Source organism: Crassostrea angulata, chromosome 3 (assembly GCF_025612915.1).
Source record: "Crassostrea angulata isolate pt1a10 chromosome 3, ASM2561291v2, whole genome shotgun sequence".
Taxonomy (NCBI): domain Eukaryota; kingdom Metazoa; phylum Mollusca; class Bivalvia; order Ostreida; family Ostreidae; genus Magallana; species Magallana angulata.
The window spans coordinates 23,599,394-23,713,322 of NC_069113.1; the positions used below are offsets into that span (position 1 = coordinate 23,599,394).

The window sequence follows — 113,929 nt, forward strand, 5'->3', positions numbered from 1 at the left end:
ATGATCATATTGATTATAATGAAAGGGGTTACTTTCATTCGTATGATTTTCAGACGACATGAGGAGTGGGGAGGGGAAGGGGGAGGGGAGGGGGTAAAAGGGCAGGCACACGATGCTTACACTGACGATGACGTTGACGATGAAGCGGATGACGATAATGAACGTCTTGTTGAATCCAAAGTTGACGGAATACAAAAAAAAGAAAACAAAACAAATAATGGATTTGTTCTTTTTTTCTTTTTGTTTGTTTGGTTTTTTTTTGGGGGGGGGGGGTGAAGACAAGGAAGACAGATTTACTATTTGATTGCAAAGATGACTCTTAATATTTATCTAAATCATCTCTTTCCAAAACGGAAAATTCTATTCCGGCAAATGTATGCTGAAGCTTTAAGTATATAGATACAATTTCTTTTAAATGTCACTTGATAAACACCATGCAGTGCACTTGCATATATTTTACTGATACATGTAGCATAAGTTTCAATACCATGAGATGACGCATTTTACACCCAGGGCTATACATAGCATTCTCTTTAGTTAAAAATGGACAGACGTTAGTATTGATGAAGATTATGCGCATATATATAAATATGCCTTTCTTTTCTCAAGAGGAAAACTACATGCATAATTATGCTGTAATGTTCATCTACATGTCTGCATGTTAACTCGCTGAAAACTCTGAAGTGTGTCACTCTGCAGAGAATGCTACTTAGTGGATGTATTAGAGCATCGTTGATACAAGATGTATTATTAATGTGGTTTGCTCATGGCCAGAAATGTCAATAAAATTAATTAATGAACATGAACGGTCAATCCGATACAACCGTTTATGTCCACGCACACAATGTTTAAGTGGTCGATTCAGCTACTCGTGAAAAACAACTATGAAACAGTACAGTGGCTTGTTTGGACACGTTAAGGAGGACTACTTTTAGGCATCTAGCAATAATTACTGTTTCAAATGTGGATCATGAACTGCATACTGAATAAACAGAGATTTATCTTTTTTTTTATTTTGGCGGGTAATTTTTATCGATCAACGAGAAATTCTGTTCATCATGGATTTTTCTATCAGCACGCTTTAATACATTTATACATATGTAATAAATTTAATCAATTTCTTATGTTCTTTTTTGTTCTTTCTTATGTCACTCTTGGATTTATTTTTTTCATCCAGAGGATAAAATGCTTGTGAGTGGTGTCCTGAGGACTGCATGCACGAATCTATCAGGAGGTCTGGGTCCTCCCAGAAATTTGTAAAGTTATTAAATTAAATTTAAAAAAAACTTACGAGAAATAAACACACGCACATACAATTTAACATAATAACATTTTCGATATATGGGGGAAATGAAGAGTATTGCAAAGACATCGAGTTAAAAAAATATCTGTTTAAGGCGATGACCAGTGAAAGGGGGGGGGGGGGTAAAGGGTAAGGCTAACACCCTTCACTAAAAATTCCATGCTTATCACTTTTTATGGATATAGAGGAGTTACGAAGGTTACATCCCTCTTTGCATTTGCAGAGAGAGAGAGAGAGAGAGAGAGAGAGAGAGAGAGAGAGAGAGAGAGAGAGAGAGGGGGGGCTGGATGGTGATGGCCATTTTAAGGGTTCTTTTTACTTTATAATGATTGATAAAATCTTATTTTAAATTAAATGGAAGATCTGATGGGTAAATTGTTGCGAAAATCGAAAAAAAAAGGATTGAAATTTTACTGCGTTCTCACATGGACAGATATTGATGTACATACGACTTAATTGTTGTTTATGAATGTGGTTACAATTGCGGTTTTTTTCTAAATTCGTTCAAGGCAGCTAAAAACCACCATATCCAAATCGACCATATCTCATATCGAAAACAATCGGTGAACAGATGAAATATTGCAATGATATGTTAGATATCTAGGAATATATTAATCATGATTGACATAAAACGTTAATTAAATAGTCGACTTCTCTCCTAGTCACTAGACTGATTAGCTTTTTTTTATATTAACAGCGAAAAATGAGAAAACTCCTATGAGAATTCAACAATGTGTATATATGTAGGAAAAATCTATAAAATCTATAAAAAAAATTATGAAGAAGAATTATTGTGTTTTGATCATTTAGTATATCATGTATATATACCTGATATCTTTGTCTTTTGCCTCCATTAATTGGACCAATGCATTTTCCTATGGACATTTTGTACTTCACTGTTGAAAGCACTCTGTATTACTGTACATGTATAATATATAGATGTACATACAGTATATTTATTATATGAGTGGATATTCTAACTTTGCATATGTACGTACATGAACATGTATTTCTATAGCTTCCTCCACTATATTGAAGAAAACACCAACAGTCTCCAATCATTAAAACATGACTTCTTTCTTAATTAATTCCTTTCGTTAATCTATCACCGGTGCTTTCATCTTCTAAATTAGAAAGGAATTAATTATTTCAGCAAATTTAAGTAAGCTTGTATGTAGTTCCATTTTTTCCCCCATTTCATACTGATTGATTAACAGGTGTATTGATTCAGAAGACATCTTCTATCATATCCCTTCTCCTTGTAAAAGTGATAGTTTCGTTGTTTTCATTAAAATTCAATTCTTAATTTTTGAAATCCGCATTTTTGATTTAGAATATGAGTGTTATAATATCATTTTTAAATCAGTTTCATTTGAGAGTATCGTAAACACGTCAAAAAAGGGGAAATTATTTAGCTTGTTAAAGCGCTTTAGAGCTCTATTCGTATATGTTTAATATCAATCATCTAAAAACTTAAAGCCCACTGTTCTAAAATGAAGTTTTTCCAAACAAATTACAAAAAAATGCAGTGAAGTATTCTCACACTGCTGTCGATTCTAATGAGATATGCATTATCTAAAATCACTACCACCAACCAAAAGTTCATGCATGAACAATAGTAAACAACAATTGTATGAATTACAGTGAAATTAAACTGAAAATGAACTGAAAATGAATTGTAAATACATCAACATGTCACATATTTCAAACAGCTGTCCCTTTGCTTCTTATTTTTTTCTGCAAACCCATATTAATTGATTTACCCCCCCCCCCCTTTCACCCTCCCACCACGTGTTTTTACTGTAGTACATGTATGATTTTCAATACTTACACGTTTACAAATTGACATTAAAATAGTCGGGTTCGGACACAAGCTAATTACAACGGGTTTGACATTCATGAAAAGAGATGGCGAGCGGCGGGAGCGAAGTCGACGTCGAGAATCAAAATTTAGCTGCAGTTTGTTCCATTTGCTTGAGAAATTTCAGTACACCACGGTATTTACCATGTTCCCACACCTTTTGCCACGACTGTTTATCGGAGCACATAAAGTTGTCATGCGATGAAAACGATTCACCATTAGGATTTCTTTGTCCATTATGTCGTGTGTTTATCCCAGAACCGAGCGGGTTTGGCGAATGCCCGCCAAATGCATGGGTTGAACTTTTTCCAGAAAACAAGTTTATGTCAAACGTTGTATTAAAGTACGGTGATTTAACCGGTGTCTTATGTGGCCCCTGTAACGTAGACAACGTGGAAACGGAGGGAAGTTACTGGTGTCGAGATTGTACCGAGGCTTTGTGCAAGGACTGTTTCAAATTCCACAAGAGATTCCAGGCATTGCGAGGCCATGAAATCACCACTCTTCGGGATGCATCGGCAACTTTACCTCCATCTCATATTGATATGGATATGTGCAGAAAACATGGTAACAGAAAAATGGAGGTATTTTGCGAGAACCACCAAACTCTTTGTTGCATTCTCTGTTTAAGTTTTCAACATCGAGCTTGTAAAACTGTCAATCTGATTGAAAAGATCTCTAAGAAGTGTAAAAAGGAAAATTCACACCCCCTAGAAGCTGAAATTGCAAAACTATGCAAGAGACTAGATGAAACTATTATGGCTGAAAAATCCAACATTGCGAACATCGAGGAACTGACAGAGAGGTATGAAGGAGACATAAGGAAAGCTAAAGCGGACATGGTCACTTTGTTAGATAAGCTTGAAGAAAAACATTTAAATGAACTGACTAAGCTGTCTAAACAGGCTAAAGAAAAACTGGAGAAGTCTATCAAGTCTTTCGAAAATCGTGTATCATACCTGAAGCATTGGAAGAATCTTTTGCAACAAAGAAAAGAGGGACAACATACCCAAACAGAATTTGCTTTAGTCTTTTTGAAACTGAAAGAAATTCTTGTGGACATGAGAAGAATGAAAATAACCAAAACGAGCTTTTTGCTGCAAGGAGACATGTGCAAATTATTTAAAAAGATGACAACTTTAAATGCCTATTTTGATGTCAATCTGACAGAGGATACAACTGAAATAATGGCCGATATCAATCTTAAAAAGGCCAAGTTAAAACTATTTAAAAAGATTACTATTCCACGCAGTGATACTGCCACTGGAATTTTTCTGACGGAGGAACTGATGCTTTTTGCAGACAGGAAACAGCAAAGGTGTATTGTATGTGATGAAGATGGGTCAATTATACAAGAGGTCAAACTTCCGGGCACTCCGTGGCAAATGTGCATGGATTCCACAGGGAAAATCCTTGTGACAATTCCACGAAAAAAGACAATTCAAGTCCTGCACTTCGAGAATTTGACTTTAACTCAGGGAGAGGAGATAAAGCTTAGAAACCGGTGTAGAGGAATAGCTGCATACGACGACACCATCAGTGTTGCCACAAGACAGTCTTTGGTGTATTACAACACAAGCTTTGATTTTCTGACAGACAACCCACTGGATTTATCATATAACACAGATGAAGTTGCTGTTGACAAGAATGGTAATGTAATATTTTGCAGTAATCCAGTGAACCATGGGCATTCAACAGTCACAAAGCTAGATCAGGATGAAGAATTGGTGTTCACTCATTCATCGCAAAACTCGAGCTATTTTAACAGTGTGTCTGTCGATCAAGGGGGAAATGTCTATGTGGTGGACAGTGGCAATGAAAGCATTGTTTTCCTCTCTGAGAAAGGAACAGTGATTAGAACTCTGGAAGAATTGAAGGACCCGGTGTGGGTGACCTGCCTCAGAGATGGATTTAAATTCTGTGTTGGTGAGGCAGGCGGAAATGTGAAATTTTATGAATTTATCGGAAGTGTTTAAATCCTGAATATCTTCTATTGAAGATATATGCAGTTTCAGTTCTCGAGTTAATCGAGCATTCTGTGAGTGTTCATAAAAATTGACATTTTGATTGCATTGTTATGTCCCTATATTTGTTCAAATTAAAATTTGATAAAAATTTAAACGATGTTATATTGATGTACCTGAAAAGTCTGAAATATGTTCAGATCTGATCGAGAGTAGTAATTTCAGACACCCCCCCCCCCTGTTAAATTCATGGAATTAAATTCAGTACTATATGTGTATTACCAAAAATTCAGTCATTTATAATAAAATTAACATTTAATGTGTGCGTGAAAAATGAGATATGAAATCAAAATAAACGTTCAGCCAAATTTTTTTTTACCGTACTTTAAATTAATGGATATTTTCTTTTTTCAAATAATAGTTTATTATTAACTTTATAACTTAAAAAATCATGTCTTAAATTTAAGGAAGATCTGCTGGTTAATTTTGTTGACCACCCAGCCTACTTAATGATTTAACCTTGCTTGCCCAATTTCATATCTGCTAATTAATTTCCAGTTAAAATTTCACATTTGGGGATGTAAAGCCAAAGGGGATTTAAAAAGTTAAAGGGTACCGAGATAATTTTGGGTAAAGAGAGGTAACTCCTACTCTATTGTGAACTACATGTATATGGCAAATGTACATTGTGCATGTGTTTTCTTCAATCTGATTAAAATCAGATCCTCGATGCCCCCGTTTAATGATATGTCGCTCATTAAACGGGAGCATCGAGGATCTGATTTTATTCAGATTGGTGATTTCTTACAAGGCTAAGTGAAATATCAACAAGTAATGTATGTGTTTTAAAACATGACTTTTAAGTAGAACTATGCATTTCTTTTTAAAAATATAGTTAAAGGATATTTTTATGACATCATAATTGATTTGATGACAATTTATCCGTTCTTTTCGGCTATAAAGGAATTTTAAATATGTAGAAAATGAAACAGTTTCTTGACATTCTTAATCCAATCCTGAAAAAAGTAATCCCAATACCTAAGTTTAATTTGACATCATTTTAAAGAAGAGGCCAAGAGCTTGTTTGATGTCGTTTTTGAAGAGACGGTAGGCATTCTAGATATATTCCATTAATTAAAATTAGTCAAAACTCTAAGATTTCTTACTTATTTTTATCACATTTCTTAGAAAAATTACATTACAAAACATGATTTTTCATTGTTTTTAACAAAAATTTGAGCCCCAGTACACCCTGTAAAACAAAACTATTGAAATGGATTGAACAACAGGCATAATGCCTATTTATGTTCTCTCCTGTAGTCAAGGTATAATATGAGTAATTATATAATTTTATATAAGATATTATACAAATATTGACTGAGGTTGAGGGCAACATTGATTATATTAGCCCCCGAGGGACGAAATATTGCCCGACGCGAAGCGGAGGGCAATATTTTCGTTCCAAGGGGGCTAAATTAATCAATGTTGCCCGAAAACACAGTCAACATTTGTTTTGTTATATGAAAAAACAAACCAAAATTTAAGAAAGTAATTGAAAACAGATCACGGTAATTTTTTCAGCTCAACATAGAATTCACGAATTCAATTTTGCGCAAAGTTCATTTCCAAAATATCCTCGACATCAATTGATCAGATGTGATATTCCACCGCCCGTAAGAATTAAGTTACAGATGTTCTACCTGATTTTACTTCAAAGTAACTCGCAAATCTTTATTTCCGTTATGATATCAAACCGTCTCATTGCATGCGCGTCCGTTGTTTGCTTGCTTTGACTGATTGCCTGTTATGACGTCACCTTGTTTTGGAGTCGCGAAGAGTTATTTACGTCACCGTTTACGAATCAATAAATCAGAATCGATTAATTGAAAAAGAGGAAATATTCTCTAGATATTATTCCTAGCCGGTCAATATTAAAAAAATATTGACCGGTCAATATTTTCGGACGAGCTTATATTACAATTATTGACTATTCGTCTATGTAGAGTTATATAGTGAGAATATACTACTGAATATAGCAAATATACATATATATTGCAACTGAATTTTGTATAATAGATTAATATTATAAATAGCATTGGAAGGAGGTACAGTGCAAAAAAAATAAACAAAACAAATAGCTTATGATAGGAAAATGAAAATTAAAAAAAATTAGAAAAATGATGATAATTGCTAAGGTTGAAAATAAAAAATGTAGTGTAGAGAAAAAATGAGAAAGAAAAGAAAAAACATGTAATAATAACAAAACAAAAATTGATAACAGAGTAAAAAATAATGGAAAGTATGGGGGGAGGGGGAGGGCGGGGGGGGGGGACAAATAAGCAATGAAAAGAAGGAAAGTAAATGATACTTTGAATATCAGTAGATCTTTAGGCTTGTAGTGATGAAAGTAGTATTCAGAGGCGGATCCAGCAATTTGGAAAAGGGGGGGAGGGGTTCCAATTGATGAACATCAATGCGTACAAAAATCATTATTTGTCAATAAACAAGGCCTTTTGAACGTTCTCCGTGCGTAAATTTAATAAACAGTTATTTCGTCAATATCTATTTCATATCATTTTAATATTAGAGTGCACTGCATTTATTAAGCGTTTTGGTTTAGGTAACTAAAGGAAGATTTGCATTATTTCTAGCTTTTTTTTGGTAATTTTTTTATGTTTTTGATGTGTAAATTCTGAACTATTTATCGATTTTAATTTCTATCGATTGCCTTCTTAAAGAAAGGTCTAAATGATAGGATATGACAAAAATGGGGATAGTTTATCTGCTGAATAGATGGAACATGTGTAATGCAATTGTACAAGCAATATAGTAGTCCCAGGGAACTTAATTGATGTGACCTTTGTAATCACCCGGCACTAGTACAGATGCGATCATATTCAGGAAAGTTTTGAAAAGTTCTGGATTTTCATAATGGTTTACATATAAACCCCTTACACGGTATTTTTGAAACATAATATCCGATTCTCGGAAACAAAACAAAAAAGGCTTTCTTTTGTGTTTCATGTGGGTATGAAGGTATCTACCATTCCAGAAAAATAGCATAACCCGCATAAGCGGGCTTAATTTTCTCTGTATTTTTCTTCTTTTTTTCGTATGAAACGTAGTAACTTTTTTGTTATAATTACTTACATGTAAGTTAACTAAACAATACATTTGAAAGCAGCTTTTAAAAGTAAAACGAATGTGTGTACTCGTATTTGAACGCCGTTTTACTCGATGGCTTATCAGTTCAAACTGTATGTTTTCTCATCGAAGTGAACACCGGATGCTAAAGGGGAGTACTTTTTTCGATAAAAAAAAATAGTTAGGATTTTTCATATCTGAAATGTAAACTATGGTACGTTGTGAGAAAATCTTTAGATAAGCAATTCTAAAAGCATTTACTTGAAATAATTACAGTATTTATATTATAAATGGAAAAAATTGCCTTTAAATATGCATTAGAAGTTTTCAAAAAAAAATTCATATGTCCCAGAGAAAAGAGGGGGGGGGGGGGGTTCCGACGGTTTGTTCCCGTTTTGCACACATTTGAAAATTAGGTATCGAAAAAATGTGTGCAAAACGGGAATTTGACCAGGTGAGATAATTGCTTAATTGCTATAGTCTATATCACAGCTCCTGTAAGGGCAATTGACAATGAAATAAATAAAACATATCTACTCGCAATTGATATTTACATTTGTTTTATGTTACAATATAACTTGCATAGAAGCACATTTACATAATAATTGACATCCATGTTCTGGAATTTAATTTTAAACATCGATTTGGTCATCAACAATTTCATGAATTTCTTTAAACAAAAAAGATTATTGCAAAAATGTTGTGTATGTAGTGCTTTTATTTATCTTCCTGCCTTTAGGAAGTACACTTACACGCTACAAGTTTGAAGAGAAAATATCATATATTAGTATTTATTTATTGCTTTTGCTTACATAAATGGAGGAAATGTGTCTAGTGAAAACGCTGCTAATTATTTTTCATTTATGCTGTGGCTTGAATAATCGAAGAGAATACTATTAGACAAATTAATGTATGACGATATGATGATAAATAGGCAATTTTATATGCTTCAAAAACTGAAAATATTTTTTCACAAAACCTATCAAATGTAGAACTAATTCATACATTTTCAACCTTCTTCAGTTTGAGGTATATCGAATCAATATTTAAATTATTATTTTTGTCGGAATTTATTGAGCTGCTGATTTGAAAATTGACCCGCAATATACTAAAGCGGTGATGTCGATCATAAGATCTACTGTCAAGGCTGCTACTTCGAAGATTGAAATATTTTGTGATAAAGGTCTGTTTCTTTTCATAAAAATCTTTCTGTTGATACCAAACAACCAATTATAAACACGCGATTTACATATTTTGCATCTACAATGTAAGTTGTAAAAAGAGACAAGGACTACCCCATATGACTGTCCGTGTAGTTTTCCCCTTTATCATATAATTATCCACTGAATCAGCTTCCAATTGGCCCGGGACCAGCAATTTTTCCTCAATTCATCGAGTTTTATATTTAAAGTAAATGGGCAAAAATGTAAAAATCAAATCATCTAATCCTTATTTTTCTTATCAGTGAGCGGAAATTTAAGACTAAAAATATTAATTTGATCTTTATTTTATCAAATGAAAAAAAATTGTGATAGTTATTAGTCTAAAACACAACAAAATATCTATATTCTTCTTGTTTCATGGTGCTGATGAATGAATGATAAAACACAAGTAAAAATCCAGGTAAAATCTTTGACTGAAAGCAGACTATAATTGCTATCACAACACAATTCACACCTATTGTTCTATACCCAATTATCAAATGTGTGCAAAACGGGAACACACCGGTTCCGACCCCCCGGAACCCCCCCCCCCCCTCTGGATCCGCCAATGGTATTTAGTCATTGATGCACAGTTGCCTGCCATGTGCGCGGATCTAGGGGAAGGGGGGAGGGGGTTCGGACCTGAAAAATGTAAATTATTTTACATAGTAAAATAAGAGAAAATATGCACTAGAACTCGTACCCCCGGCAAACTTAACCCCCCCCCCCCCTCCCCCACAAAAAAAAATGTTCTGCATCCGCGCATGCCCTTACGATGTAGTTATAATTATGTCAATCGCAGCTTATCGGGCCTTTCCGTCAAGCTGGGAAAAACACATCGAGGTGTTTTTCCAAGCTCTGCCGGAAAGGCCCGAGAAGTTGCGATTGGTAACATGTAGTTAAATCCTTCTCCGTGCAATGAGGGCAAATGTGCTCGTGCAATGACACCCCTGCGAATGTGTTCGGAATGTTTTCTTTATCGTTGCTACATGTTAATGTGTAATAAATCCAAAGGTGCTCAAATAAAAGTTCACGAGACTTCACCGAGATTTGTTCAGTTCCTGTGAAATTTCGAGTGGAAATATAAGTGTTCGGATAATATTCTCAAAATACGTTAGTACTGGTCGATTTTTATATCATATCCTACTTTGAATTATGTTAAAATATCAACATCTTTTATGTATGTCTTATTTCACCACCCAGCGGTTTTTTAAATTAAACGATGACATTCAGAACAGAGTTATCGTTCGTGTTCAACCACGTGTAGAGTGGTTGATAATATAAACATTGGGTTGCTTAATAAAATCATAGCCATGTTTGATGCTTGTGGTGTGCAATACCATGTTTTTGAAAAAAATAATGGGTGTATGTTTTGCATAAAAACTTTGAATATCGAGCCATTTTCAAGGAACATTCTGCATAAAATAGTACAGTCTGTTTCACTATTGATGATGTTACTAGGTCAGGCCTCATACATACTCAGCGCATGTTTGTCTATTGTTCTCCGTTTAAAAGTAGTTGTATATTTGCATCATCAAAGTTATGTCAAAAGTAGATTAATAGACAAACATGCGCTCATGGTTTAAATGAGAAAAAAAAACTGCTTCTTCTTACTTTCGCTTTCCCCGTTGTAACCAAGGGTTGATGCATGTTAAGTATTATAATTCAACTCGTGATTTCTCATCTCAAGTAACTTTGTGATTACAAAATTCTATCACGTGACTGTAAGAAAGCATGTTATGTACTAACTTCAAATATATTCGAAAAAATGTGCAAACTTAATCGATGAAATTTTAATTTCACTCTCCTTGTGCACCCAGATTCCTGCTGAATCTACATCTTAGGGATCCACTTTCTTTTATTTCAGAATATGTTGATTTTTGCGGTCATACGATATTACAGTTTCAACGTTGTCCTAGAAATGAACCGTTAGGATTTTTATTGATAAAGCTAGCAAAAAAAAGGCCCAGGGACCTCTTTACTCACCATTAGCATTACAGTATCAAAATATCTTGACAACTAAGTACGTACAGTAGATCTTGCTCAAATACTTTTAAAAAATCTGCCGATTTTTATCCATATATTTTTTTGGTAGATATCGAGCCCCTTTTGTTGTTTACCTGTAAGAAGATTTTTCTCTATTCCTATATAACCTTCCCCTTTATGGCCCCACTTTTCTCTAGGGAATTACGGTTTGATCAAATTTTAATCTGCACAACCTGTGCTTTCACACAAGTTACTGCTTTTCGGACTTAAAAACTTTCCCAGAATATTATTAAAGATTTTCTCTATATATTCCTATATAGAAATTTATCCCCCATTGTGGCCCCGCCCTACCCCAAGGGACCATGATTTTAACAAACTTGAATCTACACTATCTAAGGATGCTTCCAATCCAATTAAGCTCTTCTTGCCGTATAGTTTTTGAGACGAATATTTTTAAAGATTTTCTCTATATGTTCCTATGTAGGAATTCATCCCCCATTGAGGCCCCGCACAACGCGGGGAACCACGATTTGAACAAATTCGAATCGACACTGTCTGAGGATGCTTCAACACAAGTTTAAGCTTTTCTGGCCTAATAGTTTTTAAGAAGAAGATTTTTATAGATTTTTTTTCTATATATTCCCATGTAAAACTTAACTCCTCCCATTATGGCCCCATCGTACCCCCGGGGACCATGATTTGAACAAACTTGAATCTACACTATCTAAGGATGCCTCAACACAAGTTTATTACGCTTTTCTGGCCGAATAGTTTTTTTAAAAGAAGATTTTTAAAGATTTTCTCTATACACTCTTATGTAAAAATCCATCCCCCCATTGTGGCCCCACCCTACCCCCTGGGGACCATGATTTGAACAAACTTGAATCAAAACTACCTGAGGATGCTTCCATGCAAGTAACAGTTTTTCTGGCCAAATAGGTTTTGAGAAGATGATTTTTGAAAAATGCCAACAAATTTTCAATACATTCATGTAATTCTAAAGAATAAAGAATTTCTTTTTAAGAAAGTGTGGCTCTTCATTTGAACAAACTTGAATATTCTTCACCCAGTTGTGCTTTGTGCCAAGTTTGGTTGAAATCTACCCAGTGGTTCTAGAGAAGAAGGTGAAAATGTGAAAAGTTTACAACAACGACAACGCCAATGACGACAGACAACGGACAATTTTGGACCAGAAAAGCTCACTTGAACTTTCAGCTACCGTCAAGACCACCACTGTGAGTATAAAGTATGTTAGTATCGCGTTTATTACTGTAACTCTGCTTTACTAATTAAGCATTAATTTAAAGAAAATCAGGAACACCTTTATAAATAGAAATGCAATACAAAAATATCGGATATGTATTATACAATTATATATTTTTCCCTTGGTGCAGGGAACAGCTCAGTATGATCTATTGCCCGAGGCCAACGGCCGAGGGCAATAGATCATACTGAGCTGTTCCCTGCACCAAGGGAAAAAAATTCTGGTCTATTGACTGTTCAAGCATTAAATAACTGTTTTATTACCTAATTCCTTTTTTAGTTTTCGGGGTTTACAATTCGCATATTGCAGATGGTTTTCGTGCCATTATGCAATATACTCAGATTTTTTTTATTTTTTCATCTTTTACATGCACAAAACCTGTTGCATGCATTACAACATCTCAATTTGATATTAGTTTACACAAAGAAGGGGGAGTCTTCAACCCATTAAATTTTAAATAGTCTTTTTCCTTATATAAAGCTTTATAACCGTTGATTATTTGATACTCCATTTTGATAACATTGAATTTGGTTTCACCAAGTACTAAAAACAGCGTCTATGTAAAGGAATAAACATTCCCTGAGAACTATCGAAAGGATGTAAAATTAACATACCCGCGTTCTGAAAAACGTTGCCGGTCCAATAAATCGCAGTCTATTGACCGGCGGTCCAATTGATCGAAGTCTATTGACCGGCGGTCTAATAGATCGGAGTCTATTGACCGGCAGTTCAAAATAGACGCAAATATTTAATTTGTAATCAAACAACAAAATCCCTTTGATTAGTAATAAAGAATAATACATAACCTTTTCCATATCACTGCCGGTATCGGCCCGAGACTCCAATAGCAGCCCGAGGACCGAATGCCCGAGGGATGATATTGGTCGAGGGCTGATGCAGGATGTAATATGAAAAAGGGGTGTCTATTATTTTATTTAATACAAACTTTGTAATAAAATTAAAAACAAAAACATCGACTTACACAACTTAATTTTAAATATTATTTGAAAGTAGTCTGTACACGTATTGTAGCTACAGAACCAGAATTTCTTCCGGCTTTAAAAGTGAACTGCTCTAAAACATTTGCTAGCTTTTTTAAGTTTTCAACTGCGCTAAAAAATTTCGACTGTAACAAATGTTTTATGTTTTAGTCTGTAAACCATGCTCAAGTGCCGAAACTGTATCAACCCCGGATTTGTGATGTCAGCTGTATTACAATGTAATAAAATCAAGTTGTTCTGACAAATTGATATGTTTTGTTTTATTATCAAGTTTGTAATGAATAAATTAATAAATACTCTTTTTTCACATCACAGCCATATGAAACTGCTAACAGGAACGACAACTCTCAGCCCCTCATTTAGTACTTTCGTTTAAAATTCTTTATAAAGAAAATCTGCCATCATGGCGACAGTCGGTGACGAAGAAAGCAGTTTGACTACCGATGAAATGTTGTGTTCTATTTGCTTAGAACAATATAAATTACCCGTAAGTTTACCGTGCTCCCACTCTTTCTGTATGACTTGTCTGTCTACACACATTATAACATCTTGTGTAAACTGTGACCCGCCCCTTGGATTTCCATGTCCTCTGTGTCGCAAATTCATTCCCGCACCTGGTAAAATTAAGGAACATTCTGTTGATCAGTGGGCAAAACTGTTTCCAGAGAACAAACTCCTTGCTTCCATTACGACTGGCACAAACTCGATTTATTGCAAATCATGCCAAGAAGATGACCAAGAATCGAAAGCAAGTAGTTGGTGCAATGATTGCTCCGAGGTACTGTGTGACGATTGTGTGAAATGTCACAAAAAAGTTCGCCTTACCCGAAATCATGTTGTAGTTGCTATTACCGAGTGCTCTGCGAGTTTCCATCAATCTTTATCTCTGGATAAATGCGAGACACATGAAGGTCGAAAACTGGAGCTAATGTGTAAAGAGCATCTCTTCCCATGTTGCTCTGCTTGTGTAACTAAAGAACATGATGGGTGTAAAACGTTTTGTCAGTTGGAGGACGTTGATGCAAATATCGTAGGGCTTCACAATGTTAAAAATCTGCAAGCTAAGGTGGAAATTATGTGTTCAAATCTTGAACAAATTATCACAGATGAAAAAAAACAATATGAACTGCCTCGATGATGCATCCGATAAATTTACCAAAGAATTGTTGGAAATAACCACATCTATCATAGCCACTATCAAAAAGCTGGAGGAAAAACACTTAGATGAAATTGCTAAATTAATCAAAGAATCTAAATCGAAACTTGAAAATTCGGTACAATCATTAGGGCAAAGACTTAACTATCTTCAGTATTGGAAAGGAAAGTTATTGAAGAATGTGTCAAACGAGACAGTTCTTAAAACAAACGAGGTCTTATCTTACCCCAAAATGAAGCATATTTACGAAAGCATGAAAAATTTGGATTATTCAAAGTTAGAAATCTCCATTCAAACTGAAATACTCGACAGCGTTCAGAAGCTAACAAGTTTGTCATGCCTTGCAAAGACGACCTCGCGTGAGCATCTTAATCAATTTGCATTTCATCTGAGAAGACTTGATTTAAAATACGCCGATATGATCAAAATTTCAGAATTTAAAATTGAAAACTGCGTTCTCTTTGATGGTGAGTTTTTAAATCATGATAAATTGTTACTGACAGACCGTAAAAATAAAAGATGCGTGCTGTGTAACACTGATGGAGTAGTTCTACAGGAAATATCTTTACCGGAGAGCCCGTGGGGAATGTGTATCCACGGGGAAAATGAAGTCCTCGTAACACTACCTGGTAGCAAGAAAATCGTAGTACTTGATGCCAAATCACTTGAAATAAAACAATCAGTGCCTATTGACTGTTGCTGCTTTGGAATATCAACGTCTGGAAACACCGCAGTGTTTGGTGCACGCAGCTCCGTCGTAATGTTTGATAACTTTCTCCATGAAAAAAATCACAAAACAATGGTAACAGAGACAGGGATTACTGATGATGTAGCTCTGGATAGAGATGGAAATGTGATTTATAGCAATTATTCTGAAAACACTGTCAAAAAACTGGACAAAAATGGAAAGATCTTATTCAAGTACAGCCATAAAGAATTAACGAAGCCATATGGATTAACAGTAGACGGACATGGAAATATATTTGTAAATGGATTTAGAAGCAATAATATCCACATTCTTTCAAATGATGGCGAAAATTTAAGAATCGTAAAAGGAGTTGAGAGTCTTCGATGTATAAAATTCTTACGTGGAACTTACCGATTTTTTGTTGGTGAAGACGGTGGTCGCGTTAAAGTTATCGAACTTCAGGAAAATTAGATATTAAAAATCGATCACTATCTATGTAATTAGAGCAACCAATCGATACAAAGCTCCGCAAATAGTACATTCAGTGACGGTGTAAAATATATGTACATACACGAACAACAGATTTTGTTTAATATCTGTTCGTATGAACGACTGGTACTAATAAGGCAACAAAATCATTAATTTAGAATATTGTGATTTCTGCTATAAAAATTAAATCGGAAAAAATCTTTTGTATAATCACTGGTCTTCTATTTGTATACATCATTCAAAAGTTAAAAGAAAATTTGTATATGTAGTTGTATTTCAATTGTATTGATGTAAAAATAAAAAAAGGTTGTTCTGGTACATATATATCAAAGTTTTCTCTTCGTTGTCAATAAAAACTTTTCCTTATATTCTCTTCGTTGTCAATAAAAACTTTTCCTTATAATCTGTACATGTATTTAATGACAAGAGGCCATAGGCCTTAACGGTCACCTGAGTAGCATATAACCCAAACGCAAACTTGTCGAGGAGTCTCATATATTCATTTAATTGGGTTTCATTCTGGAGTAGAAAAACTATTAATTTGTAATGACGACCACCTCCCTGCCTGAAATCTTTCAAAAAGAACTATGAAACCTAAAATGTTGGCAAAAACTTAAAGATCTGTCTACAAAATCATGAATTCAGTTTTCCTTTCAGGTGTGTTGGAGTAAAGAAGATAATTTTTAAACATTACATGCAATAACACCTATACACATCCATTTTGACCCTGCCCTAGAGTCAAAACCCATACTCCAGGGGACATAAAATTTAAAATTTTAGAAGAGGACTTCCTGGTAAACATAATAATGAAGTCAGTTTTTCATACAGATGTGTGAGAATAGAGAAGAAGATTTAAAGACATTATATGTATTTACATTATATTGCCATATTGCCCCCCTCCCTATGTCCTGAACCCCTGTCCCAGGGGCTATGAATTTCACAGTTTAGGTAGAGGAGTTTGTGGACATCATAACCATATGTATTCAGGTTTTTGACCACATGTTTGGGAGTAAAGAAGAAGATTCTAAGATTTAACACATTTTTACTAAATGGCCATATTGACCCCACCCTAGAGCCTGAACCCCTGATCCAAGGGTCATGAATTTCACAAGTTTGGTAGAGGGCTTCATGGACATCATAACCATGCATTTAGCTTTTAACAAATATATATGGGAGTAAAGAAGAAGATTTTCTAAGATTTCATACATTTTTACTATATAGCCATAATGACCCCATCCTAGAGCCAGAACCCCGACCCAGGGGCCATGAATTTCACAATTTTGGTAGAGGGCTTCATGTACATTATAATCATGCAACCAGTTTTTTCCTCACATGTGTGGGATAGAGAGGAATATTTTTTAAAATTTGGCTTTTTTTGGGGCATATTTGGCCCCACATGTGGTGCCCCGGGGGAGGTAGAACCACGAATTTCACAATTTAGATTTTTCTTACCATAGAGATGCCTCGCACCAAAAATGGTAACAATTATCCTTGTAGTTTTAAGAAGAAGTTAAACATTATGTAAAATTGTAAATGACGATGGCCGAAAACGGATAGCAAAAGGTCACCTGAGTTTACTTAAATTAGGGACTGTTTTTTCACCAAACTAAATAGATTTTCTTCATTGAGCGTTAAATAAACTTATTCCGACTTTCAAAAATATTTTCTAGCAAATCAAGATTATTCACATATATATTTTTAACCATTTTTTGACATTTTGTATGTAAATTTATTTAGAAAATAAAGAATGTAATTCATGACATGGGGCAATTTTGAATTGTTCACAATAGAATTTTAGAAAAAAAGACAACATTTCTTACTTTTAAAAAGTACCTGGTACATATCATAAATAATAGAAAATCAATTTAAATGCAAACGTTTTGTAATTATATTGTAATTCTAATCTATTTGTACTCTTTCGTGTATACTTTGCTAAAATATATCTCGCGAACTGCCAATTTCAAAGTAGTATTTGATAATTTTTTTGCTCTTGAATGCATATTAAATGTATCAAAAAAATAAAATAATTGTAAAGTGTTTTAAGTTAAAAATTTTCAAGGAGATTGTGACATGGTCTAGTAAATAACAACCCGAACTTTACTGCCATACCTGCTACATATACACTACAAAACTCATGTAAATAAAAACATGATTATGGATGTGAAAACATTGTTAAAAAAAGGAAGGTTATGGGCTATAGTGGCCATTAGATCGTGACACAACTCTGCAAATATCAAGATTTTTAAAAACACGATTCTGATAGTTACACATAAATTAAGAAAAATATTATTTCCTGATGATAATTGGATTGGGTTTGCGCTGATGAATTACTTACGAAAAAAGGAAAAACAGGATATCACAAAACAAGATATGAGAAGTGATAGAAAGTATACTAGGGACACTGTTGAATTAACTGACTAGAACACACAAGTTCTGATCGAAATCTTAGGAGTGCAGAAAAAAGTTAATAGATAGTAAATAATACATTTACTGTTTATTATACCCCTACTCCAGCACTAATAACTGTCATCAAAGGTACATGTATATGAATTAAGAATTTAGAGTTTGTTTTGAGACAATCATACATGTTGTTGAATTATTTTAAAAATATGCTAAAATTAGAGTACTCTCTCTCTCTCTCTCTCTCTCTCTCTCTCTCTCTCTCTCTCTCTCTCGTTATATGTAGCTAATGTAAATCGTTTTACAATTAAAATTTGTAGATTACATTATAGAATACAAATTTGAGTTTTTGTAACAACTTTACTTATTTAAATCGATTGAATTGTTTTACTTGGTTAAAACAGCAATTTATTAATAACTCAACAAATCATAAATGCTTATGAACACATGATGGATAATGATTTTTTTTTTATTAGTTCCTGTACATTTTAAACTTTAAATATACTTTTCTCCATGACAACCATATTGCACGAAAGTCAATGAGCAAGGAAAAACCTCTTCTTGCTATTTACAACTCCAAAAATCTCGGTAACTCGTCTGTTAATTTCCTATTAAGTAAAGAAGTTACGTGAAAACTGTCGGACAGATATTCGTTTCACTAAAAGGCGTAATTTTGCAACCGCCTTATGTTAAGCTAAAAATCTACAACTGGCTTAAGGTAGTAGTAACATTTGTCTTAAACATATAAAAGATTTTTGTGCTATTGTTTTGCAATATCATGAAATTTACAGGTTTGCATTATACAATGCACGTAATGATGGTTTTGTCTTTAATACTTCTTTTTATAAACTTATGCACTCTTTAGATTTAAACTTTTCATTTCGATATTGGTGTAATTTAAATACGTCGTGTTTGATAAACTAACAAAATTAACTCTCTGTCTAGCATTTTGTGAAAATTTCTGAATATGTTGATTTTCGAGGTCAAAAGATATTACACTTCCATTGTTGTTTTCGTTTTAAAATCCTAGAAATGAAACTTAAAGGTTCCATGGAAAAAAAAATTGTTCTAGCATTAAATCTTCTTGTATATGAGACAAGTCACAGTGAATTTTGAACGGAGTCAGGGTGTCAGTATTGCGTTTATTACTGTAATTTTGATTAAAAAAACATTTAAATATAATTCATTCATATAGATTCAATAGAACATTAATATGTGCTAATGTCATAAAAATAATATCGGTTATATACATACGTATTATATGCAAGTTAGAACAGGAACGATAACTCTAAGACCATTTACAAAGTACTTTCGTTTTAAATTCTTTGTTAAGGTAAAACCACCATCATGGCGACAGCTGGTGACGAAGACAGCAGTTTGACTACTGATGTAATGCTGTGTTCTATTTGTTTAGAACAATATAAACGACCCGTGAGTTTACCGTGCTCCCACTCTTTCTGTCTGACTTGTCTGTCTACACACATTATCACATCATGTGTAAACTGTGACCCGCCCCTTGGGTTTCCGTGTCCTTTGTGTCGCAAATTCATTCCTGCACCTGGTAAATTTAAGGAATATTTTGTTGACCAGTGGGCAAAACTATTTCCAGAAAATAAATTTCTTGCTTCAGTTGCGGTTTTGACAAAGCCGATTTATTGTAAACCGTGCCAAGAAGATGAAGAAGAATCGAAAGCAAGTAGTTGGTGCAGGGATTGTTCCGAGGTACTGTGTGACGATTGTGTGAAATGTCACAAGAAATTTCGACCAACTCGAAGTCATGTTGTAGTTACCTTTACCGAGTGTTCTGCTAATTTTCCCCAACCTGTTGATCTGCAAAAATGTAAGGCTCATGATGATCGAAAATTGGAGCTAATATGTAAAGAGCATATTGTCCCATGTTGCTCTGTTTGTGTTACTAAAGAACACGTCGGCTGTAAACAGTTTTGTCAGCTAAAGGATGTTGATGAAAACATCGTAGGACCTAACAATGTGAAGAACTTGCAAGCTGGGGTGGAAACGATGTGTTTAAATCTTCAAAAAATTATCACAGACGAAAAAAATAATATGAACAGCCTTGATGATGCATCGGACGCATTCGCCAAAGAACTGTCGGAAATAACCACAGCTATCATAGACAATGTTAAAATGCTGAAGGAAAAGCATTTAAATGAACTTGCAAAATTAACCAAAGAATCCAAATCTGAACTTGAGAAGTCAGTGCAGTCTACTGAGCATAGACTTCTCTATCTTCAATATTGGAGAGAACAGTTATTGACCAATATGTCAACCGAGACCAATCTTAAAACAAACGATGTCTTATCATACATCAAAATGAAGGATTTATATGAAAACATCAGAAAATTAAATTATTCAAAGTTAGAAATCTCCATTCAAACCGAAATTTTTGACAGCGTTCGAAAGCTAACAAGTTTGTCGTGTCTAGGAAAGACAACCGTTCGTGAGAATAGCAATCAGCAGGCGTTCAATCTAAGGAAAATTGACTTAAAATGCGCTGATGTAATCAACATTTCCGAATTCAAAATCAAAAATTGCGATATCACTGACGGGGTGTTTCTAAGTCTAAATAAATTGTTACTGACTGATTATAAAAATAATAGGTGCGTGCTGTGTAACACTGATGGAGTAGTTTTACAGAACATATCTTTACCGGGGAAGCCATGGGGAGTGTGTGTCCACGGAGAGAATGAAGTCCTAGTAACACTACCTGATGACAAGAAGGTCGTAGTACTTGACGCCAGTTCTCTTGAAATAAAACAATCAGTGCCAATTGATTGTCGCTGCTATGGAATATCAACGTCAGGTACCACTGCAGTGATTGGTGCACGTGACTCTATCGTAATGTTTGATAACTTTCTTGATAAAAATATTTGTACAACATTGGCAACAGAGAAGGGGTCTACTGATGATGTAGCACTGGGTAGAGATGGTAATGTTATTTTTATTGATTATTCTGAAAATATTGTCAAAAAAATAGACGCGAATGGAAAAATGTTGTTCAAGTACAGCCATGAAGAATTATCGAAGCCATATGGATTAACACTGGACGAGCATGGAAATATATTTGTAAACGGATTTGGCAGTAGTAATATTCATATAATTTCAAATGATGGCAAAATCATAAGAATCTTAACAGGATTGCAGAAAAGCCCTAATTGTATAAAATTTTTGCATGGAACTTACCGATTTTTTGTTGGTGAGGCAGGTGATCGCGTTAAAGTTTTTGAACTCTCAAATTAGCAGTTAGAGAAACAACGTCTCTCAACATATTCAAGAAAAACATTACTGAAAGAATTTCTCAACCTCCAAAATATTTTTCATTTGGTAAACGCACTATTAATTTTTTACATACCAAGTTGAGACAAAACTGTATTTTGAACTATGATCTGTATAGAAGAAACATTATTGAATCACCCAATTGTATTTGTGGTCGAAAGGAGGATGTTTATCACTTTTTCTTTGTATGCAAGATTTATGTAAATGCAAGAAGCAATCTTTTTGAATTACTTTTTATTAGGCTTGACGAAACAATTTTAATTAACTTTGCTTCTTTAGGATAGTGGCAATTTGTCTTACAATGCAAACTGCTTTATTTTTTCAGCAGTTCAAAAGTTCATTAAAGAGTGTGGAAGATTTAATTATTAAATTCCTTTTTGCTTTTGCTTTTTATACTGTATATTAACGTTATCTACTATTTATTTGCAATAACTTTGTAAAAGCATGTCTCTGAATTTCATTATTATAAAGTCAATAACTATAAGTAACATGTAATAATATTACTATGACAATTGTATATATTGTATGTATTATCATTAGGAGAGGAACTTGTAAGTTGTAAAAACTTGTTTCCAATCCTTTTGTGTAATTTACACAATAAAATAGTTTCAAATCAAAGTTTTTGAACTTCAGAGTATTTAGATACCATCAATATTATGAAATGTTATGAAACATTAACAATTTTAATAGTGTTATTATACAGTATTTCCAAAGTAAATGAATGAACAAAAATGGATCTGGTTTATATGCTAAGCATTTGTACAATTGTGATGGAGAACATTAGCTTTGCCTTTCACTGAAGTAACTGTGTACATATGTACTAAATGGATTTCAAAGAAGACAGAAAAAAGGCTATTAAATTTATACAATCGCTATGTAGCATCAAAAACAGTCGCCAAGAGGACATGATTACGCAATTTGAAGCAAGGTACCGAGGATTCAAAGGCGGATAGTTACAAAATGTAGGTCCCTTTCACTTCTTATACTTTATAACCCAACTACTTAACATTGCGTCATATTTTCCTGTTAATACCTACAAATCGGTTGTTTTCAAAAATGTAATACATGTATGACATGAACAATTTTAAAAATCAATATTTAATGTATTTAACATGTTTAAAATTCAAATTTATATAAAGTATATATAAAGTTATAAGTTCTACAATATCAATTGTTTCAATTTTTTTTACAACAAATAACAGCAAATAAATTAACAGATCATCAATGTTTATAAACGCCAAGGCTAGATAGGAGGTTTCTACATCACCGATACCAACATGTTGGAACTGTTGATGATTGCAGTGGTTGCTATTACAAATGTGTAGCCTGTAAATGAAAGAATACAATAAAGTCAATCAATATTTACTTCACATTTTTGAAAAGTTATTATTCTCAATAAAAATTTTAATACATAAAAATTAATGTAGATTTGATCTCTGTTAAAAAATAAACATACATTCAGTTTACAAATTAATGCATATGCAAGTTTAACTTTTAAAAAAAATCAATATACATGTAGTATTCTTCATGCATTTCAATCTTATCATAAATATTCAATTACCCCTGAAGAAAGTATCACGTAAATGGATCGAGTTCTTCTGATATTTGTAAAAATGATAAATCATTTTAGTAAGATTGATTCTAATATATTTTATAAAGTGTTTTCTCAAATATCTATGTTTCAAAGTTCTGACCTTTTTTTAAAACTATTAGATTTATATAAACATATGCTAGCCCATTACATATGGTAAACTCTTAATACTTTCCAAATCAACCATTGTAAGATAAAAGCATATGACTCATATTAAAACTCGATCCATTTTCAAGCATTGAATGTTTACCGATGAATAAAAAATAAAACGAATTATTACAAAATATTAAACGTGTTCTGCAATCTTTGGGATTCCCTACCTTTTAGTTTGCCCAGGAATCGTAGAGCAGTAATTTCCGAGTACGTGTATCCTCCCAGGAAATAGACGAGTACTACTTTACTGACCGGTCGGTCCTGTCTAGCCGATTTACCTGTTACAAAAAAATTTAACTTTAAAGAAAATAGTTCATAATTTAACTATCGAGAATATGTTATACTTTTCCTATCTGTCAATATGTGTATTATGATTCAAAAATCTTTTTTCTTTGATGAGATAAAAGCATGATTATGGAGACATATTTAAGGATAAGCAGTCAATACTACTGAAAATTTTTGTTTGCTGAATGCATATATTGCTTTGTGAGAATTGGATTTGGAACATGCATTAGTTGTTAATAATGGCAATACTAGTATATACATATATAGTGGTTCATGCTGAAATATCTTTGGCTCTTGGTATCAAATCATATGGAGCCCAGGAACTTAAAATTGGGTTCTTATTTGTAAAGTAGAAATGCATACTAGTAGATGTATTAAAGAAGATTGGAATATCTGATCGAAACAGTGCACAAAATTATGGACATGTTTTTACTTCTTTTTACGAATATAGGTTTAAACATTGTTTAGACAAGAAGTTTTCATCTCTTATAAATTTTTCGTCAGAAATATCCTATCAATGTTAAGCAGACATGTTAGTGTGTCGTTTTAGCCTGTTATTTCCTTGCCTGCTCAGTTACATTGGTACCGGTACAGTGTAAGGCAATTCAAATAAAGTATTAATGAATACAGGTTTAGTACTTTATTGAAGTGTACATTGTTATTGGTGTGCTCAAAAACGTCGTGTCTGATAAACAAACAAAATTAACTGCCTTCTCAGAATTTAAAAAAAAAACAACTTTATTTTCAGAATATATATTTACTTCTGAATATAGTAATGTAAAGCTAATAAGATGATAATAAGTTGGATTGGTTTTTTTTTCAAATTTGTTTCAATATTTTAGAAGAACATTAGGATAAAGTGTTTAAGAAAGTGAAAGTTTAAAATTGTTATGCATTGATTGAGATTAATAATTATGTCAAGTTGTAAATTTTGAAATTACCGGGTGGCAGTAAATTCAAACTTTACCATATGACTTACCAAAGTCTTTCCAAAAAGATATCATAAAATAAAGAACATTTCAAGTACAAAACAGTGTTTTTGTGTATTTATTGTAATGTTAAATGTTGACAGAAACAAATGTTTGTAATTTCGTAAAACGAAACGAGGATCAATAAATCTTATTTTACTGTACTATTAATATTTATATCAATTAATTATACCCGTTACATACATACATACAGCATTGTTGTTCATTGTTGTTTTATTTTGATACCGTTCATATGAAGCCAAACATTCTTATTATTTCTTGAGTCAAATTTTGGCAATATTTGCAATTACTATTTTGCAAGGTTATTTGCGATTGATCTTCTATATACATGTATATCATGATAATCTTTCAAGAAAACAAATGCAATTGCAAGTTGAGATTAATCTTACAAGTTATGAAAAATACCGCCCCCCCCCCCCCCCCCAAAAAAAAGAGAAAAAAAGCAAAGACAATGCTGTGTACCAGACTCGACCTTTCCGAGTGTGAGTTTTGAGTACAATACATTGTCTAATTATACATGAATATCCCATCTTATACTAGACATCCATACCTGGTTTGTCTTTGAGTGGTGTACTGTGGTCTGAATGAGGCAAAATTTAAAAACAAAATGCATAATATATGATAAAGGCTACCAATGGACCATATCTCATTTGATGGCAAATAATTTCAAACTACATGTACATGAAAGAAGCTGAACTTCTAGTTGTGGATTTAAAACTTAATACTAGCTAGTTTATTTACAGCTGTTTAATATCAGTTGAGGGCTGATTTGCCTACCTACAGATCATACACATGATATTACCCATCACTTATTGTTTGTCGGGGAGGCAAACATAAAGAAATGTTTTTAAAAAAAATAATAGGATTTTTTTTTAATACAAAAGACTCATGCTGCCCACATATTTACATTCTATTTTCAGGAACCATAGAAAATTTTTATTTGTCAACAGACATTATGATTGTTTTGGGTATTTAATTCTGACAACATTCACATCCAAGAAAACCTAACATAAATATACTGGTACATCTCAAAAACTTGTACAGTAAATCATTGTTGTTAAGAAATGTATGCAGGTATGATAAATTATAGTATCTAATATAATCTTGAATAAATAAAACCCATATGTATATGCAAAGCAGCTCTTGAATATGGTAACATTACATTCACAAATGGATTGATTTTACAACTGACAAAAGTCTTATTTGTTTCAGATTGATAATCATTTTTAAATTAAATAACATATTAGATGGACGATTTTTGATCGTCACTGTTGTCGTGGTTTCCCTCGGATGCTTTGACATGGTTCTCACTATGCACCCCTCCTGGGAGGTATTTTGTGATCTCCTCCATTCCAGTTCCCCCTCTAGTTCAAACCTAGGAAAATAAAAAATAAAAATAATAACACTAGGCCTATTTTGTGAAATACACCATGTGGTAACATACTGTCTCTTCCTTATTTTACACGAGTACTTAATTTCGCAAATCAAGAGTTTTCCATCAAATCGCGAGAACATAAAATCACAAATGAAGAAATTTTATCATAGTTTCATGTAGTTAAATAACATATGTCCGAATTTTAAAAGCAAGATTTTGAAATTCGTTATACGGGCTTCTTGCGATTTTTACACGAATATTAATTACTTGAGTTTAATAAGGAATTTACAGCAATAGGTACAGAATAAGTTTTCTTAATATTACAGTATTTGTTATCCCTAATCAAACTTATGAATTAAACATGCTCTATATCATGTAAAGGTGAAGAGATACCGGTAACTAAAAGTATCTTTATTTTACATCAATAACAAAAAAGTAATAAAAAATCACCGACTTGTAATAATCTGTCATCAATTAATTAAGAGTTCCTGCTCGTACAAGAATCCAGTTCTTCCCTGTCTGTTCCACTAGCTTACAGGACAATGGGGCATAGGCACAACTGAACACATAGGACATGTCAGTGGGGTTCTTCAGATCTATGTCGTCTGACTTTGGTATCTACATGTAAAATGACCAAAAAATAAAAGGCATTATCTAACATTACATTAAACAGAATTGAAAACGTCTCGAGTATTTAGGAATTCAATTAAACTTTGAGTCATAGGATTTTAAACATTTATCTATAGGGTAATAACTGCTCATCAAACATAAATTTTGGGTTTTATCCTAAAAAAATTACCAGTATCAAATTTATGTGCTGAAGGTAGTGTCATGTTAAATTATTACTGTGAGTTCTAGTAACATAGGTGCTTTCCAATCTTTTCCAATCTTTCCAACCCGATCAGGCACGTAACATTCGGGGGCCGCAGCAAAGAGCAAAGATTTTCTTAAATTTAGAATTTTTGAATTTTGACACCCCCCATTGTATAATATTGAATTGAAAATAAGGAAATAAACAGTGAAATTGAACATGGAACTGAAGTTAAAGGTCAACCCCAGGATTTTGGAAAGTAACCATTTTCCTCTTTATTTTATTTTACTTTTTTTTGTTTGTTTGTTTGTTTTTGCTTTGGTTTAGTTTTTGCTTGTCAAGATTATTTTAATGAGTCTAATAAACATATGTAGTTACAGAACCGGAATTTTCTCAGGTTTGAAATGTTAGCCGCTCCTAAACGTTTGCTAGCTTTTGAAGTTTTTTGTCTGTAAACGTACCGAAACAAAAAAGGCAGAGAAGTTCTGCAAGGGGTGTGATATGGATCCGTGATAACCTTTATCAGCCCCGGATGCCGATACGAGTTTTGTGATGTCATCTGTACATGTGACATATAATTAGATAAAAAACGTTATCTATTTCTATAAAAAAGTATGTAATAAATGTTTTTGTTATACTTTCATGTTAAATACTGAAATCTGATTGGTTAAGACGCAGTTAATAATATTTACTATTACCCTCAGCGTTAGCAACGCACTTGGCAACGGGTAACATTAAAAAATGGTACATGCGCGAAAATTATGCGCGTACGGTTCGCTGTAGAATTCACGTTATTCCTATATAAAAGCAGTAAAATTTTCTTAAAATTTTAAAAAAAGACATTCAGTATAACAAAATAAATAGTGCCTGTTTGGGAGGATAACAGTTGAAATTGACACCCCTCGAAAACCATTGTCAACCTCCGCTTCGCGTCGGTTGACAATGGTTTTCTCGGGGTGTCAATTTCAACTGTTACCCTCCCAAACAGGCACTATTTATATAATACATTTAGATATTAGTTGAACCTGGTGACATGAACGATAACTCCTAGCCTTCATTTACAGTAGATATCTACTTTCGTTTTAAATCCTTCGTAAAGGAAAACTGCCATCATGGCGAATGCTGGGGACGAGGAAAGTAGTTTGACTACTGATTTAATGCTGTGTTCTATTTGCTTAGAGCAATATAAACGACCCGTGAGTTTACCGTGCTCCCACTCCTTCTGTCTGACTTGTCTGTCTAAACACATTATCACATCATGTGTAAACTGTGACTCACCCCTTGGATTTCCGTGTCCTCTGTGTCGCAAATTCATTCCTGCACCTGGTAAAATTAACGAACATTCTGTTGATCGGTGGGCAAAACTGTTTCCAGAGAACAAACTCCTTGCTTAGATTGCGACTGGCACAAACTCGATTTATTGCAAATCATGCCCGATGACGAAGAATCGAAAGCAAGTAGTTGGTGCATGGATTGCTCCGAGGTGCTGTGTGACGATTGTGTGAAATGTCACAAAAAGGTTCGCCTTACCCGAAATCATGTTGTACTTGCTATTACCGAGTGCTCTGCGAGTTTCCATCAATCTTTATCTCTGGATAAATTCGAGACACATGAAGGTCGAAAACTGGAGCTAATGCGTAAAGAGCATCTCTTTCCATGTTGCTCTGTTTGTGTAACTAAAGAACATGATGGGTGTAAAACGTTTTGTCAGCTAGAGAACGTTGATGCAAATACCGTAGGGCCTCACAATGTGAAAAATCTGCAAGCTAAGGTGGAAATTATGTGTTCAAATCTTGAACAAATTATCACAGATGAAAAAACTAATATGAACCGCCTCGATGATGCATTAGATAAATTTGCTAAAGAATTGACGGAAATATCCACAGCTATAATTGATAATGTTAAAAGGCTGGAGGAAAAACACTTAGGTGAAATTGCTAAAGTAACCAAAGAATCGAAATCAAAACTTGAGAAGTCGGTGCAATCGTTAGAGCATAGACTTAAATATCTTCAGTATTGGAAAGAAAAGTTATCTAAGAATATGTCGAATGAGACAAATCTGAATACAAACGAGGTCTTGTCATTCATCAAAATGAAGCAAATTTACGCAAACATCAGAAAACTGGGTCATTCAAAGTTAGAGATCTCCATTCAGATTGAAATACTCGACAGTGTTCAGAAATTGAGAAATATGTCATGTCTTGCAAAAACGACCTCGCTTGAGAATATTAATCAATACGCTTTCGATCCAAGGATACAATATTTAAATTGTACTGATATAATCAACACTTTTGAATTTAAGGTGTAATATCCCTCTGCTATTAATTTCAATATCCATATTCTTTCAAATGTTGGCGAAAATTTAAAAATCATAAAAGGAGTGGAGACGGTGGTCGCGTTAAAGTTTTCGAACTTCAGGAAAATTAGATATTAAAAATCGATCACTATCTATGTAATTAGAGCAACCAATCGATACAAAGCTCCGTAAATAGTACATTCAGTGACGGTGTAAAATATATGTACATACACGAACAACAGATTTTGTTTAATATCTGTTTGTATGAACGACTGGTACTAATAAGACTTACAACAAAATCATTAATTTAGAATGTTGTGATTTCTGCTACAAAAATTAAATCGGAAAAAATCTTTTGTAGAATCACTTGTCTTCTATTTGTATATATCATTCAAAAGTTAAAAGAACAATTTTATATGTAGTTGTATTTCAATTGTATTGATGTGAAAATAAAAAAAGTTGTTCTGGTACATATAGATCAAAGTTTCCTCTTCGTTGTCAATAAAAACTTTTCCTTATAATCTGTATTTAATGACAAGAGGCCATAGACCTTAACGGTCACCTGAGTAGCATATAACCCATACGCAAACTTGTCGAGGAGTCTCATATATTCATTTAAAGTAGATCCAGTGTTCTGTGACTTCACACTTTTTTGTAAAACTTTGAATTCTTTAAAAATTGTGCAAGATAGTTTTATTTATTTTATGTGAACATAATCCCATGGATGTAATTAAAATTATTGGTAGGTTCAAGATATTTTCGCACTTAATTTTATACTAAATTTCCAAATTTTTATATATTTTTTCTATGCAAAGGGGAAATAACTCTTTTTCTGACTTTTCTCTCAGTTGTATGTCTAAATGCATCTTCGCTAGCCAAGGGTTTTCGGTCCACTTTGCTCCCCATAAACCCTTGGCGGATTTCATTACGAAAACTCGGTGACAAGCTCCGTTTTATGATTGGCTGCAGCTGCGAGTAGCTGATCCAATCGCAGTGATCGTAAATATAAACTTTAAAAGAAAACACATGTGTGATCTTTGGTAAAACATTCGGTGCTTTTAACAAGTTGAGGCACAAGTTCTCGAGTACAGTGCCTCCCCAACGATGGTCTAACCAGATCGCTTTAAAAACCTATATATTTTACTGGGATTATACACAGTTCTGCAAACTTGTCTCGCGTAAATGCATGGGAAGAAAACATGGCGAATGTAGAAGTTGCCTATCCTGTTAGTATATTCGTTCCTGCTTATGGTTATTGCTTTTAAAGGTTCAATGAGCTCTGTTTTATTTTATTTGTTTGGTTCACATTATTCACGACAACGATACCTGGTTTTATGACATAAAAGCTTTCATATAAATCGGCGACTTTTTCACTCCCGGTACAGATCCTTACAAAACACTACGAATAAAATATTCCGTGCTTTCCCATGGTTATAACTTAATTCGTATTTAATAGCATCGTTAATTATGTTCCGATATTCGGTAGTCAACATGTTTTCAAGTTGTATTAATGCCGTAGTGTATATAAAACCCGTTGTTTAATTCGATTAAAATGTAAATATGCAAGGGGCGCAACTCAAGTTGCTCGCTAGATAGCGCTACCACATCACCGAGTTTTCGTAATGAAATCCGCCAAGGGTTTATGGGGAGCAAAGTGGACCGAAAACCCTTGGCTAGCGAAGATGGTCTAAATGCTATAGTTTTTCTTATTCCAACGATTAATTTTAAAATATTTTTGTAATTTTAGTTTTCTGATAAAGTTGACATTAAAATAAAACAAATTTCTGCCTACAAGATTTTACTTTTAACAAAAAGAATACATTTTTCTAATGCTAAAATATGCTTTAGTTTATGTTTATCTGGCATCTCAAAAAGTGTAATGACATGTATATTTTTTCTAACAATTGATGACATTTAAGTCTATTAAGTCGAAATCAGTTCGGTTTTTCAACTTTCCTCAGAGAATTTTACGAGTATGGAGCTACCTTAATTGGGTTTCGTTCTGGAGTAGAAAAATTATAAATTTGTAATGACGACCACCTCCCTGCTTTCAAAAAGAACTATGAAACCTATAATTTTGGCAAAAACTTAAAGATCTGGTTTACAAAATCATGAATTCAGTTTTCCTTTCAGGTGTGTGGGAGTAAAGAAGATAATTCTTAAACATTACATGCATTAACACCTACACATCCATTTTGACCCTGCCCTAGAGTCAAAACCCATACTCCAGGGGACATGAAATTTAAAATTTTAGTAGAGGACTTCCTGGTAAACATAATAATGAAGTCAGTTTTTCATACAGATGTGTGAGAATAGAGAAGAAGATTTAAAAACATTATATGCATTTACACTATATTGCCATATTGCTCCCCTCCCCATGTCCTGAACCCCTGACCCAGGGGCCATGAAATTCAGGTAGAGGAGTTTATGGACATCATAACCATGTATTGAAGTTTTTGCCCACATGTTTGGGAGTAAATAAGAAGATTCTAAGATTTAATTCATTTTTACTAAATGGCCATATTGACCCCACCCTAGAGCCTGAACCCCTGATCCAGGGGTCATGAATTTCACAAATTTGGTAGAGGGCTTAATGGACATCATAACCATGCATTTAGTTTTGAACAAATATATATGGGAGTAAAGAAGAAGATTTTCTAAGATTCATACATTTTTACTATATAGCCATAATGACCCCATCCTAGAGCCAGAACCCCGACCCAGGGACCATGAATTTCACAATTTTGGTAGAGGGCTTCATGGACATCATAACCATGCAACCAGTTTTTTCCTCGCATGTGTGGGAGTAGAGAGGAAGATTTTTAAAAATTTGGCTTTTTTTGGCATATTTGGCCCCACATGTAGTGCCCCGGGGGAGGTAAAACCACGAATTTCATAATTTTAGATTTTTATTACCATAGAGATGCCTCACACAAAAAATCGTAGCAATTAGACTTGTAGTTTTTAAGAAGTTAAAAAATGTAAAATTGTTAATGCACGACGCACGACGATGAAAACGGATAGCAATAGGTCACCTGAGTTTACTCAGGTGACCTAAAAATACTGAAATGAGGGACTGTTTTTTCACCAAACTAAATATATTTTCTTCATTGAGCGTTAAATAAACTTATTCCGACTTTCAAAAATATTTTCTAGCAAATCAAGATATTATTCACATATATATTTTTAACAGTTTTTTGACATTGTGTACGTAAATTTATTTAGAAAATAAAGAATGTAATTCATGACATGGGGCAATTTTGAATTGTTCACTATAGACTTTTAGAAAAAAGACAACACTTCTTACTTTTAAAAAGTACCTGGCATATATCAAAATAATAGAAAAGCAATTTAAATGCAAACGTTTTGTAATTATATTGTAATTCTAATCTACTTGTACTCTTTCGTGTATACTTTGCTAAAATATATCTCGCGAACTGCCAATTTCAAAGTAGTATTTGATAATATTTTGCACTGGAACACTTATTATTAAATGTATCAAAAAATACAATAATTGTACAGTGTTTTAAGTTAAAAAATTTCAAGGAAATTGTGATATCGTCTAGTAAATAAAAACCCGAACTTTACTGCCATACCTGCTACACGTACACTACAAAACTCATGCAAATAAAAACATGATTATGGATGTGAAAACATTGTTAAAAAAGGAAGGTTATGGGCTACAGTGGCCATTAGATCGTGACTCAATTCTGCAAATATCAAGATTTTTAAAAACACGATTCTGATAGTTACACATAAATGAAGAAAAATATTATTTCCTGATGATAATTGGCTTGGGTTAGGGCTCATGAATTACTTGTGAAACAAGAGGCCCATGGGCCACAAATCGCTCACCTGAACAATAGTCCTTGTATCATTTTATTTCGAAAGGGTTTATTATGAAGTGCACTCTGAATAAATATTGTAAAACTCATATATTTCAAGATTTTGTCATATATTAAACAAAACATAAAAAGAAGAAACAATTTTATCTTTGGCATTCATAGTTATTTTACACATCAAATGAGACTGAATTTTAAGCTCTAAAATACACATTTGCAGTAAAAGAAAATCTCATTTCACTGAAAAAAATTTAAAATATTCGTTAAATAATCAAAATATGATATTGGCATCTGTTTTGTATTTCAATCATTAAAAGCTTCTTTATCGATTCATCAAATAAAAATATTGCAGGTGTGATGAGGACATAAGGCATGTTAGATTTTGCATTCTCATCGATCATCTGTCTTATAGACTAAACTCAAAAAACATGGAATGTCTATATATAGTTGATAAAGTCTATCAATGATTCCTACTTTTTTTCCATAACCATTTTTTTATCTTTTGTTCCTTTATCTTTTCTAACTGTGTTTGTGAATCAAAACTTCGTAAAAACTAAGATCCACACCGTTTTGAAGTTGTTTGAATTTATGATCTTTGATCCCGATCACTTGGATCCCGATATGTGAGTAATTGATGTCGGGATCGAAATTCCAAAATAACAAAAAAACTAGTCGATAAACATACACATGTATTTCCAGATAATTTAACTATGATAAACTTATCATGGAAATTTCTTTTTTTTTTCTTTTTTTTTTTAATACTTCTTTTAATAAAAAATGATTTTAACAATTTAGAACCTGTGTAACGAAGAATATTGACCCGGGTTGAAAATTGACCCGGGGGTCATTTTTCAACGTTGAATATTGACCCGGGGGGGGGGTGGTCATTTTTCAACGTTGAAAATTGAGAAATTTATACCCGGGGTCATCTTTCAACGGTATGAGAAAGATTTTTCTAAACTCTGAAGACATCGACGCGTTGAAAATTGATCCTGTTGAGAATTGACCCCAACCTCAGAGGTTTGTTCTGAACTGGAACTTAATCTACACAGTTTAAATGTACAATCATGCACATATTTGAAAGTTTTAGTTTTAAAATGTTCATACTGTCCGATACATATGCGGACGGGCTAATTTCTTTTAGGTTGATAGGTCCAATTAATCATTTAATTTTGAGACTGAAAATATGATAGCCATTTATCATTACTATACTATGTAAATAAAGCTAAGAAAATAACCGTTTGCTTCGGAATGGAACAGGCGAGTAGGGCTAGAATACTTTATGACATAGATGACATGGTTTTCATTCCCTCATGTGACAGAATTTTAAGTTTCAACTTGTCATAATATCTGATAAATATATCTAACAAATGTATTGCCCGTTCTTGTCACTTTTAAGGCAATTCAACAGAGCTCTATTCGACAAGCACCTGGCGTTGTATTTTCTAATAATTTAAAATATAACCTCTATACTGTTTTATTGGATAAAGGGTATATATATTTATATCAAGACAAAAGGATATAATGACAGATACCTATGCTTAATTTGAAGAAGTCAGCATCCCTGACCAAAAAATAAATGAATGGTTGTCATTTTTTTTTTATCTTTTTTTATGTATACTGTATTATACATATATACTTAACAATAATTTTTCATAAACTTGTCGGATTAACTTTATTGAAGCACCATCCAATTTTCTGCATATGCAGAGTCATAGTTCTTTTTAAAAAATGCAATTTATTTAGAACTATCAGTGAGTTTTCAATTCCATTAATTATCAGTAAATTAGAAACACAGGCGACTGACGTAATATAATTCCTCAAAATTAAAAACATATAGCATACAGCAAAAATGTTATCAATTTTTTGAAAAAGTAGGTTTGCATCTAAATATACAGTCGGAGGATGGTTGATCTAATTATATTAATGGTATACATGAAAAGGCATGCAAAAATTTGAATATATTAAGATTACTCAAGCATACAATTGATAGATAAACACTTGTTAAAATTCGGCTTTTATCAGACCTAGACTGGAATATGGTGATGTTGTTTGGAGCAGCTGTATCAAGGAAAATCCGATTTGCTTAAACATGTACAAAATGAGGCAACCAGGACAGTGAAAGGGATCAGAGTTAATTCTTCTAAAATCATTTTATATTGTGAGCTTAATTTGGAAACCTTACAACCTCGAAGGGATAAACATAAACTAATTATATTCTCCAAGATTAAAATGGTTTAGCACTACAAGATATGTTAGATTGAATTCAATCATATTTTCTAATTGAACATACATATAATCTAAGGTCGAATGAGCTGTTTTACTATCTACCACTATGTACATATTACAATAGCTTTGCTCCGTCTACATGTAAATTATGGAATAATCTTCATGCAGGAAAGAAATTTCATCAACTTTATCTTTCTTTAAGTCAAAACTTAAAAAACAAAATCTACCTAAAGCTTACAAAAATTTCAGTTAAGGCAATAGGAAATATTATTTTACGTCAATTACGGAATAAAGCTAGTAAAGCTTACTTTAAGGATTTTTTAAACTGATGGGAGTCGATGTTTATAGTGTAGGTCTGCATCTGAAGGAAATGTGATTTTCCCCCCTGGATATCCAAGATATACTCAACAAAGAGACGAACATTTAAACAACTTAATGACATTAGTTTACCTTTTTATATGAACTATATACTTTATGGTAGTTCTGATTTTTCATATAGATAAAATTGTAAAATTGTTTCCCATGTTTATATTTATATTAGAGCTCCAAAGCGTTTTTGATTCTCTTAGGTAACACGGTTTAAACCTATGTAAGTATTATACATGTATATTTACTTAATATATTCTCCCCTTTTATTTACTGTTCTTTTCAAATGGGCTGGATCATGAAAATGTCATTCTTATGTTTGTATCCCTGCAGGTATAAATGAAGGTGATATGTTTGTTAATGTAGGTGTGAGACAACATGTCTACCAACAATATGTCGTACAATCATATATGATAAATATTCAGATAATTATTTAATATTCAAATATCCCCTGTCCTATATGCACATAATATCAATAATATTCTGTAAACTTGTAATACTATATTCTTATGACTATAGATAATTTCTTCTTGACTTTGTATGTTTGAAAGGGTTTACATAGGCTATGACTCTTATCCAATCCATTCAATAATTGAACATTCCGTTCAATAAAATACGTTTAAATTGAATTAATAATGTAGGTGGCTGTGATAGGAAGGTCAACCATCTACTCCAACGCTGCTGTATGATCTTCTTCTATATATTTTTATTCAAAAAATGCAATTTACTTATTTATTGACGAAAACAATTACTGTTAGTATTAATGATAAATTTTTGTAATCAAGGCAATTTAGAAACTATTAAACAAAATTATTTTATTGTCATCCTGTACAAAAATTAGGTTGCTAACTTGCTACAGATTCCATGAAGCAGAATTGTTTATGCCTAAAAAAAAATCAGCGATTTGATGATATTTAGTTACCCTAGTAACTACGTAACAAATAGAATTAAAAAAAAAGGATTTCAAGATATAGTTACTACAGCATTATTCATGAAAGAGTACATGTTAGCATATCATCATCATTTTGTACGCTGTTATTGGCTGGATAGGTGTGAATACAAAATTCAGATAATCACAGTTTTAACAAACTGAGTGGGTGCGAGCACAAAAATCTCAATATGACATATTCTAAATTTTGTATTTGCACACACCCAGAAAATATACAATGAACAATATCAAAGTTTCAATTTACTGGGTGAACGTAAAACCAAAATTAAACAATATGATGTATTGTAATTTTTAAAATATTTACATTTGTACACTTCTCCAGCGAATTTAAAAAATGAGTTTAACTGCATTGAATATTTTAACGTGTAATTATGTATATGTCAAGGGGTAGCTGATATATAATATTCTGGGCTACATTTGGGAACAATTAAGAACTCCAAGGCGTTTTGTGGAAATGACGCTGAATATTTATTGTTGTATTTGTATATCGAATAAATGGTTTCCTCAAGTACAGCTAGGTGATCTATAATCATATACAATAAAATATTACTAAAACACTCTCATTCTCTACATTCACTCATTAAATTTATCTTTAGTTAAATGATATTTAAATTACACATATTTGATTAAAATAACTCACCAAGTATAACAGCAATATGAACTAAGATAATAGTCGGGTTGACAAGCTATGAAGCTTAATAATTCAACCGTCTGTCTTGGGTGGCGTCGTGATATTAAATCAAAGTTCGTGCTAAAAATTCGATAATGCAAACGGACATGCGCACTCACTCACTTAAACCAACCCGAAAAACCAGTCTAACACACCCATTCATTCACTGATCCACCCGCCAAACGTAACCCCATGACCTCTCGTACTACTATCATACTATGAATGACTGTATGAATGAATGAAGTGGTGTGAATGTAAACAAATGAACAATGGGAAATGAAAACATGAAATGTTGAAATACGTGAACGCAAATATGAATACTAATTAACTAAAATAATTAATCCTGTGATATATACATGTACAAATATTCTCAAAAAAACATATATTTTTTTAAGAAATATATAGATATCACTCAAAACAGCAATTATACGCGAAAAGTTTATTATGAATAAATTAGTTATTACATATTTAAAGGGATAATATGTAAATTAAAAAATATTTATTTATAAAGTTTCATTTTTAACCCCCACCCCCTTGAAACATATAAATATAAAGAATAAATATGTATAAACTGATAATTTTTAATTAGAAAAACTCAAGTTATAATATTGATTCCTTATTTTGTGCTTCTTTGCTGTTGAATTTTGAACCGGTTTCATGATCAAAATTCCACGATGCGGGTCAATTTTCAACGGATTAGGGTCTTTATTCAACACCTTTCGTCTCATTATTCAACGTGGAAAAATGACCCCCGGGTCAATTTTCAACCCGGGTCAAAATGCTTCGTTACACCTGCACTATCTTAGAATGATTGCAGAGTAATCTCACAAACTGTAGCAATGTAATTCTTAAAAAGAAGAGTTTAAAAACATTATATAAGTCAATGTTAAACTTTGAACAATATTTTGGAGCCGTACGTAGTATTAGTCCGGGAATCACGGTTTTCACAATTTAGAATCTACACTATCTTAGGGTACTTGTATAGTAATCTCACTAATTTTAGCACTGTAGTCCTTGAGAATACATTTTTAAAAACATTTTCCCCCATATATTTCTATGTTAAATTTCTCTTTTTTAATCAACTTTGAACCCCCCTTGTGACCCCAGTATTGACCCGGGGATCGCAATTTTAACAATTTAGAATCTTCACTATATATACAAGCTTTGGTGTAAATATTGGCATATCTGGTGCAGTGGTTCTTAAGAAGAAGATTTTTTAAGACAACCACCCAATTTTCGCAGTTTCGCAATTTTCTCCCTTTTAAAAAGGGTTTTGCCTTTTATTTTAACAATTTAGAATCCCCTTCCCATAAGGATGCTTTGTACCAAGTTTGGTTAAATTTGGCTTAGTGGTTCTAGAGAAGAAGTCAAACATGTGAAAAGTTTACAGACGGACGGACGGACGACGGACAACAGGTGATCAGAAAAGCTCACTTGAACCTTCGGTTCAGGTGAGCTAAAAAGGAAAAGCAGGATATAACAAAACAAGATATGAGAAGTGATAGACAGTATTCTAGGCACACTGCTGAATTAATTCACTGGAACACACAAGTTCTGATCGAAATCTTAGGAGTGCAGAAAAAGTTAATAGATAGTTACTGTAAATTATACATTTACTGTGTATTATACCCCTACTCCAGTACTAATAACTGTCATCAAAGGTATATGAACTAACAATTTTGGAGTTTGTTTTGAGACAATCACACATGTTGTTGAATTTTTTTAAAATATGCTACAATTAGAGGACTCTCTCTCTCTCTCTCTCTCTCTCTCTCTCTCTCTCTCTCTCTCTCTCTCTCTCTCTCTCTCTCTCTCTCTCTCTCTTGTTAAATGTAGCCAATGTAAATCGTTTTACAATTAAAATGTGTATATTACATTATAAAATAGTAATTTGAGTTTTTGTAACAACTTTACTTATTTAAATCGATTTAATTGTTTTACTTGGTTAAAACAGTAGTTTATTAATAACTCAACAAATCATAAATGCTTGTGAACACATGATGGATAATGATTTTATTTTTATTAGTTCATGTACATTTTAAACTTTAAATATACTTTTATCCATAACAACCATATTGCACGAAAGTCAATGAGCAAGGATAAACCTCTTCTTGCTATTTACAACTCCAGAAATCTCGGTAACTCGTCTGTTAATTTCCTATTGATTAAAGAAGTTACGTGAAAACTGCAGGACAAAGGTTCGTTTCACTAAAAGGCGTAACTTTGTACCCGCCTTAAGTAAAGCTTAAAATCTAAGACTGACTAATGATGGTAGTAACATTTGTCTTAAACATAAAAATGATTTTTGTGCTATTGTTTCGCAATATCGTACTTAGCTTTATGTTTACAGGTTTGCATTATGCAATGTACATAATTATTGTTTTTTATTACTTCTTGCTATAAATTAATGCACTCTTTTGATTAAAACTTTTCATTTCGATATTGGTGTAATTTAAATACGTCGTGTTCGACAAATAAACAAAATTATCTCTCTATTTAGCATTTTGTGGATATTTCTAAATATGTTGTTTTTCGATGTCAAAAGACAATACACTTCCATTGTTGTTTTCGTTTTAAAATCCTAGAAATGAAACTTTAAGGTTCCATGATAAAATAATATGTTGTAGCATTAAATCTTGTACATGTATTTAATGTTACAGTGAATGTTGAACGGAGTCAGGGTGTCAGTATCGCGTTTATTACTGTAATTTTGATTTAATAAGCATTTAAAGAAAATACTTAGAATTATATTTAGGAGAACTTTCATATGTGATAATGACATAAAAATAATATCGGATATATATACGTATGTTTATACATAATTACATGCAAGTTAGAACAGGAACGATAACTCTAAGACCATTTATTAAGCAATCGGCAATCCTCGGCTGATTCCGCTACGCTCCATACAAACTGTCGAGTGCGCGAGACATCCGAGTAGTTCCGAGTGTTTATTAAGTACTTTCGTTTTAAATTCTTCGTAAAGGAAAACTACCATCATGGCCACTGCAAGTGACGAAGACAGCTGTTTGACTACTGATGTAATGCTGTGTTCTATTTGCTTAGAACAATATAAACGACCCGTGAGTTTACCGTGCTCCCACTCTTTCTGTCTGACTTGTCTGTCTACACACATTATCACAGCATGTGTAAACTGTGACCCACCCCTTGGGTTTCCGTGTCCTTTGTGTCGCAAATTCATTCCCGCACCTGGTAAAATTAAGGAATATTCTGTTGACCAGTGGGCAAAACTATTTCCAGAAAATAAATTCCTTGCCTCAGTTGCGGTTGGGACTAAGCCGATTTATTGTAAACCGTGCCAAGAAGATGAAGAAGAATCGAAAGCAAGTAGTTGGTGCAGGGATTGTTCCGAGGTACTGTGTGACGATTGTGTGAAATGTCACAAGAAATTTCGACCAACTCGAAGTCATGTTGTAGTTACTTTTACCGAGTGTTCTGCGAATTTTCCTGAACCTGTTGATCTGCATAAATGTGCGGCTCATGATGATCGAAAATTGGAGCTAATATGTAAAGAGCATATCGTCCCATGTTGCTCTATTTGTGTTATTAAAGAACACGTCGGCTGTAAACAGTTTTGTCAGCTAAAGGATGTTGATGAAAACATCGTCGGACCTAACAATATCAGGAACTTGCAAACTGGGGTGGAAACGATGTGTTTAAATCTTCAAAAAATTATCACAGACGAAAAAAATAATATGAACAGCCTTGATGATACATCGGACGCATTCGCCAAAGAACTGTCGGAAATAACCACAGCTATCATAGACAATGTTAAAATGCTGAAGGAAAAGCATTTAAATGAACTTGCAAAATTAACCAAAGAATCCAAATCTAAACTTGAGAAGTCGGTGCAATCTACTGAGCATAGACTTCTCTATCTTCAATATTGGAGAGAACAGTTATTGACCAATATGTCAACTGAGACAAATCTTAAAACTTACGATGTCTTATCATACATCAAAATGAAGGATTTTTATGAAAACATCAGAAGATTAAATTATTCAAAGTTAGAAATCTCCATTCAAACCGAAATTTTTGACAGTGTTCGGAAGCTAACAAGTTTGTCGTGTCTAGCAAAGACAACTGTTTGTGAGAATAGTAATCGACAGGCGTTCGATCTCAGGAAAATTGATTTTAAAAGCGCTGATGTAGTCAACATTTCCGAATTTAAAATTGAAAATTGTGATATCACTGACGGGGTTTTTCTAAGTCTAAATAAATTGTTAGTCGCAGATGGTACAAATAAAAGATGCGTGCTGTGTAACACAAATGGTGTAATTCTACAGGAAATAGCTTTACCGGGGAGCCCGTGGGGAATGTGTGTCCACGGGGAGAATGAAGTCCTCGTAACACTACCTGATAACAAGAAGGTCGTAGTACTTGATGCCAATTCACTTGAAACAAAACAATCAGTTCCTGTTGATTGTGGTTGCCGTGGAATATCTACGTCTGGCAACACTGCAGTGATCGGTGCAAACGACTCTGTCGTAATGTTTGATAACTTTCTTGATGAAACTATTTGTAAAACATTGACAATAAACACAGGGTCTACTGATGATGTAGCACTGGGAGGAGATGGAAATATTATTTTCATCAATTATTCTGAAAATGTTTTAAAAACATTTGATAAAAGTGGGAAGATGTTATTCAAGTACAGCCACGAAGAATTAAAGAATCTGTATGGATTAACAGTGGACGGGCACGGAAATATATTTGTAAACGGGTGTAACAGTAATAATATCCATATAGTTTCAAATGATGGAAAGGCTGTAAGAATCTTAAAAGGAGTGCAGGGTCCTAAGTGTATAAAATTCTTACGTGGAACTTACCGATTTCTTGTTGGTGAGGCACGTGGCCGCGTTAAAGTTTTTGAACTTCAGAATAGTTAGACACCATCAATATTGTGAAATGTTATGAAACAGTAACAATTTAGTACTATTTTACAGTATTTCCTAAATAAATGAACAAAAATCGATCGGGTTTCGATTTCTATGTAGCATCAAAAACAGTGTCGCCAGGAGGAGATGATTTTGCAATATGAAGCGAGGTACCGAGGATTCAAAGGCGGTTTGTTAGTTCTCTTTCACTTATAATACACTTTATAACCCAACTACCTAACATTGCGTCATAATTTCCTGTTAATACCTGCAAATCGGTTGTTTTCATTACTGTAATACATGTATGACATGAACAATTAAATCAATATTTTATGTATTTAAAAATACAAATTTATATAAAGTATATATAAAGTTATAAGTTCTACAACTTCAAATGTTTCAATGTTTTTTTTTACAACAAATAACAGCAAATAAATTAACAAATCATAAAAGTTTATAAACGCCACGGCTAGATAGGAGGTTTCTCCATTACCAATTTCAACATGGTGGAACTGTTGATGATTGCAGTGGTTGCTATTACAAATATGTAACCTGCAAAAAAGAGAAAACAATGAAGTCAATCAATATTTACCTCACATTTTTGAAAAGTTATTGTTCTCAATAAAAATTTAAATACGATAGGCTCACACATAAAAATTAATGTAGATTTGATCTCTGTTAGGAAATAAACATATACAGTTAACAAATTAATGCATATGCAAGTTACATTGAACATGAAACAAAAAAACGTTGACTAGAAAGTACAGTGTTTCGAGTTTCCTAATTTTATAAAAAAAAAAATCAATATGATAGTATTCTTCATGCATTTCAACTCTTATCATAAATATTCAACTACCCCTGAAGAAAGCATCACGTAAATGGATCGAGTTCTTCTAATATTTGTAAACATAGGTAATCACAGATTACAAAGCTCACCGAGATGAGACATCACCCTTATGAGACTTCACCTTATGAGACCACCTTTATCATATTAAATGAAAATCATACTTTATGATCTTAGATATTCATGGATTCTGTTTTGACACAATATCATATATCATCTGTTAAAAAATTGTATGATTATGATATGTTCATATGTTAATCAATACAATAATAAAAAATTAAATATTGCATCCTATCATATTTACAACATATATCATATAATACAATAAAATACCATAATGAACAATGATGAGGTATGATATTGTAACGTATGATATGAAATTGTATTGTGTTATACATTATTGTATTTGATCACAAAATACAAAATCATAATATATAAAACAATATGGTATTATATTACAATATCATATTACATAATACATCATAACATTGAATCATATGATATTATATTGTATAATATAGTATGATATTGTATGATACTGTATCATTTTTGATACGTATAATATGATATTGTATCATATGATACAATATTAGTTGATACAACATTGTATCACATCAAATGAATTTACATATTGTATCATATGATACAATAATATATTTTACAATATCATACAATACAATTTCATGTGATGTGATAATATATCATATTATAAACCAATATCATATTATACAATATCGTATGATACGATATTATATAATATTACGGTATCATATTATACAATTTTATGTGATAATATTCTATATTACAGAAACTAATATCATATTATACAATATCATATGATACAATATTATAGAATATACAATATTGTATCATTGGATACAATATAATATTTTGCAATATCTTATGTAATAGTATCATGTGATAAAATAGTAAATTAATAATACAATATAATATTATACAATATTGTATCATAATATACAATACTATACATAACGATATCATGATACAATATCATAACATAAAATATCAAAAAAATTGATACAATATTATATAGTATCATATAACTTTTTATAATATTACATATATGTTATTATATTGTATCATATCAAACAGTATTCTTTCATTCCATACAATACTATATCATAGGAATCATGTCATATCATTTATCAACAAACATATCTATCTATCGAGCAGGTTTGAATGAGGTAGGAGATTTCTTTAGCATCCTTGATAATGGAGATCAGGCTCTGCATCTGAAGCAACCTCTGCATTTCATTTATAATAAAGTTAAATCAACTATGCAAGCTATCATCTATAAAACATGTGACCTGTTCCAAAAAAACTAAACCTCATCCAGCATCCTTTGGCTCAGATTCAGCATTCAAGCCTGTCAGGTGCATCAGTATCATAAGACACACCATCCATTCAAGTTTGGTAAAGTTAGGACCTGTAATAACTAAGATATATTTTTTAGCATCCTTGATAATGGAGATCAAGCTCTGCATCTGAAGCTTTCTCTGTGATTCATTCATATTACAGTTTAATCAACTTTGCAAGTTTGAAATAGTACTATTATCTATTAAACATGTGACCTGTTCCAAAAAACTTAACCATATCCAGCATCTAAAACCTATAGCTCAGACTAAGCATTCAAACATGTCAGGTGCATCAGTATCATAAGACGCACTATCCATGGAAGTCTGGTGAAGTTAGGACAAGTAATAACTAAGATATAATCAACAGAGGGCACCTGTTTCAAAAACTTTGACCAGCTCTAAAAACCTTAACCTCCTCCAGCATCCAAAACCTATGGCTCAGATTCAGCATTCAAGCCTGTTTGGTGCATCAGTATCATAAGACATACCATCCATGCAAGTTTGGTGAAGTACGGACCAGCGGTAACTTAGATATTGCTATCAAAGGGCACCTGCAACAAAAACTTTAACCTGCTCCAAAAACCTTAACCTCCTCCAGCATCCGAAACCTATAGCTCAGATTCAGCACTCAAGCCTGTCTGGTGCTTCAGTATCATAAGACACACCATCCATGCAAGTTTGGTGAAGTACGGACCTGCAGTAACTTAGATATTGCTATCAAAGGGCACCTGCAACAAAAACTTTAACCTGGTCCAACAACCTTAACCTCCTCCAGCATCTGAAATTTAGGACTCAGATTCAGCATCCAAGTCTTTCAAGTCCATTAGTAGGTCCAGATGCATCATCCATGCAAGTTTGGTGAAGATAGGACAAGTAATAGCTTAGATACAGGACCTGCAACAAAAACTTTAACCAGGTCCGGACGCCGACGCCGACGCCGAGGGTATAGCATAAGCTCCCCCTCACTTCGTCTCGGTGAGCTAAAAATGACAAATCAATTTAGTAAGACTGATTCTAATTTATTTTATAAAGTGTTTTCTCAAATATCTATGTTTCTAACTTCTGACTTTTTTTAAACCATAAGAAATTTATATAAACATATGGTAGCCTATTACATACATGAATGTTAAACTCTCAATATTTTCCAAATCAACCATAAAAGCCTATGATTCATATCAAAACTCGATCCATTTTCAAGCATTGAATTTTTACCGATTAAAAAAAATAAAACAAATCATTAAAAAATATTAAATATGTTCTGCAATCTTTGGGATTCTCTACCTTTGAGTTTGCCCAGGAATCGCAGAGCGGTAATTTCCGAGTACGTGCATCCTCCCAGGAAATAGACGAGCACTACTTTACTGACTGGTCGGTCTTGTCGAGCCGATTTACCTGTTACAAAAAATTAAACTTAAAGAAAATAGTTCATAATTTATCTATTGAAAATACGTTCCTAACTGTACATATGTGTATTATGAGTCAAAATCCTTTTTCTTTGATGAGATAAAAGCATGATTATGGAGACATATTTAAGGATAAGCGGTCAATATTACTGAAAATTTTGTTTGCTAAATGCATATTTTGTTTTGTGAAAATTGGATTGGGAACATGCATTAGTTGTTAATAATGGCAATATATACATGTATAGTGGTTCATGCCGAAAATGTTTGGTTCTTGGTATCAAATCATATGGAGCACAGGAACTTAAATGGGGTTCTTAATTGTATAGTAGAAATGCATTAAAGAGGATTGAAATATCTGATCGAAACAATGCACAAAATTATGGACGTGTTTTTACTTCTTACGTGTAAACATTGTTTAGACAAGAAGTTTTCATTTCTTATAAATTTTTCATCAGAAATATCCCATTAATGTACCGTTAAGCAGAAAGCAGACATTCATGTTAGTGTGTCGTTTTAGCCTGTAATTTCCTTGCCTGCTCAGTTACATAGGTACGGGAAGAGTGTAAGGCAACTCAAATAAAGTATTAATGAATACAGGTTTAGTACTTTATTGAAGTGTACATTGTCATTGGTGTGCTCAAAAACGTCGTGTCTGATAAACAAACAAAATTAACTGCTTCTCAGAATTTTGAGAGAAAAAAAACCGTTTATTTTCGAAATACATATTTACTTCTGAATATAGTAATGTCAAGCTAATAAGATAATACAGTTGCATTGTTTTTTTTCAAGTTTGTTTCAATATTTTAGAAGAACATAAGGATAAATAGTTTAAGAAAGTGAAAGTTTAAAATCGTTATGCATTGACTGAGATTAATAATTATGTCAAGTTGTAAATTTTGAAATTACCGGGTGGCAGTAAATTCAAACTTTACCATATGACTTACCAAAGTCTTTCCAAAAAGATATCATAAAATAAAAAACATTTCAAGTACAAAACAGTGTTTTTTGTGTATTTATTGTAAAGTTAAATGTTGAAAGAAACAAATGTTTATAATTTCGTAAAACGAAACGAGGATCAATAAATCATATTTTGCTATACTATTAATATTTATATCAATTAATTATACCCGTTACATACATTCAGCATTGTTGTTCATTGTTGTTTTATTTTGATACCGTTCATATGAAGCCAAACACTCTTATTATTTTTTGAGTCAAATTTTGGCAATATTTGCAATTACATGTACTATTTTGCATGGTCATTTGCGATTGATCTTCTATATACATGTATATCATGACAATCTTTCAAGAAAACAAATGCAATTGCAAGTTGAGATTAATCTTAAAGGTTATAAAAAATAACCCACCCAAAAAACAAAAGCAATGACAATGCTGTGAACCAGACTCGACCTTCTCAAGTGTGAGTTTTGAGTACAATACTTTTGTCTAATTATACGTGAATATACCATCTTATACTAGACATCCATACCTGATTTGTCTTTGAGTGGTATACTGTGGTCTGAATGAAGCAAAATTTATAAACAAAATGCATAATATATGATAAAGGCTACCAATGGACCATATCTCATTTGATGGCAAATCATTTCAAACTACATGTACATGAAAGAAGCTCAACTTCTGGTTGTGGATTTAAATCTTAATATTAGCTAGTTTATTTACAGCTGTTTAATATCAGTTGGGGGAAATTTGCCTGCCTACAAATCATATACATGATAGTACCCATCACTTATTGTTTGTCGGGGAGGCAAACATAAAGAAATATTTTAAAAAAATAATAGGATTTTTTTTTAATTCAAAAGACTCATGCTGCCAACATATTTACATTCTATTTTCAGGAACCATAGAAACTTTTTATTTGTCAACAGAAATTATGATTGTTTTGGGTATTTAATTCTGACAACATTCACATCCAAGAAAACCTAACATTAATATACATCTAAAAAACTTGTACAGTTAATCATTCTTGTTAAGAAATGTATGCAGGTATGATAAATTATAATATCTGCTATAATCTTAAATAAAATAAGATCTACAAGTATTCAAAGCAGCTCTTGAATATGGCAACACCACATTCACGAATGGATTGATTTCACAACTGACAAAAAAAGTCCAATTTGTTTCAGATTGATAATCATTTTGAAGTTGAATAAATCAGATGGACGATTTTTGATCGTCACTGTTGTCATGGTTACCTTTGGATGCTTTGACATGGTTCTCACTGTGCACCCCTCCAGGGAGGTATTTTGTGATCTCTTCCATTCCAGTAAAACCCCCTCTAGTTAGAACCTGGCAAAAAGTAAAATAAATATTATACATGTAATAATAACACTAGGCCCATTTTGTGAAATACATCATGTGGTAACATACTGTAGATTCCTTAATTTACACGAGTACTTAATTCCGCGATTCAACGGTTTTCTATCAAATCGCGAGAACATAAAATCATGAATGCCGAAATTTTATCATTGTTTCATGTAGGTAATTAACATATGTCCGAATATTAAAGGCAAGATTTTGAAATTCGTTATACGGGCTTCTTGCGATTTTACGCGAATATTTTAATTATCCTTGAGTTTAATTTGGAATTTACAGTAATAAGTACAGAGTAAGCTTTCTTAATATTACAGTATTTGTTGTTTCTAATCAAAATTATGAATTAAACATGCTCTATATCATGTACAGTTGATGTGATAACCACAAGTATCTTTATTTTACATCAATAAAAAAAAGTAAAAAGAAATCTTTCACTTGTAATAATCTGTGATCATTTAATTATGACTGCTCGTACAAGAATCCAGTTCTTCCCTACCTGTTCCACTAGCTTACAGGACAATGGGGTATAGGCACCACTGAACACATAGGACATGTCAGTGGGGTTCTTCAGATCTATGTCATCTGACTTGGGTATCTACAAGTAAAATAAACAACTAATAAAAGGCACTATCAAAAATTACATTAAAAAGATGTGAATGTCTCGATCTAGTATTTGGGAATTCAATTTAAATAATATATGTACTTTGTTTTGTAGGATGTTGAACATAACAGGGTACTAGTAAGAGCTCACCAAAAGAAAATTTTGGAGTTTATCCTCAAAACTTAACAAATTCTTGTGCTATAGGTACTGTATACAGGGACATATTTGCCCCCTTTTTATTATCCACATTGTCAGCAGGCGAATTTAAGACTGGGCGAATTCCAATGTTTAAGTTATTTTTTTAGTTCTTAAGCCAGTTTGGGTCAATTTAGATTGGGGTGAAACTGTTTGCAAGCGGGGAAAGGGGAAAATAACTCGGGGCGAAAATAACATTGTATACAGTAGTGTCATATTAAATTATTAGTGTGAGTTCCAGTATCATACGAGCTTTCCAAAATGGAAATCTTTCTTGCTTTACTTGTGGATTGGTCAAAATTTTGTATTGTAGATTTTTATACGTTACCTCTGTGAATTCTTGTTTTCAGGATGCTTACCAAAGAGAGTTTTTTACACAGACTCTGGAATGTGCTGCGGCGAGTCATGGCTGCCATACCAGACGCGACCTTATTTAGTGGCGTGCCCGCCTGACTTCCGGTCTCCTGTTCTGTGACGATCCCCAGGGACTCGCCTAGTTGCTCGAAGCCATGACTCTGTAAATTATGGAAACTTGACAGGTCAATAGAAAGTGAACAGATATAAATTTAATGAACCTATAAGTTATTATTAACATTTCTGGCTTTGAATTGTTTTAAGATAAAAGGAATATAACAATAAAACACATTAATTTAGCTACATGCAACCATGGGAAATTTAACAGTCTCGTATAAAGTCAGATCAGATCCATACACAATCACAGGTGTGAGCTTTAATATAATAATTATTACATGTGCAATCACATACTAGTACTCGATATAACTGGTTCATGTACTATTTATATCACATTCTGCAAGACATTTGGTCAAGGACTTAAACTATCATGCAGACCAAGATATCTGATCAGGTTTACTATTTACCATCTACAAACACTTACCTGTAGATATTGGGTCTTGAGAGACTTGTACGTTTGCGGTGAAATCCCATTTTGGGTTAAAGACAGAAGACATATCAATTTCAATGTCTTTAACATGTTGTCCTGTTGAATGTAAAATAAAACATGTAAAATAAAACATATATTCCCCATTATATTGCAAGGGGAAAAAATTGTGTATGGATTTAGAAGTACAATAAACATTCAGCTTTAAAATATAACTATTTCAATGAAACATTTATATAAAACAGTACCTGCTTAAATAGCAGTGCTTCTATGAAGTTTATATTATCTTTTAGACCTGACCCTTCCAAAAGACCTAATGTGAAGAAAAAAAGGCAGGAAAATTATATTACAGTATATTATTCATTAAGAGATTTTAATTTTGAGACATTCATTATGTATCAAACAAAGTGTGGAATGAATTACCTCCCCTTACTTACTATGCTCTGTCTGCAGATAGTCCTCAAATCCTCCTTTTGTTTTCTTTCCCAAGATTTGATCGCACGCTCCTATGTCTAAATAACAGACAATTGTATATACATATAATAACTACCAACAATAATTGCCTGGATGACTAGATCAGAGAGTCCTTGTACAAATGAATAACAAACTTTTATCTCCTCATCCTGCTTAACATAAAAGACCAAATCATTTTGATGGACAAGAACAACAATATTTCAATAATCATATCTCCCCTATACAACCTACATCAAAGTCTTGTTGTAGTGATTTAGCTTTTGAACTCAGGTAACCCAATACATTGGGGGAAAAATTTATCAAGTCCTAAACAGTAAAACATCATAGTTACAGGGAATACATTTTTTATGAATTCATGTTAACATCATAGCTAGTTTGTTTCACTATCGCATTTATTACTGTAACTTTGCTTTACTAAGCATTTAATTAACTTAAAGAAAATCAGGAGAACCTTTATAATTAGAAATGCAATACAAATATATGTACATACCCTTTTCCATATCACAGTCAGTATGAGATGATATTGGTCGAGGGGTGTTCATGATATGGAAAAGGGGTATCGAATTTGTTTTTTTATTACATAATAATTAAGTAATAAAATTAAAAAAACATCAACTTGAACAAATTGATTTGTACATGTAACATATAATTAGATAAAAAAAAAAACTGTATCTATTTTTATAAAAAATAAGTAAGTAATAAATGTTTATATACGTTTCGATATTAGTTGAAACTGGTGCCAGGAGCGATAACTCTTAGCCCTCATTTATAGTAGATATCTACTTTCGTTTTAAATTCTTTGTAAAGGAAAACTCCCATCATGGCGACTGCTGGTGACGAGGAAAGTAGTTTGACTACTGATTTGTTGCTGTGTTCTATTTGCTTAGAGCAATATAAATTACCCGTGAGTTTACCGTGCTCCCACTCCTTCTGTCTGACTTGCCTGTCTAAACACATTATAACATCATGTGTTAAGTGTGACCCACCCCTTGGATTTCCGTGTCCTCTGTGTCGCAAATTCATTCCTGCACCTGGTAAAATTAACGAACATTCTGTTGATCGGTGGGCAAAACTGTTTCCAGAGAACAAACTCCTTGCTTTGATTGCGACTGGCACAAACTCGATTTATTGCAAATCATGCCAAGAAGACGACGAAGAATCGAAAGCAAGTAGCTGGTGCATGGATTGCTCCGAGGTGCTGTGTGACGATTGTGTGAAATGTCACAAAAAGGTTCGCCTTACCCGAAACCATGTTGTAGTTGCTATTACCGAGTGCTCTGCGAGTTTCCATCAATCTTTATCTCTGGATAAATGCGAGACACATGAAGGTCGAAAACTTGAGATAATTTGTAAAGAGCATTTCTTCCCATGTTGCTCTGTTTGTGTAACTAAAGAACATGATGGATGTAAAACGTTTTGTCAACTAGAGGACGTTGATGCAAATACCGTAGGGCCTCACAATGTTAAGAATCTGCAAGCTGAGGTGGAAACTATGTGTTCAAACCTAAAACAAATTATTACAGATGAAAAAACTAATATGAGCTGCCTCGATAATGCATCAGATAAAGTTGCCAAAGAACTGTCGGAAATAACCACATCTATCATTGCCACTATTAAGGAGCTAGAGGAAAAACACATAGATGAAACTGCAAAATTAATCAAAGAATCGAAATCGAAACTTGAAAATTCAGTACAGTCATCAGAGCATAGACTAAGCTATCTTCAGTATTGGAAGGAAAAGTTAACAAAGAATGTGTCAAATGAGACAAATCTTAAAACAAACGAAATCTTATCATACATCAAAATGAAGCATATTTACGAAAGCATGGGAAAATTAGATTATTCAAAGTTGGAAATCTCCATTCAAACTGAAGTACTCGACAGTGTTCAGAAGCTAACAAGTTTGTCATGTCTTGCAAAGACGACCTCACGTGAGAAAAGTAAGCAGTTCGCAATCAATCAAAGGATAGTTGATTTAAAATGTGCTGATGTCGTGAACGTTTCTGAATTCACAATTAAAAAATGCAATTTGCATGACGGTGAGTTTTTAAGTCGTGATAAATTGTTACTGACAGATTTCCAAAATAAAAGATGCGTGCTGTGTAACACTGATGGAGTAGTTCTACAGGAAATATCTTTACCGGGGAAGCCATGGGGAATGTGTATCCACGGGGAGAATGATGTCTTCGTAACACTACCTTTTAGCCAGACAGTCATAATACTTGATGCCAATTCACTTGAAATAAAACAATCAGTGTCTGTCGATTGTTGTTGCCGAGGAATATCAACGTCCTGTAACACTGCAGTGATTGGTACACGATACTCTGTTGTAATGTTTGATAACTGTCTTGATAAAAATATGTGTAGACCATTGGCAACAAAGACAGGGTATACCGATGATGTAGCTCTGGATAGAGATGAAAATTTTATTTTCAGCGATCATTCTGGTAATTTTCTCAAAACTGTAGACAAAAGTGGGAAGATCTTATTTCAGTACAGCCACGAAGAATTAAAGAAGCCGTTTGGATTAACAGTAGACGGGCATGGAAATATATTCGTAAACGGAAGTGCAAGTAATAATATCCATATAGTGTCAAATAAAGGGAAGCTTGTAAGAATCTTAAAAGGAGTGGAGAGCCCTCGGTGTATAAAGTTCTTACGTGGAACTTACCGATTTTTTGTTGGTGAGGGAGATGGTCGCGTAAAAGTTTTTGAACTTCAGAATAATTAGAAACCATCAATATTATGAAATTTTATGAAACAGTAACAATTTAGTACTGTTATACAGTATTTCCTAAATAAATGAATAAACAAAAATGAATTGGGTTGTTACATGTCGACTTAAGAGCTTTTACAATTGTGACGGAGAATAATTGTATTTACTGGATGTCAAAGAATGCAGAAAAAAGGTTTTTTTAATTTTTACATTTTCTATGTATCATCAAAAACAGTCGCTACGAGGACATGATTTTACCGTATGAAGCGAGGTACCTAGGATTCAAAGGTGGTTTGTTAGGTCCCTTTACACTTATAGAACTTTATAACCCAACTACATTTTTTTACTGCAAAGATTGTGTCAAATGTTTTTTTTATTAATAACTGCAAACTGGGTTTTTTTAATAACTGGTTTATATGTATGACATGAACAATTAAATCAATATTTTATTTATCTAAAATACAAACTTTTATCACTTTATAAAGTTATAAGTTCTAAAACTTTAATTGTTTCAATGGATTTTTTTTAACAACAAATAACAGCAAATAAATTAACAAATCATAAATGCTTATAAACACCAAGGCTAGATTGGAGGTTTCTCCATCACCGATTCCAGCATGGTGGAACTGTTGATGATTGCAGTGGTTGCTATTACAAATATGTAGCCTGCAAAAAAAGAAAACAGTCAATCGATATTTACTTCATATTTTTGTAAAGTTATTGTTCTCTATAAAAAAATTTTAAAATACGATAGGCTCAGAAATTTATATAAACATTTGCTAGCCTATTACATATGTTAAACTCTCAATATTTTCCAAATCAACCATTGTAAGATAAAAGCCTATGAATCATATCAAAACTCGATCCATTTTCAAGCATTGAATGTTTACGGATTAAAAAAACCCGAATTATTACAAAATATTCAAAGTGTCGTGCAATCTTTGGGATTCCCTACCTTTGAGTTTGCCCAGGAATCGTAGAGCGGTAATTTCCGAATACGTGCATCCTCCCAGGAAATAGACGAGTACTACTTTACTGACCGGTCGGTCGTGTCTAGCTGATTTACCTGTTACAAAAAATTTAACTTTAAAGAAAATAGTTCATAATTTGTCTATCGAGAATACGTTATGCTTTTCCTAACTATTAATATGTGTATTATAAGTCGAAATCTTTTTTCTTTGATGAGATAAAAGCATGATTGTGGTAACATATTTAAGGATAAGCGGTCAATATTACTGAAAATTGTGTTTGCTGAATGCATAAATTGGATTGGGAACATGTATTAGTTGTTTTAAAATAATGGCAATATATACATGTATAGTGGTTCATGCCGAAATATGTTTGGCTCTTGGTATCAAATCATAAGGAGCCCAGGAACTTAAAATGGGGTTCTTAACTGTAAAGTACTTCTTTACTTCTTTTTATGATTATACATGTAAACATTGTTTAGACAAGAAGTTTTCATTTCTATCAACTTTTTGTCAGAAATATCCTATCAATGTACCATTAAGCAGAAAGCAGACATGTTAGTATGCCGTTTTAGCCTGTTATTTCCTTACCTGCTCAGTTACATTGGTACGGATACAGTGTCAGATAACTAAAATAAAGTATTAATGAATACAGGTTTAGTACTTTATTGAAGTGTACATTGTTATTGGTGTGCTCAAAAACATCGTGTCTGATTAACAAACAAACGTAACTGCCTTCTCAGAATTTTACAAAACTTTGTTTTTCGGAATATATATTAACTTCTGAATATAGTAATGTCAAGCTAATAAGATAATACAGTTGCACTGGGGATTTTTTCAAATTTGTTTCAATATTTTAGAAGAACATTAGGATAAAGTGTTTAAGAAAGTGAAAGTTTAAAATTGTTATGCATTGATTGAGATTAATAATTATGTCAAATTGTAAATTTTGAAATTACCGGGTGGCAGTAAATTCAAAATTTACCATATGACTTACCAAAGTCTTTCCAAAAAGATATTATAAAATAAAGAACATTTCAAGTACAAAACAGTGTTTTTGTGTATTTATTGTAACGTTAAATATTGACAGAAACAAATGTTTATAATTTCGTAAAACGAAACGAGGATCAATAAATCTTATTTTGCTATACTATTAATATTTATATCAATTAATTATACCCGTTACGTACATACAGCATTGTTGTTCACTGTTGTTTTATTTTGATACCGTTCATATGAAGCCAAACACTCTTATTATTTCTTGAGTCAAATTTTGGCAATATTTGCAATTACTATTTTGCAAGGTTATCTGCGATTGATCTTCTATCATGATAATCTTTCAAGAAAACAAATGCAATTGCAAGTTGAGATAAATCTTACAAATTATGAAAAATAACGCCCCCCCCCCCCTCAAAAAAAAGAGAAAAAAAGCAATGACAATGCTGTAAACCAGACTCGACCTTTTCAAGTGTGAGTTTTGAGTACAATACATTGTCTGATTATAAATGAATATCCCATCTTATACTAGACATCCATACCTGATTTGTCTTTGAGTGGTGTACTGTGGTCTGAATGAGGCAAAATTTATAAACAAAATGCATAATATATGATAAAGGCTACCACTGGACCATATCTCATTAGATGGCAAATCATTTCAAACTACATGTACATGAAAGAAGCTGAACTTCTAGTTGTGGATTTAAAACTTAATACTAGCTAGTTTATTTACAGCTGTTTAATATCAGTTGAGGGCAGATTTGCCTACCTACAAATCATACACATGATATTACCCATCACTTATTGTTTGTGGGGGAGGCAAACATAAAGAAATATTTTTAAAAAAAATAATAGGATTTTTTTTTAATTCAAAAGACTCATGCTGCCCACATATTTACATTCTTTTTTCAGGAACCATAGAAAAATTTTATTTGTCAACGAAAAATAATGATTGTTTTGGGTATTTAATTCTAACAACATTCACATCCAAGAAAACCTAACACAAATATACATCCCAAAAACTTGTACAGTAAACCATTCTTGTTAAGAAATGTATGCAGGTATGATAAATTATAGTATCTAATATAATCTTGAATAAATAAAACCCATATGTATTCAAAGCAGCTCTTGAATATGGTAACATTACATTCACGAATGGAATGATTTCACAACTGACAAAAGTCCAATTTGTTTCAGATTGATAATCATTTTTATTTAAAATTTATTACCACAGATGGACGATTTTTTGATCGTCACTGTTGTCATGGTTACCTTTGGATGCTTTGACATGGTTCTCACTGTGCACCCCTCCAGGGAGGTATTTTGTGATCTCCTCCATTCCAGTAAATCCCCCTCTAGTTAGAACCTGGCAAAAGAAAAAAAAATAACACTAGGCCCATTTTGTGAAATACATCGTGTGGTAACATACTGTAGATTCCTTATTTTACACAAGTACTTAATTCCGCGATTCAACAGTTTTCCATCAAATCGCCAGAACATAAAATCACAAATGCCGAAATTTTATCATAGTTTATTGTAGTTAATTGACATATGTCTGAAAATGAAAATCGAGATTTTGAAATTCACTAGACGGCTTCTCGTGATTTTATGCCAATATTGATTCCTCGTGTTTAATTTGGAATTTACAGTAATAAGTACAGAGTAAGCTTTCTTATTATTACAGTTTTTGTTGTCCCTAATCAATGAAAGTTATAAATTAAACATGCTCTATAACCTGTAAAGATGAAGTGATAACAACAAGTATCTTTTTTTTCACATTACAATAACAAAAAAGTAAAAAGAAATTTTTCACTTGTAATAATCTGTGATCATTTAATTAGGAGTCCCAGCTCGTTCCAGTTCTACCCTACCTGTTCCACTAGCTTACAGGACAATGGGGTATAGGCACTGCTGAACACATAGGACATGTCAGTGATGTTCTTCAGATCTATGTTGTCTGACTTGGGTATCTACATTGTACATGTAAAATGAAACTTAAACAGTAAAATATCATAGTTACATGGAATACATATTTTATGAATTCATGTTAACATCATAGCTAGTTAGTTTTTCCTAAATTAACATACAAAAAATTGAATTTTTGAGTTTTGACACCCCCCCCAATGTATACTATTGAATTGACAATAAGGAAATAAACAGTGAAATTGTACATTGACATGAAGTTAAAGGTCAACCCCAGGATTTTGGAAAGTAACCATTTTCCTCTTTATTCTATTTTACTTTTTTTGTTTTGTTTTTTGGTTTAGTTTTTGCTTGTCAGTATTTTTTAAATGAGTCTAACAAACATGTAGTTACAGACCGGAATTTCCTCAGGTTTTAAATGTTAACCGCTCCTAAACATTTGTTAGCTTTTGAAGTTTTTTGGCTGTTAAACGTACCGAAACAAAAAGGCAGAGTTCCGCAAGGGGTGTGATACGGATCCGTGATAAACTTTATCAGCCCCGGATGCCGATACGAGTTCTGTGATGTCATCTGTACATGTAACATATAATTAGAAAAAAAATCTGTATCTATTTTTATAATAAATGTTTATACATTTAGATATTAGTTGAAATTGGTGACAGGAACGATAACTCTTAGCACTCATTTATAGTAGATATCTACTTTCGTTTTAAATTCTTTGTAAAGGAAAACTCCCATCATGGCGACTGCTGGTGACGAGGAAAGTAGTTTGACTACTGATTTAATGCTGTGTTCTATTTGCTTAGGACAATATAATTTACCTGTGAGTTTACCGTGCTCCCACTCCTTCTGTCTGACTTGTCTGTCTAAACACATTATTACATCATGTGTAAACTGTGACCCACCCCTTGGATTTCCGTGTCCTCTGTGTCGCAAATTCATTCCTGCACCTGGGAAATTTAAGGAACATTCTGCTGACAAGTGGGCAAAACTACTTCCAGAAAACAAACTCTTTGCTTTGTTGTAAACCATGCCAAGAAAATGACGAGGAATCGAAAGCAAGTAGTTTGTGCATGGATTGTTCCGAGGTATTGTGTGACGATTGTGTGAAATATCATAAGAAATTTCGACCGACTCGAGGTCATGTTATAGTTTCTCTTACCGGATGTTCTGCGAATTTTTGTCAACCTCTCGTTCTGGATAAATGTGAGGCTCACGATGGCCGCAAATTGGAGCTAATATGTAAAGAACATCTCTTCCCATGTTGCTCTGTCTGTGTAACTAAAGATCATGACGGCTGTAAGAAGTTTTGTCATCTAGAGGATATTGATGAAAATATCGTAGGGCCTCACAATGTAAAGAATCTTCAAGCTAAGGTCGAAATGATGTGTTCAAATCTTGAACGAATTATCACTGACGAAAAAAACAATATGAACCGCCTTGATGATGCATCGGACAAATTTGCCAAAGAATTGTCGGAAATAACCACATCTATCATAGCCACTATCAAAAAGCTAGAGGAAAAACACTTAGATGAAATTGCAAAATTAATCAAAGAATCGAAATCAAAACTTGAAAATTCGGTACAATCATTAGAGCATAGACTTATCTATCTTCAGTACTGGAAAGATATGTTAATGAAGAATCTGTCAAACGAAACAATTCTTAAAACAAACGAAATATTGTCATACATCAAAATGAAGCATATTTACGAAAGCATGGGAAAATTGGATTATTCAAAGCTAGAAATCTCCATTCAAACTGAAGTACTCGACAGTGTTCAGAAGCTTACAAGTTTGTCATGTCTTGCAAAGACGACCTCGCGTGAACATCTTAATAAATTCGCATTAAATTTTGGTCGAAGAAAACTTGATTTAAAATGCGCCGATATGATCAAAATTTCAGAATTTAAAATTGAAAACTGCGATCCCAATGACGGTGAGTTTTTGAATCATGATAAATTGTTACTGACAGACCGTACACATAAAAGATGCGTGCTGTGTAACACTGATGGAGTAGTTCTACAGGAAATAGCTTTACCGGGACACCCGTGGGGAATGTGTATCCATGGGGAAAATGAAGTCCTCGTAACACTACCTAATAGCCATAAAGTCGTAGTACTTGATGCCAACTCACTTGAAATAAAACAATCAGTGCCTATTGACCGTCGCTGCTTTGGAATATCAACGTCTGGTAACACTGCAGTGATCGGTGCACGAGACTCTGTCTTAATGTTTGATAACTTTCTTGATGAAAATATTTGTAAAACATTGACAATAAACACAGGGTCTACTGATGATGTAGCACTGGGAGGAGATGGAAATATAATTTTCAGCAATTATTCTGAAAATGTTTTTAAAACGTTTGACAAAAGTGAGAAGATGTTAATCAAGTACAGCCACGAAGAATTAAAGAAACCGTACGGATTAACAGTGGACGGGCACGGAAATGTATTTGTAAACGGATATGACAGTAATAATATCCATATAGTTTCAAATGATGGAAAGACTGTAAGAATCTTAAAAGGAGTGCAGAGCCCTAAGTGTATAAAATTCTTACATGGAACTAACCGATTTCTTGTTGGTGAGGCAGGTGGCCGCGTTAAAGTTTTTGAACTTCGGAATAGTTAAATACCATCAATATTATGAAATGTTATGCAACAGTAACAATTTAGTACTATTTTACAGTATTTCTTAAATAAATGAACAAAAATCGATCGGGTTTGTAACATGTATATGCTGACTTAAGAGTTTTTACAATTGTGATGTAGAACATTAGCTTTGCCTTTCAGTACAGTCACTGTGTACATATTATGTACTTACTGGATGTCAAAGAATGCAGAAAAAAAGGCTTTTAAATTTATACATTTTCTATGTAGCATCAAAAACAGTCGCCAGGAGGAGATGATTTTGCAATATGAATCGAGGTACCAAGGATTCAAAGGCGGTTTGTTAGTTCTCTTTCACTTATAATACTTTATAACCCAACTACCTAACATAGCGTCATAATTTCCTGTTAATACCTGCAAATCGGTTGTTATCATAACTGTAATACACTGGCGTCGGAAGCAAATTGAAAGTGGGGGGCTAGACTAATCCTCAGAAATATTGTGAAAAAAGTAATTCCCAAAATCATGGAAATCCTAATCCTAATGTAATACATGTATGACATGAACAATTAAATCAATATTTTATGTATTTAAAATTACATATTTTTATAAAGTATATATAAAGTTATAAGTTCTACAACTTCAAATGTTTCAATGTTCTTTTTTACAACAAATAACAGCAAATAAATTAACAAATCATAAAACTTTATAAACGCCACGGCTAGATAGGTTGTTTCTCCATCACCGATTCCAACATGGTGGAACTGTTGATGATTGCAGTGGCTCCTATTACAAATATGTAACCTGCAAATAAAAGAAAACAATGAAGTCAGTCAATATTTACTTCACATTTTTGAAAAGTTATTGTTCTCAATAAAAATAAATTTTAATACGATAGGCTCGCACATAAAATTAATGTAGATTTGATCTCTGTTAAAAAATAAACATACATACAGTTTACAAATTAATGCATATGCAAGTTTAACTTTTTAAAAAAATCAATATAGTATTCTTCATGCATTTCAATCTTATCATAAATATTCAATTACCCCTGAAGAAAGTATCACGTAAATAGATCGAGTTCTTCTGATATTTGTAAAAATGATAAATAATTTTAGTAAGATTGATTCTAATATATTTTATAAAGTGTTTTCTCAAATATCTATGTTTCAAAATTCTGACCTTTTTTAAACCATTAGATTTATATAAACATATGCTAGCCTATTACGTATGTTAAACTCTCAATATTTTCCACATCAACCATTGTAAGATAAAAGCCTATGATTCATATCAAAACTCTATCAATTTTCAACCACTGAATTTTTACCGATTAAAAAATAAAATAAAACGAATTATTATAAAATATTCAAAGTGTCGTGCAATCTCTGGGATTCCCTACCTTTGAGTTTGCCCAGGAATCGTAGAGCGGTAATTTCCGAGTATGTGCACCCTCCCAGAAAATAGACAAGCACTACTTTACTGACCGGTCGGTCCTGTCGAGCCGATTTACCTGTTACAAAAAAATTAACTTTAAAGAAAACAGTTTTTGATTTATCTATCGAAAATACGTTATGCTTTTCATAACTGTTAATATGTGTATTATGAGTCAAAATCCTTTTTCTTTGATGAGATAAAAGCATGATTATGGAGACATATTTAAGGATAAGAGGTCAATATTACAGAAAATTTTGTTTGCTGAAAGCATATATTGCTGTGTGAAAATTGGATTGGGAACATGCATTAGTTGTTAATAATGGTAATATATACGTAATATTATATAGTGGTACAGGCCAAAATATGTTTGGCTCCCAGGAACTTAAAATGGGGTTCTTAATTGTAAAGTACTTCTTTTATTACTTCTTTTTATGATTATAGATATAAACCGTGTTTAGACAAGAAGTTTTCATTTCTTATCAATTTTACGTCAGAAATACCCTATCAATGTACATGTACCATCAAGCTGAAAGCAGACATGTTAGTGTGCCGTTTTAGCCTGTTATTTCCTTGCCCTCTCAGTTACATTGGTACCGGTACAGTGTAAGGCAATTCAAATAAAGTATTAATGGATACAGGTTTAGTACTTTATTGAAGTGTAACATTGTTATTGGTGTGCTCAAAAACATCGTGTCTGATTAACAAACAAACGTAACTGCCTTCTCAGAATTTTACAAAAACTTTTTTTTTCGGAATATATATTAACTTCTGAATATAGTAATGTCAAGCTAATAAGATAATACAGTTGCATTGGGTTTTTTTTCAAATTTGTTTCAATATTTTAGAAGAACATAAGGATAAAGTGTTTAAGAAAGTGAAAGTTTAAAATTGTTATGCATTGACTGAGATTAATAATTATGTCAAGTTGTAAATTTTGAAATTACCGGGTGGCAGTAAATTCAAAATTTACCACACGACTTACCAAAGTCTTTCCAAAAAGATATCATAAAATAAAGAACATTTCAATTGCAAAACTGTTTTTGTGTATTTATTGTATATAACGTTGACAGGCAAAAATGTTTATAGTTTCGAACAAAGAAAGGAGGAGCGATAAATCTTACTTTGCAACCATTTATATCAATTAATTATATGCGTAACATACATCCAGCATTGTTGTTAAGTTGGTACATATGTACCGTCCATATGATGCCATACACTCTTTTATCAATTCTTGAGTCAAATTTTGGAATATTTGCATTTACTATATTGCAAATTTGCAATTGATCTTTAATATATAAATCATGATAATTTTTCAAGAAAAACAAATGCAATCGCAAGTTGACATTAATCATATAGGTTAATTATGTAAAATAACCTCAAAAAACAAAAGCAATGACAATGCTGTAAACCAGACTCGACCTTCTCTAGTGTGAGTTTTGAGTACGATACTTTGTCTGATTATACATGAATATACCATATTGTACCAGACATCCATACCTGATTTGTCTTTGACTGGTGTGCTGTGGTCTAAATGAAGCAACATTTATAAACAAAATGCATAATATATGATAAAGGCTACCAATGGACCATATCTCATTTGATGGCAAATCATTTCAAATACATGTACATAAAAGAAGCTGAACTTCAAGTTGTGGATTTAAAACTTAATATAAGCTAGTTTTTTTTTTTTTACAGCTGTTTAATATCAGTTAAGGGCAAATGTCTACTTATAAATCATACACATGATATTACCCATCACTTATTGATTATGGGGGAGACAAACATAAAGGAGTATTTAAATAAAGGTAATAGGATTTTTTTTTAATTCAAAAGACTCAAGCTGCCCACATATTTACATTCTATTTTCAGGAACCATTTTATGTTAACAAAAAATACTATTTGTTTTGGGTATTTAAATCTGACAACATTCACATTTAAGAAGACCTAACATGAATATACCGATACATCTCAAAAACTTGTACTGTAAATCAATCTTATTAAGAAATCTATGCAAGTATGATAAATCATGGTATCTGCTATAATCTTAAATAAATAAGATCTACAAGTGTGCAAAGCAGCTATTGAATATTGTAAAACCACATTCACGAATGGATTGATTTCACAACTGACAAAGGTCCAATTTGTTTCAGATTGATAAACATTTTTAAATTGAATAACATAGATGGACGATTTTTGATCGCCACTGTTGTCATGGTTACCTTTGGATGCTTTGACATGGTTCTCACTGTGCACCCCTCCTGGGAGGTATTTTGTGATCTCATCCATTCCGGTAAATCCCCCTCTAGTTAGAACCTGGTAAAAGAAAAAATAAATATAATAACACTTCGCCCATTTTGTGAAATACATCATGTGGTAACATACTGTAGATTCCTTATTTTACACGAGTACTTAATTCCGCAAATCAAGGGTTTTCCATCAAATCGCGAGAACATAAATTCACCAATGCCGAAATTTTATCATAGTTTCATGTAATTAATTAACAAATGTTCGAAAATGAAAAGCGAGATTTTGAAATTCGCAAGACGGCTTCTCACGATTTTATGCGAATATTATTTCCTCGTGTTTAATTTGGAATTGACAATAATAAGTACAGAGTAAGCTTTCTTAATATTACAGTATTTGTTGTCTCTAATCAAAATTATAAATTAAACATGCTCTATATCATGTAAAGGTGAAGTGATAACCACAAGTATTTCACATTAATAACAAAAAGTTAAAACAAAATCTTTCACTTGAAATAATCTGTGATCATTTAGTTAAAAGTCCCAGTCTGCTCATACAAGAATCCAAACTCTTCCCTACCTGTTCCACGAGCTTACAGGACAATGGGGTATAGGCACCACTGAACACATAGGACATGTCGGTGGGGTTCTTCAGATCAATGTCATCTGACTTGGGTATCTACATGTAAAATGAACAAATGATTATAGGCATTACTAAGTATCAAAAACTACATTGAAAAGAATTGAAAACGTCTCGAGTATTTAGGATTTCAATTAAACTTTGAGTCATAGGATTTTAAACATTTATTTACAGGGAAATAAGTGCTCACCAAACATGATTTTTGGGGTTTATCCTAAAAAATTACCAGTAATAAATTTATGTGCTAAAGGTAGTGTCATGTGAGTTCCAGTATCATACGAGCTTTCCAAAACGGAAATCTTTCTTGCTTTACTTGTCGAATGGTCAAAATTTTGTATAGTAGATTTTTGTACGTTACCTCTGTGATTTCCTGTTTTAAAGATGCTTACCAAAGAGAGTTTTTTACACAGACTCTGGAATGTGCTGCGGCGTGTCATGGCGGCCATATCGGACGCGACCTTATTTAGTGGCGTGCCCGCCTGACTGCCGGTCTCCTGTTCTGTGACGATCCCCAGGGACTTCAGATTGGAAAATGTGACCAGTTGCTCGAAGCCATGACTCTGTAAATTATAGAAACTTGACGGATCAATAGAAAGTGAACAAATATAAATTCAATGAACCTTAATATTAATATTTCTGCCTCTGAAACTTTTTAAGATAAAAGGAATATTATAAAATTAAAAAACATTAATTTAGCTACATGCAACCATGGGAAATTTAACAGTCTCATATAGAGTCAAATCAGATCCATACACAATCACAGGTGTGAGCCTGGATTTAATAATCATGTGCAATCACATACTCGATATCACTGGTTCAGGTACTATCTATATCACGTTCTGCCAGATATTTGGTCAAGGAGTTAAACTATCATGCAGTACAATATATCTGAGCAAGTATACTATTTACCATTTACAAACACTTACCTGTAGATATTGGGTCTTGAGAGACGTGTGCGTTTGTGGAGAAATTCCATTTTGGGTTAAAGACAGAAGACATATCAATTTTAATGTCTTTAACATGTTGTCCTGTTGAATGTTAAATAATACATATATTCCCCATTATATTGCAAGGAAAAAAAATGGTGTATGGATTTACAAATACAATAAACATTCAACTTTAAAACATAACTATTTCAATGGAACATTTATATAAAACAGTACCTGCTTAAATATCAGTTCTTCTATGAAGTTTACATTATCTCTTAGACCTGACCCTTCCAAGTAAGTACATGTATATACATATATTAACTACCAAAAATAATTGTCTATAGATGGCTGGATCAGTGAGTACTTGTACAAATGAATAAACAACTTTTATCTCCTCATCCTGCTTAACATAAAAGAACAAATCATTTTGATGGACAAAAACAACAATATTTTAATAATCATTTCTCCCCTATGCAACTTTCATCAAAGTCTTGTAGTGATTTAGCTTTTGAACTCAGGTAACTCAATACATTGGAAAAATGGCGGTTCGTGATATCTTCAAAGATCTGACATGTAAAAAAAGAAAAATTATCAAGTCTTAAACAATAAAATATCATAGTTACAGGGAATACATTTTTTATGAATTTATGTTAACATCATAGCTAGTTAGTTTCACTATTGCATTTATTACTGTAACTTTGCTTTACTAAGCATTTAATTAACTTAAAGAAAATCAGGAGAACCTTTATAATTAGAAATGCAATACAAATATATCGGACATATATGTACATACCCTTTTCCATATCACAGCCAGTATCAGATGATATTGGTCGAGGGGTGTTCATGATATGGAAAAGGGGTATCTAATTTATTTTATTTATTACATATTAATTAATAAAATTAAAAAAAACATCAACTTGAACAAATTGATTTTTAAGATTATTTGAAGGTAGTCTAGCTCAGGCACGTAACATTCGGGGGCCGCAGTAAAGAGCAGCAAAATAGATTTTTCTTAAATTTACATACAAAAAAATTGAATTTTTGAATTTTGAACCCCCTATGTATAATATTGAATTGAAAATAAGGAAATAAACAGTGAAATTGAACATTGAACTGAAGTTAAAGGTCAACCCTAGGATTTTGGAAAGTAACCATTTTCCTCTTTATTTTATTTTACTTTTTTTTTCTTTTGTTTTGTTTTTTTTTTTTGTTTTTTTTAGTTTTTGCTTGTCAAAATATTTTTCAAGTTAATGAGTCTAACAAACATATAATAACAGAACTGGAATTTCCTCAGATTTTAAATGTTAACCGCTCGTAAACATTTGCTAGCTTTTGAAGTTTTCAACTGCACTTAAAAGAATGTTTTATTTTTGTCTGTAAAGGTACCGAAACAAAAAAGGCAGAGAAGTTCCGCAAGGGGTGTGATACGGATCCATGATAACCTTTATCAGCCCCGGATGCCGATACGAGTTTTGTGTTGAATCTATTTCAATAAAAAATAAGTCTGTAATAAATGTTTATACATTTAGATATATATTAGTTGAAACTGGTGACAGGAACGATACCTCTTAGCCCTCATTTATAGTAGATATCTACTTTCGTTTTAAATTCTTTGTAAAGGAAAACTCCCATCATGGCGACTGCTGGTGACGAGGAAAGTAGTTTGACTACTGATTTAATGCTGTGTTCTATTTGCTTAGAGCAATATAAATTACCTGTGAGTTTACCGTGCTCCCACTCCTTCTGTCTGACTTGCCTGTCTAAACACATTATTACATCATGTGTTAAGTGTGACCCACCCCTTGGATTTCCGTGTCCTCTGTGTCGCAAATTCATTCCTGCACCTGGTAAAATTAACGAACATTCTGTTGATCGGTGGGCAAAACTAAACTGTTTCCAGAGAACAAACTCCTTGCTTTGATTGCGACTGGCACAAACTCGATTTATTGCAAATCATGCCAAGAAGACGACGAAGAATCGAAAGCAAGTAGCTGGTGCATGGATTGCTCCGAGGTGCTGTGTGACGATTGTGTGAAATGTCACAAAAAGGTTCGCCTTACCCGAAATCATGTTGTAGTTGCTATTACCGAGTGCTCTGCGAGTTTCCATCAATCTTTATCTCTGGATAAATGCGAGACACATGAAGGTCGAAAACTTGAGATAATTTGTAAAGAGCATCTCTTACCATGTTGCTCTGTTTGTGTAACTAAAGAACATGATGGGTGTAAAACGTTTTGTCAGCTAGAGGACGTTGATGCAAATATTGTAGGGCCTCATAATGTGAAAAATCTGCAAGCTAAAGTAGAAACTATGTGTTCAAATCTTGAACAGATTATCACAAATGAAAAAACTAATATGAACTGCCTCGATAATGCATCAGATAAATTTGCCAAGGAACTGTCGAGAAAAACCACATCTATCATAGCCACTATCAAAAACCTGGAGGAAAAACACTTAAATGAAATTGCAAAACTAATCAAAGAATCGAAATCAAAACTTGAAAATTCGATACAATCATTAGAGCATAGACTAGAGCTATATTCAGTATTGGAAAGAAAAGTTAACGAAGAATGTATCAAATGAGACATTTCTTAAAACAAACGAAATATTGTCATACATCAAAATGAAACATATTTACGAAAGCATGGGAAAATTGGATTATCCAAAGTTAGAAATCTCCATTGAAACTGAAATACTCGACAGTGTTCAGAAGCTAACAAGTTTGTCATGTCTTGCAAAGACGACCTCACGTGAGAAAAGTAAGCAGTGCGCAATCAATCAAAGGATAGTAGATTTAAAATGTGCTGATGTTGTCAACGTTTCTGAATTCACAATTAAAAATTGCAATTAGCAAGACGGTGAGTTTTTAAATCGTGATAAATTGTTACTGACAGATAATAAAAATAAAAGATGCGTGCTGTGTAACACTGATGGAGTAGTTCTACAGGAAATATCTTTACCGGGGAACCCGTGGGGAATGTGTATCCACGGGGAGAATGAAGTCCTCGTAACACTACCTGATAACAAGAAAGTCGTAGTACTTGATGCCAATTCACTTCAAATAAAACAATTAGTGTCTGTCGATTTTGACTGCTATGGAATATCAACTTCTGGAAACGCCACTGTGTTTGGTGCACGCAGCTCCGTCGTATTGTTTGATAAGTTTCTCCATAAAAAAAAATCACAAAACAATGGTAACAGAGACAGGGTTTCCAGATGATGAAGCTCTGGATAGAGATGGAAATGTGATTTATAGCAATTATTCTGAAAACACTGTCAAAAAACTGGACAAAAATGGAAAGATCTTATTCGAATACATTCATGAAGAATTAACGCTGCCGTATGGATTAACTGTGGATGGATATGATAATATATTTGTAAATGGATTTGGCAGCAATAATATCCACATTGTTTCAAATAATGGCGAAAATTTAAAAATCATAAAAGGAGTGGAGAGCCCTCAATGTATAAAATTCTTACGTGGAACTTACCGATTTTTTGTTGGTGAAAACTGTGGTCGCGTTAAAGTTTTCGAACTTCAGGAAATTAGATATTAAAAATCGATCACTGTATATGTAATTAGAGCAACCAATCGATACAAAGCTCCGTAAATAGTACATTCAGTGACGGTGTAAAATATATGTACATACACGAACAACAGATTTTGTTTAATGTCTGTTCGTACGAACGACTGGTCTTAATAAGACTTACAACAAAATCATTAATTTAGAATGTTGTGATTTCTGCTATAAAAATTAAATCGGAAAAAGTCTTTTGTATAATCACTGGTCTTCTATTTGTATATATCATTCAAAAGTTAAAAGAAAAATTTTATATGTAGTTGTATTTCAATTGATGTGAAAGTAAAAAAGGTTGTTCTGATACATATAGATCAAAGTTTCCTCTTCGTTGTAAATAAAAACTTTTCCTTATAATCTGTATTTAATGACAAGAGGCCATAGGCCCTAACGGTCACCTGAGTAGCATATAACCCAGACGCAAACTTGTCGAGGAGTCTCATATATTCATTTAATTGGGTTTCATTCTGGAGTAGAAAAATTATAAATTTGTAATGACGACCACCTCCCTGCTTGAAATCTTTCAAAAAGAACTATGAAACCTAAAATTTTGGCAAAAACTTAAAGATCTGGTCTACAAAATCATGAATTCACTTTTCCTTTCAGGTGAGTGGGAGTAAAGAAGATAATTTTTAAACATTACATGCAATAACACCTATACAAATCCATTTTGACCCTGCCCTAGAGTCAAAACCCATACTCCAGGGGACATAAAATTTAAAATTTTAGTAGAGGACTTCCTGGTAAACATAATAATGAAGTCAGTTTTTCATACAGATGTGTGAGAATAGAGAAGAAGATTTAAAAACATTATATGTATTTACACTATATTGCCATATTGCCCCCTCCCTATGTCCTGAACCCCTGTCCCAGGGGCTATGAATTTCACAATTTAGGTAGAGGAGTTTGTGGATATCATAACCATGTATTCAGGTTTTTGACCACATGTTTGGGAGTAAAGAAGAAGATTCTAAGATTTAATACATTTTTACTAAATTGCCATATTGACCCCACCCTAGAGCCTGAACCCCTGACCCAGGGGTCATGAATTTCACAAGTTGGTAGAGGGCTTCATGGACATCATAACCATGCATTTAGTTTTTAACAAATATATATGGGAGTAAAGAAGAAGATTTTGTAAGATTTCATACATATTTACTATATAGCCATAATGACACCATCCTAGAGCCAGAACCCCGACCCAGGGGCCATGAATTTCACAATTTTGGTAGAGGGCTTCATGTACATTATAACCATGCAACCATTTTTTTCTTCATATGTGTGGGAGTAGAGAGGAAGATTTTTAAAAATTTGACTTTTTGGGGCATATTTGGTCCCACATGTGGTGCCCCCGGGGAGGTAGAACCACGAATTTCACAATTTAGATTTTTCTTACCATAGAGATGCCTCACACCAAAAATGGTAACAATTAGCCTTGTAGTTTTTAAGAAGAAGTTAAAAAATGTAAAATTGTTAATCACGATGGCCGAAAACGGATAGCAATAGATCACCTGAGTTTACTGAAATGAGGGACTGTTTTTTCACCAAAGTAAATAGATTTTCTTTATTGAGCGTTAAATAAACTTATTCCGACTTTCAAAAATATTTTCTAGCAATTCAAGATTATTCACATATATATTTTTAACAATTTTTTGACATTTTGTACGTAAATTTATTTAGAAAATAAAGAATGTAATTCATGAAATGGGGGCGATTTTGAATTGTTCACTATAGAATTTTAGGAAAAAAAAGACAACATTTCTTACTTTTAAAAAGTACCTGGCACATATCAAAATAATAGAAAAGCAATTTAAATGCAAACGTTTTGTAATTATATTGTAATTCTAATCTACTTGTACTCTTTTGTGTATACTTTGCTAAAATATATCTCGCGAACTGCCAATTTCAAAGTAGTATTTGATATTTTTTTTGCTCTTGAATGCATATTAAATGTATCAAAAAAATAAAATAATTGTAAAGTGTTTTAAGTTAAAAATTTTCAAGGATATTGTTACATGGTTTAGTAAATAACAACACGAACTTTACTGCCATACCTGCTACATATATACTACAAAACTCATGTAAATAAAAACATGATTATGGATGTGAAAACATTGTTTAAAAAAGGAAGGTTATGGGCTACAGTGGCCATTAGATCGTGACTCAACTCTGCAAATATCATGATTTTTAAAACACGATTCTGATACACATAAATGAAGAAAAAAATTATTTCCTGATGATAATTGGCTTGAGTTGAGAACTCATGAATTACTTATGAGAAAAGGAAAAACAGGATATCACAAAACAAGATATGAGAAGTGATAGAAAGTATACTAGGGACACTGTTGAATTAATTGACTGGAAATCTTAGGAGTTCAGAAAAAAGTTAATAGATAGTAAATAATACATTTACTGTTTATTATACCCCTACTCCAGCACTAATAACTGTCATCAAAGTATATATGAATTAACAATTTTGGAGTTTGTTTTGAGACAATCATACAGGTTGTTGAATTTTTTTTTTTAAAATATGCTAAAATTAGAGTATTCTCTCTCTCTCTCTCTCTCTCTCTCTCTCTCTCTCTCTCTCGTTATATGTAGCTAATGTAAATCGTTTTACAATTAAAATTTGTAGATTACATTATAAAATACAAATTTGAGTTTTTGTAACAACTTTACTTATTTAAATCGATTTAATTGTTTTATTTGGTTAAAACAGCAATTTATTAATAACTCAACAAATCATAAATGCTTATGAACACATGATGGATAATGATTTTATTTTTATAAGCTCATGTACATTTTAAACTTTAGATATACTTTTCTCCATAACAACCATATTGCACGAAAGTCAATGAGCAAGGATAAACCTCTTCTTGCTATTTACAACTCCAAAAATCTCGGTAACTCGTCTGTTAATTTCCTTTTAAATAAAGAAGTTACGTGAAAACTGCAGGACAAAGGTTCGTTTCACTAAAAGGCGTAACTTTAATTTGTACCCGCCTTAGGTAAAGCTTAAAATCTACGACTGACTAGTGATGGTATAACATTTGTCTTAAACATAAAAAAGATTTTTGTGCTATTGTTTCGCAATATCGTACTTAGCTTTATGTTTAGTTAAAACTTTATTTCATTTGAATTGTACATCAATATAAACAATAAATAATACAAACAGGATTCGAAAACAAGTTGTTACAACTTATATTAATCCGTTTCCTTAAAGCTTTATGTTTACAGGTTTGCATTATACAATGCACATAATTATTGTTTTTTAATACTTCTTCCTATAAATTTATGCACTCTTTTGATTAAAACTTTTCATTTCGATATTGGTGTAATTTAAATACGTCGTGTTCGACAAATAAACAAAATTATCTCTCTATTTAGCATTTTGTGGATATTTCTAAATATGTTGTTTTTCGATGTCAAAAGACAATACACTTCAATTGTTGTTTTCGTTTTAAAATCCTAGAAATGAAACATTAAGGTTCCATGATAAAATAATATGTTGTAGCATTAAATCTTGTACATGTATATAATGTTATAGTGAATACATGTTGAACGGAGTCAGGGTGTCAGTATCGCGTTTATTACTGTAATTTTGATTCAATAAGCATTTAAAGAAAATACTTAGAATTATATTTAGGAGAACCTTCATATATGATAATGCCATAAAAATAATATCGGATATATATACGTATGTTTATACATAATTACATGCAAATTAGAACAGGAACGATAACTCCAAGACCCAATCGGCAACCTCGGCTGATTCCGCTACGCTCCATACAAATTGTCGAGTGCGCGAGACACCCGAGTAGTTCCGAGTGTTTATTAAGTACTTTCGTTTTAAATTCTTCGTAAAGGAAAACTACCATCATGGCGACTGCAAGTGACGAAGACAGCTGTTTGACTACTGATGTAATGCTGTGTTCTATTTGCTTAGAACAATATAAACGACCCGTGAGTTTACCGTGCTCCCACTCCTTCTGTCTGACTTGTCTGTCTACACACATTATAACATCATGTGTAAACTGTGACCAACCCCTTGGCTTTCCGTGTCCTTTGTGTCGCAAATTCATTCCCGCACCTGGTAAAATTAAGGAATATTCTGTTGACCAGTGGGCAAAACTATTTCCAGAGAATAAATTTCTTGCTTCAGTTGCGGTTGGGACAAAGTCGATTTATTGTCAACCGTGCCAAGAAGATGAAGAAGAATCGAAAGCAAGTAGTTGGTGCAGGGATTGTTCCGAGGTACTGTGTGACGATTGTGTGAAATGTCACAAGAAATTTCGTCCAACTCGAAATCATGTTGTAGTTACTTTTACCGAGTGTTCTGCGAATTTTCCTCAACCTGTTGATCTGCATAAATGTGCGGCTCATGATGATCGAAAATTGGAGCTAATATGTAAAGAGCATATCGTCCCATGTTGCTCTATTTGTGTTACTAAAGAACACGTCGGCTGTAAACAGTTTTGTCAGCTAGAGGATGTTGATGAAAACATCGTCGGACCTAACAATGTCAAGAACGTGAAAACTGGGGTGGAAACGATGTGTTTAAATCTTCAAAAAATTATCACAGACGACAAAAATAATATGAACAGCCTTGATGATACATCGGACGCATTCGCCAAAGAACTGTCGGAAATAACCACAGCTATCATAGACAATGTTAAAATGCTGAAGGAAAAGCATTTAAATGAACTTGCAAAATTAACCAAAGAATCCAAATCTAAACTTGAGAAGTCGGTGCAATCTACTGAGCATAGACTTCTCTATCTTCAATATTGGAGAGAACAGTTATTGACCAATATGTCAACTGAGACAAATCTTAACACAAACGATGTCTTATCATACATCAAAATGAAGGATTTTTATGAAAACATCAGAAAATTAAATTATTCAAAGTTAGAAATCTCCATTCAAACCGAAATTTTTGATAGTGTTCGGAAGCTAACAAGTTTGTCGTGTCTAGCAAAGACGACAGTTCGTGAGAATAGCAATCAACAGGCGTTCGATCTAAGGACAGTTGATTTAAAATGCGCTGATGTAATCAACATTTCCGAATTCAAAATTAAAAATAGCGATATTACTGACGGGGTGTTTTTAAGTCATGATAAATTGTTATTGGCAGATAGCGTTAATGGAAGATGTGTGCTGTGTAACACTGATGGAGTAGTTTTACAGAAAATATCTTTATCGGGTAACCCGTGGGGAATGTGTATCCACGGGGAGAATGAAGTCCTCGTAACACTACCTAATAGGCAGAAAGTCGTAGTACTTGATGCCAACTCGCTTGAAATAAAACAATCAGTGCCTATTGACCGTTGCTGCTTTGGAATATCAACGTCTGGTAACACTGCAGTGATCGGTGCACGAGACTCTGTCTTAATGTTTGATAATTTTCTTGATAAAAATATTTGTAGACTATTGGCAACAAAGACACAGTCTGCTGATGATATAGCACTGGGAGGAGATGGAAATATTATTTTCAGCAATTATTCTGAAAATGTTTTAAACACGTTTGACAAAAGTGGGAAGATGTTATTCAAGTACAGCCACAAAGAATTAAAGATTCCATACGGATTAACCGTGGACGGGCACGGAAATATATTTGTAACCGGAAATGGCAGCAATAATATCCATATAGTTTCAAATGATGGAAAGACTGTAAGAATCTTAAAAGGAGTGCAGCGCCCTCAGTGTATAAAATTCTTAAATGGAACTTACCGATTTCTTGTTGGTGAGGCAGCTGGCTGTGTTAAAGTTTTTGAACTTCGGAATAGTTAAATACCATCAGTATTATGAAATGTTATGAAACAGTAACAATTTAGTACTATTTAACAGTATTTCCTAAATAAATGAACAAAAATCGATCGGGTTTGTTACATGTATATGCTTACTTAAGAGTTTTTACAATTGTGATGTAGAACATTAGCTTTGCCTTTCAGTGCAGTAACTGTGTACATATTATGTACATGTACTTACTGGATGTCAGAGAATGCAGAAAAAAAGGCTTTTAAATTTATACATTTTCTAGGTAGCATCAAAAACAGTCGCCAGGAGGAGATGATTTTGCAATATGCAGCGAGGTACCGAGGATTCAAAGGCGGTTTGTTAGTTCTCTTTCACTTATAATACTTTATAACCCAACTACCTAACATAGTGTCATATTTTCCTGTTAATACCTGCAAATCGGTTGTTTTCATAACTGTAATACATGTATGACATGAACAATTAAATCAATATTTTATGTATTCAAAAATACAAATTTATATAAAGTATATATAAAGTTATAAGTTCTACAACTTCAAATGTTTCAATGTTCTTTTTTACAACAAATAACAGCAAATAAATTAACAAATCATAAAAGTTTATAAACGCCACGGCTAGATAGGAGGTTTCTCCATCACCGATTCCAACATGGTGGAACTGTTGATGATTGCAGTGGTTGCTATTACAAATATGTAACCTGCAAATAAAAGAAAACAATGAAGTCTAACATATTTTACTTCACATTTTTGAAAAGTTTTTGTTCTCAATAAAAATTTTAATACGATAGGCTCACACATAAAAATTAATCTAGATTTGATCTCTGTTACAAAATATACATACAGTTTACAAATTAATGCACATGCAAATTGAACATGAAACAAAAAACGTTGACTAGAGAGTATGGTGTTTCGAGTTTCCTAATTTTTTTTATAATATCAATATAGTATTCTCCATGCATTTCAATCTTATCATAAATATTCAATTACCCCTGAAAAAAGCACCACGTAAATGGAGTTCTTCTGATATTTGTAAAAATGATATATAATTTTAGTTAGATTGATTCTAATTTCTTCTATGATGTGTTTTCTCAAATATCTAAGTTTAGAACTTCTGAGTTTTTTTAAACCATTAAAAATTTATATAAACATATGCTAGCCTATTACATATGTTAAGCTCTCATTTTTTCCCTAAACAACCATTGTAAGATAAAAGCCTATGATTAATATAAAAAATCTATCAATTTTCAACCACTGAATGTTTACCGATTAAAAAAAAATAAAACGAATTATTACAAAATATTCAAAGTGTCTTGCAATCTTTGGGATTCCCTACCTTTGAGTTTGCCCAGGAATCGTAGAGCGGTAATTTCCGAGTATGTGCACCCTCCCAGGAAATAGACGAGCACTACTTTACTGACGGGTCGGTCTTGTCGAGCCGATTTACCTGTTACAAAATATTTAACTTTAAAGAAAAAAGTTCATAACTTATCTATCGAGAATATGTTATGCTTTTCCTATTATTATGAGTTAAAATCCTTTTTCTTATATGAGATAAAAGTATGATTATGGAGACATATTTAAGGATAAGCGGTCGATATTACTGAAAATTTTGCTTGCTGAATGCATGTATTGCTTTGTGAAAATTGGATTGGATTGCATTAGTTGTTAATAATGGCAATATATACATATATAGTGGTTCATGTCGAAATATGTTTGGCTCTGTGTATCAAATCATGTGGAGCCCAGGAACTTAAAGAATGGGGTTCTTAATGCTAAAGTAGAATGCATACATTGTACATGCATTTAAGTGGATAGGAATATCTGATCGAAACAATGCACAAAATTATAGAAATGTTTTACTTCTCTTTACGAATATACTTTTAAACATTGTTCAGACAAGAAGTTTTCATTTCTTATCAACTTTTCGTCAGAAATATCCTATCAATGTACCATTAAGCAGACATGTTAGTATGCCGTTTTAGCCTGTAATTTCCTTGCCTGCTCAGTTACATAGGTACGGGTAGAGTGTAAGACAACTAAAATAAAGTATCAATGAATACAGGTTTAGTACTTTATTGAAGTATATTTACATTTTACTGTGTTTTTCCATTAAATTCTGTGATCTTCAAATGCCTCTTAATGCAACAAGTAGTCAAAGGTCAAATTGACGAGTTTTATTATGACGTCACAAACGTTGAACGCTGTAAACTGCAACGTCACAAGCGAAAATTAAAGTTCACGCTTGTGGCTGTTACTGTGGCTCTTCCATTAATATTAACTTACCCTTAGGATAAGATAGGAATTTTAAGGTATAAATCACATTTGCAGACAAGCAAGAAGTTAAAAAAAATGTAAATATAAGCATTAAATCATGATTTTTTGAAGTATACACTCTCATAACTGCAGCGTTGTGTGCATACAAATTTTCATAACGCGCTAACGCGCGTTACTCAATTTGTATGCACACACCGCTGCAGTTATGAGAGTGTATACTTCAAAAAATCATGATTCAATGCTATAGTACATTGTTATTGGTGTGCTCAAAAACGTCGTGTCTGATTAACAAACAAAATTAACTGCCTTCTCAGAATTTTACAGAAACTTTATTTTTCGGAATATATATTTACTTCTGAATATAGTAATGTCAAGGTAATAAGATAAATAAATACAGTTGCTTTGTTTTTTTTTCAAATTTGTTTCAATATTTTAGAAGAACATTATGTGTTTAAGAAAGTGAAAGTATAAAATTGTTTTAAAAATTTACAACAGTTACAAAGTCTTACCAAAAAGATATCATAAAATAAAGAACATTTCAAGTACAAAACAGTATTTTTCATAATTCTTTTGTATTTATTGTAACGTTAAACATTGACAGAAGCAAACTTTAATGTTTATAATTTCTTAAAACGAAACGAGGATCAATAAATCTTATTTTGCTACCATTTCAAATGCAATTGCAAGTTGAGATTAATCTTACAGGTTATGAAAAATACCCCCCCCCCCCCCAAAAAAAAAAAAAATTCAAAAGCAATGATAATGCTGTGAACCAGACTCGACCTTCTCAAGTGTGAGTTTTGAGTACAATACATTGTCTGATTATACATGAATATGCCATATTGCACCAGACATCCATACCTGATTTGTCTTTGAGTGGTGTACTGTGGTCTGAATGAAGCAACATTTATAAACAAAATGCATAATACATGATAAAGGCTACCATATCTCGTTTGATGGCAAATCATTTCAAACTACATGTACATGAAAGAAGCATTAAACTTAATATTAACCAGTTTATTTACAGCTGTTTAATATCAATTGAGGGCAGATTTGCCTACCTACAAATCATACACATGATATTACCCATCACTTATTGTTTGTGGGGGAGGCAAACATAAAGAAATGTTTTTAAAAAAATAATAGGATTTTTTTTTTAATTCAAAAGACTCATGCTGCCCACACATTCACATTCTATTTTCAGGAACCATAGAAAATTTTTATTTGTCAACAGAAATAATGATTGTTTTTGGTATTTAATTCTAACAACATTCACATCCAAGAAAACCTAACATAAATATACATCCAAAAAACTTGTACAGTAAATCCTTGTTGTTAAGAAATGTATGCAGGTATGATAAATTATAGTATCTACATATGTAATATAATATTGAATAAATAAAACCAATATGTATGCAAAGCAGCTCTTGAATATGGTAACATTACATTCACGAATAGATTGATTTCACAACTGACAAAAAAAGTCCAATTTGTTTCAGATTGATAATCATTTATAAATTTTGGATTCGTCTTTGGCACCTGCTGAAAATTGGGTTAGTGTAATTAAAAATAAACTTTTTGAAATAGGTCTAGGACATATATGGTATGAGCAGCAATATATACATTGTGCAACCTATTTTCCTTTAATTAAGCAAAGAATCATTGATCACTTTACTCAACAACTTGTAGAACAGATTAATTCCTCATCTCGATGTTATTTTTACAAGCATATTATTGATCAGTTTTCATTACAATATTATTAAACAAAATCAATACCTTCTACATATAAGAAACAAATTGCAAGAATTAGATTGTCATCTCATAGACTTGCAATTGAAAGTGGATGACACACTAATTTACCAAAGAAAAGACGCTTATGTAAATTTTGTTCAGATATTGAAGATGAACTCCATTTTGTTTTGAAATGCCGACAGTATAGAGAAATCCGAGTAAAATATATTAAGAAATATTATTGGAAAAAACCTTCTGTATACAATACAATTATTAAGTGCTCAAAATTTTAAAGAACTGTGGAATTTGGGGAAGTATCTCCATCTAGCTTTCAATATTTATGATAATTAAGAAAAATTCTCTGGGTTTTTTTTCTCACCTGTTAGTAAAATTTTATTTTATATACATTGTCAATGTACTTTACATGTACCATACCATTATTTCAATATTGTTATTAAGCATATTAATAACTTATGCCATAAGATGTATGTCTTGTGCAAATAAAGAATATAAAAATTGAATAACACAGATGGACGATTTTTTATCGTCACTGTTGTCATGGTTACCTTTCGATGCTTTGACATGGTTCTCACTGTGCACCCCTCCTGGGAGGTATTTTGTGATCTCCTCCATTCCATTAAATCCCCCTCTAGTTAGAACCTGGCAAAAGAAAAAATAAAAATAATAACACTAGGCCCATTTTGTGAAATACTTCATGTGGTAACATACTGTAGATTCCTTATTTTTCACAAATACTTAATTCCGCGATTCAATGGTTTTCCATCAAATCGTGAGAAAATAAAATCACGAGTACCGAAATTTTATCATAGTTTCATGTAGTTATTTAACATATGTCTGAAAATGAAAAGCAAGATTTTGAAATTTGCTAGACGCAATTTTATGCGAATATTAATTCGTGTTCAATTTGGAATTTACAGTAATAAGTACAGAGTAAACTTTCTTTAAATATTATTACAGTAATAAGCTTTCTTAATATTACAGTATTTGTTGTCCCTAATCAAATTTATAAATGAAACATGCTCTATATCATGTAAACAACAGATATCTTTATTTCACTTTAATAACAAAAAAGTAAAACGAAATCTTTCACTTGAAATAATCTGTGATCATTTACTAATAGTTAAGAGTCCCAGCCTGCTCATACAAGAATCCAACTCTTCCCTACCTGTTCCACTAGCTTACAGGACAATGGAGTATAGGCACCACTGAACACATAGGACATGTCGGTGGGGTTCTTCAGATCAATGTCATCTGACTTGGGTATCTACATGTAAAATGAAAAAATGATTATAGGCATTACTAAGTATCAAAAACTACATTGAAAAGAATTGAAAACGTCTCGAGTATTTAGGAATTCAATTAAACTTTGAGTCATAGGATTTTAAACATTTATTTACAGGGAAATAAGTGCTCACCAAACATGATTTTTGGGGTTTATCCTAAAAAATTACCAGTAATAAATTTCTGTGCTAAAGGTAGTGTCATGTGAGTTCCAGTATCATACGAGCTTTCCAAAACGGAAATCTTTCTTGCTTTACTTGTCGAATGGTCAAAATTTTGTATAGTAGATTTTTGTACGTTACGTCTGTGATTTCCTGTCTTACAGATGCTTACCAAAGAGAGTTTTTTACACAGACTCTGGAATGTGCTGCGGCGTGTCATGGCGGCCATACCGGAAGCGACCTTATTTAGTGGTGTGCCCGCCTGACTGCCTGTCTCCTGTTCTGTGACGATCCCCAGGGACTTCAGATTGGAAAATGTGACCAGTTGCTCGAAGCCATGACTCTGTAAATTATAGAAACTTGACGGATCAATAGAAAGTGAACAAATATAAATTCAATGAACCTTAATATTATTATTTCTGCCTCTGAAACTTTTTAAGATAAAAGGAATACTTCGTATTATAAAATTAAAAAACATTAATTTAGCTACATGCAACCATGGGAAATTTAACAGTCTCATATAGAGTCAGATCAGATCCATACACAATCACAGGTGTGAGACTGGATAAAATAATTATTACATGTGCAATCACATACTCAATATCACTGGTTCACGTACTATTTATATCACATTCTGCCAGATTGGTCAAGGAGTTAAACTATCATGCAGTACAAGATACCTGATCAGGTTTACTATTTACCATTTACAAACACTTACCTGTAGATATTGGGTCTTGAGAGACTTGTACGTTTGTGGTGAAATCCCATTTTGGGTTAAAGACAGAAGACATATCAATTTTAATGTCTTTAACATGTTGTCCTGTTGAATGTAAAATATGAAACATTTTTTCCCAATTATATTGCAAGGAAAAAAAATTGTGTATGAATTTGCAAGCACAATAAACATTCAACTTTAAAACATGACTATTTCAGTGAAACATTTATATAAAACAGTACCTGCTTAAATAGAAGTTCTTCTATGAAGTTTACATTTTCTCTTAGACCCGACCCCTCCAACAGACCTAAAGAGAAGAAATAAAATAAGCAGGCAAATTATATATACAGTACACCATTCATTTAATTAAATAGATCTTTAACAATAATTGTTAGTATCGAACAAAGTCAAGTGTGGGATGAATTACCTCCCCTTACTTACTATGCTCTGTCTGCAGATAGTCCTCAAATCCTCCTTTTGTTTTCTTTCCCAAAATTTGCTCACATGCTCCTATGTCTACATAACAGACAATTCAAACAATTTTTGTTATGTTGCCACAAAGAACGAAATCAGAGTTATCCTAATCAAGTCATGTGTGCACATTGAACTTTAGCAGATGAGAAGTGTGTATATAGGAAAAGAGATTACTTACATGAAAATGCATTTCTACTCCTTACTTGCATATATTATATCTATTTATTTTCCTTTTCATGGCCTCAGAAATAAAAATCTTTTACTCACGGTTCGCTAAAACAGATTTTTGTTCCTTAAGCCTGCGAAGTTCATTGGCTACGAAGTCTTTCATGTCACCCACAGACTTCAAACCGTGCCTTTTCTAAAACAGAGACAGGGACAATAATATACAGTTTCTGAAGCCTTTCAATTAAATAGCCTGCAAGTTATCTTTTAGCTAAAGTAGATACATGTGTATTAACTACCAATAATAAATGCCTGGATCGCTGGATCAGTGAGTACTAATGTATAACCAACTTTTATCCTCTCATCTTGTTTTAATTAAAGGAAAATCACATTGATAGACAAAAAAAACCAAATAATTATCCCCCCCCCAACTTAACAACTTACATCGAAGTCTTGTTGTAGTGATTTAGCTTTTGAACTCAGGTACCCCAATACGTTGGAAAAATGGCGGTTCCTGACATCTTCAAAAATCTGACATGTAGAAAAAAATTATCAAGTCTTAAACAGTAAAACAAAGTTAAAGAGAGCACATTTTTTTATGAAATCATGATTACAGCAAAGTCAATTTTATTTGTTTTTATCTGAAATCTTATTGCACACTTATCAGACATGACCAATTGGCACTTTGCCTTATCTGTGTTTTACTGCACATGACAATTTAACTTTAAGTCTACATATTATACAAGCTTATACATTAAAAACTCCATTGTCAAGGAGTTTAACAAATCCTTGAAAAAAAAACCTCTGAGACTCTAAGATATAATTTCTGACTCACAGCATCATCCGAATTGAGTAGTAGTTTAGCACTCTGTTGTTTTCCTGTAACTTCAGGTCCAAATTCAATGGTTCCTTTCAATGCATAGTATGAAACATTCATAAAAAATACAAGACAAATTAAAGTACTACAGCAAAACTCGAATATAACGAACACAGATATAGCGAATTTACGGCTATAATGAATTATTATTCATGTCCTGGCAAATTTCTTATATAAACCTATAGAAAATTGATGTATATAACGAACACGGCTATAACGAATTTACGGCTATAACGAAGTAATTTTAAGACCCCCGCTGGCAAACTTTTAACATATTTTATCATTTTTATAACGAATTTTTTCCATTTCAAATTTCATTGAAGAAACATGCAATTTTAAGATGCATATATAAAATACTCAAATTCAAATGGTATACGGAATTTTTTTAAAAATTGAAATGAAATGGTTATATTGACATTTTTGTAAATGACGGTAATACTAATTTTATAACTTACGATAGTTTAGAAAACTGTTAGCCGGAAAAACCCTTAATTATTTTATAACGAATTCGCTATAATATTTGTTACGAATTCGTTATAAACGTATAGCGAATTACGGCTATAACGAAGTTTTTTCTATGGTCCCTTGAAATTCGCTATAAACGAGTTTTGCTGTACATGTATAATTCAAGGATTTGGACATTCCAAATACATCTACCAGTATGCGAAACTGCAAAACTTTGTTTATCTTTCTTGATATACACTAAATTTTTTAATAATTTGAAACTTAGTCTGGCTGTGCGAGGCTTGGGTTTAGAGTTGTTCTTACCACATTTGATCCCAAACGTTTCATCAAGAAGTCCCTCGTAGGTCAGCTGGGAACATAGTGGTGTGACATAATCCACATCTACAAAGAAGGACAATTTTAGAACAATCCTGCTTTTCATTACAAATAAAAATAGCCTCTCCTTCTTCCTATTAAAAAACTCTATGAATATGGAGTATTAATTGCCTGTGCTTTAATCATATTTTGGTGAAATACCCCCCGCTTTCCTTGCAACCTCTATGTAATAGTTTTGGAAGGTCTGATACATGTATTAACATCTCAACTTGTAAAATGTCTCATTTTCAGTATGTATACCTCTATCGATCAAAATGAGGCTGCCTATCTCATGTCTACTGAAGTCCTGCTCTGAGGAGTTCCTTTTCATTAAAAAGTTCATCAGATCATTCACCATCTACAAAACATGGAAAATGAGTAATGTTTGTAAAAACTGCATTTATACACATCAGGAACAGAAAATTTAAACTATTAAAAACTTTTTAACATTCATTGTTTAATATACATGTACATGGAGCTGGAAAAAATACATGTAAATTAAAACTCAGAAGAGTTTTAAGAAAACATACAATTATCAATGAATTTATTTGCTATTATTTATGTTAAAAATTGGTTGTCCTATGGAAAGAAAGTCCATCGTACTTTGGCTCCTCTCCCTATACAGTAGACGTGACCGATTTCACCACTCAGTGCTTGTAATCTGACTAGGGACTTTGCTACTGTGTGTATCCATGTTTGGTCATTTTCCTAGTGCAAAATAAATACAAATGCTTATTCATAAAACATTTAAGAAATAAATACAACACATCCATTGCAAAATATTGTTATTATACACAAACTTTTAAAAGTATGCAACTGTACAAAACTTTTCTCCCCTATTTTTTATACACATGTACGTGCAATTTTCAATTCTTTTTTTTTTCTTTTCTCTGATAATGATTCTATAACACTGAAATTTTAAACATGTAAAATGTCTAATCTGACAGACATCAGCTTTGACAAATGATTGTTAGAGTTGATCAGCATAACTAGAATGTTGTGCTTGAGAAAATCAAATAAAAGTGTGACGTCAATTGCGAATCAAGTGTTTTCTTGATAAAACAAAACGGGTTTAACTGTCATGGATCATTTATCAATTTATGTACAAGTAAGTTTTTATCAGCACTATAATCATTTTCAAATTATAGTGAATGAGTGTATAGATGTATATGTACATGTATATTGACTTACAAGATATAAAGATTTCAGGAACTCCGGCAGCTCTAGAGAGAGGACATCTTTGTCCAACGGCACAAAATCCAGTTGGAATTCACTAACTGTAACATAGCCCATCACTCCTTCATACTCCAGAACAGAGAGACAAGTGTGTAACTGCAAATTGTTAAAATCATGGCTAAAATTGTGTAAGGTACATGTACATGCATAAAGAACACTGCAAGAAAACAAAGTGTGACAAATCTTATCTACCAGGTAATCATAATATCTAGCTTACTGGTTTACTTTCCTTTTTCATTTTAACAAGAGAGCGAGAGAGAGAGAGAGAGAGAGAGATGGAATGCATGGTAATTTTAAACTATAAATAACAAGTTATGAAATGCACAGGATAGAATAATCAAGTTTGTGTCTGTTCAAAACTTTTTAAAAGAATTCCTTGGTCTGAAAAGGACTTTAACCTGTCCTGAAGCAAAGAAATATTCTGGAAGTTTCACTTCTTATTATTTTATCAAACAACTAGAAGCGCCTGCTTTAAACTTTTCTCTTCATGAGAAATAATTCATAGTATTTACAAGGGATTATTCTTTTCATTAAGAAAAAAGTTTAAAACATCAGGTGCCTATGCAAACAACATTTATACACAAGTTAAGACAAAAACAATATTCTTTTTTTCTCCAAATAAAAAAAAATTGCAAACCTTTCTCGGGACAAATATAATGGAATATTTGCGTTTAAAGTTGATATTTCTATCTGAGTTAATGTGGTCAGCAATGGCCTTCATTGTGGTCATTCTTGGACGCACCAAGTAAATTCTCCTGAAATGTAGATTTTGCAAAGTAGTTATTTGAAAACAACACTTTCTGTAATAATGTAGAATGTAATACTCTTCGAAATTCTCACTGAAAACTGTTAAATGTGCTTGATTCAGATCTGAGATTGCTGTAAAACTTACTGTTCACATCCATGCATTGATTTCAAAGAACTGTCAAACTTGAAGATTTTGTCAACCCCCCTTTGCTGGAATTTAATTGGAAAATATATTTAAAAAGATGAATTAAATATTTGCAGTTGTTGCCAAGACACTCCTTTAAATATACCGATCCTCAGCTATTCTCTCTCCTTTTCACATGTATAAGTATACATATTGGCCTCAATAAATATTTTTATGAAATATAGTACATGCACATGTAATTAGCTGGTCTAGATATTAATTATCATTGACAAACTTGACAATTAATAATTCAAAAGAAAAATCTAATGAAAAACTTCAGCTGAAGTGACCACATTAAAAAGAGGGAAAATCATAAATGTACATGGCATTTTTAAACAAAATTTTCAAATTTGAATCAATGACCTTAATCAAGTTGATGAACTTAGGTTTCACATTGTACATGTAAGGTGAATTTCATACTTTACCTTCAGTAATGACACACTAGCAATTCTATCGAGTGGTTTCATTAATTCACCATCAATAACCAAGTCTTTTCTTCCAGGCATCTGAAAAAGAATAAAATATACATTTATGATTTTTTTTCTTTTCTCTCACTCAAAAAAAGAGAGATACACAAAAAATACGAGAGATTGCACAACAAAGGCCTAAAATTAATTTCTGCCGTGGAACACACACCTTATGAAATGGAAATGTAGGCCTACATGTATAAAAACTTGATAATTAACCACGCCCACTTTTGCTTTTTGTGATCTTGAACTAATTATTTGTTTCAAACATAAAAAGTCAACTATATATACTATATACACTTTTATAATTATATTAAAGCATTTGAGCTTAACAGTGTTTCACGTAACAGGTACATAACATTGTTTTGAGTTTTCATCGACAAGGAACATTTCTGTAATGGAGTGGTGATCACTTGCAAGCTTGCAAGTCATACATTATCTTTACCAAACAAAATTATTTTCATTATTGTTAAATACTTACTTGATCGAGCAAGCTTGTAAACTCATCTTTGGCGAGGATTTTCAATCGTTGGAAATCTGGAAACCCCTTCACACTGGGTGCTGCCATCTTAACATTAAACTGGTCGTTTAGAAAATGAAAGTAGAACGAACCAGTTTGTAAATAGTAACACGAGGGGCGGATCAAACCAAGGATCATGGCGTGATTTTAAAAACTATACTATTTCATGAATAGAAATATTTGTACGCATTCAATTTTTTGGTTCATGTATCATGAAACAAGGGGAAAAAAACCAGGCACGTGGCACGGGGGGGGGGGGGGGGAGGGGGGGGGGGGGGGAGGGGGGGGGGGGACGGGCTTTCCCTTTTTTCTTACATCATAATTTTTCTTTGAAGGAGCCGCTTGCCATTATTTTTTTTTGGGGGGGGGGGGGGGGCGGGTTAACAAAATAATGGTGAATTAACAAGATAACGTAATACTAGAATTTGTTATAAATTTTAAGGTTCCCCCGTCAACGCCCACCTCCCTTCCCAATTGAATTAGGGTTTTAAGATCAAAATTTTTTTCAGATTCCATATATTATCGAAAGGAACAGTGAAATATTATAGTAAAAGATTGTCACATACTGAAACGGTGAATAGCGAATAATACTCCAACTTCTGATTACTCGGCGCAACTCGTCTTTAACTGTTGCACATAATTTCTTAAAATTTTGCTTGTATTTAGGACATAATGTGCAAATATGTGTATCATAATTTTGTCCATACATTAATATTGATATGAAAATATACAGTTTGTGAGCGCATTTTCTTTTAGGGGTGGGAAGCATTTTATTAGTTTATGAGACAAAACTTCTGTGATCGACCAAATCGCCTATTTATTTAATGGGTTTATTTAAAAAATAATACCATATTTTTTATGCAGGTTAAGCCATTAAAAGTCACAAAGTTTGCACAGAAATATCAAGATTTAACTAATTTAATTTATATTATCAATAAGGCAAGATAGTTTATTTCACTTCCCGTATTTAAAATCAATACCGGCAATCAGTCGAATATATTTGTTTTTTAATGTTATGTATCTCTTTTAAATATTTACATTGTATTATATATGAGCTACAAAATGCTTGTTTCAAAATTCAATATTTTGAGGTACGTATATCATTCATAATGAATTTTCTTAAAGCTGTGTATTCTGCACTTTTATAGGTTCACTTACTTTTTTTCATCCCAAATTAACTACAGGTTCACATAAATTTCAAAAGTATGGACCCCCCCCCCCCCCCCCCCCCAATTTTTTATTTGTTTTGCCAAAAATAAAATTCATAGGCAAATGCTCACCTTTTAAAATTTGCATTATTTTATAGGAAATGTCATTCTACGAGCTATTTATAAATAAAATTTCCCCGACGTCTATAGTCTGTCCCAAGATATTTATGCCGTACATTTGGACGATGTTTCGAAAAAAAAAAATACACGTACCTGTGAAAGAGGTGCAATTGAAATCGATGAAAGGGAACATATCCAAAATATCTTCATTGACACATTATCGTCTTTTACTCGGAAATATTCACGGAAACGAAAACCAATTTCTTATGGAGATGTTAAACATCTTTTCTCCATTCGGAAGTCACTTGAAATACCTCGCACAATTTTTCAACGTTATCATCCGGGTACCTTTATCTCTTTTATAATAGAAACCCCCGTATACTTTATATTTTCAACTCTTTGCCGGATAATTATGCCAGTGCCAAGGTGGCATTTTTGCACCGGTCTAAGCTTCATATATCGAAAAATTCAATTATGCCATATAATAGACTATTGCTTGAAGAGTTAACAACCACTTTTGTTATCATTGTATCTCACCTGTCAAGTGAGATATCTACCTTTCAAAAATAAATTCCTATAGGAAAATGATTTTTCTCATAGGAAAAACAATATTCCTATAGGTATTATTTGAAATTTCCTATTGGAATAAAAGAACTTCCTATAGGAATTTCAATTCCGATAGGATTTGATAAAATCCGATAGGAAAACTTAATACTAGTATCCTATAGGAAAACTACATGTCTGAATCAAATTCCCACAGGAAATACCATTCTCCTATAGGAAATAAAATTCCTATTGGACTTTTAAAAAATCCTATAGGATTGTCAATATTTCCTGTAGGAGAATCAATTCTCCTATGGGAATTATCATTTTCCTACGGGATATTAATTTTTAAAGGTAAATATCTCACCTGTCAGGTGAAACACACTAAAAACAAAAGTGGTTATATACTCTCTAGACAATGGGTATCATCTGGTATATAAATATAGATTTTTCCGAAACTGCATCTTAAGCGGGTGCAAAAATGCCACCTTGGCACTGGCATAATTAATCGGCACAGTGTTTTTTAGTCGTATATTGAAATCTGACAAGCTAGAGGGGGCGTTTCAAAGAGAAAATCTTGGGATTTTTTTAATGCTATTGAATCAACATCGTTTGAACCCAAAAGTATCTATAAATATTTAAACAATTTAAGAAAGTGTGCGACATTAATATCTTGGGACAGGCTAAAGCTAGCTAATCCTAGCTGACACTGTAATTAAAAATTGAAAGCAATAAATACACATTGTGTCGAAAGCACGACAAAGTATGAAATATATATGTTCACATAAATTAATTTGTTAGAGTTTATTTTATTTAAGAGACACTAATTTGGAAATTCATCGATTAAATCATTCACATCTCGGTAAATGTTATTCGAGTCCGCTGGCTAGGAAGTAAAAGAACGCTTACCTGTTAATATTCTTTGCTATGTGTTTATGCCTTCAAAGGAACCTGCAATTTAGACACGATTTGAGATAAATAAAAAAAAAAGACTTAGTATGAATAGGTGTACTCGTTCACTAAGAATGACTGATCATTTGAACGTTAGAAGTCAATTTAAAGGGGGCATGGTCATGATTTTGGTTACAAATAGTCCAAAATTTGATTGTCAGCCGTCAATTTTAAGTTAACAAGCTCACAATTCTTTGTTACAAATGAATATAAATAAAGCTCAGGTCATGTTTTGTTTTTGTTTTTGTTTACATTTTGAATTTCCAAGTAAGACCAAAAATAAACATGACAAACTTAGGAACAGTCACTGTTTATTTATATTCAAAGCGAATTAGCAGATAGAAAACCATCTAATTGAAAAGAACTTTTACTGGTATATTAAACCAATGTAAACAAATTAAATTTAAAACATGACACGAGCCTTGTTTACATAACAAAGAATTGTAAGCTCTGTATCTTGCTAAAAACTCTTCGACTGACACTCAAATTTTAATTGATCATTAGAAATGCATTACTCAAACAATAAAAATAGAAAACTAAAATTTGACCAAAATCGTGACCATGCCCCTTTAAGTTACAAATTAAACGGGACACAGAGTCAAGAATTTATTGTTATGTAAACAAAGCTCAAATTCTATATTTGTTTACAGATAGTGTAAAGTAGACAAATTGCCATTTCTTGGGCAAACTGACTCTCAAATGGAAAACAAAGTAAACCGATTCAGTGTGTTCATAAGTATTATTATGAACAAAAAAGACTTGATTGAAAAAACATTTGATTGAAACTTATACCATTACAACACATATGTTAATTAACAAAAACAAGAATCGAGCTTTGTTTACATAACAAAAAAATCCTACTCTGTTTCTTGCTTGTAGCTTGTTATCTGACTTCCTTAAGTTCTGACAGAAGAAAAAAAAAACATTATAAGCAACTATAGTCTGTCCCAAGTTATTTGTTCCATCACTTTTTGATGGTTTTTAATAAAAATACACGTATGAAAGAAATACAGTACTGTTGAAATCGATAAAAGGGAATATAACAAAATATCTTCATTGAACAATTATCACTTTTCACTCAAAAAAGTTCACAGGAACGAAAACAAATTTCTTACGGAGATTTATAATGGGAAATGTTTTCATCTTTTCTCCATTCGGAAGTACTCAAGATACTTCGCACAATTTTTCAGCGTTATCATCCGGGCTTATAGATGGCTGATGCAATGCAATATCCCCGTAGACTTTCTATTTTTGGATGTGTATTGAAATCTGAAGAGGTAAAGGGGGCGTTTCAAAACAGATAATCTGGACATTTTTCATATTAGTGGATGAACGTAGTTTGAGCACAAAGGTATTTTTGATTATCGAAATATCAAGCAGAAGAGTGGTTAAAGCAAAAAATCGGGACAGAGTTTAGCATGGGGGATTGTCAAATGAAGTTTGATTTCAAGTTTTAGGGTTTGAAAAATTTAAATTAAATTTTAAAAAGAAATTAAAATAATGGTTCACAACGATGCGCGATACTGTGAATGGGATGAAAAAAAATGTGCTGAACACACAGATATTTCGGCTTATCTCTACTCGTTTCCTACTTTAAAATTACAATGACCTAACTTCTATTCAAAGCCCAGGGTAGCGCGATTGGTGTGTCAGGACCGTAGATAAACCGAAAGTTGATTTTGAGTCCTTTTCTTATTTTGTTCGAGAGGGATTTTCTTTTACTTTGGAAGTTATGTTCCTTATGTGAGGTAATACTTTAACCTAGACTGGTATACATGTATTAAAACAAAATCATGTAAAATGAAAGTTGCGATGAAAATGATCCATATATCACTGGCATACAGGTATGCGACTATTGCAAGCATACTTGTGTGATATCATATTTAATAAAATTAATGTACATATATAAATACGGTGTTTTAAAAAATAAAAGCTTCTTTTTGAAAATGGTTAAAGATTGTTTGAAACGATTTTATTTCTAAATTTGTAACATGACATGACATGACATGAATGCACCTGATCGCGCATGTGCATAAGTTATAACCTTTGTTCCACTGACACCGTGCTATCTTGTTAAGGTATCTGGCGTGTTCTATGTAAGGTGCATTTATATAATCTCTCATATATGATCCTGTGAACAGAATTTTCATTATAATTATATAGGGAATCATAGACCCATGAATGACATAGCATCAATTCAACAAACATAATTTGTAAACACTGTGAGTCACATATTGAGACTTCAATGTAATGCAGGTACATTGTATACTATACTCTGTCCCAAGTTTTTGCTTCCACCACTTTTTGCTAGATAGTTCAATAATTATAGTAAATACCTTTGTGCTCAAACTAAGTTCATCCACTAATATAAAAAATGTCCAGATTATCTGTTTTAAAACGCCCCCTCTACCACTTCAGGTTTCAATACACATCCCGAAATTGAAAGTCTACGGAGATTTTGCATTGCAACAGCCATTAATAAACCCGGATGATAACGTTAAAAAATTGCGCGATGTATTCCGAGTGTATTCCGAATGGAGAAAAGGTGTAAACATTCCCCATTATAAATCTCCGTAAGGAATCTGTTTTCGTTCCTGTGAATTTTTCTGAGAGGAAAGGGATAATCGTTCAATGAAGATATCTTGGATATATTTCCTTTTAACGATTTCAACTGTATTTCTTTCACAGGTATGTGTAATTTTATGAAAAATCATCAAAAAGCGATGGAAGCAATAACTTGGGACAGACTTTACTATCCTGGCGAAGTAGTTACCGGTAATAACCGGTGTTATCTCCCGCACACCATCAATTGCATATATATACCGGTTTATCATTAACGCTATTATACATCACTTTCAAAATACTCCGACCTTTCTTGCCTTGCTTTATTAATGATTTATACCATGCATTAATTGAGATCTTGGTTGTAGCCAAACAATTTATCAAAAATATCTTTGAAAAAAGCATAATTGTCTCTTGATATGATATATTAAACGTATTTTCATCCACCTTAAATGCTATTAAGTATTTAACATTTACTAGACCATTATGCTTTTATTATCAATCTACAGAAATGTCATATGACGGCGCTGTAAGATAATGCATGTACTAGTAATTATCTCTCTCTCTCTCTCTCTCTCTCTCTCTCTCTCTCTCTCTCTCTCTCTCTCTCTCTCTCTCGTTGGACCCAACATTTGTGAAGCCTCAACCACACTGTGTAGAAACGGACTAGAGTAACGCACTTTACCCTAGTCCAAAATGGCGATAAGAAGCTTGCTTCGATTATTTTACTCTAAATTGTCGGGGTACTATAACGAAATAAATACAGTACAATTTTGAATGATAGGAAAATCAGCGACAACAAATAAATAATGAAAAATATTCTGTTTATATTATGAGATGCAAGGAAATCATAAAACGATGATGCACTGCGGAATCTTCATTTTTATTTCTTTATGTGTATCTTCTAGTAATTTTAATTTTTTTTCTGGTTTTATGTACGGAGAATGTTCTTCAACGCGGTTAGTATGATCAAATAAAAAAATATATGTGCAGTGGTCTTTGGATTTCTAAACAATAGCTGATAAAAGTCCTTAAGTCATGTATCTAATTATCAGTCCAGGGAATGACTCATTTGAAAATTAAACTATGTATGATATTATTGATATTTCTAAAAACAATTTTCACAGGGTCCACAGAGTCTTTTCATGATGGCATCTAGAGATGAAGCCCAGCATGTGGTGGAATGTGATCTGTGTCAGCAACCAGTCTCGTTTTTCTGCAGACGATGTGGGGTCAATCTCTGTGACCCCTGTGTCCTTATACACCTACGCGTGAAATCTAAAAACGGCCATGACATTGTAGATTACACCAGCAAGGATGATAACGACACATGTCACTGTGATTCCCATCCCCAAAACGATTGTTCCGCATACTGCAAAATTTGCGAAACTCCAATATGCATGCTTTGCGTTTCTATCAAACACAAATCGCATGAAATGTCCGAGCTGTCCGATAAAATTGAGGAACTTTTAAAAGTGATTGCTACAGAAAATAATCGACTTCAGTCATTCAAACATGAATTAGAAAGAATTCTGGATCACACGACGAAGCTGTTGTCCGCAATACCCTCGGTTTACCAACTGAGGAAAGACGAAGTTACAGCATGGGGAGAAGAGTGGCACAAACAGATCGAGGAGATCGTGAAGAAACTTCATCAGGAACTGGATGACATGCAAAAGGAACACGATACTGTACTACAGAAACAACAGGAAAAGTTTGAGGAAATGATTGGGAAAGTAGATGAAATGAATGGGAAAGCAATAAAATTACAGAAATCAAAGAATGTCAAAGAAATGCAGAGTTTTCTACCAGTGATTCAGAAGCAGGAGAGATTAAGTGAGGTCTCTCAATATTCGTTTCCGAAATTATATGAATATAAAATAGATGAATATTTGGAAAATAATTTAAAAAAAATTAAGTTATTGAGTAGAAGTATATTAGAGGCACCAACAGTTACTTTTGTTATAGACACTGGGTTCCCTGCTGATAAAAAGAAAAACCGTTTGTTTGACATGGCAGTTACTGACGATAACAAAGTGTGGATGGGAGGAGCAAGCAATGAACTGAAGTTGTTTGACCTCCAGGGACACCTCCACCACACCGTCAGGATTACTGTCAAAGGCTTGTACTTATGTATGTACAACAAACAAGTGGTATACAGTGAACGATTAAATAAATCCGTGAGAATGATATCTGACACCGACACTGTGGTGACGATGTTCACTACCGGGGCCTGGAAGCCATACGGCGTCACAAGCGCCGCGTCCGGTGATCTACTGATCTGTCTCCGTAAAGACGATCAGTCCAAAGTCGTCCGATACAGCAGTACCGGTACCGTGCTCCAGGAAATCCAGTACGACTCGCAGTGTCAACCTCTGTACAAAGGCGCGACTTATATCACTGAGAATGTCAACGGGGACATCATTGTAAATGACTGGGGGAAAGAGGCCGTCATTGCTGTCGATAGATTGGGTATATTCCGGTACTCGTACTCGGGTGGTAAATATTCTGCTGTAACCACCGATTCCGCCGGTCATGTCATTGTTCCAGAATTTCTCGATAGCAAGATTCACATGCTGGACAGAGGCGGGCGATTCCTGAGGTACATCATTCCTGAAGAAGGAGTAAAAAGACCACGCGCCGTGTGTATCCTTGGTCACGGTGAGATGATGGTGGGAGAGTGTCTGACGGGAATCGCCAAAAGAATCAAATACTTTGAAGAATAAAGATACATTATTTTTATTAATCAGTTTTAAAATGGAAATGGCTATTGGATACTTACAAACAAATAGAGACAAATCGTTTAATGATTTAAAGTTGCACTGAAATAAACCATAATCAACTGGCTGTAAGATGTCAGAATGTACCTACTGTCTGTACGCGGTATACAAGTATCTTCTAGATTGAAATGTTGTGTGATTCAATATTCCTATTTCTATGTTACCTTTTATTATTTTCTGCATACAAATTTTGTATACAATAACCCAAACTGAGTCAGTAAAAATGTCTCATGTAAATCAGCATTTATTGTTATACTAATTTAAATGATTAGCGCCTATCTACTTACGTGATTATGCGGAAAGTTTTGACCATTTTTTAACGTATTGCAATATTTTTGTTTCAGATAGTTGCAAATGAGAAAATCTTAATTGTCTTCTTTTGTAGAGATACTTAGTAAAGAGTACATCTATTTTTTTTTTAAATATTTATTAAATTTTGAGCAATCTTGTATACATTATATGCACAGGTGCTCGATTATCGGATATTGTAGTTTTTAATTATTTGCTTGGGGACAAAAATTAAAATTGGTAATGATATCTTATATATATGTTTCTATGTATGGCAATGCTACAGTAATTTAGCCTTTAAAAACATAAGAGTATCATTATACTTAAGCGACTATTTAGATTGGATTATATTTATAAATAACGAGCGTCGAATGGACCCACGGGTGACGGAGAAAGGAACGACGCGTAATCAACCGTGAGTTTCCGATGATGCTCATAGGATTAAACAAGAGGCCCATGGGCCACATTGCTCACCTGAGGAACAATAGGTATGATAAATTCAGCTTAATGGAGTCATAATACAAACTATCTGGACAATGTACAATAATACATGTAGATCCTGTATAAATAAAATCCATTTTCCCCTGGATATTCTTATGTTTATAATCATTAGTCCCTTTTCTAACAGGATGATTTTATAGTCATATTATATGTTGAGTATTGCAGTTCTCAAAAAGATCCTCATCAATAGTTTATATATGGGATTTAAACGTACATCAAACTCTGAACCTTCTCGTGGCCAAAGAATTGTCCTGGGGCCAAAGTCTCAACAATTATAAAGAATCATCTGGCTGATTAGTTTCTGAGAAGATTTTTTAAAGATTTACCCTATATATTCTTTTGTTAAACTTTGACCCCCCTTTAAGGCCCCACCCTACCCCTGGGGATCATGATTTTCACAACCTTGAATCTACACTACCTGAGGATGCTTTCACACAAGTTTCAGCTTTCCTGGCTGATTAGTTTCTGAGAAGAAGATTTTTAAAGATTTACTGTATATATTCCTATGTAAAACTTCGATCCCCCATTGTGGCCCCACCCTACCCCCGGGGGTCATGATTTTCACAACTGTGAATCTACACTACCTGAGGATGCTTTCACACAAATTTCAGCTTTCCTGGCTGATTAGTTTCTGAGAAGAAGATTTTTAAAGATTTACTCTATATATTCCTATGTAAAACTTCGACCCACCATTGTGGCCCCACCCTATCCCGGGCACAGGATGAATGACCATCTTTAAGTCCTCCTTAAAGATAGCTTAAAGGTGTTTAAAGGTAGCTTAAAGACGATCTTTAAGCCACCTTTAAGCTATATGTGTTGCTTAAAGGAAGCTTAAAGAAAGCGTAAAGATGGCTTAAAGGCAGCTTAAAGACTATCTTTAAGCCACTTTGAAGCCACCTTTAAGGACAACTTATAGGTCCTTAATGTCCAAACTTCTTTAAGCTACCTTTAAGCTACCTTTAAGCCACCTTTAAGCGATTAAAAAAAAATTAATTCAATATTGTGCTTAATTTACCAACAAAATGTATTAAATTTATGAAAGGAAAGGTATTAAAAACGTTTTTTGTTCTAGAAAATAAAATGAAAAAAAAAACAACGCAGGCGGCGAGAACTGTACCCGGGACCCTTTGATTACTAGCATCACCAGACATCCGCTGCGCCACGGCAACTTACATATATTAGAGTGTTTTTATATCCTATATATCAGTGGATATTGAATCAATGTATTGAATATGTTTACTTGAAAAGATTTTGACAAACCATTGACAAACCAATCAATTATATCTAATTTATAAATTACATGCATGCATGTATTTAGAATGAAATACGGAACTTGGTCTTCAGTGAACAAAAATATATTAGACCTAAATGGAAACCGTTAGGCTCACTAGTAGGCTTTCTAAGTTAATAAATTTAAACCGAGTAGATATACGTTCATCTAATTTATAGCTATAAAAATGTAAGAAAGAAAATAAAATCATTTCTTTTATTAAATGCATTGAAACTATTAGGGTATTTGTTCAATTTCCCGCAATTTCCCGATTTTCATGATCGCGGCGCCGTTCCAGTATGTTTAAATATTTAATTGTATACATGATTTTTAAACTATCAATTCTATAACAAACAATATTACCAATTACCACGTATTTACTGCATGTGGCAATTGCAAATGATGTATACATATACTTGTACATACAATTGTATGATGTACCAGGCCGGGTATGTTACATATTTACCCTTATACATATATTTAAATAATTAACCCCTATTTATGATCACCGATACATTAATTAATTAGCCTCAAGATTTTACTCCTACATACATGTATCGTTAATTTGTAGACGTAACATTTTTGAAACCCAGAGCTAGGAAATAATACTTTGAAAATGAATTACAAATGTAAATTAACTTTTATTCACTAGACTTATCGTATACTCGTACATACTAAGATTCAACGCCTTTAGAAACCCTGACGTGCACCTGGGCACACGACACACCTGTTGTGTATATCTTGTATATTCTGTGTTAGTTCAAGGAGTTTTCTTAAGTTGTACAAACAATAGACTTTAATTAGATATACACAAACGTGCACCTGGGCACACGACACATCTGTTGTGTATATCTTGTATATTCTGTGTTAGTTCCAGGGGTTTGCTTAAGTTGGACAAACAATAGACTATAATAAGATATACACAAACGAACAAAACTATGTCTAGACAAGCAAAGCAGTAATATCCTGCTCGTATAACAAAGGCAGTTGAGAGTCTTTTCATCTTTAACATGTATCTAACAGATCTAGAGTTAGACCTAGAAATAATGAAAATTGAAAAAAAAAATACAAATCTTAAACCGATTATCAAATTAAATCATGCATTTTTGGTTCATTATCTTTATTTTGTTTAACAACCGGATGAACTGAGAGAGAGAGAGAGAGAGAGAGAGAGAGAGAGAGAGAGAGAGAGAGAGAGAGAGAGAGATTTCACTGATTAATTTATAATACGAAACAAACATACCTTAATTTGTTTTATGCACAGATTAAGATAAGGAGGCTGCACTCACCCCTACAATAATTTTGAAACCCCAAAAAAAATTATAAAGAATTTTATAATGGCAATCTGTGTCCATCGAACCGGTGTTGATGATAGCGATCTGAGATTAATGGAGCGACAATTAAAACCGCCTGGAACACCCCCTCCCCCTTCCTTGGTAATTATATCATCGCTCGGATCACCCCCTCCCATCCTTATAAAAAGAGCTTTTGCATTTAATATATGTTTTTATTGTTCAGCTTGATCAAACTTGACTTAAAGGGAACTTAAAGATGGTTTAAAGACAACTTAAAGGGAGCGTAAATGCCACTTAAAGATGCTTAAAGGTGGCTTAAAGATGGCTTAAAGGTGACTTAAAGAGGTTTGGACATTAAGGACCTATAAGCTCAGCTTAAAGGTGACATAAAGGTGGCTTAAAGATTGTATATCCTTTAAGCCACCTTTACGCCACCTTTAAGCCACCTTTAAGGACTTGCTTAAATATTGTTTTTCGCCCTGTGGGGGGTCATGATTTTCACAACTTTGAATCTACACTACCTGAGGATGCTTCCACACAAGTGTCAGCTATCCTGGCCAAATAGTTTCTGAGAAGAAGATTTTTAAAGATTTACTGTATATATTCATTTGTTAAACTTCGACCCCCCACTGTGGCCCCACCCTCAGGTGAGCTAAAAAGATTAAGTTTACAATACAATAAGTTGTTAAAGTTGGTTTCTGGAAGAACAGACTTTGAAAATTTTCTAAATAAATATTGACAAATTTTTTACTTTTTTAATCTTTAGTTTTTAAGATCTGCGGACAAACATAGAATTGTGAGCAAATCTCTGTATCTTGCTTATAATTCGAAGCTTAACACTCAAATATGGTTAGTAAATAGAAATTGTAAACAATTAAACACAAGAAACATGCACTATATGTATAACAAATAAAGAACACAATTTATTTTTTCGAAATGAATCATTATATATATACATGTATATACCTACATATTTCCGTCAGCGATATCAAACTCTATTTAAACTGAATAAACTCGAGAAAATGCCGAGCATCTCAACAAAACCTATTGCATAAATCTACCATTACGCAAAAGATAATGCCGAATTACCGATAGAATGAATTGTATTTCAGTACCCCTACATCAGATTCTGCTTAATTTGCGCAGGTAAACAGTTAACTGTTTGATTTACCGAAGTGTCTGTTTGATTTGATACGTAAAAATCACGAAATACAGACGATAGTTTCCAGGTTACAAAGCATATATAATGAAAACGAAACGAAAATCAGAACAAGCTAACACCAACGTCATGTGTGAAAACTGTCAACGCATTGAAATATTTAGCCTCAATTTACTTCATAAAATCGGCACCAATATATTTTGCATGTTTCAAAATATCCCTTCATACGCGAACTGTTGCACAACAAGCAAATTCATCATATTCAGATCGACCCTTTTTCGTATAATGTCACGGCTGCTTTAAAAATAAAGAACCTCGTTTTAGAAGTATGGAATACGAGTCTTGGTAAAATGGGTATGCAAACCTGGGCCGTGTTAAAATAAGCCGGGGCAGATCGGAAATCGTCAATTCCAAATACGCATTATTTTGTAGCAATATTTACAGCGAATACAAATATACTATTCCATCAAATATCCTGAAATTTTAATGAGATTGGCAGATTAATAACTGCCAATCTTTTGTTTTGCCCAGGCCAAGTCTTGCCTTCCCATTTCACCGGATGCCGAACCCGAAGCTATTAAACTGATTGAAACACGCCTTTCCTTTATTATTATTTTCGTAATAACTCAGATTTGAAACAGAATTACCCCTTAATTTTTGCAATTTATATTTTCCTTCCCATAAGGATAATCTATGCTAAACTACGTTGAATTTGCCTCGGTAGTTCTTGAGAAGAAGATTTTTAAAAATGCACTACCCTTTTTCTACAGTTTCAAGGTTTTCTCCGCTTTGAATACAGATCGGACTTTTATTTCTGCAATTTATATTCGCCCTCCCATAAGGATGCTTTGTGCCAAATTTGGTTGAAATTGGGTAAGCGGTTTTAGAGAAGAAGTTCAAAATAAAAAAAGTTTACAGACGGACAGACGGACGGACGGACGGACGACGGACAAAATGTGATCAGAATAGCTCACTTGAGCTTTCAGCTCAGGTGAGCTAAAAAGCTGTTATTGTTAACAGATATGAAGATTGTGGAATGAAAATGGTAAATCTATTGTCTTCATATAACCTCTTAGAAATTATTTTTGATAAGATACGCCATGTTTACAGATATAATGGATAAAATATTCTATTTCAAAATTCAATTTCAATAAATTAAATTTATAAACTATGGAATTGATTAGTATTACATTATTTTTTTTCTTAAAGCAGTAAAAACCTTTTTTGGAAAATCGTTTCAGGTCCATTGAGTCTATAATTGTACTGAGCGGTCTGATGTTGCTGCCGATTAGCCCTTGTGTTATAACCCATATAAATATTGAATGTAACCCCTTCTTTAATAAACAAATATCATTGATAAAGTTTTGATAATTTTTATGATTTTTATGTTAGAATATGGTTTTTTTCCGAATATACATGTAATGGTATTATCCAAGCTGTAAATGCCTAGAAAACAAGATGCCCTTGGACCACATCGCTCATCTAAATATAGGCCCTATAGTAGTACTTTTATCATTCTATTTCGAAATGTATAAATATGAAACTCTCTCTTCAAAATATAGTAAAACTCTCATCATATTTGACAATACATTAAACAATGCATAAAAAGAAAAACTTACTTTTTGGACACCATATCCTATGATCTAAGATACATCAACTGACTAATCATTATTTGACAAGACGACATAATATCTGACAAGTCGACATCATTATCCGACAAGTCGACTTATAATATGAATGATAATTTTCTTCATTTTAATTTTTTCTGTCATATAATTATATAACATTTTTGAATAAGTTTTCTCGTTATGTCACAAATGAGATAATTTTATTACTTTGCCCTGTAAATTGCTGAATCACACCGGAAATAGTTATATTGCCCTACCGGAAAAAGTTATATTTCACAGGAAATGGTTATATCGCTCTCCCGAAACTGTTATATCACCCTCGCGTGCAATAATTCTGCATATTAATTACGTCGGGTTCGAATTTAGCTAAGCAAACGTAAACAGTTCCCCAACGATAAAAATGGCATGACAGAGTCTGCTATTCAGAGAAACTTCCTTTAATCGTTTAATTTGAAAAATGATCTTCTTTTTGGACGCATCGATCGGTATTTTACAAGAAAATTGATTCGTAAGATATGAAGATGCATTAAAAATTAAAATACACCTGTTATTAAGGTAAATATATTCTTAAACAGATTTTTATTTTTAAAAATGTTATATAACATATATTACATTTCTTCTCGGGCGACAATACCAGAATATTTGTCCCTCGGTGACAGGAAAGCCCTAGAGTGTTATGTCGCCCTCTGCCTTCAGCATTGGGCGACATAACACTCTAGGGCTTTCCTGTCACCTCGGGACAAATATTCTGGTATGTCGCCCTCGAAGTCATGTAATATATGTATAATGTTAACTCGTTAGATCATTATGTCGACTTGTCAGATAATTACTAGTATGTCGACTTGTCAGATGATTATGTCGACTTGTCAGATATTATAATGACAAGTTAATGACAGTTAGTGGCACAAACACTCTTTAATAACAAAATATTGAGTTTTAGTCAATATGATAATTTTTTGACAAGTCAACATAGAGATCTGACAAGTTGACATAAATATCTGACAAGTCGACATAGTCATTTGACAAGTCAGCATAATTATCTGACAAGTGGTGGCAGATCCATGCCACCATAATTATTGAAAGGAACAGTGAAATAGTAAAAGATTGTCACATACTGAAACGGTGAATAGAGAATAATACTCCAACTTCTGATTACTCAGCGCAACTCCTCTTTAACTGTTGCACAGAATTTCGTAAAATTTTGCTTGTATTTAGGACATCTTGTGCAAAAATGCGTATCATAATTTTGTCCATACATTAATATTGATATGAAAATATACAGTTTGTGAGCGCAACTTCTTTTTGGGGTGGGAAGCATTTTATTAGCTTATGAGACAAAACTTCTGTGATCGACCAAATCGCCTATTTATCTAATGGGTTTATTTAAAATATAATACCATGTTTTTTATGAAGGTTAAGCCATTAAAAGTCACACAGTTTGCACAGAAATATTATGATTTAACTAATTTAATTTATATTATTAATAAGGCAAGATAGTTTATTTTACTTCCCATCTTTAAAATCAATACCGGCAATCATGAGTTGAATATATTTGGGTTTTTTTTTATGTTATGTATCTGTTTTAAATATTTACATTGTATTATTTGAGCTACAAAATGCTTGTTTCAAAATTCAATATTTTGATGTACTTAAATCATTTATTATGAATTTTCTTATAGGTGTGTATTCTGCACTTTTATAGGTTCACTTATTTTTTTCATCCCAAATTAACTACAGTTTCACATATGGACACCCCCTTCCAATTTTTATATTTGTTTTGAATAAAAAAAATTAATAGGCAAATACTCACCTTTTAAAATTTGCATTATTTTATAGAAAATGTCATTCTATGAGCTATTTATAAATAAACTTTCCTCGACGTCTATAGTCTGTCCCAAGTGATTTTTCGGAAAAAAATACACATACCTGTGAAAGAGGTGCAAATGAAATCGATGAAAGGGATCGAACATATCAAAAATATCTTCATTGACACATTATCGTCTTTTACTCGGAAATATTCACGGAAACGAAAACCAATTTCTTATGGAGATGTTAAACATCTTTTCTCCATTCGGAAGTCACTTGAAATACCTCGCACAATTTTTCAACGTTATCATCCGGGTACCTTTATCTCTTTTGTAATGAAAACCCCCGTATATTTTATATTTTTAACTCTGTGCCGGATAATTATGCCAGTGCCAAGGTGGCATTTTTGCACCGGTCTAAGCTGCATATATCGAAAAATTTAATTATGCCATATGATAGACCATTGCTTGAAGAGTTAACAACCACCTTTGTTATCACTGTATCCCACCTGTCAGGTGAGATATTTACCTTTCAAAAATAATTCCTTTATGAAAATGAGCTTTCCCATAGGAAAAACAATATTCCTATAGGTATAATTTGAAATTTCCTATCGGAATAAAAGAACTTCCTATAGGAATTTCAATTCCGATAGGATTTGATAAGAAAGTGTGCGACATCATTTATAATATCTTGGGACAGGCTAAAGCTATTTACCTAGCTGACACTGTGATTAAAAATCGAAAGCAATAATACACATTGTGTCGAAAGCACGACAAAGTATGAAATATATATGTTCACATAAATTAATTTGTTAAGAGTTTATTTTATTTAAAGCTGCTTGGTCCAATTTTATATCAAATTTTATGCATGCTTTTAAACGATTGCTATGCTTAGTATATGTATAATAATAGACATTGCAGTAGTTTTACCCGTCAATTATGCCAAATTTCAATGAAGAAAAATACGTACAAAATTTGCTAACAAAACAAACGACATTAAAAGGTATCGCGTTATTTCGCCTCATGTTAAATTTCACCCCTGGCGACTAGACGGGTATGGTTGTATTACGAATTTGACATCGCTTTAAATAAAAGTCGAAATTATCAGACAAATTACAAATAAACATGTGTACGTTTTGTTCGCTAATATTTCTGAAGTCTGCTTTCTTTATAATCGATGCATAGCATGCGGGTTGAATAACCCCAATCATTTGGGGGACGAAACCAAGCGGTTTCATTTTCTAAACATTCCCGTGATGCATTTTGGTTTGTTTTTTCGTTTGCCCCCCTCCCCCCCCCCCCCCAAAAAAATAGTTTTATTTACTTTGAATATTTCTAACTTTGAAAGGAGACTGATTCTCCTGGTGTAAATAGGAGAAAGTCCATAACTTTCTAAGATAAATGATTTGTATGGAAAAAATTTTGATACTGTAATAACAAAAAAATCGGACCAAGCAGCTTTAAGAGACACTAATTTGGAAATTCATCGATTAAATCATTCACATCTCGGTAAATGTTATTCGAGTCCGCTGGCTAGGAAGTAAAAGTATGCGAACCTGTTAATATTCTTTGCTATTATGTGTTTATGCCTTCATAGGAACCTGCAATTTAGACACGATTTGAGATTGAAAAAAAAAGAAAAGAAAAAAAGACTTAGTATGAATTGGTGTACTCGTTCACTTAGAATGACTGATCATTTGAACGTTAGAAGTCAATTTAAAGGGGACATGGTCATGATTTTGGTTACAATTAATCCAAAATTTGATTGTCAGTCGTCAATTATAAGTTAACAAGCGGAATACATGGCTCATAATTCTTTGTTACAAATGAATATAAATAAAGCTCAGCCCATGTTTTGTTTTTGTTTACATTTTGAATTTCCAAGTAAGACCAAAAATAAACATGACAAACTTAGGAACAGTCACTGTTTATTTATATTTAAAGCGAATTAGCAGATAGAAAACCATCTCACTGGCGTCGGAAGCAAATTGAAAGTGGGGGGAGGGGGCTAGACTAATCCTCAAAAATATTGAGAAAAAACCTAATTCCCAAAATCATGAAAATCCTAATCCGTGGGTGGGGGGGGGGGATTACCTATACTTCCAAATATAAATTTACCTAGCCCCCCCCCCCCCCCACCGGTTCCGACGCCTATGCATCTAATTGAAAAGAACTTTTACTGGTATATTAAACCAATGTAAACAAATTAGATTTAAAACATGACACGAGCCTTGTTTACATAACAAAGAATTGTAAGCAAATTGTAAACAAGGCTCAAATTCTATATTTGTTTACAGATAGTGTAAAGTAGACAAATTGCCATTTCTGACTCTCAAATGGAAAACAAAGTAAACCGATTCAGTGTGTTCATAAGTATTATTATGAACAAAAAAGACTTGATTGAAAAAAACATTTGATTGAAACTTATACCATTACAACACATATGTTAATTAACAAAAACAAGAATAGAGCTTTGTTCACATAACAAAAAAATCCTACTCTGTTTTTTGCTTGTAGCTTGATATCTGACTTCCTTAATTAAGTTCTGACAGAAGAAAAAAAACATTATCAGCAACTATAGTCTGTCCCACGTTATTTCTTCCATCACTTTTTGATGATTTTTAATAAAAATACACGTATATATACCTGTGAAAAAAATACAGTTGAAATCGATAAAAGGGAACATTAATAACAAAGATATCTTCATTGAACAATCATCATTTTTAACTCAAGAAAGTTCACAGGAACGAAAACATATTTCTTACGGAGATTTATAATGGGAAATGTTTACATCTTTTCTCCATTCGGAGGTACTCAAGATACTTCGCACAATTTTTCAGCGCTATCACCCGGGCTTATAAATGGCTAATGCAATGCAAAATCCCCGTAGACTTTCTATTTTTGGATGTGTATTGAAATCTGAAGAGGTAAAGGGGGCGTTTCAAAACAGATAATCTGGACATTTTTCATATTAGTGGATGAACGTAGTTTGAGCACAAAGGTATTTTTGATTATCGAAATATCGAGCAAAGAGTGGTGGAAGCAAAAACTAGGGACAGAGTATGGGGAATTGTCAAATGAAGTTTGATTTCAAGTTTTAGGGTTTGAAAAATTTAAATTAAAAAAGAAATGAAAATAATGGTTCACAACGATGCGCGATATTGTGAATGGGATGAAAAAAAATGTGCTGTGTACCCACAAATATTTCGGCATATCTATACTCGTTTCATACTTTAAAATTACAATGACTTAACTTCTATTCAAAGTCCAGGGTAGCGCGTGTGTCAGGACCGTAGATAAACCGACAGTTGATTTTGAGTCCGTTTCTTATTTTTTTCGAGAGGGATTTTCTTTTACTTTGGAAGTTATGTTCCAGATGTGAGGTAATACTTTAACCTAGACTGGTATACATGTATTAAGACAAAATCATGTAAAATGAAAGTTGCGATGAAAATGACCCATATATCACTGGCATACAGGCATACTTATGTGTTATCATATTTACATGTAATAAAATTAATGTACATATAAATACGGTGTTTTAAAAAAAAAAAGCTTCTTTTTGAAAATGGTAAAAGATCGATTGAAACGATTTTATTACTAAATTTATAACATGGCATGACACGTGTGTATGCACCTGATTGCGCATGTAAAATCTGAGTTGTAACCTTTGTTCCACTGACACCGTGCTATATATCTTGTTAAGATATCTGCATGGCGTGTTCTATGTTAAGTGCATTTATATAATCTCTCAGATATGATCCTGTGACCAGAATTTTCAATATAATTATGTAGGAAATCATGGAACCTTGAATGACAAAGCATCAATACAAGAACATAATTTGTAAACACTGTGACATATTAAGACTTCAATGTAATGCAGGTACATTGTATATCCTGGCGATGTAGTTACCGGTAATAAACCGGAGTTATCTCCCGCACACCATTAACGCTATTACACATCACTTTCAAAATATAAAATACTCCGGCCTTTCTTGCCTTGCTTTATTTATTAAAGATTTATACCATGCATTTATTGAGATCTTGGTTGCAGCCGAAACAATTTATTAAAAATATATTTGAAAAAAGCATAATTATTAAATAAATAATTCTCTCTTTTTTGGATTTTTTTCATTAAGAAAATGATATATTAAAGTAGTCCAAGTATCGCACTACGTCATAATACGGATTTTACAATATTGGTTCGACTTTTACAAAGCATTTTTGATACCCGGTATTGATTTTGTTCTACATCGCTGTTGTAAACAATGGCAATAATAAGCAATTAGAACGGTAATATATGTATCATGAGAGAAAGAAATGATTAATGTTGAGAAACTTGATTCTGTTAAAGTAAAATGAAAAACGCAGTTTCTGATTAACCAGGATCTCAGGTATGCTTATACCTTCTTTGTTTTGACCCCCCCCCCCCGAATTTTTCTTTTTCTTTTTCTAAAACCGGTTTAAATTTAGAGATAGAAGCTATTTCGAATTTAATAAATCGTCAATTAATTAATGTTTAAATGATATCTAACATTGTTGACAGATCTAGGCAGAAAACTGAAACAAAAAATGTGAGTTTTACGGATTTTTTCGTCAGGGTCTACTTGGTTTGGAGCTTATAGCGTGAAAAGTAATCCGTCAACATATAATTTATTTTACCAATTGAATCTTTTTTCTAAGATGTCAGTCTATAGAATAAACACCATGAATTTAAGTTTGAGTCCATAAAATAGTAAAAATATTACCAAACGCGATACTAGCATTGCATTTTTTGTATTCTATATTGATACATCAGGTCCATAAAGCGTACTTACTAACAAAAATTTGCGCAAAATTATTGATGAGATATGGCTTAAATAAATATATATACTCTATTTTGTATGTTCAGTTCTAATTTTCCCAAAATTGGTAATTATTTTTAGGAAAAACGGACGTCTGGCAAATTTCATAATTGTCAATAATTTTCGCAAGGGGGTACACCCGTCTGAGAGGTGATAACAAACAAACTAGCATGTAAACATACATATTTTCTTTTGTATATGTATTGCTAGAATGTATATTTATCATTTAAAGCTAAGCTTTTAATGATTGAGCCTATTTAGTGCCGAGTATAGGACTACCTTAAACGTATTTTCATCCACCTTAAATGCTATTACTAGACCATTATGCTTTTATTATCAATCTAAAGAAATGTCATATGACGGCGCAGTAAGATAAATAAATGCATGTAATTGTGGCTCTCTCTCTCTCTCTCTCTCTCTCTCTCTCTCTCTCTCTCTCGTTGGACCCAAAATTTGTGAAGCCTCAACCACACCGTGTAGAAACGGACTCTCTCTCTCTCTCTCTCTCTCTCTCTCTCGTTGGATCCAAAATTTGTGAAGCCTCAACCACACCGTGTAGAAACGGACTCTCTCTCTTTCTCTCTCTTTCTCTCTCTCTCTCTCTCTCTCTCTCTCTCTCTCGTTGGACCCAAAATTTGTGAAGCCTCAACCACACCGTGTAGAAACGGACTAGAGTAACGCACTTTACTCTAGTCCAAGATGGCGATAAGAAGCTCGCTTCGATTATTTTACTCTAAATTGTCGGGGTAGTATAACGAAATAAATACAGTACAATTTTGAATGATAGGAAAATCAGCAACAACAAATAAATAATGAAAAATATTCTGTTTATATTATGAGATGCAAGGAAATCATAAAACGATGATGCACTGCGGAAACTTCCTCTTTATTTCTTCATGTGTATCTAGTAATTTTAATTTTTTTTTTCTGGTTTTATGTATTTGAGAATGTTCTTCAACGCGGTTAGTATGATCAAATAAAAAATATATGGGCAGTGGTCTTTGGATTTCTAAACAATAGCTGATAAAAGTCATGTATCTAATTACCAGTCCAGGTAATGACTCATTTGTAAAATTAAACTATGTATGATATTACTGATATTTCTAAAAACAATTTTCACAGGGTCCACAGCTAGAGTCTTTTCATGATGGCATCTAGAGATGAAGCCCAGCATGTGGTGGAATGTGACCTGTGTCAGCAACCAGTCTCGTTTTTCTGCAGACGATGCGGGGTAAATCTCTGTGACCCCTGTGTCCTTATACATCTACGCGTGAAATCTAAAAACGGCCATGACATTGTTGATTACACCAGTAAGGATGATGACGACACATGCCACTGTGACTCCCATACCCAAAACGCTTGTTCTGCATACTGCAAAACTTGTGAAGCTCCAATATGCATGCTTTGCGTTACTATTAAACACAAATCGCACGAAATATCCGAGCTGTCCGACAAAATTGAGGAACTTTTGAAAGTGATTGCTACGGAAAATGATCGACTTCAGTCATTCAGACATGAATTAGAAAGAATTTTGGATCACACGACGAAGCTGTTGTCCTCGATATCCTCGATTTACAAACTTAGGAAAGATGAAGTTACAGCCCGGGGAGAAGAGTGGATCAAACTGATCGAGAAGACCGTGAAGAAACTTCACCAGGAGCTGGATGACATGCACAAGGAACACGAGGCTGTACTACAGAAACAAAAGAGAAAGTTTGAAGAAATGATTAGAAGAATGGATGATATGAACGGGAAAACAGTAGAATTTCAGAAATCAAAGAATGTCACAGAAATGCAGACTTTTGTACCAGTGATTCAGAAACAGGAGAGTTTAAGTGATGTCTCACAGTATTCGTTTCCGAAATTATACGCATATAAAATAGATGAATATTTGGAAAATCAATTAAAAGAAAAGGAGTTACCGGGTGGAATAATATCAGCGATACCAACAGTTACTTCTGTTATAGACACTGGGTTCCCTGCTGATGAAGAGTATAAAACTCGTCTGTATGACATGGCCGTTACCGACGATAACAAAGTGTGGATGGGAGGAGCGAGCGGAGAACTGAAGTTGTTTGATCTCCAGGGAAACCTCCACCACACCGTCAACATTACTACCCACGGCATGTACTTATGTACGTACAACAAACAAGTAGTGTACAGTGGAACTCAAGCCGTGAGAATGATATCTGACACCGACACTGTGGTGACGATGTTCACTACCGGGGACTGGGAGCCATACGGCGTCACAAGCACCGCGTCCGGTGATCTACTGGTCTGTCTCCGTAAAGACGATCAGACCAAAGTCGTCCGATACAGCAGTACCGGTACCGTGCTCCATGAAATCCAGTACGACTCGCAGTGTCAACTTCTGTACAAATGGGCGGTTTACATTACTGAGAATGTTAACAGGGACATCATTGTAACTGATTGGGAGAAAAATGCAGTCATTGCTGTCGATAGATTGGGCATATTCCGGTATTCGTACTCGGATAAGGACACTAAATTTGCCGTTTCTTCAGTAACCACTGATTCTGTCGGTCACGTCGTCGTTACAGATTTTGGCGGTAACAAGATTCATATGCTGGACAGAGACGGGCGATTCCTGAGGTACATAATTCCTGAAGGAGGAATAAATAATCCACGCGCCGTGTGTATCCTTGGTCACGGTGAGATGATGGTGGGAGAGTGTCTGACGGGGATCGCCAAAAGAATCAAATACTTAGAAGAATAAAGATACATCAGTTGTATTAATCATTGTTAAAATGGAAATGGTTATTGGATACTTACAAACAAATAGAGACAAATCGTTTAATGTTTTAAAGTGGCTCTGAAATAAACCATAATCAACTGGATGTAAAATATTAGAAAGTACCTACTGTCTGTACGCGGTATATCTTTTAGATTGAAATGTTGTGTGATTTAATATTCCTTTATCTATGTTACCTTTTATTATTTTCTGCATACAAATTTTGCTTACAATAACCCAATCTGAGTCAGTAAAAATGTCTTCTTAATACTATACATGTAAATCAGCATTTATTGTTATACTAATTCAAATGATTAGCGCCTATCTACTTACGTGATTAAATACTATCGTATACGAGGAAAATTTGGCCATTTTTGACGTACTGCAATATATTGTTTCAGATAGTTGCAAATGAGAAAATATTGCCTTCTTTTGTAGAGATACTTTGTAAATAGTAGATGTATTTTTTTTAAAATTATTTTTAATATTTATTAAATTTTGAGTAATCTTGTATACAATATATGCACAGGTGCTCGATTATCGGATATTGTAGTTTTTAATTATTTGCTTGGGGACAAAAATTAAAATTGGTAATCATATCTTATATATATGTTTCTATATATGGCAATGCTACAGTAATTTAGCCTTTAAAAACATAAGAGTGTCATTATACTTTAGCGACTATTTAGATTGGACTATATATTTATAAATAACGAGCGTCAAAGGGACCCACGGGTGATGGAGACAGGAACGACGCGTAATCAACCGTGGGTTTCCGATGATGCTCATAAGATTAAAAAAAAACTGTTATTGTTAACAAATATGAAGATTGCGGAATGAAAATGGTAAATCTAATGTCTTTATATACATGTAACCTCTTGGAAATTATTGTGGATAAGATACATCATGTCTACAGATAGCACTGATAAAACGTTCTATTTCAAAGTTCAATTTCAATAAATTAAATTTATAAACTATGGAATTGAATACATTCATTTACTTTATTTCTTAAAGCAGTGAAAACCTTTCTTTGGAAAATCGTTTCAGGTCTATTAAGTCCATAATTGTACTGAGCGGTCTGATGTTGCTGCCGATTAGCCCATGTGTTATAACCCATATAAATACTGATGGTAACCCCTTCTTTAATAAACAAATATCATTGATAAAGTTTTGAACATTTTTATGATATTTATGTTAGATTATGTTTTTTTTCGAATATACATGTGATGGTACAAAAAATGTATTATCCAAGCTGTAAATGCCTAGAAAACAAGATGCCCTTGGGCCACATCGCTCATCTAAATATAGGCCCTATAGTAGTACTTTTATCATTCTATTTCGAAATGTATAAATATGAAACTCTCTCTTCAAAATATAGTAAAACTCTCATCATATTTGACAATACATAAAACAATGCAAAAAAAAGAAAAACTTACTTTTTGGACACCATATCCTAAGATCTAAGATACATCAACTGACTAATCATTATTTGACAAGACGACATAATATCTGACAAGTCGACATCATTATCTGACAAGTCGACTTATAATATGAATGATAATTTTCTTCATTTTAATTTTTTCTGTCAAATAATTATGTTAACTCGTCAGATCATTATGTTGACTTGTCAGATAATTATGTCGACTTGTCAGATGATTATGTCGACTTGTCAGATATTATAATGACAAGTTAATGACCAGTTAGTGGCACAAACATATGGTGGCATGGATCTTCCACCACTTGTCAGATAATTATATTGACTTGTCAGATGATTATGTCGACTTGTCAGATATTTATGTCACTTTGTCAGATCTTTTTGTTGACTTGTCAGAAAATAATCGTATTGTGTAGAAACTCAATAATTTGTTGTCAAAAGAGTGTTATTGCCACTAACTGTCATTAACTTTTCATCATAATTATCTGACAAGCCGATATAAAGATCTGATAAGCTAACATAATTATCTGACAAGTCGACATTATGATCCGACAAGTTAATATAATTATTTGACAGAAATCTAAAATGAGGAAAATTGTCATTCATGTTATATGTTGACTTGTCAGATAATGATGTTGACGTGTCAGATATTATGTCGGCATGTCAAATAATAATTTCGACTTGTCATATAATTATGTTGAGTTGTCAAATAATGATGTCGACTTGTCAGAAGATTATGTTGACTTGTCAGAAGATTATGTCGACTTGTCTGATCCTTATGTCGACTTGTCAGAAAATATATGTCAACTGGATGGCACAAATTGGGCGTGGAAACGTTTAAGTGTTGACTTTTTCCAACACGTGAATAAGTGACAAGTCGACATAATGACCTGACAAGTCAACATAATTATCTGACAAGTCGACATAATCTTCTGACAAGTCGACATGGAAATAGTTATGCCACCATACAAACATGCTTTGACAACGAAATAATGAGTTTCTTGTCAATATGATAATTTTTTGACAAGTCAACATAAAGATCTGACAAGTTGACATAAATATCTGACAAGTCGACATAATCATTTGACAAGTCAGGATAATTATCTGACAAGTGGTGGCAGATCCATGCCACCATAATTATCGAAAGGAACAGTGAAATAGTAAAAGATTGTCACATACTTAAACGGTGAATAGTGAATAGCGAATAATACTCCAATTTCTGATTACTCAGCGCAACTCCTCTTTAACTGTTGCACAGAATTTCGTAAAATTTTGCTTGTATTTAGGACATCTTGTACAAATATGCGTATCATAATTTTGTCCATACATTAAAATTGATATAAAAGTATACAGTTTGTGAACACAACTTCTTTTAGGGGTGGGAAGCATTTTATTAGTTTATGAGACAAAACTTCTGTGATCGACCAAATCGGCTATTAACTTAATTAATTGGTTTATTTAAAAAAATAATACCATATTTTTTATGAAGGTTAAGCCATTAAAAGTCACACAGTTTGCACAGAAATATTATGATTTACATGTAACTAATTTAATCTATATTATTAATAAGGCAAGATAGTTTATTTCACTTCCCATCTTTAAAATCAATACCGGCAATCAGTTGAATATATATGGGGGTTTTTTTATGTTATATATCTCTTTTAAATATTTATATTGTATTATATGAGCTACAAAATGCTCGTTTCAAAATTCAATATTTTCTTAAAGCTGTGTATTCTGCACTTTTATAGGTTCACTTATTTTTTTCATCCCAAATTAACTACAGTTTCACATATGGACACCCCCTTCCCATTTTTATATTTGTTTTGAATAAAAAAAAATCATAGGCAAATACTCACCTTTTAGAATTTGCATTATTTTATAGAAAATCTCATTCTACTAGCTATTTATAAATAAACTTTCCTCGACGTCTATAGTGTGTCCCAAGATATTTATGCCGCACATTTGGATGATTTTTCGTAAAAATACACATACCTGTGAAAGAAGTGCAATTGAAATCGATGAAAGGGAACATATCCAAAATATCTTCATTGACACATTATCGTCTTTTACTCGGAAATATTCACGGAAACGAAAACCAATTTCTTATGGAGATGTTAAACACCGATCTTTTCTCCATGCGGAAGTCACTCGAAATACCTCGCACAGTTGTTCAACGTTATCATCCGGGTACCTTTATCTCTTTTGTAATGAAAACCCCCTTAGACTTTTTATTTTTAGTTGTGTATTGAAATCTGACAAGCTAGAGGGGAACGTTTCAAAGGGAAAATCTTGGGATTTTTTTTAATGCCATTGAATCAACATCGTTTGAACTCAAAGGTATTTATAAATATTAAAACAATTTAAGAAAGTGTGCGACATTACTATCTTAGGACAGACTAAAGCTATTTATCTAGCTGACACTTAGTTCCTGTGATTAAAAATCGAGAGCAATAATACACCGATTTGTTCCTATTTTGCACACATTTGAAAATTAAGTATCATTCATTCTTTCTTTATTTCCTCCCTTAAGAGATTGTGGCATGAAATTTTACAAAGATCAATATAGAAACATTATTACACACACACACACACACACACACACACACACACACACAAAGAAGAAAAGAAAAACTATATTACCCTATTGCCACTTGGCATCGGAGAAAAAAAACAGAAAAGAGAAGGGAAAAAAGTCAAAGAAAAAATGTGTGCGAAACAGGAATTTGACCAGGTGGGATAATTGCTTAATTGCTATAGTCTATATCACAGTTCCTGCGAGGGAATTGACAATAAAATAAATAAAACATATCTACTCGCAATTTATATTTACATTTATTTCATGTTACAATATAACTTGCATAAAAGCACATTTACATAATAATTACCATCCATATTCATGAATTCTATTTCAAACATCAATTTGGCCATGAAAAATTTCATTATTTTTTTTAAATAAGAAAGATAATTGCAAAAAATGTTGAATATGTAGCGCCTTTGTTTAACTTACTGCCTATAGGAAGTACATGTATCCGCTAA

At 32.9% G+C, this 113,929-nt stretch overlaps 11 protein-coding genes and 4 pseudogenes across 12 annotated transcripts; 11 read left to right on the top strand and 4 right to left on the bottom strand.

The window, feature by feature from the left end:
- The first annotated feature begins 3,206 nt into the window (after positions 1-3,206).
- Positions 3,207-5,285, top strand: LOC128176728 (E3 ubiquitin-protein ligase Midline-1-like). Its single transcript, XM_052843240.1, has one exon. It carries the CDS (start codon positions 3,212-3,214, stop codon positions 5,138-5,140), a length of 1,929 nt encoding a protein of 642 aa, XP_052699200.1. The 5' UTR covers positions 3,207-3,211; the 3' UTR covers positions 5,141-5,285.
- Positions 5,286-14,107: 8,822 nt separating this feature from the next.
- Positions 14,108-16,401, top strand: LOC128178096 (tripartite motif-containing protein 2-like; annotated as a pseudogene).
- Positions 16,402-19,786: 3,385 nt separating this feature from the next.
- Positions 19,787-22,154, top strand: LOC128177941 (tripartite motif-containing protein 45-like). Its single transcript, XM_052844874.1, has one exon. It carries the CDS (start codon positions 19,806-19,808, stop codon positions 21,714-21,716), a length of 1,911 nt encoding a protein of 636 aa, XP_052700834.1. The 5' UTR covers positions 19,787-19,805; the 3' UTR covers positions 21,717-22,154.
- Positions 22,155-28,068: 5,914 nt separating this feature from the next.
- On the top strand, positions 28,069-29,264 carry LOC128176798 (E3 ubiquitin-protein ligase TRIM56-like; annotated as a pseudogene).
- Positions 29,265-40,287: 11,023 nt separating this feature from the next.
- LOC128176092 (E3 ubiquitin-protein ligase Midline-1-like) lies at positions 40,288-42,222 on the top strand. Its single transcript, XM_052842161.1, has one exon. The coding sequence runs from the start codon at positions 40,308-40,310 to the stop codon at positions 42,216-42,218; it is 1,911 nt and encodes a 636-aa protein (XP_052698121.1). The 5' UTR covers positions 40,288-40,307; the 3' UTR covers positions 42,219-42,222.
- A 408-nt stretch (positions 42,223-42,630) lies between these two features.
- LOC128176098 (vacuolar protein sorting-associated protein 33B-like) lies at positions 42,631-50,373 on the bottom strand. The gene is made up of 9 exons (XM_052842168.1): positions 50,295-50,373; positions 50,106-50,170; positions 49,855-49,956; positions 49,319-49,474; positions 48,660-48,758; positions 48,043-48,136; positions 47,319-47,348; positions 45,708-45,818; positions 42,631-42,758 (listed from the first exon to the last, which is right to left on the bottom strand). Exons 3-9 carry the CDS (start codon positions 49,948-49,950, stop codon positions 42,676-42,678), a joined length of 669 nt encoding a protein of 222 aa, XP_052698128.1. The 5' UTR covers positions 49,951-49,956; positions 50,106-50,170; positions 50,295-50,373; the 3' UTR covers positions 42,631-42,675.
- Positions 50,374-50,996: 623 nt separating this feature from the next.
- LOC128176093 (tripartite motif-containing protein 2-like) lies at positions 50,997-53,088 on the top strand. The gene has a single exon (XM_052842162.1). The coding sequence runs from the start codon at positions 51,152-51,154 to the stop codon at positions 53,060-53,062; it is 1,911 nt and encodes a 636-aa protein (XP_052698122.1). The 5' UTR covers positions 50,997-51,151; the 3' UTR covers positions 53,063-53,088.
- A 460-nt stretch (positions 53,089-53,548) lies between these two features.
- LOC128176099 (vacuolar protein sorting-associated protein 33B-like) lies at positions 53,549-56,976 on the bottom strand. The gene is made up of 5 exons (XM_052842169.1): positions 56,883-56,976; positions 56,284-56,377; positions 55,554-55,583; positions 54,003-54,113; positions 53,549-53,713 (listed from the first exon to the last, which is right to left on the bottom strand). Exons 1-5 carry the CDS (start codon positions 56,937-56,939, stop codon positions 53,631-53,633), a joined length of 375 nt encoding a protein of 124 aa, XP_052698129.1. The 5' UTR covers positions 56,940-56,976; the 3' UTR covers positions 53,549-53,630.
- Positions 56,977-57,652: 676 nt separating this feature from the next.
- LOC128176095 (E3 ubiquitin-protein ligase Midline-1-like) lies at positions 57,653-60,007 on the top strand (annotated as a pseudogene).
- Positions 60,008-60,160: 153 nt separating this feature from the next.
- On the bottom strand, positions 60,161-65,100 carry LOC128176097 (vacuolar protein sorting-associated protein 33B-like). The gene is made up of 8 exons (XM_052842166.1): positions 65,023-65,100; positions 64,786-64,887; positions 64,249-64,419; positions 63,800-63,898; positions 63,196-63,289; positions 62,474-62,503; positions 60,942-61,052; positions 60,161-60,346 (listed from the first exon to the last, which is right to left on the bottom strand). The coding sequence occupies exons 2-8, from the start codon at positions 64,879-64,881 to the stop codon at positions 60,264-60,266; spliced, it is 684 nt and encodes a 227-aa protein (XP_052698126.1). The 5' UTR covers positions 64,882-64,887; positions 65,023-65,100; the 3' UTR covers positions 60,161-60,263.
- Positions 65,101-66,356: 1,256 nt separating this feature from the next.
- On the top strand, positions 66,357-68,635 carry LOC128176091 (tripartite motif-containing protein 2-like; annotated as a pseudogene).
- Positions 68,636-72,209: 3,574 nt separating this feature from the next.
- LOC128176094 (E3 ubiquitin-protein ligase Midline-1-like) lies at positions 72,210-74,474 on the top strand. Its single transcript, XM_052842163.1, has one exon. It carries the CDS (start codon positions 72,246-72,248, stop codon positions 74,154-74,156), a length of 1,911 nt encoding a protein of 636 aa, XP_052698123.1. The 5' UTR covers positions 72,210-72,245; the 3' UTR covers positions 74,157-74,474.
- A 134-nt stretch (positions 74,475-74,608) lies between these two features.
- Positions 74,609-85,905, bottom strand: LOC128176096 (vacuolar protein sorting-associated protein 33B-like). Of its 2 annotated transcripts, XM_052842164.1 has the most exons (20): positions 85,774-85,905; positions 85,251-85,331; positions 84,787-84,851; positions 84,532-84,649; positions 83,850-83,990; positions 83,262-83,366; positions 82,920-83,016; positions 82,608-82,685; positions 81,798-81,871; positions 81,407-81,493; positions 81,065-81,158; positions 80,765-80,839; positions 80,566-80,630; positions 80,327-80,428; positions 79,781-79,951; positions 79,332-79,430; positions 78,712-78,805; positions 77,276-77,305; positions 75,474-75,584; positions 74,609-74,838 (listed from the first exon to the last, which is right to left on the bottom strand). In XM_052842164.1, the coding sequence occupies exons 1-20, from the start codon at positions 85,858-85,860 to the stop codon at positions 74,756-74,758; spliced, it is 1,857 nt and encodes a 618-aa protein (XP_052698124.1). In that variant the 5' UTR covers positions 85,861-85,905; the 3' UTR covers positions 74,609-74,755. The 2 variants fall into 2 exon arrangements, with proteins under 2 accessions (XP_052698124.1, XP_052698125.1); XM_052842165.1 differs by lacking the exon at positions 77,276-77,305.
- Positions 85,906-90,061: 4,156 nt separating this feature from the next.
- On the top strand, positions 90,062-94,156 carry LOC128178269 (uncharacterized). The gene is made up of 2 exons (XM_052845367.1): positions 90,062-90,322; positions 92,264-94,156. Exon 2 carries the CDS (start codon positions 92,282-92,284, stop codon positions 93,860-93,862), a length of 1,581 nt encoding a protein of 526 aa, XP_052701327.1. The 5' UTR covers positions 90,062-90,322; positions 92,264-92,281; the 3' UTR covers positions 93,863-94,156.
- Positions 94,157-105,138: 10,982 nt separating this feature from the next.
- LOC128178268 (E3 ubiquitin-protein ligase TRIM36-like) lies at positions 105,139-110,557 on the top strand. The gene is made up of 2 exons (XM_052845366.1): positions 105,139-105,245; positions 107,829-110,557. Exon 2 carries the CDS (start codon positions 107,851-107,853, stop codon positions 109,438-109,440), a length of 1,590 nt encoding a protein of 529 aa, XP_052701326.1. The 5' UTR covers positions 105,139-105,245; positions 107,829-107,850; the 3' UTR covers positions 109,441-110,557.
- The last annotated feature ends 3,372 nt before the right edge of the window (positions 110,558-113,929 follow it).

Excerpts from the sequence above, each read along its gene's own strand:
- LOC128176097 (XM_052842166.1), bottom strand. The coding sequence starts at position 64,881 with ATGTTAAAGACATTAAAATTGATATGTCTTCTGTCTTTAACCCAAAAT. Across the intron at positions 63,899-64,248 it reads TGTGTAAAAAACTCTCTTTG|ATACCCAAGTCAGATGACAT; the intron begins GTAAGCATCTTT and ends TTTTACATGTAG. Across the intron at positions 62,504-63,195 it reads CCATGTCAAAGCATCCAAAG|ACCACAGCACACCAGTCAAA; the intron begins GTAACCATGACA and ends TGCTTCATTTAG.
- LOC128176094 (XM_052842163.1), top strand. The coding sequence starts at position 72,246 with ATGGCGACTGCAAGTGACGAAGACAGCTGTTTGACTACTGATGTAATG.
- LOC128176098 (XM_052842168.1), bottom strand. The coding sequence starts at position 49,950 with ATGTTAAAGACATTGAAATTGATATGTCTTCTGTCTTTAACCCAAAAT. Across the intron at positions 45,819-47,318 it reads ACCACTCAAAGACAAATCAG|GTAAATCGGCTCGACAAGAC; the intron begins GTATGGATGTCT and ends TTTTTGTAACAG. Across the intron at positions 42,759-45,707 it reads ATTCCTGGGCAAACTCAAAG|GTTACATATTTGTAATAGCA; the intron begins GTAGAGAATCCC and ends TCTTTTTTGCAG.
- LOC128178269 (XM_052845367.1), top strand. The coding sequence starts at position 92,282 with ATGATGGCATCTAGAGATGAAGCCCAGCATGTGGTGGAATGTGATCTG.
- LOC128176092 (XM_052842161.1), top strand. The coding sequence starts at position 40,308 with ATGGCCACTGCAAGTGACGAAGACAGCTGTTTGACTACTGATGTAATG.
- LOC128176728 (XM_052843240.1), top strand. The coding sequence starts at position 3,212 with ATGGCGAGCGGCGGGAGCGAAGTCGACGTCGAGAATCAAAATTTAGCT.
- LOC128178268 (XM_052845366.1), top strand. The coding sequence starts at position 107,851 with ATGATGGCATCTAGAGATGAAGCCCAGCATGTGGTGGAATGTGACCTG.
- LOC128176096 (XM_052842164.1), bottom strand. The coding sequence starts at position 85,860 with ATGGCAGCACCCAGTGTGAAGGGGTTTCCAGATTTCCAACGATTGAAA. Across the intron at positions 82,686-82,919 it reads CCTCATTTTGATCGATAGAG|ATGTGGATTATGTCACACCA; the intron begins GTATACATACTG and ends CCTTCTTTGTAG. Across the intron at positions 75,585-77,275 it reads ACCACTCAAAGACAAATCAG|GTAAATCGGCTCGACAAGAC; the intron begins GTATGGATGTCT and ends ATTTTGTAACAG.
- LOC128177941 (XM_052844874.1), top strand. The coding sequence starts at position 19,806 with ATGGCGACAGCTGGTGACGAAGACAGCAGTTTGACTACTGATGTAATG.
- LOC128176093 (XM_052842162.1), top strand. The coding sequence starts at position 51,152 with ATGGCGACTGCTGGTGACGAGGAAAGTAGTTTGACTACTGATTTGTTG.
- LOC128176099 (XM_052842169.1), bottom strand. The coding sequence starts at position 56,939 with ATGTCCTATGTGTTCAGCAGTGCCTATACCCCATTGTCCTGTAAGCTA. Across the intron at positions 56,378-56,882 it reads CCTGTAAGCTAGTGGAACAG|GTTCTAACTAGAGGGGGATT; the intron begins GTAGGGTAGAAC and ends TTCTTTTGCCAG. Across the intron at positions 53,714-54,002 it reads ATTCCTGGGCAAACTCAAAG|GCTACATATTTGTAATAGCA; the intron begins GTAGGGAATCCC and ends CTTTTTTTGCAG.